Source organism: Lissotriton vulgaris, chromosome 1_1 (genome assembly GCF_964263255.1).
Source record: "Lissotriton vulgaris chromosome 1_1, aLisVul1.2, whole genome shotgun sequence".
In the NCBI taxonomy this organism is placed as follows: domain Eukaryota; kingdom Metazoa; phylum Chordata; class Amphibia; order Caudata; family Salamandridae; genus Lissotriton; species Lissotriton vulgaris.
In genome coordinates this window covers 870,743,499-870,878,880 of record NC_141685.1, presented here as the reverse complement: position 1 = coordinate 870,878,880, position 135,382 = coordinate 870,743,499, and the positions used below count along the sequence as shown (strand labels likewise).

Sequence of the window (135,382 nt, the reverse complement as noted above, 5' to 3'; positions counted from 1 at the left end):
AGAAACTAAGAGACTTTGCGTGGTGCGTAAAGAAGAACTGAACTTTCACCCGAAAGGGTTTTCTTTGTATCTAAAAGATTGGAGGGGTGTAGTGACGGAGCCACCCGGCATGCCCACGCACGCCACACGGAATCACGCAGCCCGAGCGTATAAATAAAGGGGCTTTGACCGCTTGGGGTCCAGGGCCGGACTGGGAACCAAAACCGGCCCCGTCAAAGTGCTCGGCTGGCCCTCCTGGGGTGCGACCGAGCTCTTTGCCGGGCCGGTTTTATGGCCGATTTTGCAGCTATGCTGCATTAACGGCCCTGTAACAACAAGCATTGGAAATGCAATAGGGCTCGCATTAGGAAAGTTTGAGCTATTGGTGTTATAAATGAATTATTTTTATTTATGTGTTTTTTTTAAAATAGCTAAATTAATAGCTTTATCATTTACAATGCCAATAGTTATAACTTTCGCAAATGTGACACCTATAGCATTTGCAATGCAACTTGTTTTGTATTTACGTGACTTAGATGTATTGAAATTACAAATAACAATGGCTTTTAATTTTTTTAAATAATTAATACTTAAATAATTTATTTAATTTGTAATGGCAATAGCTTAAACTTTTGTAAATAACATTTGTGAAGATTATGTTCAGTGTATTTTATTGTGACGAAAATCCAAGAACAGAAGTGAAATATTAACATCTTTTTGTGATTTGTAATAAAGCATGAAAGCTTGAAAAATTGAAAGAACATATTTGAACCAGTGATGCTGTGGTTGCGCTGAGTGGTGTGTGCATCGGTGTAGCTGTTTGGTGGGTGCATTGGTGGAGCTTAGTTGGAGCATCGGTGGAGCTGTATGGTGGGTGCCACGGCGGAGCTGTGTGGTGGGTGCCCCGGCTGAGCTGTGTGGTGGGTGCATTGGTGGAGCTGTGTGGTGGGTGCATTGGTGGAGCTGTGTGGTGGGTGCATTGGTGGAGCTTAGTTGGAGCATCGGCAGAGCTGTGTGGTGGGTGCCTCGGCGGAGCTGTGTGGTGGGTGCCTCGGCGGAGCTGTGTGGTGGGTGCCTCGGCGGAGCTGTGTGGTGGGTGCATCGGCGGAGCTGTGTGGTGGGTGCATCGGTGGAGCTGTGTGGTGGCTGCATCTCTGGAGCTGTGTGATGGGTGCATCGCTGGAGCTGTGTAGGTGGAGCCGTGTGGTGGGTGTATCGGTGGAGCTGTGTCAGTGGAGCTGTGTGGTGGGTGCATTAGTGGAGCTGTGTGGTAGGTGCATCGGTGGAGCTGTGTAGGTGGAGCTGTGTGGTGGGTGCATCGGTGGAGCTGTGTCGGTGGAGCTGTGTGGTGGGTGCATCGGTGGAGTTGGGTGGAGGGTGCATCGGTGGAGCTGTGTAGGTGGAGCTGTGTGGTGGGTGCATCGCTGGAGCTGTGTAGGTGGAGCTGTGTGGTGGGTGCATCGGTGGAGCTTTGTGGTGGGTGCATCGGTGGAGCTGTGTAGTTGGAGCTGTATGGTGGGTGCATCGGTGGAGCTGTGTGGTGGGTGCATCGGTGGAGCTGTGTCGGAGGAGCTGTGTGGTGGCTGCATCGGTGGAGCTGTGTGGTGGCTGCATCAGTGGAGCTGTGTGGTGGGTGCATCGGTGGAGCTGTGTGGTGGGTGCATCGGTGGAGCTGTGTGGTGGGTGCATCGGTGGAGGTGTGTGGTGGGTGCATCGGCGGAGGTGTGTGGTGGGTGCATCGGTGGAGGTGTGTGGTGGGTGCATCGGTGGAGCTGTGTGGTGGGTGCATCGGTGGAGCTGTGTGGTGGGTGCATCGGTGGAGCTGTGTGGTGGGTGCATCTGTGGAGCTGTGTGGTGGGTGCATCGGTGGAGCTGTGTGGTGGGTGCATCTGTGGAGCTGTGTGGTGGGTGCATCTGTGGAGCTGTGTGGTGGGTGCCTCAGTAGAGCTGTGTGGTGGGTGCCTCTGTAGAGCTGTGTGGTGGGTGCCTCGGTGGAGCTGTGTGGTGGGTGCCTCGGTGGAGCTGTGTGGTGGTTGCATCAGTGGAGCTGTGTGGTGGTTGCATCGGTGGAGCTGTGTGGTGGTTGCATCGGTGGAGCTGTGTGGTGGTTGCATCGGTGGAGCTGTGTGGTGGTTGCATCGGTGGAGCTGTGTGGTGGTTGCATCAGTGGAGCTGTGTAGGTAGATCTGTGTGGTGGGTGCATCAGTGGAGCTGTGTCGGTGGAGCTGTGTGGTGGGTGCATCGGTGGAGTTGGGTGGTGGGTGCATCGGTGGAGCTGTGTAGGTGGAGCTGTGTGGTGGGTGCATCGGTGGAGCTGTGTCGGTGGAGCTGTGTGGTGGGTGCATCAGTGGAGCTGTGTGGTGGGTGCCTCGGTGGAGCTGTGTAGGTGAAGCTGTGTGGTGGGTGCATCGGTGGAGCTATGTCGGTGGAGCTGTGTGGTGGGTGCATTGGTGGAGTTGGGTGGTGGGTGCATCGGTGGAGCTGTGTCGGAGGAGCTGTGTGGTGGCTGCATCGGTGGAGATGTGTGGTGGCTGCATCGGTGGAGCTGTGTGGTGGCTGCATCGGTGGAGCTGTGTGGTGGGTGCATCGGTGGAGCTGTGTCGGTGGAGCTGTGTGGTGTCTGCATCGCTGGAGCTGTGTGATGGGTGCATCGCTGCAGCTGTGTAGGTGGAGCTGTGTGGTGGGTGCATCGGTGGAGTTGGGTGGAGGGTGCATCGGTGGAGCTGTGTAGGTGGAGCTGTGTGGTGGGTGCATCGCTGGAGCTGTGTAGGTGGAGCTGTGTGGTGGGTGCATCGGTGGAGCTGTGTAGTTGGAGCTGTATGGTGGGTGCATTGGTGGAGCTGTGTGGTGGGTGCATCAGTGGAGCTGTGTAGGTGGAGCTGTGTGGTGGGTGCATCGGTGGAGCTGTGTGGTGGGTGTATCGGTGGAGCTGTATGGTGGGTGCATCGGTGGAGCTGTGTGGTGGGTGCATCGGTGGAGCTGTGTGGTGGGTGCATCGGTGGAGCTGTGTGGTGGGTGCATCGGTGGAGCTGGTGGGTGCATCGGTGGAGCTGTGTGGTGGGTGCATCAGTGGAGCTGTGTGGTGGGTGCATCGTGGAGCTGTGTGCTGGGTGCATCGGTGGAGCTGTGTGGTGGGGCATCTGTGGAGCTGTGTGGTGGGGGCATGTGTGGTGGGTGCATCGGTGGAGGTGTGTGGTGGGTGCATCAGTGGAGGTGTGTGGTGGGTGCATCGGTGGAGCTGTGTGGTGGGTGCATCGGTGGAGCTGATGGGTGCATCAGTGGAGGTGTGTGGTGGGTGCATCGGTGGAGCTGTGTGGTGGGTGCATCGGTGGAGCTGTGTGGTGGGTGCATCGGTGGAGCTGTGTGGTGGGTGCAGCTGTGGAGCTGTGTGGTGGGTGCATCTGTGGAGCTGTGTGGTGGTTGCATCAGTGGAGCTGTGTGGTGGTTGCATCGGTAGAGCTGTGTGGTGGTTGCATCGGTGGAGCTGTGTGGTGGTTGCATCGGTGGAGCTGTGTGGTGGTTGCATCGGTGGAGCTGTGTGGTGGTTGCATCGGTGGAGCTGTGTGGTGGTTGCATCAGTGGAGCTGTGTAGGTAGATCTGTGTGGTGGTTGCATCAGTGGAGCTGTGTCGGGGGAGCTGTGTGGTGGGTGCATCGGTGGAGTTGGGTGGTGGGTGCATCGGTGGAGCTGTGTAGGTGGAGCTGTGTGGTGGGTGCATCGTTGGAGCTGTGTTGGTGGAGCTGTGTGGTGGGTGCATCAGTGGAGCTGTGTGGTGGGTGCCTCGGTGGAGCTGTGTAGGTGAAGCTGTGTGGTGGGTGCATCGGTGGAGCTGTGTCGGTGGAGCTGTGTGGTGGGTGCATTGGTGGAGTTGGGTGGTGGGTGCATTGGTGGAGCTGTGTCGGAGGAGCTGTGTGGTGGCTGCATCGGTGGAGCTGTGTGGTGGCTGCATCGGTGGAGCTGTGTGGTGGCTGCATCGGTGGAGCTGTGTGGTGGGTGCATCGGTGGAGCTGTGTCAGTGGAGCTGTGTGGTGGCTGCATCGCTGGAGCTGTGTGATGGGTGCATCGCTGCAGCTGTGTAGGTGGAGCTGTGTGGTGGGTGCATCGGTGGAGCTGTGTGGTGGGTGCAACGGTGGAGCTGTGTGGTGGGTGCATCGGTGGAGCTGTGTCGGTGGAGCTGTGTGGTGGGTGCATTGGTGGAGCTGTGTCGGTGGAGCTTTGTGGTGGGTGCATCGGTGGAGCTGTGTCGGTGGAGCTGTGTGGTGGGTGCATCAGTGGAGCTGTGTGGTGAGTGCACTGGTGGAGCTGTGTAGGTGGAGCTGTGTGGTGGGTGCGTCGGTGGAGCTGTGTCGGTTTAGCTGTGTGGTGGGTGCATCAGTGGAGTTGGGTGGTGGGTGCATCGGTGGAGCTGTGTGGTGGATGCATCGGTGGAGCTGTGTGGTGGGTGCATCGGTGGAGCTGTGTGGTGGGTGCATCGGTGGAGCTGTGTGGTGGGTGCATCGGTGGAGCTGTGTGGTGGATGCATCGGTGAAGCTTAGTGGATGCATTGGTGGAGCTGTGTGGTGGGTGCATTGGTGGAGCTTAGTTGGAGCATCGATGGAGCTGGGTGGTGGGTGCATCTGTGGAGCTGGGTGGTGGGTGCATCTGTGGAGCTGGGTGGTGGGTGCATCTGTGGAGGTGGGTGCATCGGTGGAGCTGTGTGGTGGGTGCATCGGTGGAGCTGTGTGGTGGGTGCATCGGTGGAGCTGTGTGGTGGGTGCATCGGTGGAGTTGTGTGGTGGGTGCATCGGCAGAGCTGTGTGGTGGGTGCATCGGCGGAGCTGTGTGGTGGGTGCCTCGGCGGAGCTGTGTGGTGGGTGCATCGGTGGAGCTGTGTGGTGGGTGCAGCTGTGGAGCTGTGTGGTGGGAGCATCTGTGGAGCTGTGTGGTGGTTGCATTGGTGGAGCTGTGTGTGAGCTGTGTGGTGGTTGCATCGGTGGAGCTGTGTGGTGGTTGCATCGGTGGAGCTGTGTGGTGGTTGCATTGGTGGAGCTGTGTAGGTAGATCTGTGTGGTGGGTGCATCGGTGGAGCTGTGTCGGTGGAGCTGTGTGGTGGGTGCATTGGTGGAGTTGGGTGGTGGGTGCATCGGTGGAGCTGTGTAGGTGGAGCTGTGTGGTGGGTGCATCGTTGGAGCTGTGTTGGTGGAGCTGTGTGGTGGGTGCATCAGTGGAGCTGTGTGGTGGGTGCCTCGGTGGAGCTGTGTAGGTGAAGCTGTGTGGTGGGTGCATCGGTGGAGCTGTGTCGGTGGAGCTGTGTGGTGGGTGCATTGGTGGAGTTGGGTGGTGGGTGCATCGGTGGAGCTGTGTCGGAGGAGCTGTGTGGTGGCTGCATCGGTGGAGCTGTGTGGTGGCTGCATTGGTGGAGCTGTGTGGTGGCTGCATCGGTGGAGCTGTGTGGTGGGTGCATCGGTGGAGCTGTGTCGGTGGAGCTGTGTGGTGGCTGCATCGCTGGAGCTGTGTGATGGGTGCATCGCTGCAGCTGTGTAGGTGGAGCTGTGTGGTGGGTGCATCGGTGGAGCTGTGTGGTGGGTGCATCGGTGGAGCTGTGTCGGTGGAGCTGTGTGGTGGGTGCATCGGTGGAGCTGTGTCGGTGGAGCTTTGTGGTGGGTGCATCGGTGGAGCTGTGTCGGTGGAGCTGTGTGGTGGGTGCATCAGTGGAGCTGTGTGGTGGGTGCATCGGTGGAGCTGTGTAGGTGGAGCTCTGTGGTGGGTGCGTCGGTGGAGCTGTGTCGGTGGAGCTGTGTGGTAGGTGCATCGGTGGAGTTGGGTGGTGGGTGCATCGGTGGAGCTGTGTGGTGGATGCATCGGTGGAGCTGTGTGGTGGGTGCATCGGTGGAGCTGTGTGGTGGGTGCATCGGTGGAGCTGTGTGGTGGGTGCATCGGTGGAGCTGTGTGGTGGGTGCATCGGTGGAGCTGTGTGGTGGGTGCATCGGTGAAGCTTAGTGGATGCATTGGTGGAGCTGTGTGGTGGGTGCATTGGTGGAGCTTAGTTGGAGCATCGATGGAGCTGGGTGGTGGGTGCATCTGTGGAGCTGGGTGGTGGGTGCATCTGTGGAGCTGGGTGGTGGGTGCATCTGTGGAGGTGGGTGCATCGGTGGAGCTGTGTGGTGGGTGCATCGGTGGAGCTGTGTGGTGGGTGCATCGGCGGAGCTGTGTGGTGGGTGCATCGGCGGAGCTGTGTGGTGGGTGCCTCGGCGGAGCTGTGTGGTGGGTGCCTCGGCGGAGCTGTGTGGTGGGTGCATCGGTGGAGCTGTGTGGTGGGTGCATCGGTGGAGCTGTGTGGTGGGTGCATCGGTGGAGCTGTGTGGTGGGTGCATCGGTGGAGCTGTGTGGTGGGTGCATCGGTGGAGCTGTGTGGTGGGGGCATCTGTGGAGCTGTGTGGTGGGGGCATGTGTAGTGGGTGCATCGGTGGAGGTGTGTGGTGGGTGCATCGGTGGAGCTGTGTGGTGGGTGCATCGGTGGAGCTGTGTGGTGGGTGCATCGGTAGAGCTGTGTGGTGGGTGCATTGGTGGAGCTGTGTGGTGGGTGCATCTGTGGAGCTGTGTGGTGGGTGCATCTGTGGAGCTGTGTGGTGGGTGCATCTGTGGAGCTGTGTGGTGGGTGCATCGGTGGAGTTGTGTGGTGGGTGCCTCGGTGGAGCTGTGTGGTGGGTGCCTTGGTGGAGCTGTGTGGTGGGTGCCTTGGGAGAGCTGTGTAGGTGAAGCTGTGTGGTGGGAGCCTTAACGGAAATTACAACTTTCAAAACAAAAAAAATCTATCCTTTAACGATGCTGGATAAATTATGACAAGTGCTTGCTACTGTTCCAACAGATACATGCAGAAAAATATGTAGGACGTTATTCTGGAAGGAAAACAAAATCACAGAAAAGAAAAGAGTACGAACCGTAAATGAGAGAGGTTTGTTTGTTAACATCTGCATTGGGAGAAGGTTTTGTTAAACCTGTCGGTGTTTAATTAATACCGAAGCTACACTATATTTTAAGGAATGACAAATTTTAAAGGCCTGCTTAGAAAATGATAAGTAACAGGGCAAAATAAATCGCAACAATGTGTGCAGAAAGGAAAGAAAATATATATGAATGTTGTCTGGGCACGGCAACAGCACATGGCAACATAACTGCGCCTTAGCTAGCTACTACACAGTGCACTCAGTACTTAAACCAAAACTCCGAAAAGCCCTCTTAAGAAGCATGGAATTCGTGGTCCTAAGTTATTGAGGCACATTTTTAGGGGAGATGTGTTCCCAAAAGACGGCACACTGATTCACTCAAAAAATGGTTTTACTGACAGAGCGGCATTTATCTTTACAGAAAAGGATACAGCATGCATTCTATGTTTCTTTTCAAGCAGAGCATAAACAGTTGTTGCAGCAAGGGGCGGGAAGATTAGGAGACGAAACTGAAAGTACGGCCGGCAGGCCGTGAATAATTAGGGGGTGACAAATGCGCTGGGAGGGCTGCCTTTGATGTGGTAATGCGAGGCAGGCAGGCAGGCAGGCGGCTGGTGGCATTGTGCACGCACTTTTTAGGGCTTGCGCTTGCGCAATGACCTAAAAAGCACATGCACTCAAAGGAATCGCCAGTGGAATCGCCAGTGGTGGTTAAACACTGGATAAGCCCCTATAGAGCTTCCAGCTGTGCTCATGCGCACAGCAGGCGAGCCCTAAAAAAGGCCCAGAGGGGCCCAAAACCGGCCTCCACCCTTGCGGCTCACCGGGGGATTGCCCGGTGCCCGCAATGGTCAGTCCAGGTCTGTTGGGGTCTTGGGCAAGTGACGAAGTACAGTGTGAATCATTTATCAAGTACCAATGCATGGGGCCTGCCTGGCATTACCTGAGTATCCTGGTGCGATAGGATACCACAGGTGTGTTGATCAGGCGCGCAACACCCATTGGGATCACTGGGCTTCAGCACCCCCCCCCCCCCCCCCTGCCCCCCCCCCCCCGCCCGGTGTGTGTGTCAGCCCGGGCTGACATGTCTTTGCGGGCTGGCGAGCATCTTAATTGCAGAGTACTTAACAGGTCTTTAAAAGACCATTAATTGTAAATGAGGCTTTTCTTGTGTGTTCACCCATTCTTACAGCCACCCTGTCTGTGGTTGGAAGAATTAGCCCCCCCCCCCCCCCCCCGAAATATTTTCCAGCCACCCCCCCCCCCCCCCGAAATTTGGTTCTAGTTGCCCGCCAGGTGTTGAGCACTGTAGGGTTTCTTGAACCCTGTGCGAGTGTGTGTTGATCCCTGTCTGAGGCAATATGGGGCTATCGGCGAGGGTCTGTTGAGATTGTGAAAGGATCTGCTGGGGTAATGCTTGCGGATCTATAGGGGTTTTAGTTGGGTGTGCGGGGGTCCGTTGACACTTTGTAAATGTCTGTTGCGGACTCGGTGGGGTCTGGTGGAGACAGTTGTGAGTCTGTGTGTAATCCACGTGTCTGACACTGATTATCCACTAACCGGGTCCCCTGATCTGAGGACTGTCCGGTACCACCAGGCGTGAGGATCCGAATCCTCAACTACCACCCCCCCCCCCCCCCCCCCCCGCGCCTCCCCATACTCGTCTATTGACCTGCCCACCACCCCTCCGCTTCGATGGTCCGGGCCTCGGGCTGGGGGTGTTATGGCTCGCGTCACCGGACACGGTGGATGTGACTCAAACCGTTAACTGGGAGCAGACGCGATTACATAAATGCCCCGCCTACCACCCGCGCCCCGGCTCCATGCACCACCGACAACATCCCACATGCGTCCCAGACAAACATCCTTTGAGTCACAGCCCTCCTCCGGCCCCGACATTCAACACCGAGCTCTGAAGAGCCCATCCCTAAAAACGAATAACACCTCCGTGTGGCACTGGACTGACCGGAGCCCTCGCGAGGGGAGGGGGCGTTATTAAATACAGCATCAACTGTGAGCCCCTGAGCTGCTGCCGCTCCTGCTCTCTGCAGAAGTGTCTCAGAAGTAACAAGGGGAGTTGGATGGAGAAACATTAAGTTCGAACCAGTGACCTCGAAAACAAAACCATCAGTCTCCAATTTACAAAACCACCCCAAACCCCCCACACCCGCAAAATCGTAATACCCCAAAAGGCTGACAATATATCCCAAACACCTAATCCCAAATACCCCAGATCTCCAAATCAATATCACAATTCAGACCTCTCCAAAATCCTAGTATGCATATCACAAAATATAATTCCCAACCTAAAACACAAATGCTCCAAACCCAAAACCCCATTACCACAAAATCATAAACCCCAAACTACACCCAAAATATAAAATACTAAACTCTAACCGCAATAGCTAAAATTCAAATCTGTCTTCAAAATAGGAATCCCCCAAAATAAAGACATCAAACCTCCACTCCAGAAGCATATTACTCCAAACTCGAAACCTCGTGCCACCTACAAAACATGAATGCACCAATTCTAAACAAGCACTTGCAAAACAGATAGGTCTCACCTCTTCGACCTATTGGTTTTGTCAAATGTTGTTTTGCCAATGCTGTGCAGCACTAACAAAAAAAAGTGGGAAAAAAAAGAGTGCAATGACGTGTATGCACACATGCGCGAATATGTGTCAGGATGTTATGGCTGTCTAGTGTGATGATATATGCATCACCATGCACATATGCGTGTACAGTAAACACAGCTGGCATTTTGCTTATTTTTTTATTCGCTGTTCTATGAAGGCAGATGCCACTTGGAATGGTAAATTAAAAAAGAAAACATGCAAAGTGATTTTAAAAAATGGAGCAACCCAGCAGCACCTGGCAGCTGCCAGGTCCTTCAAAATATATTTATAAAAAAATGTTTTTTAACAACACAATAGGAGGGGCAGGAGCAGGGCCATCTTAACAGCATTATAGACCCCTGGGAAAAGCAGTGCACTGAGCCCTGCCTACACATCCACTCACAGGAATAAAAGTGTTTAACGGATAATTAGTGTTAAATTCTGGTCCGTGAGGCCCCAATGCACGTGGGGCCCCCGGGCACAGCCCAGCATGCCCATGTGCTAAGACGGAAAGGTGAGAGTACCTTCAAGCGATTTTTTAAAAGTTAGTTGAAGCTTAAAGCTTATGATGCTAGTTAGTTACCAGCCACAATTTAGGTCAAGAGTGCAGAATTGCAACAACAATAATTAATTTATTCTAAAGCAGTCACAGTAAGTGATCAGAGAAAAAATAGTAGAGGTGCCGGGTGTATATGGAAAATTGTATTTAATACTCTAAAAATGATTAAAAACAGGGTACAAAATCAATGTCAACAATGTTACAAGAAGTATATGATAAACAATCAAATGAACACTTCTTTTGAACAATTGTTCGCGCTTTCCTCCCCTATAAAAATCGATCAATTAATCCAGGTAGGAAAAGCGTAAGTCGACGTTTCGGTCTCCTATATATTCATTGTTGAGACCATCTTCAGGACAAAGGACAATATCTGAAGACCCTAAAAATGATATAGTATTATCATTGAAAAAAACATTCTATATCATGTTAATTACATTAAATTGGTCACTAAACATATAACACCCATATTTTGTTTTAGCTTAAACCGGTATTCATTATCAACCTCCATTTTTCGGTGAATATTAACCCTAAAATTCAAAAATGTAACACACCTCAAGATTCCTATGATTGAGACATTTCATAATTCATATTATATGACAAAATTTCATTTACCAGATATATGGAACAGTTTTTACAATAGCCATAAACATAATGAAGGATAAAAAAAAATAAAAAAATGTTCCATTTAAAAATGAAGGATAGAAAGGCTATGGGCGACTCGGTGCACCCCATCTTATAATGTTGAATTCATATATCTGGTATCTGGTAAATGAAATTTTGTCATATATACCATTTTTAGGGTCTTCAGATATTGTCCTTTGCCCTGAAGATGGTCTCAACAATGAATATATAGGAGACCGAAACGCCGACTTGCTCTTTTCCTACCTGGATTAATTGATCGATTGTAATAGGGCAGGAAAGCGCGAACAATTGTTCCAAAGAAGTGTCCATTTGATTGTTTATCATATACTTCTTGTAACATTGTTGACATTGATTTTGTACCCTGTTTTTAATCATTTTTAGCGTATTACATACAATTTTCCATATACACCCGGCACCTCTACTATTTTTTCCCTGATCACTTACTGTGACTGCTTTAGAATAAATGAATTATTGTTGTTGCAATTCTGCACTCTTGACCTAAATTGTGGCTGGTCACTAACTAGCATCATAAGCTTTAAGCTTCAACTAACATAAAAAAAATCCCTTGAAGGTACTCTCACCTTTCTATATTGTTTGCCCAAACCCTCAAGGGTACATTGGGTTGCTCATTTTCCTTATTATCATGTGCTAAGACAGCATTGGGCAGGAGCAATGGTGGAATAGGTGGGGTGAGCGAGAGAAAAATCAGTAAATGCACAGCAAGAACAGGAGTGAGTGGGATAGCAATGAGGAAGGGTGAAGTGGGAGCAGATACGTATAAATTAAAATAAAAAATAGCGTTGGGTGGCAATGGATAGCCTGGGCTGGGTGGAGGAGGGAGCAACTCGGAGTGCACATGGGTGGCAGTCGAGGAGGAAAGCAGCTAACAACGGACACACCAAGAGAACACATACAGTCATGGGGTGCTGAAAGAAAAAAGTAGTTTCCTGATTGTGAGCAGTGGTAGGATACAAGTCATCCAATTAAGAATGCTAAACGAGCTATGCTCCAGGAGAGAGAGATATACAAGAAGAGGGAGGAAAGTCATTGAATAAGAGGCAAGGAAAGGAGATTAACAAGAAAGACAACCAAAGGTAGACAATGGAATGTCTTTAATCACACTATAAGTGCACGGGTCACTACAAGCTGTCTGTAGGCGAAACCATAACAACTAACCCCAAAATCCCACACTCTCACCATAACCAGCCCAATCTCCAAAACAAACCCAGTATCCCAATCCCATTTCCAAACCCACGAACCCACTCTTACTTAGACCAGCCCTCACATACTCCTATCCGTACACTGACCGCTCTTACTTCAACCTGCCCGCCCTTGGACGAGCCATGATGCTGACCCGCCCTCCCTTGGACAGTACAGATGAACGTAAGGTCCGAGCCACTATGTGCACTAGAGGTAAATCGTGTTAATGGTTGGTCAGTGTAGCGATGACGATGTAATGACGTCGAAGTAATGAGGTAATGCATCAAGGCACGCAGAGACAGAAACATTGCTGAACTCAAACTTACTTAGTTTGGCCATTCCTGCAGCTAGGAACTCGAGACCCTTCCATCCAACTCACTGCCCCCTTATGCCAATGTGCCTTGGGTCCCAATGGGGAAAATGCGTCCTCTGCCCACTGCTAGAACAGTTTGAACAGCGAAATACAGCAATAATCATGTTTCCGTGGGCCCCGGTGCCACTGCACCTGCTGCACCAATGGAAGCTACGCCCCTGCCTTACTGCATAGAAGAGTCCCCCTCTCCCCATGAGCTCCATCGACCCAGCCCCCCCCCCCCCGACTCATCCAGTCTCGTCACCCCACAGACCCTCTTTTGTCTCCAGCCTTATCCCAGCCCTGCTCCCTGGAGCTGCCCCCACCCTGCCTGCCCCGTACCCGTTTGGCATTCATTTCCTGTTTTTTTACTTGAAATCACCGGCTTTTGCCCTCACTTCCCCTCAGCATTAAATCCGACTGCTGTCTCCACCTGGAGACCGAGAAACCTCAAATATTCCGCCCTCAAAGCCACCCACTTCAGGACACCGCAGGCGGGGGTTCTGGGGGCTGGTTAATAAATAACTTTAAATTATCTAAAAATACTGACAGCCGCAGCCGGGGGCGGGACCCAGACTTAAAAAATATGAGCAGAAGTGAGTAAAACAAGCAGTCCTGTTTACCATCAAAAACATGGGCGGGCAGAATCCAGTCCAGGGCCGGAGGTGTCCACTCCCAGGTCTTAGTCATCCCAGCATGGACTTACCCCAGGGTCCATTCCATAGGCAGCGGAGTCTAGTCCCAGGGCTTCCTGCTAGAGTCCAGTTTAGCGTTAGAGTAGTCCAGTCAAAGGTCGCTATCTCACCCTGGTTATTTCTGAGTCCATTCAGCGGTCCCAGGAATCCAGTCCCGGGTCTTTCTTCCACTGGCAGTGAACTACCCCAAAGTTCAGTTTAGGGGCATTGGAGTCCAGCTTCAGATCTATCTTCACCTGGTAGAAACCTACCCCAGAGTCCATCCCAGGGGCAGTGGATCAGTGGAGTTCAGTCTCAGATTTTTCTTCCACTAGCAGGGACCTACCCCAGAGTCCAGTCCAGGGGCAGTGGAGTCCAGTCTCAGATTTTTCTTCCACTAGCAGGGACCTACCCCAGATTCCAGTCCGGGGGCAATGGAGTTCAGTCTTAGGTCTTTCTTTCACATGCAGTGAACTACCCCAGAGTCCAGTCCAGGGGCAGTGAAGTCCTCTTTCAGGTCTTTCTTCCACAGACAGGTACCTACCCCCGAGTCTAGTCCAGGGGCAATGGAGTTCAGTCTCCGGGTCTTTCTCTCACTCGCAGGGACCTAACCCAGAGTACAGTTAAGGGGCAGTGGAGTCCAGTCTCAAGTCTTTCATCCACTGGCAGGGATCTACCCCAGAGTCCAGTACAGGGGCAGTAGAGTCCAGTCTCAGATCTATCTTCATCTGGTAGAGACATATCCTGGAGTCCAGTCCAGGGGCAGTTGATCAGTGGAGTTCAGTCACTAATCTTTCTTCCACTGCCAGGGACCTAACCCTGAGTCCAGTCCAGGGGCAGAGGAGTTCAGTCGCAGATCTTTCTTCCACTAGCAGAGACTTACCACAAAATCCAGTCCAGGGGCAGTGGAGTCCAGTCGCAGGTCTTTCTTCCACTAGCAAGGACCTGCCCCAGAGTTCAGTCCAGGGGCAGTAAAACCTCTCTCAGGTATTTCTTCCACTGCCAGGGACCTACCCCAGAGTCTATTCCAAGGGCAATGGAGTCCAGTCTCAGGTCTTTCGTCCACTGGCAGGTACCTACCCCAGACCCCGTCCAGGGGCAGTGGAGTTCAGTCTCAGGTCTATCTTCCACAGACAGGGACCTAACCCAGAGTCCAGTCCAGGGGCAGTAGAGTCCAGTCGCAAGCCTACATTCAACAGGTAGGGGGCAGTGGAGTTCAGTTTCAGGTCTTTCTTCCACTGGCAGGGGCCTACCACAGGGTCCAGCCCAGGGGCAGTGGAGTCGAGTCTCAGCCCTTTCTTGCACTGGTAGGGACATCCCCCAGAGTCCAGTCCAGGGGAATTGGATCAGTGGAGTTCAGTCACAGGTCTTTCATCCACAGGCAGGGATTTACCCCAGAGTCCTGTCCAGGGGCAGTGGAGTCCAGTCTCACTCCTATATTTCCCTGGCAGGGTCCTACCCCAGAGTCCAGTCCACGGGCAGTGGAGTCCAGTCTCGGGTTTGACAAGCAGAGTCTGATAGTCAACATATACATTTAAAAACATATATAATTCAAAGAAACCAGCAACAAGGACAAAAGTGACAGTAAATCTGTCCTAGCTTACTTAATTGGTCACAAAAAAGCTGCATTGTGAAATATCTTACAGGCTTAAGACACCTGTTGCAGAGAATTTTGTGTTACCACCAATTCTAAGGGGATTATAGTAGCAGCAAGATAACTCTGGTGGTTAATGCAGTTCTGGGAGAATATACAACTTTACAACGCATGCAATTACAATGCATGCTTTTACAATGCAGTCTTTACATCGCAACTACCATTACATTCCATGATTTTGCAAAGCATGCCATTACAACGCACTTTTTAAAACTACCATTACAACGCATTCCATTACAATGCATACTATTACAACGCATACCATTACAACGCATAATACTTTTAGGGCAACAGTAGGGTAAGTGTTAGATAGTGTATGGGTAAAAATTACTATTCCCACTCCAGTGAGTGCAACAGTAGGGTAAGTGTTGGATAGTGTAGTGGTAAAAATTACTATTCCCACTCCAGTGAGTGCAACAGTAGGGTAAGTATTGGATAGTGTAGTGGTAAAAATTACTAAGTGTTGGATAGTGTAGGGGTAACAATTACTATTCCCACTCCAGTGAGTGCGACAGTAGGGAAAGTGTTGGATAGTGTGGGGGTACAAATTACTATTCCCATGTACCCCAAATCCCATTCCCACCCTAACACTAAAAAATCTCCATTACTTTCCTTAAAATGCGTTGTAATGGCATGCGTTGTTATGGTATGCGAAGTAAGTGCAGTTGCGTTGTAACAGTTGTGTTGTAAAGGTAGGTCGTTTTGATGATTGCGTTGTAATGGATGTTTCCCTTCAGGGAGAGTTCCATGTTTTGTTCGTCTACAGTTTTGACTCATAAAGTACCATCGAGGGTTAATGTGCCTGTTGCAAGGTAAAATTGTGTAACGTGCAAAACACAAATTTGTATGTTATGTGGATAGGTAAATGGGATACTGCTTTTGACACAAAGATCATGTTGTTACTTACACTTCATACGTCCAATCCTCCTAATGCAGCACTGTGATCTTTTTACTGGCAGCAAGGGGCTGCATGTAAATTATAGTCATGAGTTTAGATGTTTTTTGTTTTTTTTACTCAATCTATTGTGATTCTAAGATTGGAAAGAAGGGTTTCTTTCGGAAGTAATAGTCTTGTTAGTACAGACAATCCCAGTAACAGCGTTACTTTTATATCCTTACATTGAGCTTCTCCCGAATGTTCACTCCTAACATATAAGGAAGGCTGATATGTGAATCCTACACTTTAAAACTCTCATTGTCTTAAGTCTCATTTCCTGTGCACTGATTTACACACTTGTATGATTTATAGTGAGTCTGTCTGATGTAAAATGCTCCGACACCCTACACAGGGATGAGTAGTGCTTTGAAAGAATTAAATACAAAAGACAGTAGGTGTCATTTAAATCATTATTTGTGTAATTACTCATACACACCAAACCATTTGGCATTCTCACAGTACATGCACATCTGTTACATGAGGGGGCTGTTGAACAAAGGGAAAAACCTGCCTCGAAGTCGACATTTCTCTAAAGTACTTGTGAAGTGATAAGCTATGTGCCTTTATTTCCTTCCATTGGATTAGTGTCTAGGTGTAAGGCTCCAGATAGGCCCCAGACAGGGGGACATTTCAATAAAAGAAGTGTTGATGGCCCTTTCTATCGAGCCTTTGTTTTGGGCTGAGCTGGACGTGAAAATAAGAATGTGCCTCTCTGCCTGCACGCTGCTGTTTCAAACAAATGGAAGCAAACAACGAATGAGTACTGCTGAATTGTGTCCTGGTGTTGGAAAATGACACAGGGGAAATTCGGCATATTTCTCTGGATCAGCCGAACACCAGGCCCAGCCCAGAAATGGTTGCCAGAACCGGGATCAGGTGTGATCCCCCAACTTTCCAGCACTGCCTGGCAGTCTTACCTCATAGCCTAGTCCAAGGGCAGAGGAATCCAGTTTTGTGCTTTTCCCCTTAAACTAGGCAGTGCCATCTTAACGCATGGGCATGCTGGGTAGTTGCCCAGGGAGCCCACAACCGTAGGGGCCCCATGCAGACCAGAATTTAATACAACTTTCCTGTTAAACATTTTTATTCATGTGAGTAGTTGTGTAGGCAGGGCCCACTGCACTGCTTTGCCCGGGGGACTATAATGCTGTTAAGACAGCCCTGATACCAGAAGACATCTAAGTCCAATATAGCGGACCACTCCAGAGTTCATTTTCAAGTCCTTTGTCAGCCATGGAATGCATCAGAGTCTAGTCCAAGATCAAAGAACTCCAGTTCCAGGTCTTTCAGCACCCCATAGTGTCCATTTCCAGATCTTTACTCTGCCATGGACTGGAGTGCGGCCCAGGCACATAAACCTCCTTCTGGGTTTTTCGTCTTATCAGTCACTATACCAAAGCCCAATCCCAAGGCACAAAAGTCCAGTTCTAGCTCTTTCAACACGTCCCAGGGGCTGGATCAGAGACACGCTCAAGGGCAGGAAGTTCAGTTGCAGAACTTTATTGTTCCAGTAACTGGACCAGAATTAATTCCATGGGCAAAGTCATTGATGCTTTTCTCTTCCTTCCAGATGGTGTATCATAGTCCACGCCGGTGACACAGAAGCCCAGTCCCAGGCCTTTCCTCCCTCCACTGGGGTCTGATTCACAAATAGCCTCTGCACTCATAGCGGTATCTCCGCACCCATGGTGGTATCTCCGCACAGCAATTTCTCATTGTGGAGTCCATTCCGAGGCCACAGAGGTCCAGTCCCAGGCAGTCCCCCCCCCCACCTCACTAGCTCTATATCAGAGTCCATTCCAAGGCCAAAGAAAGTCCAGTTCCAGGCCTTTTCACTAGTCACTGGGTCAGCATCAAAGTCTATTCCAGGGCCACAAAACTCCAGTTCCAGGCCTTTTGCCCCTCACTGGGTCTACATCAGAGTCCATTCCAGGGCTAAAGAACTCCAGTTTCAGGCTTTTCAGTCCCGTACTGGGTTTGCATCAGAGTCTATTCCAGGGCCACACAACTCCAGTTCCAGGCCTTTCGCCTCTCATCGGATCACCATCAGAGTCTGTTCCAGGCCACAGAAGTCCAGTTCCAGGCCTTTCCTCACCAGGCCTCAATCAAAATCCATTCCTGAGCCACAGATGTCCAAATCCAGGTTTTTCTCATGCTTCTATCGTAAGTCCACTATTTCAGAAGCTACAGAATCCATCTTGGGTTCCTTTTCCCAAGGCCTTTGAAGGACAGCAATTCCCAGTCTTGACTTTTCCCCTATCCCAGCTTGCACTGAAAGTTGTTTCAATGATAATAAATCCAGTACTGGGTCTTCTATCCCTCTAGGGATTGCAGGGTACACTGAAGAGGCTTCCATCCAAAGTAACTTTTACCCCAACCCGATCACCCCAATTCTCCTGTCCAGCACAACATCCAGTCCAGGTTGCTCAGGTGCAATGCTGCATTCTGAGTCAGAGACCAGTCAGTTGACGTTCGATTCACAAAAGGGGGTGGTGATGAACAGAGTGTCTGAATTGAGCAGACCACTCTTACCCAGTCCAAAGATCAGGGCTTGATCCATCACCGTTATTTATCTCACTGCCCCATCCCAGCTCAGAACCTGGCTATATGCAAATCAGTCTGTCCCTGGCCCAGTGCATCATGGGAACAGGGCAGACTAAACTACCAAGCCAATTCTTTACCAGAAAGGAGACAAGCTACCGGGGACCGGTTTCTGGCATTTCAGCCGTCTTCGGCCCGGCTTGCTTGAATCCTGATGGAGCAGTGAGAAAGGGACTCATGTCTGAGTATACCCTGCCACACCTATAGTGGCCAAAATCGATTCACAAAAGGGGGTGGTGATGAACAGAGTGTCTGAATTGAGCAGACCACTCTTACCCAGTCCAAAGAGCAGGGCTTGATCCATCACCGTTATTTATCTCACTGCCCCATCCAAGCTCAGAACCTGGCTATATGCAAATCAGTCTGTCCCTGGCCCAGTGCATCATGGGAACAGGGCAGACTAAACTACCAAGCCAATTCTTTACCAGAAAGGAGACAAGCTACCGGGGACCGGTTTCTGGCATTTCAGCCGTCTTCGGCCCGGCTTGCTTGAATCCTGATGGAGCAGTGAGAAAGGGACTCATGTCTGAGTATACCCTGCCACACCTATAGTGGCCAAAATCGATTCACAAAAGGGGGTGGTGATGAACAGAGTGTCTGAATTGAGCAGACCACTCTTACCCAGTCCAAAGATCAGGGCTTGATCCATCACCGTTATTTATCTCACTGCCCCATCCCAGCTCAGAACCTGGCTATATGCAAATCAGTCTGTCCCTGGCCCAGTGCATCATGGGAACAGGGCAGACTAAACTACCAAGCCAATTCTTTACCAGAAAGGAGACAAGCTACCGGGGACCGGTTTCTGGCATTTCAGCCGTCTTCGGCCCGGCTTGCTTGAATCCTGATGGAGCAGTGAGAAAGGGACTCATGTCTGAGTATACCCTGCCACACCTATAGTGGCCAAAATCGATTCACAAAAGGGGGTGGTGATGAACAGAGTGTCTGAATTGAGCAGACCACTCTTACCCAGTCCAAAGATCAGGGCTTGATCCATCACCGTTATTTATCTCACTGCCCCATCCCAGCTCAGAACCTGGCTATATGCAAATCAGTCTGTCCCTGGCCCAGTGCATCATGGGAACAGGGCAGACTAAACTACCAAGCCAATTCTTTACCAGAAAGGAGACAAGCTACCGGGGACCGGTTTCTGGCATTTCAGCCGTCTTCGGCCCGGCTTGCTTGAATCCTGATGGAGCAGTGAGAAAGGGACTCATGTCTGAGTATACCCTGCCACACCTATAGTGGCCAAAATCGATTCACAAAAGGGGGTGGTGATGAACAGAGTGTCTGAATTGAGCAGACCACTCTTACCCAGTCCAAAGATCAGGGCTTGATCCATCACCGTTATTTATCTCACTGCCCCATCCCTGCTCAGAACCTGGCTATATGCAAATCAGTCTGTCCCTGGCCCAGTGCATCATGGGAACAGGGCAGACTAAACTACCAAGCCAATTCTTTACCAGAAAGGAGACAAGCTACCGGGGACCGGTTTCTGTCATTTCAGCCGTCTTCGGCCCGGCTTGCTTGAATCCTGATGGAGCAGTGAGAAAGGGACTCATGTCTGAGTATACCCTGCCACACCTATAGTGGCCAAAATCGATTCACAAAAGGGGGTGGTGATGAACAGAGTGTCTGAATTGAGCAGACCACTCTTACCCAGTCCAAAGATCAGGGCTTGATCCATCACCGTTATTTATCTCACTGCCCCATCCCAGCTCAGAACCTGGCTATATGCAAATCAGTCTGTCCCTGGCCCAGTGCATCATGGGAACAGGGCAGACTAAACTACCAAGCCAATTCTTTACCAGAAAGGAGACAAGCTACCGGGGACCGGTTTCTGGCATTTCAGCCGTCTTCGGCCTGGCTTGCTTGAATCCTGATGGAGCAGTGAGAAAGGGACTCATGTCTGAGTATACCCTGCCACACCTATAGTGGCCAAAATCGATTCACAAAAGGGGGTGGTGATGAACAGAGTGTCTGAATTGAGCAGACCACTCTTACCCAGTCCAAAGATCAGGGCTTGATCCATCACCGTTATTTATCTCACTGCCCCATCCCAGCTCAGAACCTGGCTATATGCAAATCAGTCTGTCCCTGGCCCAGTGCATCATGGGAACAGGGCAGACTAAACTACCAAGCCAATTCTTTACCAGAAAGGAGACAAGCTACCGGGGACCGGTTTCTGGCATTTCAGCCGTCTTCGGCCCGGCTTGCTTGAATCCTGATGGAGCAGTGAGAAAGGGACTCATGTCTGAGTATACCCTGCCACACCTATAGTGGCCAAAATCGATTCACAAAAGGGGGTGGTGATGAACAGAGTGTCTGAATTGAGCAGACCACTCTTACCCAGTCCAAAGATCAGGGCTTGATCCATCACCGTTATTTATCTCACTGCCCCATCCCAGCTCAGAACCTGGCTATATGCAAATCAGTCTGTCCCTGGCCCAGTGCATCATGGGAACAGGGCAGACTAAACTACCAAGCCAATTCTTTACCAGAAAGGAGACAAGCTACCGGGGACCGGTTTCTGGCATTTCAGCCGTCTTCGGCCCGGCTTGCTTGAATCCTGATGGAGCAGTGAGAAAGGGACTCATGTCTGAGTATACCCTGCCACACCTATAGTGGCCAAAATCGATTCACAAAAGGGGGTGGTGATGAACAGAGTGTCTGAATTGAGCAGACCACTCTTACCCAGTCCAAAGATCAGGGCTTGATCCATCACCGTTATTTATCTCACTGCCCCATCCCAGCTCAGAACCTGGCTATATGCAAATCAGTCTGTCCCTGGCCCAGTGCATCATGGGAATAGGGCAGACTAAACTACCAAGCCAATTCTTCACCAGAAAGGAGACAAGCTACCGGGGACCGGTTTCTGGCATTTCAGCCGTCTTCGGCCCGGCTTGCTTGAATCCTGATGGAGCAGTGAGAAAGGGACTCATGTCTGAGTATACCCTGCCACACCTATAGTGGCCAAAAACGATTCAGAAAAGGGGGTGGTGAACCTGGCTATATGCAAATCAGTCTGTCCCAGTGAGCTAAAAAACGGTGTTGGATCTAGCCCTGATCTTTTGACTGGGTGAGAGCTTTCTGCTTAATTCAGAGACTCTGTCCCTCACCACCCCTTTTTGTAAATATTTTTGTCCACCCTAAGCGTGGAAGGGTATTCTCAGATGTGAGACCCTTGCTCATTGCACCATCAGGATTCAAGCAAACCGGGCCGAAGACGGCTGTAATGCCAGAAACCGGTCCCCGGGAGCTTGTTTCCTTCCCAGTGTAAGAATTGGCTTCTGTAGTTTGGTTTGTCCTGTTCCCATCATGCACTGGGACAGGAACAGACTAATTTGCATACAGCCAGGTTCTGAAACTGGGATGGTGCAGTGAGCTAAAAAACGGTGTTGGATCTAGCCCTGATCTTTTGACTGGGTGAGAGCTTTCTGCTTAATTCAGAGACTCTGTCCCTCACCATCCCTTTTTGTAAATATTTTTGTCCACCCTAAGCGTGGAAGGGTATTCTCAGATGTGAGACCCTTGCTCATTGCACCATCAGGATTCAAGCAAACCGGGCCGAAGACGGCTGTAATGCCAGAAACCGGTCCCCGGGAGCTTGTTTCCTTCCCAGTGTAAGAATTGGCTTCTGTAGTTTGGTTTGTCCTGTTCCCATCATGAACTGGGACAGGAACAGACTAATTTGCATACAGCCAGGTTCTGAAACTGGGATGGTGCAGTGAGCTAAAAAACGGTGTTGGATCTAGCCCTGATCTTTTGACTGGGTGAGAGCTTTCTGCTTAATTCAGAGACTCTGTCCCTCACCACCCCTTTTTGTAAATATTTTTGTCCACCCTAAGCGTGGAAGGGTATTCTCAGATGTGAGACCCTTGCTCATTGCACCATCAGGATTCAAGCAAACCGGGCCGAAGACGGCTGTAATGCCAGAAACCGGTCCCCGGGAGCTTGTTTCCTTCCCAGTGTAAGAATTGGCTTCTGTAGTTTGGTTTGTCCTGTTCCCATCATGCACTGGGACAGGAACAGACTAATTTGCATACAGCCAGGTTCTGAAACTGGGATGGTGCAGTGAGCTAAAAAACGGTGTTGGATCTAGCCCTGATCTTTTGACTGGGTGAGAGCTTTCTGCTTAATTCAGAGACTCTGTCCCTCACCACCCCTTTTTGTAAATATTTTTGTCCACCCTAAGCGTGGAAGGGTATTCTCAGATGTGAGACCCTTGCTCATTGCACCATCAGGATTCAAGCAAACCGGGCCGAAGACGGCTGTAATGCCAGAAACCGGTCCCCGGGAGCTTGTTTCCTTCCCAGTGTAAGAATTGGCTTCTGTAGTTTGGTTTGTCCTGTTCCCATCATGCACTGGGACAGGAACAGACTAATTTGCATACAGCCAGGTTCTGAAACTGGGATGGTGCAGTGAGCTAAAAAACGGTGTTGGATCTAGCCCTGATCTTTTGACTGGGTGAGAGCTTTCTGCTTAATTCAGAGACTCTGTCCCTCACCACCCCTTTTTGTAAATATTTTTGTCCACCCTAAGCGTGGAAGGGTATTCTCAGATGTGAGACCCTTGCTCATTGCACCATCAGGATTCAAGCAAACCGGGCCGAAGACGGCTGTAATGCCAGAAACCGGTCCCCGGGAGCTTGTTTCCTTCCCAGTGTAAGAATTGGCTTCTGTAGTTTGGTTTGTCCTGTTCCCATCATGCACTGGGACAGGAACAGACTAATTTGCATACAGCCAGGTTCTGAAACTGGGATGGTGCAGTGAGCTAAAAAACGGTGTTGGATCTAGCCCTGATCTTTTGACTGGGTGAGAGCTTTCTGCTTAATTCAGAGACTCTGTCCCTCACCACCCCTTTTTGTAAATATTTTTGTCCACCCTAAGCGTGGAAGGGTATTCTCAGATGTGAGACCCTTGCTCATTGCACCATCAGGATTCAAGCAAACCGGGCCGAAGACGGCTGTAATGCCAGAAACCGGTCCCCGGGAGCTTGTTTCCTTCCCAGTGTAAGAATTGGCTTCTGTAGTTTGGTTTGTCCTGTTCCCATCATGCACTGGGACAGGAACAGACTAATTTGCATACAGCCAGGTTCTGAAACTGGGATGGTGCAGTGAGCTAAAAAACGGTGTTGGATCTAGCCCTGATCTTTTGACTGGGTGAGAGCTTTCTGCTTAATTCAGAGACTCTGTCCCTCACCACCCCTTTTTGTAAATACAGTCAGTTGACGTTGTCATCCTGCTCAGGTCCACATGGTCGCAGGTGCCGGCAGGGGCATAGCTTCAGGAGGGTTTTGGGGGTATCACAACCCCCCCTCCACCAATAAATGTATTTTCTGCTAAATAGTTGGGTGTGGGTGCAGGTGCTATCGGTCAGATTTCACCAGTAATTTTTACATCTGAAAAACAAAAACGCACACAGGCTCTCTCTGTTTTTGAAAGTCCTACATTTTAAAATTTATTTTACAAAATCTTATGTTTCTATCACTTAAAGCTCCTACCAACCCACACTCCTCTCCCTTTCTACTGCCCGGAAGGGCCCTCTCATGCACCCTATGCAGCATAAGCAGCCTGCCTACTCTTTTATACAACCTTGGTGTCCCTCATCAATTATATCTATGCGCTAACTAGTCACAACTGATCCTTGTGATTCAAAAACTCAGACAGTTCTGATGATTTTTTTATATAGAAAAACATCAGTTTATTCAAAGATATTTTAACTTTCACCAATATTCTGCGTACATGTTACTGGACAGATACAATCATTGATATATCCACATGAACCAAAAAAAAAATATTTGAAACAAATACATTTCAATATTAAAAGATGCATTCTCTCTGGAGAGCTCCTGCTCACACCCCACGCACCATCACACCTTCCATGCATACTAGCACATCTCATTTATACTACATATGCCACCAACAACATATCATACAGACACAACAGATTAAATTCAGACACATTTAGAAAGACCAGCAGAGAAAGTATCTGAGCAAAAACGAATATACGTAAAGTCATAGTATTTTCAAAACGGCTATGGTCGAATGAGCACAAATGATGTACATACAGGTATAAATTCCATAGGGCAAAAACAATCAAATAAACAACATGTACACAGAATATTGGTGAAAGAAAAAATATCTTTGAATACATTCATGTGTTTCTTTATTTAAAAAAATCATCAGAACTGTATGAGTTTTTGAATTACAAGGCTCATTTGCGACTTGTTAGCGCATGTTGATTATCAATGAGTGACACCATTGTCGTATAGAAAAGAGTAGGCAAGTTGTTTTTGCTGCGTATTGTGTACTTCTACTGCCCCTGCCTCTCTATTTCGTTATCAGGGCTCCTATTTTCTGTTTGAACCCTCTCATGCATCCTGCTTGTTGTATAATGTATTTTACCATTACATGCCACCGTGATTGTTGAAATATCTGAAGCTCAGACCCCTCCAATCTTACTGACCAAGCTAAGCTCATGGGTGCAGGTTTGCTCTCCGTCCATTCCAGTCCTTTAGAATCCATCTCTGGTTTCCCTCTTTGGAGGGTGCAAGTTTCCCGCCTATTTCCGATGGGAAACTCACCACGTGCATCATGGGGCACTATAAGCGGAAGATGCTGCCAACCGCAGGCTCGGGAGGGCTGGGGGCGGTTGCCTCTGTTTTTATTGCATTCCTTCCATCCCTATCAGAGCTTCGAGAGCCCAAGGGGGCCAAAGGAGCTGGAACACATCAGCGAAAACACTGCCCTCTGCCAACTATTTCAATCCAAGCAAGATGAGAGGAAGGAGGGAGGGAGGGGAGAAACCGACCAGTCACCGGGGAAAAACAGCAGAAGGGGAGACCAGCTTCCGGAAGAGAGCTCGAGGACGTGGGAGAGCAGAGCAATCACGGACCAGGAGCAGAGGAAGGGGGAAAACAAGTGCTTAATGAGTTAAAAAAAAAAACAGTAATAGGCCCAAAGCGTTTTGTAGCCTCCTCCTGTGGCACTGCCAAGTCTTGAATCACTTCCTGCCTTTTAATTACACCAAAGTCAATTCCCATATACCTCACTTTTGCAGGATCCTTAGGCCCAAAACTATGCCTTATGACATCAACATGAAAAAGTGCTTTGATAGCACCCCTAGGAGGGAATCTTTGGCTCCTTAATCCTCCTCATTACTGAATTTTGATTGGGCAGAAGTTGTGTGCTTCCACTGAAAAAGAGCGCTTATATGGAACAAATTATGCTCAGTATGGTAGGCCTGAGTTAATTATTGTGATAAGCCAATGATCAACGCTGGAAGCCTCATTGGTTCATTGGGAAAGTTATGTTACATGCTATAGGTATAATATGTTTATTAAGAAGTTATGTCAAAGACAGTAGCCTGTATGATGTATTTTGAAAAGTATATGTTAAATTCAATAGACCTTAATGGATGGATTGCTATTACATCGAATGAAAGCCTTTCAATAAGTATTTTCTTCTAACAAACATTTTATTAATTTTTACACAAACATAAGGCATATTCCATGTATATGATATTTACAGTAAGGCCCAGCGCAACAGTGCCAACAGCGAATATGCAAACAAATTATGCAGAACATCTGGAATAACATCAAGAGGCACAGTGAGACATACTGAAGAAAGCAGAAAAGACCTACCCTACACACTGGGTGATCTGAGAGTCAGGGGTGTGTTTGCTTGATTTGGGGAGGAGAGCAGCGAGCATATAATGTACCATAGTAATTTGTGAATGTTTCTGAGATAACCTTCGCTCTTGACACTGCATGACTCCCTGCATCCTTCTAGAGAGGTATGACTGCGTGTGCGTGTTCCTTTGTTGTCAGCAGTTTGCCTGTCTTATCACCAGATTCAAACATTTGTCCCTGTGAGTCCATCCTCAGCCCTCTGGCCATGTTTAGGATTAAATTATGCAATTGTGTGCGTTTCATCTCTGCTTCCGCTTAGAGATAGGTCTGCCAGTGTCTATGAAACTTGTGGTTTAGGAAGGCGGTCTTGGCCTCCAGCTCTACGAAGCTAACCTATCTAAGCTTCTTTGTTCTTTAACATAGGTCATGGACCTGCTCCTTGTCACTGCCCTGAAGCCTCCCTAAAGTGTGGTCGCAGATTGGACCGACTTGGTGTTGAGTTTAAAAAAGTCCCCCACAACCTGTTTTAGGGCAAAAGTAAAGTTATCATCAATCAGCCACCACATGTTCAGCCTCCACATGCCCTTTGATCTTTTGTTGATGTCATAGAAGTGGAGTGTGAGTGGTGGGTGATTTGATATATCCCTACATAGGATTTTTATGTCCACGGCATTGTGGACGACCATGGTTGGGAGAGGGAGGTAGTCTGTGCGTGACAACAAGCCGTAAGCACCTGGGAAGAACATACAGGCTCTATAGATTCTCATCAGGCATGCCACAGCCAACAAGCCCAGGGAGGCCACCCAGTCTGGAAGTCTGAGTTTTTGTTGTGTTAGCGATCTATGTGGTGCAAAGTGTCCCAGGCTGGGTCCATGACCATGTTTAAACTCCTACCATTATAAATCTACCCACATTTCTCTGGAAGATAAAATAGGTTAGGCAATAGAGAGTGTTCTCAAGTAGTTTTGGGGGAATGTATGTTGAGAAGAAAGGCCAGTTCTGACTGTCCACAGACCCAGTTATAAGGATGTACCTGACTAGTTTTTCAGCCTCAATGCCCCAAATTCTGAGCAGAAACAATCGATGAAGGAGGATAGCCGCTGCTTGAGAGCTAGATGTAAAGCCAGCATGGTAGACTGTCTTGTACCTGGATCTCCTAAAATTCAGAGTAAGTGCCTTCCTGCAATAGTAGGACATTTGGGGAATGGCATTTGATAAACTCCCTATGGCCATTAATATTCCAAGAAAATATTTTTTAGCCCTCGTGTGTCATCCTATCCCCAGTGGCTGCATGGAGTAGGGTAATAATGTGCAGTTGTTGTGTCGTGCTGCCAGCAGTGTTCGTAGTATTGTGCCGTAGAAACCCCCCTGTCTCTCAAAACGCCCCTAACATTACACTTCACTTCTGCCCCAGAATTATCTTCTGTACAAAATGGAAAATAGTCAACAATAAGTAAACATTTACTAATAACACAAGATAGCATAAACTGGGATCCAGGGATGGAGCCCCTTGCGGTCGCTCAAGATTTGATAACACCAATATGGCACCTCAATCATTAAGGCACAGCCGAGGGAGACCAATGAATCAACGACGTCAGGGAGCAGTAGGGTCTCTTCCGGGCCTTCCATTGCCAGATGATGGGTTGTGCACCCTCACAATCCTAGGTGATGGTCCACCGGAGGGATGTCTTTGCCTATCTTTCGGACTCGCTTTCAACAAATTTCCAAGTCGATACATTGGTTACACCACTTCTTGATAAGCCGCTTTCCAAAAGATTGATTTTCATTTGGGAGGCTATTCTCACACCCAGTCCTATGCACTTTTAAATGTATCTAAGAAAAAGCTTTATTTTTGTAAATCACTTTTAGCCTTGCCAGGATCAGCAACAAATATTTAATGTCTATTGGTCTCAGTTTTTGCTTCACCTCAAGGAAGGCGCAGCACTGTTGGTGAACCTTCACAGAATGGTTTGGAAAGGTCATGAGACTGTTGCGTTACTACATTGTAGTTGGTTCATTTTCCCGGCAGCCTGCAGTACAGCATCACTGTTTACAAAGCTGCATATGGGAGCTATACAAGGGTGAGGTGGTGCCCCCAGGGCCGGACGTGACCCAAGGATCTGTGGACCCCATTGATGATGAAGCAGGGATATATATCCTTTGCTTGAATTCATTACTAGAGCTAAGTAGTAACGAAGAATGTTGGTAAGGGACCCTCTAGAATTCCTACTATCTGGATATTGTCGTCTTTATCACCCCTCAACAGCTTTGGCAAGCCTCTTTCAGCTACTGGACCATTTTTCACAAAGTTGCATCTTTTGTTTGGAGTGTTTGGATCGTGGGGTTTGCCTCCACCATTCTACACTCTGTCTCCGTAACTGTGTTGACTGCATTGCGCAAGTCTTGCCTCATTAACCTGAGATCCAGGCATAGCTCACCAATTTTGCCTTCTAGGGAGTTTCTGGATCCCTGTATCGCTTGCAGGATAGATGTTGTGTCTTCAGAAGAGGATCACTATGCATCTGTCAACGGTCTGCTGGGATATATCAGTACATAGTCGTCCATGTCCCTGTGTTCTTGTCTATTTTCCAGTATGCAGCATTGTTTACCTTTGCCCATCTTCATGAGGACAGGCCCTATGTGCAGAGGGTCGTAAGTGCAGCCCACTATATCGCCTCCCGTATATGGCCAGCCAGAAAATTCCCAAGGGCAATCAAAACCAAGATGTCCTAGGCTCACTGCATAAGAGTAAGAGCAAATCTCTCCAGCTAGTCGCCCCTACGAGCTCCTAATCTGTCAGGCAGAATGCACTCCACAGCTGCCAAATCCTGGCATACAGGCTCTTGGCCCCCCATTACCATATTCAGGCCAATCTCCCAAGCATGGGCCCCACCAACATGAGAGACCCTTCTGACATCACCGGATCAATGTGAGTAGTTACCTCATGCTCTAGTGGTCAGCGCAGAGGACCGATTCCCCCTATGCCGGTGAGAGTCAGTGACCCCCTCCATATGCACAGCACCTATTGTCACAGTGCCAGAGTTCCACAGGACCCATGGCCTGTGTGTCACCGGCTTGACCTAGGTCCTCAATTTCCACCCACTATGGGAGGCCAGCAGGGTGCAGATTCGGTGCCACTCAAAGAGCTGCATTTAGCCACCCTCAAAGCTGGCCAGGCCCATCGCATAGTCATCACCAGCATGACAGCCTTCGCAGCCACATAGTCTACTGCAGCCTCCATAGCTTCATGTCATGACTAAACAAGATGGCCGAGGGGTATGGAGCTCTGGCCGGGAATTCCCGGGCTACGCCTTTTTGGCGATATATCCCTGAAAATGGCCCATCTCGACTTCACCACCCCTCGGGAACGGCTGGCAGCAACAACGCGATTCTCCAGTGCCGCTTAGCTTCCGTCCCCGACTGTGACAAAGCTAAGAGTTGAGTGGAGAGCCGCTGCTACCATAGTTCTTATGGGTGCCCTGCTGTGACAGAGCGGCTTCCCCAAGGCGGAGCACCTAGGTCTAGTCCTGCTGTACCTGGAGCGGTTTGATCCCTGCAACTGGTTTGGGAGAGCGACGGATATCGAAGACTGGATATCCCCAGAAAAACATCCAGAACGGGTGGTTTTTGATCACGCTGAACCAGCCCCGACCCTTTTACAGAATGGCGGTTGGACCTCAGACAGCGTGCTTCCCCGAATGATCGCGGAGACGAAGGCTGATGCTGATGGAGGTGAGCCCCGCAGCTGCCCTGGTGAGGGTCCCCCGTCACAGTGAGGCCAGTGGTGAGGTTTTCGGGGCATGGCGGCCGGCGGCAGTGAGAGACCAGGAGGAGTGGTGATTGCGGTGGGCAGCTTGTGAGGATCCGCTCCGGTGTGATTCAGGGGTGGAAACCGGAGCCTGCGGTGAGTGCCCGCGGTCCCACGATTTAGCCCTGGGCTTTCCTCGCTGCCCCCAGACTGTGGCCTAAGGAGAAAGGAGACAAGGGATGCGTGCCGGGGTTGACGACTGGGTGTAACCAGGAGTGGGGTCGTTCGTAGCTGGGATGGCCACCTGGGTTTGGGACCCATTTCCCGCTGATGTGTTGAATAGCTAAGGATTTGCGAGTGAGGCGAAAAAGAAGTACTAGGGAGCAGCTGCACATCGGAGCTGGTAGCATAAGAGGACGGGCCTCGGACTAGGATGGACTGCAAAACTACTCACTTTGGTCCTCTTTTATTGGAGACAGCCGAGTTCTCTGCTTACAAGATGGCGCCCAACACATGTTGAGGTAATTTATTTTTTTTAAGCTACGATAGGACTTCCAACCGCATCTGAGGCATTCCACTGCATACTTGCCTGGTAGAGGTAATGACTGATCAGAGGCCAGAATCTGATCTGCTTCTTAGCCCCCTGTTTCTATTCCCCTCCCCCTCCTTATTTCTGCATCTGGGGACTTGTTCATCTATGTTTACTATCCAACTGTAACTAATGTAACTATGCATAAACTGTCATTCTTATCATGTCTGATTTTGAGACCTGAGCAACATGGCTGATGCCCAGTGGAGCTGCTTGACAGCTAAAGAGGAGATCAATCCTGTTTCACCCCCTCGGCCGTCACCTACCCAGCCGGACATTGGACACAGTTCCGCCTTGTCTTCTCACGGTGTCTCCTTCCTTCCCCTCCCTCGGACGAATCACTGTGACATTGTTTTTATTTCCATGTGTCTTACTATGATCTTGTAACAAATGTAACTTGTAACTCAATTATGCTCATGTAAAGCGCTCTGATACCTCTGGGTCTAGTCAGCGCTATATAAAACTCTTCAAATAAATAAATATACCCCCGCAGGCTCTGAGAGCTCCTTGGACAATGGACTGCAACGTCAACTCAATGCCTCCTGCCACTGTGAGAGCTGGCCTAGGCCTCTCCCCAAACACACTCCATCATAGCTTGTGCATGAGCTCCCTCACAACTCACAGCAGCCACCAGAGTCCCCAGAAATGCTCTGTACTCTCCAGGTCTCAGGGCGACCACAGGCGTTACAGATTATGTTGGATGAATGGGCTGCGGACTGGAGCTCAGGGAAACACATCCGCCATCTTCGGTCACTTGACTATGTCCCCTAGACAAGTATTTTCTAAAATGAATTATCACAGATTATTTTAGGTAAGAGATTTAGTTACCATCTCACAAACCCTGTTTTTGCAATTTAAATGTGTTTTAGGTTTTGCTAGACAGCATGGCTCCACTCATATGCTAATAATCTTATCTACAACAAATTGATTGAAAAATTGTTGTTATTCAACCACCTAAGAAATAGCTCCATTGCTCGAAACTAAACCTTGTTAATGCCAACCCCAGGTAAAATGGTGTAGGAAGTGGTTTTGCACACTGCAACCCCATGACCAAAACAGTAGGGAGGGGTTTTGCATTGTAAAGTCTAAGGCAAATATAGAAAGGGCTTAAACATTGAACTGCTTGTCAAAAATCATACAAAGTGGCTTTGTATTGTGAACCCTCTGACAAATGCAACAAGAAAGAGTGCTACATTGTGGACTCCATGACAAAGACCATAGAAAGAGGCCTTATAGTTTGACCAAACTGGCAAATATAATAGGAATGCATTTTACTCTCAAATGCAATGGGAAGGGTTTTAGTGCATATATCTCTTTTTTTAGGTCGGGCCATAGCAAATGCTTGGTATAACAAGAGGATGCCTTAATGTTTACGTCAATATTTACTTGGGGTCTGGCTAAATTATTTGATGGAAATGTCTAGGAAGATAGCTCATGGACATGTTCAAGCTAAAGCCATTAGGTTTGCTTTACTGATTGGTAAATATTCTATCATTGTATACTTTGTGTCTACCTAAATTGTTTGATGGATCTCTCTAGGCAGATACAACATGATCATGTTCACGTTAAAGCCAAAAGGCTTGCTTTAGTCATTATTAAATGTGTAGAGAAAGCTCGTAGCCTTCTCGTTCTACGCAGAGAGTGAATTGTCAAAGGCTGTAGACTTAACCTATTCGATTGGGAAATGCCTCAGGTTTTCCAGTAGGCCCATATAGGATCATAGCAGAGTTTTACAACTAGAGCTTGCTGGTGTGCAAATTACCATATGGTGCCTATCATAGAACAAGAGAGACTACATATACGGCTTAGTTGCTCCCAGTGATACTTCTTTAAGGCATGTGAATTTCACCCTGCTTATCTGTGAGCCCTTTAAAGAAGGGGTTCTAACTTGTAATTCCACCTGAAATGTTAAATGTTTGTCATTCTGATAATAGTATGTAGCTGTGTGTGACTAAAAGTACTTTCCATTTTAGAGAAAAAGGCTCTAACTGCACATTGATTTATTGAGTGTTAATGTTGTGCATTGCTATGTTCTGATTTTTTTTAGCACACAGCACATTCTTGAGTGAGCTCTGGCAGCTCTGCTTAGTTTCTCGTAGATACACGTACTTAAAGGGGCGTTAGGTGCCCAGTTTAAACAGCTGCGGCACGAAGACCCCAGGAAATCAGAAGAATAAGACTCTGATTTGACACACAATTACCTAAGTTGTCACAGGTACTTCACAAATAATGGGAGATGTCTACATTTACAGGGTTTGTTGCCCTCTGTGATATTTCCTTAGGGTACATGGTTTGCTCCTTGGTTAATATGGAAGGTTCCTGCAGGTGCTGTTCTAATTTGCAGTTCCACATGAAATATTGAACATTTTTGTAATTCTGATTAAAGTATTTCATTGTGTGTGCATTAAATAACTTTCCCCTTTGAAAGAAAAAGCACTGGCTGGATATTAAAGTATTGAGTGTAATGTTTCTATGGTTTGATTTTCTAGACCACAACACCAACGCAATTGGAGCTAGTCATTTTCACCTGCCTTGGGGCCTTCTGAACTTTTATTTCTCAATAACATTAGGAAGGGGTTTTACATGTTTAACTGCTTTTCAAGCTGCTTTAAAAGGAGTTGTACACTGAGCTCCCTCTGCCAAATGCAATGGAAAGGGGGTTCCCATTGTAAAAAAGCAATACCAAAGGGTTTTTGCATCAGTAACTCTCTGTCCAATATAATAAGAAGGGGTCTTACATTGTGAATTCCTTGACAAAAATATAGAAGGGGGCTTTACATTTTGAAATGTACGATAAATGCACCAGGAAGAGGTTTAGTACATATGCCCTTTCTATAAGATGTATGTCAGTGTATTCGTTGAATCTTCCTAAAATGTCTGATGGGTCTGGTCTTTCTAGGCAGAAATGTCATGGTCATGTTTATCTATTTTCCTGTGAAACTCAACAGACCTGCATTATTTATTATTAAATATGGCATCGCAGACAAAAGCACTCTCATAGTGCACGATTTGACAAAGTCTGTGGTCTCAATCTTATTTTGTGAAAAGCCTCATGTTGTCCAATAGACCCATACAGTACCATTGCTGTTTTTTAAGCATTAAAGCCTGTTGGTGTGTGAGTTACCACGTGGTACCTCAGAAAAAAGAAGCAGATTACATTTACATAGGTAGTGGTGGCCCCCTGTGATATTCCTTTAAGGTACGTGAATTGTCCCCTTTTTAATGTGTGAGGTTGCTAAATGAGGGATTCCATTTTGTAATTACCTGAAATTATGCACATATTTGTCCGTTTAAGGATAGCATTAATTTTATTGTTTGCATTAAGGTAGGTTTCTTTCCCTTTTAAAGGAAAAGCATAGTTTGGGCATTGATGCATTATGTGTTATGTTCTGTCTTGCCTTGTTCTGATTTTCTAGCCCTCAAGACCTCCCTGGGTCAGCCTTGGACTGTTCTATCTCAATACCCTGAGAGTCAGGTACTACATTATGAACTCTTTGATAAATGCACTAAGAAGGGGGTTTACAATGTGAACACTCTGACAAGTGAACAAGGAAAAGGCTTTACTTTGAGAACTTTGTGACAGCTGCAATAGGAAGATTTTCTCGCTGTGAACTCCTCGACAAACAACGCAGTGAGAGGTTATACATTGTTTAACATTAAGAGGTGCTGGGTAACAGATCTCTAATTCAGGTGGTACTGGAGATGTCTCATTTTCGTTGTGTAGATTCATAAATGTATGTTTAGTATTTAGTTGTGTGTGAATTAAAGTACTTTTTATAAGTAACAACACTGGACATTGATTTATTAGTAATTATTGTCTACTTTGTTAAGTTCTTTAACATTTATTAATCCCTGGCTTTACATTGTTTAACTAAACTGTTGTTATAGAATTCCTGATACAACAAAGTGGAAGCAACTCCCACTTTTCCCTTAAATTTCAGGAATGTATTGGTTCAGTTGCATGGTTGACAACCAACCTTTTTAAGTTGAATGCAGATAAAGCATATAAAACAGAGAGGCTAGTTATAGGGAATTGCCGTACCTTCTTTTGGTCGCCACTGGCTTTTGTCCCAACCCCAGCCCCTGCTTCTATGACTAAAAATATTGATGTTACTATCAGAACAGATTTTACTTTCTGCCTGCATGGCAACAAGATTTGTAAATGTCAATGGCTATTGAGAGGTGTAAGGAAAATTCTTACTTTCCCTTGAGTTTTAGGGAGAAGGTTGATGATCCAGGCAGCGGTCTCATCCTGTATGGATTAGAGGAATGCTGTCTTGCATAGCTGCCTAAATGTCTTATCTGTAGGGGTGGGTGAAGAATTCCGCTACGCCGGTGGAGTTTGTGGAGTTTTATGCGCTCTGCACACGAAAAACTCTGCGAAGCGATGTGGAGTGGAGTTTTTTCTCTCGCGTGGCTCGCCGACGTTAAGTTGGAGAGGGTGATAAATCTCACGCTAGATCACCTCCCGACGAGATTTTTTCGGCACTTCGCAGAGTTCAGTGTAGTGTGACTCCACAAACTCCACTGAGGCCTACTTATCTGTCACCTTCAGACTGTGCAAATTTCAGCTGCCATGTCTGTTACTTAAATTTTTTTAGGGTGCTTCTGTTAAATCACAGTTCGACTTCTTCCACAGGCTACCAGTGAATAATTTATAATGTCTGAAACTGCGCCCAAGTGGATTTTGAATAAAAAAAAAAGTATTCTTAGGTTTCAATGCTACTTCCTGGTGAAATAAATACATAACCTTACCCTAAGAAGTAGATATTATGTGGCAAAAAAGATATCCATTACAGATTTTACCTTGATTTTTTCCTTTGCATTTTCTTCAAAGCTTTAAAGATTTTGATAGGATCTCTGGGATACGTTTTATAAGATATCATCATCTTGGGGCGTACTACCATTGAAATAGAGTCAAAGGGGTATAACCTCTAGAATGAGATTTCTGGAAGAATATTTTTGATTAAGATCCATGGGATACAGTTTATTAGATTTGATTTCTTGCCAAATATATTGGGGTCAATGTCTTGGTGATATCATTTCATGGACAATATCTATAAGAGCACAAACATAGGATCTAGTGGAAGAGTTCTTATGGCCTTACTCTCCTTTATAAACCTTTTTAGGTAAGATCTCCTGAAAGATCTCGGTGGTAAGAGCTTTTAGATAAGATCTCTGGGAGAAGACAACAGAGAAAACCTCTGTACAATAATATCACTGTATGTGGTCTCTGAGATAAAATCCCTGGGAGATGATCCTGCAAAAAATATCCGTATGAAAAGATTTCATGGACAAGATCTAAAAGGGGGTATGATCTCAGCGGTATCATTGTAAGATAAGATTTCCCACACGAAATCTTGTAGGGTAAGACTGTGGAACAAGATCTGAGATATGGTCTGTAAGATAATATTGCATTATGTTCTCTGGGGTAGGGTATTGTGAACAAGATCTCTCTTTAAGACCCCTGGGACTAAAATCTCAGGGAGATGACTGCTGGGATAACCTCTCTTGAATATAATTTTCGAGTTATGATTTCAGGAGAAAGGTCTTTAGAAATGACTAATAATTTTGGGACTCTGCTCTGATGCCAGATTCAAACAATGCCTGTCTTAGATTCCTGTGCCTGGTGATCACCTTACTTCTTACTTCTCGGAAATACACTAATTAAGGAAAGTTCACCTGCAACGTCCAGTTTAACATTCAGTCCATGTGATTGTGTTCATTATTTTGGCTCAACATTAAGAAAACACTCCAATTCACAACTATTCGTTTGTAAATATGTCAATATTTAATATAGAAATTAATTAATCCATTTTGAAACGTACAGTGACCTGAGAAAGCAACATGATGGGTTATACCTGTCCCTCACTACACTAAAGTTAAACCCATCTGTCAGTGTTAGTTATTGCCACTGTGATCAGAGTCCTGCTTAGTAGCCAAGCGGTAACCAGAAGGCACTGTTTACACACAGAATTTACTGAATGCCAGTGCCTGACCTCTAGAATTGTTCACGAAGATTGCACACTCCATCAGCATTGACCGGCAGCACATCTAAGCAGTTACACATGTGCTTAACTCCATGGAGAGAACTCAGTCACCATCTGATGTTACGTTCCTGGAGTGGTGTAACAACTTCACGTTTGTGCATGGTCTCCAAGGTTTCGAAATGATGTAAAGGACTGATACGAAGTTCCTCGAGTGAGGTGAAAGAGTGATGCCACTTTCCAGTAAAAATGGTCGCTGTCAGGTTCTTACAGTGATGCCAGAGGCTGACATTAACTTGCCGGACTAATGTCAGGTTGAGAGAGATTGCACAGATTTGAGTTTGTGTTATTGGAGTTTTGGGAGGCTGCTTGTATTAATGTGTACACAGGAGGTACTGATTGTCTGGAGGTGGTGGTAGGGGCACGGACAGTTAAGGGATCCAGCTGGACTCAGAGTTCTGTCTTCGGAATTTTGTCGTCGGAATCGGCACTCTCTTCCTTCTGAAATTACCATCAAACAAAAACATTAATTAAATGAGGCAGTGTCTTATGTCCTCCTAAGTGAGGCTCTACTTGAGTGAATGAGGATGGTCATGGTCATGAGCAAGACTTCACTGAAGCAGCTGAATCTCAGAATATTGATAACAAAAATATCCTCCTGCATAAATATCATACCCTAAACATACTTTTCAGAAAATATCACTCCTTTGGGTGCAGACTTTCGACTATTATCTCCAAAGGGGCTATATTTTTGTAAATGATATTTAGGACACTACATCTTTGTCAGACGATCGTTAACTATGATATTTTGATACCATACCACTGAGGCGCAGGAGGCTTGGGGGGGGGGAGATGAGTGACACACCAGTGAAGCGAGTTATGCCGTTGATGGAGAAAGAGTGAGGTTTAAATCAAATGTGTGGGGATGGTGCTTTTAGAATGAGTGAGACAACAGCTAAATGTGGGGAGGCCTCTTGTTGTGGAGAGCTCCTTACAGTCGCTAGTGTTGAATAATAGAGGTGAATTTGCTCAAGATTAGTAAAAAACAATAAGGCCCACAAGAGAGACACAGAGGCGTACTGGAGCTGTGCCTCTGATGAAGATCCAACAGCTTCTCCCACAACATTCCATAGCACTAGTATAAATAAGCTTTCCTAGCGTTCTACATTCTAAATTCTATAAATCATACGTAGTCAGCCAAGCAACAACTTTACTGTATATACAATACCTCTGATGGGGAATGGGTGAGATCCCACTGAAGCGTGTGAGACAAAAGGCTGAAGAAAAGGAGAGGCTTACGCTGCTTTTTCCATCCAAGAAGCGCTGGCTGAAGTCTACTAGTCGTTCAGCCAACATTTCCTTGCTGTCCATCACATGCTGCTTCTCAGTGTCCACATGAAAAATGGCGGCTGCTGGAAGCTGAGCCCGTGTCACGTGGAAGTACGCCATCACTCGTTGGTTCCCCTTGACGGTGATGTCTACCAGTACACACAAGACCTGCAGCAGGATGAGGGAGGTAAGAAAGGGCTATTATTTGGAAGCTGAGGAGGTGTAGAAGACTTGGGAGCTAGGGAGAGGAGGGGCCAGACCAAATATACACAGACGTGCATGCCAACATTTTGAAATTAGAAAGAGAGATTTTGAAAAATAAATCGGGGTCTGTATTTTCTCCCCAGACTTTCATTGAAGCAGTGGAAAGTTCAGGCAGGTGACTTGAAATACAGCTGTTTTTAGCTTTAAAAATCAGGAGTCTCCCGCCTGAATCCGGTCTGTTGGCATGTATGAGAGATATCTTTATTACCACTTATCACACAAATTACGGCACTTGTCATGTGACTTGTTTTCTCTACATTGATTTAAGCATGGACAGCCAGGTTTTACCATTCAATGTAAGAGCTTAAGAGGAAGAAACAATATGGTGAGTGCTGTGTATATTTGGACAATATCGGTCTTATTTTGGGGTTCTATGTAGGGATGAGTGTCTAAGGATTTACGCATAAAAATTGCAGCAATGCTGATGTTATTAGGACTAGGTGTTTTTGATATTAAGTACCAATGTTTAGAAATGTACATTCCTTAACTTCTACCACATCTGGAATTTGCTAATTTCTTGGAATACAAACCTGCACGTATTTTCATGTTTCTGTTTTTTAGCAAGTATCATTTACAAATCAAACAAGTATTTGCAATGCAATAGGTCTCGCATTGGGAAAGTTTGAGCTATTGGTCTTGTAAATGACAATTTTTTTTATTTATGTGTTGGTTTTGAAAATAGCTAAATTAATAGCTTTGTCATTTACAATGCCAATAGTTATAACTTTCGCAAATGTGACACCTATAGCATTTGTAATGCAACATGTTTTGTATTTACGTGACTTATCTGTATTGATATTACAAATTACAATGGCTTTTAATTTTTTTAAATAATTAATACTTAAATAAAAGGGATTTTAATTTATAATGGCAATAGCTTAAACTTTTGTAAATAACTTTTGTGAAGATTATGTTCAGTGTATTTTATTGTGACGAAAATACAAGAACAGAAGTGAAATATTAACATCTTTTTGTGACATTTGTAATAAAGTTTGAAGCATTGAGAGAACATATTTGAACCAGTTCTTGTTGAATGGTTGCGCAGATTGATGCTGGGGTGGAAATGTACTATAAAAACAGGCTCAGAGCATGCCATAATATAACACACTTTGTGATGTGCTGTAGTGTAGGTGTGCTGCGTATCTGCTTGCGGTTGCATGTGTGTGTTGCAGCATAGATAAACAGCAACCGTTGCTGTTTATCTATGGAATCATATGTCTGTATTTTGTGTTTTCTCTGTTTGTGTCTCCGTTTGTTGTCTGTGCGTGTGTGCTTTTGTGCTTGTGTGCACGTTATGTCAATTTTTACATGTATCTGTCTGTCTTTGCTTTATTTTTTTTATATCTGTACATGTCTAAATTAGCTGATATGTGCGTTAGTGCTTGTGCGGTCATATATGCAACAGTAATGAATGTAACTGCATGAACGTGTGGGCTTGTGCTTGTGTGTGTGCGTATTAGGGGTAACTGTGCATGGTGTGGGTTGCATGTTAGCATCTGTATGACTGTATGTATTTATAATTGCCTGTGTGTGACAAGTCTTTGTGTGTGCATGCATTTTACTTGTCTGTGTGTGTCGGTGAATTTGTGTTTAAAGATTTGTGGCTTTGAGTTCCTGCCATGTTTAGAGAAAACCGCAATGATAGAGAAAGAGTGGGAGTGGGGGCTGGAGGAGGTGGACAGGTTGGGGGCAGAGAGGCGGTGAGCGGGTGTGGGCGGTGGAATGAGCAAGAGAGAGAGTCAGGAAGGGAGAGGAGAGGAGAGGGTGAGTGGGAATCAGAGAGAGCTGGGGGAGGCAGAGGTGCGTGGGAGAGACGGAGAGCTAGAGAGAGCGAGGGTGAGGAGGGAATATATAATTTAGCTGCATTCATAAAACCCTATGCGGCTTGTACCAGCGCAGCGCTATAAAAGTAACGGAATGATTGCAATTCTATGGTTCCTGAAAATAAGGGGAGAAATAATTGCCTGCAACGACCGGTAAGCACTCTGTACAACCGGCTCCCGACCCTAAGCACTTATTGGCTTTTCTAAACTGCCAACTAAATACTTATGGCACCCCTCTACTCTCTCCCTATTCTAGGATACGTACCCAGATTGAATCGGACGTAATCCTTTCTACATCGGGGACACCTAGAACCTCCACGCAATTCGGTAAGCCCCGCCGTCCATTGAATTCTCATTCTGAGTTAATCCTCTCTGGTCGGCCCATTTTTAGGTCTCGCCTGTCGATGCGCATGCGCATCGAGCTTGCGAGACTATGGGGGCTTATCCACTCTTGAACCAACTTGCAAGGAATCGTGGCGATTCCTTGCAGTGCCCGTGACTTTTAAGCTCAATGCGCATGCGCATTGAGCTTAAAAGCGCGTGCACATCAGTTCCCTCCCTCCCCTTATCTCTCTTCACTCCGTCTTGTTTTACCCGCTCCGCCCCCTCCCCTGCCCGCCGTGTCGCATTTCTCCTCCCCTTCTCTCTCTTCCCTCCGTCTTGTTTGTTTATTTTTTTACCCGCTCCGCCCCCTCCCCTGCCCGCCGTGTCGCATTTCTCCTCCCCCCTCCCCTTCTCTCTCTTCCCTCCGTCCATTGGTCACCTCTCTGCTGTCAAGGTAAATTACATCCGTATACCGGTTTATTTTTTCGTTGGCGCAATCGTTCTCTTTCTTCCTTAACCCAAGAATAATACGTGTGGCCCAGGGCCCCTTACATCCTTCAAATGTCCCTGCTCAGCAGCCCCGCATGCCTTCCCCAGCAGCACCGCACACACGCCCCTCCCCCGCTGTCCCCGGAGCAGCGCGCAGATACCCGCCCCCTCCCCCGGTGACATGTCTCTCGCTGCCTCTGTTTGTGTTGGTGCAGCGAGAAATGTTCTGTCACAATCCCGGGAAATATCACCACCTCCGGGGATTATTTATTAACAAGCGGGCTCCTGCCCCGCCTCTCTCCTCTCCTCATTCGATCTCTCTCATTCGGCTTCTTCTGCTGCTCTCCCCTCCTCTCCTTTCCCACGCTCTCCTCCTGAAAGTCGTCTTCGTTTTGTCTCACCGCTCTCCGTTTACTTTCCTGCCTCCCCCTCTTTCACCCCTTTCTATTTTATATCTCCAATTTTCTCCTTTTTAGTTTTATTTATTCCAGTTCGTGTGTCGCCTCTTTCTTCCTTTGCCCATCCAACCTCTGTTTTTGTTCTTCCTTTTTCGTTACATCTCCTGCCCCCTTTACAGCTCGTGTTCTTCCTTCCCCTCCCTTGTTCCTCCCCTCCTTCTCGCGTGCACCATGCAGTCCTTCCGCGTCTCACCTCTTTCCCCACTTTTCGACCTGCTAATCTTATAACCATCCTCTCCACTTTGCTGTCTCTTTCTCCACGTGGTCTGTCTCATTTCCCTCGTTCTCTGACTGCCTTTGTCCCAGTGCATCCTGATGCACACCACCACACATGGATGTCACTCTCTTGACACCTCTGCGCAGTCTCTCGTGCTCCTTCTTTCCTTCCGCTACGCCACACCCCCTCACTATACCATGCCATTGCACCTACTCCTCTACCCCCATCTCTGCCTACGTCTCACTTCTTCCACGTCATCACTTCCCCAGCCCTCCCTTTGCCCCTTCTCACCACCTTAAAGCATCTTCAGATCAGATGCACACTCTAAAGTGTGCACACACCCTTTTCATGCCCTGTCCTCCCTCTCATCGTGTACCCTCTAGAGCGGCACTCTCTTTTAATGCTCTTTCTTTCTTCTCATCACTTCTCTTTGCCCCCCCCCTATTTCTTACAATATCCCACCCTTGAGCCCCCTCCCTCACTTTCTTTTCTTCCCTTCTTACGCATCCACATTTCATTCTTTTCTCTCTTCCCTCTGCGCCTTACGGCCTTCCTCTTCTCCCCTCCACTATTAATTCTCTCGGAAGCCCTTTCTCTCCTTTTTCCTATGCTCGCTCCCCCACCCTTCTCCCGCACTTCACTTCTCCAGCCTCCGTCTCATCCTCTCATCCTTATCTCATTGTTTTCGTCCCCTCCGCCGTCGTCTCATCTGTATCTCGTTCTCTTCTCCGCTCTCGCCTCATTTTCTTCATTTTCTCTCCCTCTGCGTACCCGTCCTCATCTCCTTCTATTCTCCCCACCCCTATTTCTTATCTTCTGATTTTTTCTCGCCTTGCAGCGCCCTCCTTCACTTTTCCCGCGTAAAACCGTTCTCTTCTCCGCATCTCTTTTATTTTCCGTCCCCACTGCCATATACTTATCTCCTCTCCATCCTCCCTTCCCAACTCTTTCTGGCCTCACCCCGACCTCGCACCTTATTTCCTTCAGGACAGTCTGGATGCTTCACAGCTCCTCTGGCCTCTCTACCCCCCCCCAACCCTCCTCATCTCTTTCTTGCCCCCTCTCCAGCCTCCCTCTCCCCCCACCCCGCCCCTCGTGTCTTTCTTACCCCCTCTCCTCTGTCCTCCCCCCTCCTTCTCGTCTCTTTCTTGCCTCTCTCCTCTCCAGCCTCCCTCTCCTCTAGTCTCATTCCACTCCCATCTCTTTTTAGTTTCTTTTTTCCACCTACATCCTCACCCTCATCTCAGCCACTCCCCCTCTTCTCTCCACCTTCCATCCCTTTCTCCTGGTCCTTCTATCCCACTGCATCCACCACCGCATCCACCACCGCATCCACCACCACATCCACAACCACATCCACCACCACCATCACATCCACCATCACATCCACCACCACATCCACCACCACCATCACATCCACCACCACATCCATCATGAAATCCACCGCCACATCCACCACCGCCACATCCACCACCGCCACATCCACCACCACATCCACCACCACATCCAACACCACATCCACCACCACCACCACATCCACCACCACATCCACCACCACTTCCACCGCATCCACCACCACCACATCCACCACCACATACACCACCACATACACCACCAGGTGCAAATGCAATGTTCTTGGATTTTCGTCACAATAAAATACACTGAACATAATCTTCACAAAATTAAATTACAAACGTTTAAGCTATTGCCATTTATAAATTACAATAAATTTTCTTTAAGTATTAATTATTTACAAAATTAAAAGCCATTGTTATTTGCAATATCAACACATCTAAGTCACGTAAAGACAACACACATTGCATTACAAATGCTATAGGTGTCACATTTGCGAAAGTTAAAACTATTGACATTGTAACTGACAAAGCTATTACTTTTGCTATTTTCAAAACCAACACATAAATAAAAAAAGTGTCATTTACAATACCAATTGCTCAAACTTTCCTAATGCGAGACCTATTGCATTTCCAATGCTTGTTGAATATTGTTCCCTCTATACAGATACGTAGAGTGGTTCTTCCCCGTCCAGTGTTCGGATCTTCTGCCCCATCCCCTTGGGATACTGGACTTTATTTACCAAGTAAGTCTTACTTCCTTTCCTAGCCTTAGTTAATAGGATGTTATTCGTTCTACCATATTTCTAATGGGTCATTAATGATTTTTCTCAGGACTGAATACTCGTCACCGACTTTCTTCCTGATTACTAGTCCTCCACACTGATTTAATCAGGTATGCCTCAATATATGTGTCTACCCATAATACACTAGAGATTCGATCAGTGCTTATAATGACAATTAATTATCTTTTTAATATTAGGTTGTATGCCCCACTACCCCCGTCCAGATGAAGACCCACGTGCAAGGATCCCAACCATTCCTGCTCTAATAGGGTCGAAACGTCGACACACTTCCCTGTCTTCAAACACAGCCTCCTCCTACCCACAATGCTTGTATAGTATGGACATTGGGGCATGTGTATTTTGAACCACTGTGTTGATTTATGATCGCCTTACTGTGTATCTGACATTGAATTCATACTAATGTTTGATAGATACGTGTTTTTATTGTCACGAATTCCCCCTCACTTTACCCCCACAACTTCACTTCCCCTTTTACCCCCAGGGGCACTAATACAGCGACAATTTGTATATTTGCTTATCGTTGCTTTTTTCCTATTATGTGAATTAAACATTATAGTTGTATTCTTTGTTTACTGGATTTAATTAAATTGTTTCTAAATAATACGTTCTTCTCCCTTACTGGGACCCCTTTACTCATAACGCTAGATACCCAGGTCCCAGCGACTACATTGGGTTAACCCTCTTCTTTGATACCATGCAACGAAGGAAGCAGCGGTCTTTTCATTGGACGCGGTGAATAGGTGTCAGGGGCACATCAGGCGCGACCCTGAGCAGCGGCACCTGGCGAAGGGAGGCGGGGGCGCGCATGAGTGGAGCGCCTTCAAGGCTGCACTTAAAGCGCGGCTTAGTGCTGGCTATATTGAGAGGCGCCATTCCGGAAGCTTCCAGGGCCCTCAGTGGTGGCGTTTCTTGCTAATGCTGCGCTGATTTAAAGCCTCGAGCACACGATTCACTGCTCACCTGTTCCCCAGCAGCCTGACCTGCACCAGCTCAGGACACATCCTAAAGCACCCACCTGTTTACTCCGAACCACAGCGCAAGGCATCCCTGTACCCCAACATCCCAAATTACCAGGTTTCAGAAGACAACCCAATATGCACGAACCCCAATGCATAGAACTTCTACAGCATAGGCAAACTAGCAACCGGAAGTTCGGCAGCGTGAAGCCGGTCGTGGGGCGGGACTTCCGCCTTCTGCGTGAAGCCCGCATCCACGGAGTGCCAGAGAGCAGCATTGGTGACGCAGGGCTCCCATGCCTGAGGGAGAGCCCCGCGGTGGCTGCAGAAGTCAGGAGTGGCGGCGATGCGGTGAGTGGGGCTTAGTTGTAAGGGGGGGCGGGAGTGTGTGTGTGTGTGCAGGGGGGGTAGGGGGCGGCGGCATGTGTATGCGTGCGTGTCTGTGTGTGTGCGTGTCTGTATGTGTGTGTGTGTGCAGGGGGGCGGCAGCGTGTGTATGTGTGCGCGTGCCTGTGTGTGTGCAGGGGGGGTGGGGGCTGGCTGTGTGTGTGTGTGTGTGCGCCATTAGTGCATGCGAGCCAAGAGAAAGCAGGGTCAGTGTGAGCGTCTACGCAAGCGTGTCTCAGAGGCGCGTTCCCGCGGTCAAAACTGAGAATGGAAAAGCGAGCATCTGATGGGTGTCTACATTCCCAGAAACGGGTGACAATAGTTGTTGAGCAGACAGCAATCAATGCTTCGCATTGATTGCACGTCGAGCTCGACCTAAAAACGACTGTTGGTGTCAGGGAAGTGTCTGTGAAATTGTGATTTTTTTCCCACTTAGTTTTCACAAAATGTACTTGCCAGTATCTCACTGGAAATTTGAACACAAGGGCATACCTTAAGCTGAAAGCTGCACGTGAGAAACCAGCAGGTGACTTTTGGCTGTGGTTTTACTGTTCCTGCAAGGCATTTTCCTCTTAAACACGTCTCCCGAGGGCAAAGATCATGCAAACTTTTGTATCTGAGAAATTTCGTGACAATCATGTTCTATGATTTTGCACGATTTAAAAAATAATAATTTCACTCAGGCTTAGTACCAGGGGCTGTATGGATGGGTCTTTGCACATAGATGGGGGTGTCACTGAACATGGATGATGGTACCTTAAAATGATTTCCCCTCTACTCAAATCTACATTTGTACCCTTTACCCTGCCTTCTCTAATGCCCACCTAGCCATTCACTGACAAAGCCTAGTTCACCACTGGTTTACGGAGGTGGGTGGTGCCAGATGTAGAGAAATCCATATGAAATCAATGTACGCAGTGTAATAATGCACCTACTCTGTGGTTATCCTGAAAATCTGGCATGGCTCTGATGCACGAGGATGTTGGGCACGCTTACCCTAACATCTACTTTTGCCAGACTCTTTTTCGTGGCATCGAAATGCAGGAGTAGCATTTATGCAATGGTGCTTTCCAGCCTTATCAACTTTAATATTTTGACTGTGCCCCTGTCCCTTAAAACTAGCCCTGTCTCTCTGAGCCAGGAGGAAGAAAGAGGGTATGGCTTTGCTGGTAGCTCCAGTTGCCTTATGGTTCCGGACATAAGCCTGGAGCCTGAATGTAATGGCAAAGCGTGGCCTCCATACTGTGCAGTATAAACATGCGTATCTTGAGCCACCAATTGTGTTACTCAATCAAATGGTGTAACACATTACCCTTTATCAAAATTGTTCGCCTTCAAACATGGTACGAAAACCACTCATCAGCGTGCAAAGCATCAAACTGCTACTCAAATAGGACACACTATAAACACACGTCCTTCCAACCAAGGGCAACTATTTTGTCTCATCAGGAGTATGAACTACTATATACATTTTACTATAACACAATACACAAACTAAAATGTTGGCTACCATCAAAGTTTGAATAATTTCAAACATGGACCCTTATTAGCAATCTCAAACAGGGCACTTAAGAAAATGCAAATATTTTAATTATAAGCGAAGAAATTATTTTCATGAGCGTTTAAGTGCTTCATATATATTTATGCTTTGTAATGTGAGCAGCATATGCTGGCAACGGTTTGTAAGTAACTAGCCAACGTCTTCCTTATTATGAGTACCAACTTTAATGATAAGTACAGAAATGCCCTAAATGAAACTGACATGACTACATATTCCCAAAGTTAATTTACATAGTTTGCAAGATTGAGCATGAGAGACACAAGTCCATGTCTCTCAAAGACCCCACTAACACGCTCAACCTCTTCTACACCAGCTCCTATGAAGATGATGCCTTACCCCCATCCTAATGCCTTACCCCCATCCTTTATCAGACCCTCTCTGAGAAGCTTTCTCATCCCTACTAACCATCGTCAATGTCTCCTTCACTCAAGGCACCTTTCTTGAAGCTTCCATGTCAGGCCATATCCTCCCAACTCCCCTGCTGTGCTGGGGGCAGGGGAATTACTGGGAGCTGAGCTTGTCACGGCCACACCCGTTTCTTTGGAACGCTCAGCACAGCGGGGAAATTAGCCCTGCGTGCAAGCGTTGGAGCCGTTATGACGAGCTCAGCTCGTCATGAGCACATGGCGAGCTCAGCTTGTCACAAGCATGGGAGGGGTTAAGGATATGGCAAAATATGACCATATCATCCTCATCCTGCTGGAATGGCCTTGGCCCTTCTTGCTGGCATGCACTATCTTAAAATACACAGAAATCAGACCCAGAACCATCAACACCAACCCTTCCTCCAGCCCTACTGACGAGTGCATCATCTCTGGTGGTTCTCGGTACACCCGCAGTAAATAAAAAAGAAAAGACAAAGCAACAGGCCTTCTTCATTTTTGCACTGTAAATCTAGGACAAGATTCCTGTATCTATTAGGATTGCCCCAAACTTGCCTTGGGAGGCGCTGTGATTTGTTTGGTTCAGGAGGAGTATTTTATAATCAAGATAAACAGGGGTGGTGGCAGCGGGGGCACTAACCTGGGGTGGGGGGCTGTGTTTAGCATTAACTTATAATGTTAAAGCACCCGCTTGACAGTTCCTTGTGCAACCAACTTTCAGGCAGCAATAAAAATGTCAAGATAACTTTTGTAATTAATGCCCCTGCTAGAGAGAGATTGGAGTTTTGTCTAGTGGCAGTTGGACTCACCATAAAGTAGCGCAGAGGGTTAATATGTCTGTTGCAAAGAACAGATCTGTATTTTATGGGGATAGTTGAGTGGATTTGTAAAGTCGGCCTTTACCAACACTTTAAAACAAAGGAAATATATGTAAGAGAGGGGTTTTGGAGAGATGAGGGGCACTTTAGCTGTGTGGTAGTGAGGGAATCTAAGGAGGAGGTCGTGGGGAGGGGTGCCAAATAAGATTATCACACCAGGTGCCACCAGTGCTAAAGCTGTTCCTACGCGGTAGCCTATAGAAACAATGACTAAACACACTTTTATTTGGAGCCAGTCAGCTTCGTTGGAGGGACTCTGTTTCATGTCAGACCCCGAGCCTGGGCTCAGCTCGCCCATGCTAAGGGAATGATCTTTAAAACTTCTTGACAGTTCAGGATTGACTACCCATCAAACCAGTGCTTAATTTGAGCCGGTGATACCGGTACTTTACTTGCAAAACCTGCACATGGCGGCGCTGTTTGTCTTATTTTGCATGGAGCATAACAACAGTTGCTTAATAATTAAATATATATTAAAACCACTAATACCTGCCATCCAAAGCTATAAGAATAGCTTGGGCTGCATGAATTAGTCATTTTTAATGTATATTTAAAGTCTGAATTGTCACACTTGTATGAGTGGGATGAATAGTTGTGTTGGTACTGTTGTTGGCAGCGCTAGTGTGGGCAATGGGTGGTGCAAGTTTTAGTGGCCTTCTGACAAGGGAACCGGAACTTATTTTTTTTACAAATTCAGTACTGCATCAGACACCCCACCTACGTATGAAAATGGCGCCCACAGATACGCTGCTTCCAGGATATCGCTTCTTGCTTCGAAAGAAGGGGATGTTGGTCCTGACAAGAATATGTTTTGCATAACGTGGCGCAAAACACCCACGTTTGTGAGTAGGGACAGGACAGATGATCGGAGAGGAGACAGAAATGGAGAAAGGACTCCGGGGTCTCTTGCTCTACTCACTTTCCCCCTCAGGTGTTCCGCAGCTTCTCGAAAGGGCTTCAAGGCGTCTCGCTGAGTTTGGGAGGACTTGTCCATGAACATCAGAAGATGGACCCGCACCGAACTGTTAAAAAGACCGATGGCCGACTGCAAGAGACAGTGCAAGACGTGAGCAGTGACAATAGACACGGACTGCAACACACTGGAGGCCTGGGAGAAATATTCAGAAAACTATTAATAAAACAATTAACCATGGCTCCGAAGAGACGGTGCAAGAGTAAAACAGAGATAGACAAGAACAACCACAAAGAGACAGCTCCAGATGTGGAAGAGGACATATACATAAAATAAACCCACAGACACCAAGAGATCGTGCAAGTGAGAGAAGAAGAGAAAGCCAGTGATTGGGTACTGCAAAAGACACTTAAGGAGACGCACATAATATATCTCACAGCCAGGAGACGGTGCATGGGCGAGACGAGGGACACACAATGGCAATTACAAACAGCAAAAGATAGCACAACATGTGAGAGAGAAACACACATATTATGAACCACAGACCCCAAGCGAAGAGACAGAGCGAGACACAAGAACCATCACGGATACATAGGACGAAAGACAGACATCCGCACGTCATCCACACAAGATATGGGATCCACTCCGGAAATTATAGTCTTAGGAAAGAGACATACACAGGAAACAGATATAGACTGAAAGAGACATTAACAGGTGAGATGTAAACACTACACGGGCCACAGGTATGAAGAGGCAATGTTAGAAGTGACAGTTCTCAGGTCGCCACTGACGGCCCATCGCTCACTAGGTGACAAGTAGTTTTACGGCCCTGTGGGTGACAGCTGGCACTCGACCAGCCCCAACAGTGTTCCTACTTAGTGCATTTGCTGACACTTACGTGCACTTGGGGTGACAGCTAATCTACGCAGCAGGCGCAGTAACCAACTAGGCTATCTCACCAGATGTGATTACTCTACACTTCCATGTTCCTACCCGTAGCGCGGTCTCCATTTCTGCCAGTTATCTAAAACTCTGCAGATACTCTGACAGGAGCAGCCGAGGGCTGGGCTTGGTGTCGCTGAGTTTGACTGCCCTGTCCTTGCACACCCCTGGGAGCCTAGGCTAGTACGTGCCCAAACCACACCTCCCACTAGTCCAGATGTGACCATCTGGTAGAATCTGTCCCATTTTTTGACATCCCTTGAGGTTTGGGTACAGACACAAAGGACATACTGTATCTCTGAACTCTTATGTGAAGCAAGGACAAGATAATTTATGTGTTTATTTGTAGTTTTTTATAGCGCGAAACCGACCAGGAAGGATTGAATCGCTCTACATGTACATGAGCACCAGTTACATGTCACCACAAGGTTCCATTCATTTTATATTTTAGAGTTTTTAGCCTCGGGGAAATTAAGTGATATGACCAGAATCACAGGATGTTGAGCAGACAGACGGCGAGACTGGAAGAAACCGACACCCCAGTTCCAAAGTCAGCAGCTCTGGCGAGTAGCACAAGACCGCCCCCTAGCGTGACTGAGGGAGATACTGAGGAAGATGTTCTCCACTTGTCACTGATGATTTACGACTGGCAATTTATAATCTGGGCTGGCCGAAGGGGGTGAAGCAATTCACAAGAGCCCGCGGAAGTCCATCCACTTATGTTGTTGTTTGGGAGGGGAATAACAGGAGGTATTAGAAGTAACACCTGCCCCACCCCAGGGCATCAAGTGCTTGGGAACAATAATTTCATCAGTATTTCCTTGGGAGTGACAATCTCCCTGGCTTCCTTGGGTTAAGGCCCTATAAGGTAATGTTCAACTCCATGTGACGACTCCCTGCTTTTGGCCTGTATGGACCCGTCCTTTAAATGGGCCGGTACTGTCCGGTACTGAGTACCGGCACTTTTCCATTTTGGGAGGGACAGTAGTACCTGCACTTCTGAAGAAAAACTTAATACTTTTAATTGGAGAGTACCAGCACTTTTCAGAAACAAGCAGGCACTCTGGTACAGCGTATCTATGCTTCACTTCTGTTTCCATTTCAAGCACTGGTAAGGACTTTGAACAAAACCCCTCAAGTGCTCAGCGCACTACCTGTACGACACCAAATATCACCACAACCTGCATGGAAAACTGGACCCGAACTTGTATGCTGTGTTGCAGGCAGCTACGGCACTCAGCCCCCGTCCATCTTTCTACTGCACAATGGGAGGAGCTTAAAATATTCCCGTAAATTAGCTCTCCCCTCACTTGCTGTGCCTTCTCCCCTACAACCCCACACCACAAGCCAAAACAAAGCCCCACACCCATTTGCTACCTGCTCATTTTTGCAAAGAATGGAAAAAACACAGATAATTGGACCCTGTATTCTCGGTCCATGTGTTATTTCCAAACCCAGAAAGGTAACATGTAATCCTGTATTAACCCCTTTGCCGCGGGGCTAATTCCCCAGCGGTGTGGGGGGAAGGGAGGCCACTCGCGGAGCTTGTGACGAGCTCGGCTCATCACGCTGCACGGTCGCGCTGTGCTCATAATGAGCTGAGCTCGTCATGACCATGCCCGTTTCCATGGAATGCTCATCACAGCAGGGGAATTATCCCTGCGTGGGTGTTCTGAAGCGTTCATGACGAGCTCAGCTCGTCATGAGCACAGCGCCACTGTGCCTCATGACGAGCTCAGCTCCTCAAGAGCACCCAAGGTGTTAAGATTACGGTCACTGGAATTATGCCGCAAGAGAGGACCAAATTATGCAGCAGTGGGGACTACATTTTGCAGCAAGAAAAGGCAAATTATGTGATGTACTGTGGCACATATATTGATAGTATTATTTCATTACTTTGTCATTTTTAGAAATGTAAGCACTGCCTGGACAAAGGTTTCACCCCATTAGTACCAATTTTACACCCAAATACAGCAATAAGCAACAGGCAGGTGGCCAGTCAACCTTTACAAAGGGCTTTCCACTGCGCGGCAACACATAATACTTTGTTTTTTAGCAACTTTTGACCTGTACGAGCTGGAAACAAACTTTTTTTGTTCAACTCTGTAGATTACACAGCAGATGATGGATTATGTGGTATTTGAGCGAATCCGCAATTATGAGGAAAACACCACAGATGTAAAATCGCATAATTCCAGTGGCCCTGATAAAGATGCAGAATTACTGACTGGAATCAGTGATTCTGGTCCCCTGTAACCTTTCACCAAAGTACAGAAACTCATAAGAAGGGCTTTAAAATCCAACCTGAGCCAAGAAACAAACAACCGTCAAACACGTACATGCATATAATACTCAGACCCGCATATAACATATTCATAATTTAACAATGCATTAGTCTATTCCAATCTTGCTGCCAACATCCTATATGATTTGCATCTAAAGTGGAAAACCCCCTTTTTAGGTCTCGCCTATGCAGCATGTATGCCCTGCTTAGGAGGGGACCTTTTGCAATCGATCAGCATTTTGGCTAAAAGCGTGCATGTTTTGCATTGCTTTCTGGTGCAACGCGTGCACGTTTAGCGTTTCCCTTGCGGGAGCAAGCAGAGGCGCCATCTGTTAGCAATTATCGCGCTTGCTGCTCACTCTTGCAAGGGAAACGCCAGCAGGACACAGTGAGCGTTTGTCATTTGGTGAATGTTTGCGTTCCATTTTATTATACAGGAATGGCTGCTTTTATCTTAACACTTGCAGGCTGTGATTCCGAGTTTCTTCATATGTAATTATTCGGAACATTTCTCGTTGTGCTAAAACGGGCCGGCTCCGTGGAGGAGGGCGATGTGCCATCTGAGCGCTGCGAAATACATAGGACGAAGTCTAGAGCTGCTGCTGCGAACCGGTTCTGAGCGACGAGTCCGAGCAGTGTTCGGCATTCTCGGGGGTGGTAAATGCGCGTTGTGGATTTACTCACCCCGCTTTACAAGAAACAGAACCTTGTGCTATCAACGCTGGGGGACTGAGCTCGGTTAGAGGATCATGTCCTGTATGTAATTACCGGTCTCCAGCAGTGGGAGTGCCCAGCTGCAGTTGAGGACTATAATGGTTTATCAGCCTCCACACAGCCTCGCTTGTATGATCACGTGCACACAGCTACACCATTTCAAAAACGAAGGGAATGACGCATTATTTACGAAGCCTGCCACACCGCGATAAAAGGTTGCCGCTCCAACACATCATTAGTTTGTGAAAAAGTTATAGCCTTGGCAATATTGAATATTCAGTTGTATTGTCTGCCTTTGTTATTGATGTCAGACCCGCCTTTGGTGCATGTGGTTCCCAAGCATGGGTCTGTCCATGTCTCCTTTTCCGGCGCTTCCCGTTATCTCCATGTTTGCCCACAGCTCATCCACCTTTTACCTAATCTTTTCTGCCTTACAATGTAGCCTAATAGACGTGTGTCCTTCTCAATACTGCGCCTAGGTCCCGTCAGCCCTCCCCCCACATAAAATACCCCTATCCCATCATACTTTTCCCAAAATTAGCCATACCGTTTCAACTGCAATCAGTCTCCCACACCCTCACACTTCAGCAAGTAACCTCTTCAGAATCCTTTGCACTTCATCTTGCAGTCCCCCACCCCTTCTCTAGCTTGTCTTCCTTTAAAATGTTTCTAAAATCAGCCATTGCCATTCAGTGTTACAATTGACCCCCTTAAAGCCCTGACCGCACGACACCTCAAAAAGCAATCTGGAACTGTAGCACACTCGCCTATACTGCCATTAATTCAGCATCTTGTGAGTTGCAGCCTACCTGTGCCCCAGACTGCAGTGAGCAGAGTACAGGAAGTGGTAAGGAGACAGACTAGTGCTGTCTCTTCCCAAGACAAAAAGTTGTTTAAAAAATGATTTTCACTTTCTGTGTTTACTGTCTATGCCTATGGTTGTTACAGGTAAAAATTGTAGTTTTAGCCTGCCTGTAATTGCATATTTTATCACCTGTGCTGTGTTTTAAATTTGTGGTTTTCCCTGCCCATGATTGCCTCCATTTAGTGTGTTGAATTGTGGGATTTTCAGTCCAACCTCTGTAGTTTGTTCCTCTCATTCCATGGTGACAATTCTGTTTTCCCTCCAAATTTCTCATTTGCTCTGTGCTAAGACCTGTATGTTAAAACAGTGCACTCCCAGCCACCATTTTGTGTTCACAAGTCAGTGAAACCAGCCCCCCTGTCTCCCCCCCGCAACAGGGATATTTTCTACATCAGAGGGTGCTTCTGTGAGCTGTTTAAACTGTGTTTTACTGGGGCCTGTGCACTTCGTTTTTTTGGCCAGCAGGGGGAGTAAAGTTTTATTCAAACAGTATTGTTAGATTTCAAGTTAGTGAGGCCCTTAACTGCTGAAGTCCAAAGTGTGGATTGAGCCAGTCTGTCTCCTAGGAGATTCTGAACAGGAGAAGCAGCTTCCAACTCCCTGGCCAGCAAACCTTGTCTGAGGTCGGTGGGATCTTATATGGTCTGCTAGTGGTTCCTACATGTCTTCACTGATTGGTGGTTTTATCTGGTGTTTCTATTGGATTAGGGTTAATGTCCTCATTGGTTGGGTAATTGAGGGTTCTGATTGGTTTCTGGGTCTGTGATTCAACCATTCTAGGGTTGGGACTAGGGCTGGGTTAGGATTTCTTTTGGAAGTAGGGACTAGGGCTTCCTATGTTATTGGTTGTTGGGAGTAGGGTGGGACTAGGGCTAGGGTTAGACCTTTAATTGGAAGTAACGTTTAGGGCTTCTGGTGTGATTGGTTGCTGGACTAGGTGTGGGACTTAGAGTAGGGTTAGGCTTTCTATTGGAAGTAGGGACTAGGGCTACCTGTGCCATTGGTTACATGGACTTGTTTTGGGACTACTGGTAGGGCTAGGGCCTTTATTAGACGTAGAGATCAGAGTTTTTGAACTGATTGTGTGCTTGGACTAAAGCTAAGATTGGCTGTAAGGTCCTGGTCTTCTATTGGTTCATAGATTTTAGGGCTAGTGTTGTGTTTGGATAGTGTTAGGGCTAGGGTTCCCATTGGTTGAAGGGGTCACCTGATTACTAGGGCTATAAAAAAGGCCAGGCTTAGGGCGTCTCAGCCCGGGCGTCGAAGGGCAGAGAGGACAAGGGCAGTTGCCTGTTAGAGCCTGTTAAGGGCAGAGACGACAAGGACAGTTGCCTGTTTGAGCCTGTTAAGGGCATAGAGGACAAGGGCAGTTGCCTGTTTGAGCCTGTTAAGGGCGGAGAGGACAAGGGCAGTTGCCTGTTTGAACCTGTTCGAGACTGGTCGGGCTAGGGCCAGAAATGCTGCACTTTTTCTCATTTAGCAATACCCAGCCCACACCATCCACATCCAAAAACAGAGCAACACACTCACACCAAATGTATACCACACACAACACTATGCACAGATGAATGTACCAGCCTGCACTACAAACCCAACCAAACCACATCTACACACCTTACTATCCCAACTACCACACATATCCATCACCTACAAACAGTACACAACTCTATCCTATACCACTAACCAATACACTCATTACTAACACAACACCAATCAACACCATACATAACTACATCCCATCCAGACACACTCTCCCTGCTGTAATTACAACTAACAGACCTTCCATCAGTTGTCAAACAAACACCCTCCTCTCCCTTCTACCATAATAACACTAACACACAACACACACACTGCACACCACCACACTTTGTAACTCTTGCAACACATATACTTTCGATGTAATTATGGATCTACATATTTATCACTTTCTTCTAATTTAGCAATTCCAATGCACTACCCTATTTCTCAGCCTATACTTCGCTCAATATATCTTCTGGCCCAACCTTCTGACTCATCTCAAACTTCTTCTACTACTCCTTCCAATTCAATACCCTATCTCTCATCCTATACATCCATCAACATATCCTCTACATCCACTCTCTCATTTATCCCAAACCCCATACCACTGCTATGATTGCCAAAATAACCCTGTCTAGACTCTCTCCTTCCCTACCCCTCCTTGTATCCCCTGACACCTCTTTTGCTATACCGATTCCCTAAAACAAACCTTTCTAAACTCTTTCTTCTGAGTCCTCCATTCCAAACCTCCTTTTTACTCACCCAAAAGCCTCTTCCTATTGCTAAGACTTAAAATAAATAAATAAATAAATAACATCTTTCACTCTTTTATCCCTCCATTATCCTTTTCAATTGAAATTAACAGACTAACATGTTCACTTCTCAAATTCAAAAACCACAGTTGAAAAACAGAATGCAGCACAATGTCATACATTCACCCCAGTACAGAGATCTGGGCCTAAATCCATCGTTTTTTTGCACTCCACACCACCTCAGTTCAGACATGGCCATATGCAAATCAGTCTGACCCTGTGCCTCATGGGAACAGTCCAGCCCGAACTGCCAAGCCATGCCTTCCCTGGACCGAAAACAAGCTTCCGAGGACCGGTTTCTGGCATTCCAGCCGTCTTCAGCCCGGCTTGCTTGAATCCAGAGTTGTGGAGAGCATGGGACTCACGTCTGAGCTTACCCATCCCACTCGGGGTGACAAATGCAACAAGCATTTACAATGCAACGGTTTCGCCTTTGGAGAAGTTAGAGCTATTGGCATTGTAAATGACAAAATGTGTACTTATGTGTTGGTTTTGAAAACAGATAAATAAATGGCATTGTCATTTACATTGCCAATAGCTTAATATCTCGCAAATGTGAGAACTATTGTACCCTACGGACGAGCTCAGCAGACAGCAATTACTACCACACACACACACACACACACCCAGAGCCACACACACACACCCATAGCCAGCCCCACACACCCAGAGCCAGCCACACACACCCAGTGCCAGCCACACCCAGAGCCACACACACACACCCAGAGCCCCACACACACACACAACCAGAGCAGTCACATACACACACCCACTGGAGTAGTCACACACACACACACACACTGGAGCAGTCACACACACACTGGAGCAGTCACATACACACATACACACACTCTGGAGCAGTCACATACACACACACACACACACCCTGGAACAGTCACACACACACACACACCCAGGAGCTCCGGCAATGACGGGCAGATCTGTCTTCCAATGGCTAGCCTCCATTTATGGAGCTATCCAATGGAAGACAGAGGCGGGAGAAAGCTCCATACTTGTTTACAAAAGTTTTCGCCTGCGCGATACTGCTTGCGCAGTAAACGCCAGGCGAAACCTAAAAATGACTAAAGCATGGGAAGTCTCCATATGTCCTGCTAGTAATACTTATTTACACACTAGGACTATTGTTAACCAGACATATTTGAAATAAGAAACAGGATAAGAAGACCACCAAAAGGTCAAATATGATTTACATTCACTCGAATTCTGTACAATGTGAACAACAATTAAATCAAAAAAGAAAACGCACTTATGAATTATGCCTCTCTGTGGACCAAACTAAAACAAAAATAAAATACACTATTTTAGTGGTATTCCGAAACATCAACTTGGACAATTCTTCCTTGATGCTTTGTACATCCACACAGTGCTATTTAGGGCACCCAAAATGCATTTGTGAGAACCCATATTTCTGAAAAGAAAACATGATTCTGCTTTACCTTTATCCATGGCCTGAAAGTAACTGAATCAGTAAGTTGTTCCCTACACGCAAAGTCGATTTCTGTGATCATCATACAGATGCTGATTCAATTGCCCAAAGTTTCAATGCAAAGGAAGAGAAAACAAAGAATTTCAGTATGTCCCAATACTTTGGAAAACCTTTTGAAATAACACAATCTGCCTACCTTAATAGAAATTCAGTAACCCTAATAATCTCCCATTTAGCTGATCATAACAACGCACAGTATTTTAAACACACACACACGCTCGCATGTCACACAATTCTCGAATAAACGGAAGCACGCACACATTGTTATATACCTAAACGGGTACACACACACTAGCATGTACATACACTTCTTCCAGCATACATGCAATGCTCTCTTCAGACATGGCTTTTCTCTAACGCTCATGCACAATCCCCTATGTATGGATAAACACACCCCGTGGAGCTGCAGTACCCTGGCTCCCCCTACTCGGCGTGCCCATCCGCGGCTGGCAGAGTGTGTCCTTTTAGGGCACGTGTGCTGTGACTGACACCTCTTACCAGTGACAGCCTCTGAGCTGTGGAGGGGCCGCCGTCCCTCTCAGCGAGTGTGGCTGACACTAACCGGCCTGCCTGCACTTCACCCACATCCTGCAAGCGCCTTACCCTATCACACGATAAGCATGAGCGGGGGGTGTGGTGCGCAGCCCACTCACCCCAAGAAATATCACCAAACTTCTTAAACTGCCAGGCAAGCTTCCATGAAGTGCCAAGCTCGGCGTATCTGCGCCTGCACACACATCGCCAGCTGACCGCAGGTTCGAATCCCACCCGGCAATATAGTGCGAGGGAACATTGACACACATAGCACATGCTGACCTGCAACAGTCCACACACAGCAAGACAGTGTTGTAAAAGCGCGGCGAACCACGTCAGACTGCCTCTGTTGCGCAGTAGGGTTGGCACAGGGTCAGTCTCGCGCCAGAAGGGGCCAGAGGAGCTGTCAGGGGCAGGGCTGGAGTAAAGTCATGTCACTGCCTGAAAAGCGAAGCCGGTAGGGATGGAACAGTCGATTGCATGTTAGACTTCTTCCAGGAAGAGGCAGTCCATTCTGCCAAGTGTTTAATTTGAGCAGGTGCTCAGCACCGGCGATTATGTCGCATGATTTCCCCTGGACATTGAGGCACGCCGAGACTCGAGCCCGGTTCTCCAGCTCCGAAATAGGCAGCTTCTAGCCATTTGACCAAGTCCTCTCCAGAATAACGAGTGCTGGGGCTCTAGTCGGGAGGCAGATTACACCTGCACATTTCTACGGTTAGCACTGTCTCCTGATGAGAGCCCCGGCACTTTTTATTTTACAAATTAACCACTGAGTTTCTAGACAGCTGAGGTAGTCAGGCACTGGCAGCGTTTTCTCAGAGACAGCCCTACAGCCCGGAGTGATTGACTTGGCGCGGGCCTGCCCCGTGACTGACAGCCTGCCCCGTCCCCGGCACACGTGCAGACGCGAGGTGTGGGGTCGCTCACCTAGTAGCAGCAGCAGTAGGGCCCCCCTGCCGGCCGGTCCAGGGTCCGAGGTGCTGCCCCCTGCAGGCGATGCCATCTTCATGCAGTCCAGCGCCCAGAAGAGGTGAGTCAAGAGCCTGGGCGCCGAGTCAGATGGCAGGAGACGGTCAAAGGCGAAGGATAAAAATAGTGCAAGAGTAGGTAGAGGCCGGAGCCCGAGCAGTCCGCAGGGCGAGTCTGTCTAAAGTTTTAACAGGGAAATCAAGTCCACGGGCCATCTCCCTTCCCCCAACTCCTCATTCCTGTCTGGTGCTCGCTGCTAAGCCACCTCTCCCTTCTGTCCCTCCTCCTCTCTCACTTTCTCTCTTTCCTTCTCTTTACCCCTCCCCCTCCCCCCCCATCCACTGCTACTTTGCTGCCCCTCTTTCTGTCTCTTCCCTATCTCTTTAGGACTCTGTTTTTTCTCTTATCCTTCCTTTTTCTCTTCCTTATACTTGCTTCTCCCCTCGCCCGTCTCTTCTCTTTTATCTATACTGTCGCTATCTCTCTATGTTCCTACATCAACATTCTCTTTTAACTCTATATTGCCATGCCCCTCTTTCTCCTCTACCGACCTCTCCTCCCTCTTTTTCTACTTTTTATTCTCTCTCCACTTGTCACCCCCCTCTTGCTACCCTCTAGCTGCCTTTTTAACCTGACTGCTCTCCCTATCATCTCCCAAAGCCATCGTTGGAGCCCCTCACGGCTCTGCTGAAATGCCCGGGGACTTGGAAACAATGTCCGCTGGGGGAGCGACCCACTGCCTTCTGGGGCCACTCTACCCCTTCAGGAATGCCCTCGTGAGCCTCTCAGGGCTCAAGACAGTGACACCCTGCCACACGGAGCCTCCCCTAGCCCTTCTCACTTACCGGGCTACTCTGGCGGGGGCTCCTGGCGGGTTTCGCGCTGCTCCTCTTCTCGGGCTGCGGGGCTCTCCTCGGCCACGGAGCCCTGCCTGCCGCTTCCCTCCTTGCTTTCCGGGGCGGCCCCGGCGCTCTCCCTCACTCCTGGGAGCCCCGGGCCGCAGGGATTCGGCCGGCATTCTTCCTCTATTTTCCCCGGTGGCAGTGCTGGCCAATCACAGCGCGGCGGCGGGCGGGACTTCCTCCGACAAACCGGAAGTCCCGCCCCGCATCAGGCACCGTCGTGCCTGACTTCCTGTTTTGCGGCGATCGGGCCGCGGCGGTGAATCTCGGGGGCATTTCAGAGGGGTGGCACCCTCGAGATTAAAATAAACAGCGAGGTAAAGCGGCTTTTTAAAGAGCGTCTTCCAACTCAATGAGAAACAAAATAAAATCTAAAAATTATTTTTGCAGAGTCCCAATAATCGAAGCGGGAGGGGAGACGGGCACACGAGGGGGGAGGCGGGAAACTTGCACAGGACAGCGAGGAGGGGGGAGGGGGGAAGGCGGGAGGAGGGACACATAGTAAGGCAGGACAGCAGCAAGCACGGCCCGGCCGGACCAGATTCGGGGGCGTTCCCGGCTTTTGGCTGACGTATCATGACGTAGCCAAAAGCCAAAGATTCTCGGGAACGCCCCCGAATCTGGTCCGGCCATGACGGACGCCTCTCTGTTCCAATGGCTAGCCTCCATTTATGGAGCTAGCCAATGAGACAGAGGGGCGTGTTCAAAGCACCCACACTAGAAACTACAGATTTCTCTGGAGGCGGAGCTTACAGCTCCGTCCCCCAGCGAAACCTAAAAACCACAGTTGATGGACAGAATGCAGAACAATGTCATACATTCACCCCAGTATAATGTGAACAACAAGGACCCCCTGATCAGAATTAATAATTCCTCGGACAGGGAAATAGTATTGTATAATTTGTTCTTTCTTTGTGTCATTTTTTATGTAATTTGGATGTATATCATGTATGGTTTTAACATGAATACTTATTAAAAAGAATAGAGTTTATGTATCTAAATAAATGTGTAGTTTCCTTTTTGCAATTACCCTTCCCTTCTGATTGTTAGGATTGCTTTTATGATGTACACACAATACATTCACCCCAGTACAGAGATCTGGGCCTAACTCCATCGTTTTTTTGCACTCCACACCACCCTAGTTCAGACATGGCCATATGCAAATCAGTCTGACCCTGTGCCTCATGGGAACAGTCCAGCCCGAACTGCCAGGCCCTGCCTTCCCTGGACCGGAAACAAGCTGCCGAGGACCGGCTTCTGGCAATCCAGCCGTCTTCAGCCCGGCTTGCTTGAATCCAGTGGTGTGGAGGGCATGGGACTCACGTCTGAGCATACCCATCCCACTCGGGGTGACAAATGCAAAAACCACAGTTGATGGACAGAATGCAGAACAATGTCATACATTCACCCCAGTACAAAGATCTGGGCCTAAATCCATTGTTTTTTTGAACTCCACACCACCCCAGTTCAGACATGGCCATATGCACATCAGTCTGACCCTGTGCCTCATGGGAACAGTCCAGCCCGAACTGCCAAGCCATGCTTCCCTGGCTCGGAAACAAGCTTCCGAGGTCTGTTTTTTTGCATTTCAGCCGTCTTCAGCCCGGCTTGCTTGAATCCAGTCGTGTGGAGAGCATGGGACTCACGTCTGAGCATACCCATCCCACTCGGGGTGACAAATGCAAAAACCACAGTTGATGGACAGAATGCAGAACAATGTCATACATTCACCCCAGTACAGAGATCTGGGCCTAAATCCATCGTTATTTTGCACTCCACGCCACCCCAGTTCTGACATGGCCATATGCACATCAGTCTGACCCTGTGCCTCATGGGAACAGTCCCGCCCGAACTGCCAAGCCATGCCTTCCCTGGACCGGAAACAAGCTTCCGAGGACCGGTTTCTGGCATTCCAGCCGTCTTCAGCCCGGCTTGCTTGAATCCAGTGGTGGGGAGTGCATGGTACTCACGTCTGAGCATACCCATCCCACTCAGGGTGACAAATGCAAAAACCACAGTTGATGGACAGAATGCAGAACAATGTCATACATTCACCCCAGTACTGAGATCTGGGCCTAAATCCATCGTTTTTTTGCACTCCACACCACCCCAGTTCAGACATTGCCATATGCAAATCAGTCTGACCATGTGCCTCATGGGAACAGTCCAACACGAACTGCAAAGCCATGCCTTCCCTGGACCGGAAACAAGCTTCCGAGGACCGGTTTCTGGCATTCCAGCAGTCTTCAACCCGGCTTGCTTGAATCCAGTGGTGTGGAGAGCATGGTACTCACGTCGGAGCATACCCATCCCACTCAGGGTGACAAATGCAAAAACCACAGTTGATGGACAGAATGCAGAGCAATGTCATACATTCAGCCCAGTACAGAGATCTGGGCCTAAATCCTTCGTTATTTTGCACTCCACAGCACCCCAGTTCAGATATGGCCATATGCACATCAGTCTGACCCTGTGCCTCATGGGAATAGTCCAGCCCGAACTGCCAAGCCATGCCTTCCCTGGCTCGGAAACAAGCTTCCGAGGTCCGGTTTCTTGCATTCCAGCCGTCTTCAGCCCGGCTTGCTTGAATCTAGTGGTGTGGAGAGCATGGGACTCACGTCTGAGCATACCCATCCCACTCGGGGTGACAAATGCAAAAACCACATTTGATGGACAGAATGCAGAACAATGTCATACATTCACCCCAGTACAGAGATCTGGGCCTAAATCCATCGTTATTTTGCAATCCACACCACCCCAGTTCAGACATGGCCATATGCACATCAGTCTGACCCTGTGCCTCATGGGAACAGTCCAGCCCGAACTACCAAGCCATGCCTTCCCTGGACCGGAAACAAGCTTCCAAGGACCGGTTTCTGGCATTCCAGCCGTCTTCAGCCCGGCTTGCTTGAATCCAGTGGTGTGGAGAGCATGGGACTCACGTCTGAGCATACCCATCCCACTGGGGTTGACAAATGCAAAAACCACAGTTGATGGACAGAATGCAGAACAATGTCATACATTCACCCCAGTACAGAGATCTGGGCCTAAATCCATCGTTTTTGTTGCACTCCACACCACCCCAGTTCAGACATGGCCATATGCAAATCAGTCTGACCCTGTGCCTCATGGGAACAGTCCAGCCCGAACTGCCAAGCCATGCCTTCCCTGGACCGGAAACAAGCTTCCGAGGACCAGTTTCTGGCATTCCAGCAGTCTTCAACCCGGCTTGCTTGAATCCAGTGGTGTGGAGAGCATGGTACTCACGTCGGAGCATACCCATCCCACTCAGGGTGACAAATGCAAAAACCACAGTTGATGGACAGAATGCAGAACAATGTCATACATTCACCCCAGTACAGAGATCTGGGCCTAAATCCATCGTTATTTTGCACTCCACACCACCCCAGTTCAGACATGGCCATATGCACATCAGTCTGACCCTGGCCTCATGGGAACAGTCCAGCCCGAACTGCCAAGCCATGCCTTCCCTGGCTCGGAAACAAGCTTCCGAGGTCCGGTTTCTTGCATTCCAGCCGTCTTCAGCCCGGCTTGCTTGAATCTAGTGGTGTGGAGAGCATGGGACTCACGTCTGAGCATGCCCATCCCACTCGGGGTGACAAATGCAAAAGCCACCTTTGAAGGACAGAATGCAGAACATTGTCATGCATTCACCCCAGTACGGAGATCTGGGCCTAAATCCATCGTTATTTTGCACTCCACACCACCCCAGTTCAGACATGGCCATATGCACATCAGTCTGACCCTGTGCCTCATGGGAACAGTCCAGCCCGAACTATCAAGCCATGCCTTCCCTGGACCAGAAAAAAGCTTTCGAGGACCGGTTTCTGGCATTCCAGCGTCTTCAGCTCAGCTTGCTTGAATCCAGTGGTGTGGAGAGCATGGGACTCACGTCTGAGCATACCCACCCCACTGGGGGTGACAAATGCAAAAACCACAGTTGATGGACAGAATGCAGAACAATGTCATACATTCACCCCAGTACAGAGATCTGGGCCTAAATCCATCATTTTTGTTGCACTCCACACCACCCCAGTTCAGACATGGCCATATGCAAATCAGTCTGACCCTGTGCCTTATGGGAACAGTCCAGCCCGAACTGCCAAGCCATGCCTTCCCTGGACCGGAAGCAAGCTTCCGAGGACCGGTTTCTGGCATTCCAGCCGTCTTCAACCCGGTTTGCTTGAATCCAGTGGTGTGGAGAGCATGGTACTCACGTCTGAGCATACCCATCCCACTCAGGGTGACAAATGCAAAAACCACAGTTGATGGACAGAATGCAGAACAATGTCATATATTCACCCCAGTACAGAGATCTGGGCCTAAATCCATCGTTTTTTTGCACTCCACACCACCCCAGTTCAGACATGGCCATATGCAAATCAGTCTGACCCTGTGCCTTATGGGAACAGTCCAGCCCGAACTGCCAAGCCATGCCTTCCCTGGACCGGAAGCAAGCTTCCGAGGACCGGTTTCTGGCATTCCAGCCGTCTTCAACCCGGCTTGCTTGAATCCAGTGGTGTGGAGAGCATGGTACTCACTTCTGAGCATACCCATCCTACTCAGGGTGACAAATGCAAAAACCACAGTTGATGGACAGAATGCAGAACAATGTCATATATTCACCCCAGTACAGAGATCTGGGCCTAAATCCATCGTTTTTTTGCACTCCACACCACCCCAGTTCAGACATGGCCATATGCAAATCAGTCTGACCCTGTGCCTCATAGGAACAGTCCAGCCCGAACTGTCAATCCATGCCTTCCCTGGACCGGAAACAAGCTTCCGAGGACCGGTTTCTGGCATTCCAGCCGTCTTCAGCCCTGCAAGTGAGAAATGCTGAGTGACGTGAGGGCGCATATTTTTATAAAGAAGGTTCATCAAGGTTACCTGCGTGAGTATTAAACTGGTAAAACCTGGTTACTTAAGTGAGTAAACCGGCGCAGAAGAAGGTGAGTTGGAATACATTTCAACAGGTGGGTCATGGGTGCGTACGACATTTAAGTGTCAAGTCGCCGAAGGTGTCAACAAGGTGAGTGAGGGTACGGAAGACGTGCGTAAATTTATCAAGTCGCGGAAAATTCAGAGTTAATAATGGGCAGATAGACGTGCCCGGTGCATACGGCGGTAAATGTATCAAGTCGCGGAAGGTTCAGAGTGAATACACAAACATTGCTTACCGCGAAAGCCTCTACACAAGATACAAAGGCGAGTAATATGGGAGCGGAACAATATTGACCGCTGTGGGTGGAAGGGGGTGGAATTAGTCTAATTTGGAATTACCTAGGCCGTGCTGGGGTATAAGTTGTGGCGATTAGGCTTACCTAACAGTAGCGGTGACTTGTTCATAAAACATTTACTATTCCCAGTTCAGTCTAATCAACAGTAGGGAAAGCGTTGGACTTCGGACAGGTTACATTTTCCATTTCTTCTCCAGTCTAAGCAACAGTAGGGAAAGCAATGGACTTGGGAGGGGTTAGATTTTCTTTTTCCACTCCACTCTAATCAACAGTAGGGAAAGTATTGGGTGTTGGAAAAGTTAGGTTTACTATTCCCACTCCAGTCTAAGCAACAGTAAGAAAAGCATTGGACTTCAGTGGGGTTTGATTTTTTATTTCCACTCCAGCCTAAGCAACAGAAGGGAAAGCGCTGCACTTTGAAAGAAATACCTAAAACAATAAAAGTTCTAAATCATTTAGTAAACCTATTTCAAGACATATTGAAGAATAATAAATCATAGCATATAGAAACTATTAATACTATATTAGTTAAGAAAATTCAAAGCAAAAAAAATACTTTTAAAATGTATGAAAAATATTTGAAAATAGAACTAAAATATACAATTAAATTAAATTAAACAATATAATGTCACAATTAAACAATTAGCACAATGTATAATAAATGTAATAATTTATTTTACACTAAATATTTACTTACCATTAAAATAAAATTAATTATAATTTCATTAATTGCCCACCTTATTTCCCTTTACACCCAGCAATCTGGTACTAAAATATAACATACTATAGATAGTATTATAATTAAAGTCTGCATTACAATTAACATAATAAAATAAAGAAATATATAAATGAACAATTAAACAATTAACATAATTAATAATCAAATGAATAATTTATTTAAAATAAACAACATGTACCATTATATTTAAATTGATGCTAAATTATTGGCCCACCATAGTCCCCTACAAAGCCAACAACTCTCTGCTAAAATATGTCACAAATATGACATGGTATTATTATCAATAAAGCTAATGTATGCCTTACAATTAACAACAAAAATAAACTAACAAGTAAACAATTAACATACATACTAATCAATTAAATAATTAAATAAAAATCAGTACTTAAACCATTACATTTAAATTCATTGTAATTTAATTGACTACCCTCCAAATTCCCCTAGAAACCCAACAACCCACTGCTAGCCTAAGGGGTATATTCACAAGAACGTGTGATAACTACCGCAAGAGTAGCGTAACACAACTTTCAACATTGCAGCCTATCACAGGAAAATAACCCTGTGTCAACGTGGAATTCACAATGCGGTGGTAGCATTCGATAGACACCAGTTAACACGGCAAATGTCAGCGTGAAAATCAACGCCACGCCGTAAAAATGCGATACGCAAACGCAAAAAAACATGCGATGAGGCCAACCGCTGTACTAAAAGTAGCAAAAAACAACCACAAGCCTGCAAATCCCATGCATCTGGCGGGCCAATGCACCATAAAAACCATAGACAAAATACACCAGAAACAAGCCAAAGCACGTAGCAACATGGATGCACCCTGCCCCAGCGCAGAGGCCAACTCGAACCCCACAACCCCCACAGGCCACCAGCAAGGAACAACGGGGTCGGGGAAGGCCAAGGAGAAGAGGGAGAGGAAGACAGGGTGCAGACCACAGGAAAACAAGACCAGCAACACGGAGGTGACAGAACACTACCAGCAACTGACCCACTAGCAGACCACCTGGATTGCAGTCGGAGTGCCGAGGAGGCCACACCAGGAGGACAATAGGCGCCGGCATGATGTGACTACCTAAACCAGGCACCAACCCGCTGCCAACAGGAAGGCAGCAACCGCGACAGGAGGTGGCAGTCCAGTGCCACCGGGGGAGCTGGAGGAAACCCAGGCCATGGTCATCAGTGTGGAGACGGTGCAAGGAGTAGGGAGTACGGACATAGCTCGAGAGGACCTGACACAACCTCAACAGGGAGTGCAACGAACAGGGACTGGGGTGACAGGGGAGATGGGCACAATGGCATACATGCACAATGAGGTGTAGCACACTCCACATCCACAATCACCCAGGATCATATCCCAGATCCCCTTGGCACACTGCAGCACACACACATAGCATGAACAGCACACCCACATTGACGACAACGTGGAACAAGGCGCAGAGCAGACACTGCAGAACAGAACACAACTTGCTCCGCACAGAAACATGCCTACTACATCTGACAGAGTCGGAAACTTTGAAATGGAAATGGACGCGTACGACCTCACATCCGTCATGTAGTCCAAATGTACACTGTCCCGCAGAAGAATCCAGCATCCCCCAGTCACAATGTACATTGGCATACAGTCTGCTTGCAAACCAGCACAATGCGCCAACATACATGTCAACACAAAGTCAACATGCACCACCCCTTCACATCGCAGAGGGGCACACAACACCTTCAGCAGAGCACAGAATACAACGCATCAGTGATGCCGGAGAGGACCACCACACCATCGACACCGACGCACTACAACAGCCCATGGATATCTCACGCAATCCCCCACCAGGACCCGGCTAGCCAAGCACTCAGGGGGAACACCAAGCTTGCAACAGACCACATAACAGGAAGCACCCGCAAGCACAGCGGGCTCACGACACTTCACCCACCCACACATGGCACCCCAATGCCATTTGTCAGCATGCCAAAAGGAGGTGGCCCAACAGGTGTGGGTGGGGGCCGAACCCATGGAATGCAAACCAGGACACATACGTAGGTGTCTATCACCCTTCAGGGCCCTCCCACACCCCACTAAGGAGACCCACACTTCCATAGAGACACATGCAGATGCACATTCACAGTACGGAACGGCGCCCAGGGGCGCTCAAATAGCAGTCACACACCCATGTTGGCTTTACATATGATGGAGCTGGACACTCCCCATACGAATTAAGTGGGTGACGTCAAAGTTACATGTCCAAGCACCAACCCGTTGCCTGCGGTGACATATCTGCATCCGATGTGCACAGCTCAATGTAATGTCCTAGGGCCCAGGACACTCATGCATACAACAAGGCCACAGGGACACACACAGATATCATGTTGTACTGGCTATGGACACATACGTCCAGCCCCTTTATTGGCAGGGCCACATGTACAGTGACGCCTGTGCTTGATGTGTGTGGGTGAGTGTAAGCCATTCCGCATGGAATGTCTTGTGCTGGCAAACACTTGAACATTGGACACCAGTGCAATGGAAACAGAAAACACATGAATAACAGAGTCAACTGCTGAGCAACATGGAGTGAGCTGGAGAAAGTCCAGAGGACATCCAACATGCAAACAGAGGTGTCTGTGAGTTGCAGTGCACTGGGGTTGGGACACTAGAGATGAGTGCGCTCATGTGAAGAAAAAGTCTCGGATTGTGTCCCTTCAACATGTTCCTGATGCAGATGCAGTGGGGTGTGTTAGACCTGCATCATCTTCCCCATCATCGTCTCAGGGCCCCCACATTGTTTGAAGTGACATAGCTGCACGACCGCCTTACAGCACAAAACACAATCAGCAACGGACAATGGCCTGCAGTGCACTGAGTCAATGGCACCTGGAGTGCTGAGCAGGGTATCAGGCCAATGATGGCATCCATGACAGGCCTGAGCCACTTCATCAGTCTGTCAGGACCACCGTTTCAACTCAGACAGATGGCGGTTGGAGGTGGTCCTTTCGGTGGTGGCGTGTGCCTCCTGCGGTGTGTGACGTCTGGGCCAGTCTGGACTCGCTTTGGCGTGTGAGCCCTGGCAGGACGCATTTGGGCCCGGAGGCTGTGTACAGCGCAAGCGTTGATGACCCCAAGGCCTACGCTTCAGGGGCCATCCAATGTCTCCGGAGAGGGGGGCACAGACCTAACCAGCACAGAGTTAGAGGAAGGTGACTTGCGGTGCAGTCAGATGGGCCATGCGACCTGAGCGGGTCACCCCCAATGTCGGAGGTGTATGTTGCGGAGGGTTGCGGGGTGCAGTGGAAGGTGCCCTCCAGGCCATGATGCCGAAATATTTAATTTTATACGGAAGCAGCAAATGGAGGAGTGGAATGCGACAGCCTCGTTGTCACCACCAATTCGGTTTCAGTTACATGAGGATGAAAACTGCCCCCTAGCCCATAGACTCAGAAGCCACCAAAGTTCAACCAGAGAATGTCCATGAATGTCGGGGAACAGACTTAGTGGCACCGGGGCTGTGAGGGGATGCAAGCTGCAATGATGCCGGTACACTGATATGAACTCCGCCATTGCTAAATCATGACTCTGTAACCTACTGGACTGCAGTGTAGGCCGGAGGCAGCAGTCAGCAGTGGCCCACAGCCATGTGTCGTTGGCTCGCGATGCACAGGGCTAGTGACACCAGGGCAGTTGTCGGTAGTGTACGAACATCTCCGTAACAATGATCCTTTTCTCTCCTGCCAAGATGCAAGGCGTCATCCTCTTACGCCTCTCCTTGCATGCACTGATGTGTAATCTGCCTTTGCATATTCGATGTTCAGTTCCAAATCTGCCACCTACTCGAATGCAGCCTAGGCCGAGAGCAGTGTAGGCCGGAGGCAATGGTCAACACGAGCCATTCACCGGGTGTCACCGGCATAGGTTGGTGGCCCCACCTGCCTGCGTAGATCAGGTTCAGTGGCACCACGTGTTCGGTCACCTCCGTGACTGTGACCCGGCTTTCGTCCGGACTGAGCCGCATCTTCCTCTTACTCCTCTCGGTGCGACCACTGGTGTGGACTCTGACATTCGTTATACGCGACTAGGTGCTGGATGTAAGACCTACTGGTCCACAGAGAAGTTATGGTCCCTCATCCAAGTGACGCCGGATGGCGTTGAACAGGGTTTGTGGCAGCACGTGTCGCCGGCTGGAGTTGAACAGTGTTAGTGGCACCACGTGTCGCAAGATGCCCATATGGAACTATGCCTCACTGATCTGGGGGTTCTGGTGCTGTGGCCGCTGGCCCGGATTTGGGGTCACTACCATTCAGGAGCCAGGACACAGTTTCACATATGGGACCTACTGGGCCACAGAGGACGCCAGTAGAAAATGTAAATGAGGAAGGAGTAATGTGGGCCAGCGATGGTCTGGGAGGCTGGCAGGGATCACAGACCTCCGGCTTGGAACTTACACAGGCACGTGGTGGGCCCTCCTTGACACACGCCGGTGTCAGCTGCTGATCAGTGTGGCCGGGCTGTGCAGGGTTGGACCTGACCTGTTCGTGGTCCAGCGGGCCGGGGTACGGCAGGCGCAAAGGATCGAAGGCAACTCCGCTAACGAGGACGGCATTGGCCTCGTGGCAGGATCGTAGGCGCTGCCCTGGCAAAGACGTTGAGCTTTCCGGAAGAGGACCACGCCCAGGGCTACGTGCTTTTATTCACACCCCTACGCTGGACTGGGGTACACCGTGCCATCCCACTCTGCTCACGCTTACTGGGGGCATATCAGGCAACATTTCCACAAGGACCCCCACTGGCTGGGGTGACATGGTTGCGTCCACTGTCCACTACACTCCATACATCAGAGGTGTATGTCGCAGTGGATATGGGTGTGTTCTGCATACTTCGGTCTGTCCAGCACATCGCCGCCATTGTGTACTTTCCAAATCATGGTTCTAATGCATCCTTAACACATGCCTGGTTGCCACCTCTCTCCACATTTGGCTATTGCGTGGCTGAGATGCCATGCCGTTGATTGCTCATGTTCACGGCTTGCCCGGGTTACCATAGTGAGTTGTTCTATTGTGTCAAATGGGTGGGCATGTTGTTGTGCAATTTGGTTGTGATTTTGTGACGTGTGCATTGCCAGAGTTGTGGATTGCATAGTTGTGGAGTTGATGTGAGTGGGGTGTTAATTCGGCACTTGCCAAGGGGCTGTGCATTTCCCGTGGTGCCATCCTGGGAACGTTGGTTGGTGATGGACTGTCGGAGGGTGAAGGGATCATGCACACTGGCTGTGTATTGGGAGGCGACATTGGAGATGGTCCCACTGTGTTCTGACGTTGCCTGCACATTGATGTGTGATGTGTGCTTCCTGTTGCGCTGAGTGTGTGCTGTGTCACCAGTGGGCACAGGTGGGACATGTGTTCAGTGGATTGCACCCAACACCATCCGGCTACAGCATATAGTCCTTGTTTGGTCTCCAGCGGTTCCTGCGTATTGTGTTGGACGTTTCGGGACTGGGGTGCCATGGTGATGGTGATGTCCAAGACAGGTGTGGGGAACTTGGATGTGAGACTCCGCCGACTCTGGCGGGTGTTGGTTGGGGTGTGCTAGGGGCCAACAGGTGCAGCACAGCCAGCAGCTTGGTGTGGGGGGGTTTGTTGGTTGTCCACTTTGTTGGTGCTGTAGGTCCGTTAGGCAATGATGGCCAGGATGCATCGGATGGTTGTCCCTTTCTGCCTGCAGTGGACAGTGACATTGTCAGATGTCAGGCCTGTGAGGCAGGTGCCTTTCCTGGGGGGCCGCTGTCTTTGTCTGTGCTGCCTCGATGGTGGTCCGGGGGGGGGGGGGGAGTTACCGGGTGGATGTTGTGGCCCTCTTGGGTGTCCGGGCTGCATGATCTGCTGCTCCATGGCATCCGATGACGCCCTGGGCTGGGCTCCCTTTTGTGGTGCAGGCTGCCGTCCGACTTTACATCAGGTCAGGGCAGGTGTTAATTTGCTGCTGCTAGCGCACCTTATCGCGTGTTTTGGGACCTTATCGTCGATCTGACTGTTGTGAATGTTGAGGTGTGAAGCTGTCGTGGCTTTTTGCATGGGAACGCCTACTCTGCATCTCATCAGCGATAGTTGCGTTGGTCTTCTGTGGCGATGTTTTTTGCGTCTGCTATCACGGGTAAACTGGTGCTGTGGGCTGTTAGCACCAGCTTGTGAATGGCACAGTAAATTTATCACGACTTTGGCTGCGATAAAGTGCCGTTAATTCAGCAATGGCTCCTTGTGAATAAGCCCCTAAAACTCTTAAAATTACAAACTATATTTAAAAAAATGAATAATAATTATACTAACAATATTAAAACCTAAAACTAATATATTAACTAAAACAAATCAAGATAATTAAAAAAACAATTTTTTCCCAACTATATTAATGAAAATGATATTACAAACAACAATATTTTTGAAAACAATATTCTAGACAATGATATTCTGTATTACAATATTTTTGTGGTAACAACGTATTCATTGAAATTTCTGTAGAACGACATTTTTAATTATTTTGTCCAAATACCCTGCTAATAGGAGGCATATATGTCCTCAGTACACAAAGGAACAATATTACCATGGGGTTGTACTCCGTAACTAGCCGAATCTCGTTGATCTTCAAGAAGCGAAAGAGTTTGGTAGCATCAATTTCTTTGCTGTCCTTGATCTCCATGAAGTCACGCCTGCTGTCAACCTAATGTAAATAAATAAAACTGGTTTCAAGGGAGAGAGGAGGAGAGGGGTTATTCTAGGCAGGGGCGTTACACAGACCCCTGCATCATTTGTGGTGTAGGGGATCCCCAAAGCCTTCCAAGGGGTCCTATTCTGCCCAAAAGCCATTGAATATCTCTTCATATCTCACCATTTCAATTTACAAATGGATTATAGGGGATAGCCTTAGCTTGAAAGCACTGAGAAAATTCCTAAAGCCACAAGCTATGTGAACCCTGAAGGAAATGCATCTTGTCAAAAATCATGGGAGTCTCGGAGCAAGGAGAGATATATAGGTGGGCAGACCATGGGGCTTGTGCATCCAGCAAGGAATAAGAGAAAACATAGACAAAGTCCCCCCACCCATGGGCTCACCCCGTAGGCAGCCCGCATTGCCATCCTGCCTCCATGATGCGTGCCCTGCCTGCTCTTTGATGGGCTATCTCACTTGCCAAGATGATCTTAGGAAGGAGAGATTGACGGGATCTGTACATGGAAGCAGTGTCTTTGAGGTCTGGGATTGGTGGCGATTGTGCCCTGGATGTGGTTCTCTTGGCCTTATGGTGTCTCTTACCTGCCTGAACAGCGCCACAGTGCTGCAGTTGATGTTGAAGTGTTTCAGCACCTCCGAGCTTGTGCTGAGCCCACACCCCCAGTCTGAGAGGTCTTTAACCACAGACAGGTAATCCTTGGCCTCTGTAGCATTCAAATCCTGAAAGGAGAAGCAAGATGGAGGATGAGAGGAGGAGAGGGCCTACAAAGGGCGATGAGAGTAGGGAGGTCATGGAACAGAGAGAGAACAAAGGGTTAGGGTGAGAAGAGGAGAGAGAAGGCAAGGATCAGAGAGAAAGGATAAGGGCTGGAGATGGCCTAGCCAGGGAAGGATGAGCGGGAGATGATGAACAGTTTAGGGAAGAGGTGCAGAGAGACAGGGGAAGAGAGTTAAATATTTAGAGGTAGAGATAAAGGGGAGGCGAAAAACATTTTAATGTAATTGTGTCATAGAATGAAGAGTATGCCGAGATAGCCAAATGAAATGGGGATGGTCTTCAGTGGCTAGCTACTTAAGGACATTTTCTCATCCTCAAGTTAGGCTGGTTGGTGCGTCTTGTGCCACTCTGATCCTGACTCCCGCTTCTGATGGGTCAGAATGAGAACTGTTGCTTAGCAATAGTGGACCTATCATTTTGTAGCACATCCTGTCCCAAGGGAACAGCTTTGAAGAGCTGTAAATATCAGGGGGCATATTTATTAAGAAATTACGCAGCACAGCGCAGAAAGTCACCTTGCTGCGCTGTGCTGTGTGATAGGGAAAGAGCAGGAATGCACTGTATCTAAATTATGGGGTGCATTCCTATCGTTTTCCTGCGTTGGCGCACAATGTGCTGCCTAGCACCAATGTAGGCACCCTTGCACGATGGTGCAAGGGTGCCTGTGTTGTAGGCAGGATTGTTTTTGTGTAGGAAGGGACACTTCATGCACAAAAGCAACCCCCTGAGGCATTTTCTTCTTTCTATGTGTGCTGCAGAATACAGCATTCTTAGAAAGAGGAAGTGACGATGAGAAATGATGATATTTCTCCTCATTGCACCTCTCCTGGGGTGGCGCAGCATTTTGAAGCATTTCCAGGTCTACCAGTGTTAGTAAATCTGGGAATGCGTCAATACCCATGGGTGGATGCATGGGGACACCCATGTTCCACACATGGAATGCCTCCTGGTGGCAGAGTTACACAATGCAGAGATTTGTGCTGTGTTGCGTTACTCTAGATCTATCAAGACACACAGGTTCACGCAAGGAAGCCTTGCGTTGCTTGAAAAGTCTAATTTAAGAGCTGCGTTGCTTTTGTGCCCCATTGATTGGTGCAAGGGCGACGCAACTCTTTAACAAATACGCCCCAGGTGTGATTATTACCTAAAGACAATGGTGCCTTTGCTATCAACCTCGGAAGAGTAAGTAGATGAGAGGACTCTTCAGGTTTGTCTATGATTTGCAGGTTGCAAAAACAGAGCTTATCAACAGTGGCTCACCTTGCTGAGCTATTTCAGTGAATCTTAGGCGAATTGTTGGTTTAATGCTGAGAGAGAAGCACATTATTTTTGTGTCTCATTCTGAAGTCAGGTCTGCTGTTATGAAGCAAATCAGCTAAATGAATTGTGGGCTTTGGCATAATAAATGGAGGTATGTAGGGGGGGGCTGCCAATCATCTACCTCCCTTCAAAACAATGAAGCGCTATACATTAATGCTAGATGGGGCTACATTTATCGCCTTGAAAACAAGTCAATACTGGAGATTATGTTCAAGAATACTGCACGGATATTCAGTGCTAGCTGTCTGATGGCATGAGCATGTCCCTTACCCTTAACCAACATTACAGTGCCAATAGGTCTGGATTATTAATGAAAGTGCCATTTAGTCACTGGGCACTGGGAACTTTAGGCACTGTTTAACTCATCATAAATGGACTCTGCCACTCATTCTTGCACTTATGCATGTAGTCAGTCACGCACTGAGTTATTCTTGCATTCACCCATACCATTCCAAGACTGCCATTCGTTTAAGGGCTAATGGCCACATGAGATGTAGCACACTATTAATGACATAAGTAGAAAGAGAGAAATCTCTGAGCGAAGTACCAGGCACTCTTAAAAATAAAAAAAAATATTAATAAGAAGAATGAAAGAAATGTAGGAAATGAAAAAGGAAAAGCTGGTCTACCAGCCCTTGCATTAAAGCATATTCATTTTCAGGTGGATGTGCATGTGCTATTAGATAAAATGTTGTGAATAACAACATGGCAATAAAACCAGTGGCTGAAGTGGGCTGTCTCACTGTCCCAAGCTATGTGCTATTACGGGTGGAAGCAGAATGTGAGTGACATTGGAACAGAACACTGCTTGAAGACGTCTCGGTGTACGTATTTATTAATTATTTTTTTTGTCCACTAGCCTTAGAGACAGTTACAGCTATAAGGCAAGATTAAAAGTCTTTTCATTCACGCAGACCTAAATACTATGCATGAAATTACAAATATTTACAAAACTATGGTGGAAAAAACAATATACAACACTTCCTAAGAGGACCTAACAAGGATTATCACAGTACAAATCTTCTGCACTTACAGTTTTTCAAAGGGGGGAACCAACAACCAAATCCCTGCTTCAAAAGTAATCTGTGAGATTTCATGTAGCAAAATACTTGCCTGCAGGTTTTAACAGAGTGTAATAATCCACTCTTTTAGGCGTATTGACTTTCTCGTATGCTTTTCACAATAAATACATTCAGACTCCCGCCATTGTTGTAACGTTCCATAATAATCAGATGAGACTATCAGCTAGATTCATCATAGTCCCGTTTTGCGAGTCCTTAATAGCGATTATTAAGGAAATGAGGTAATTGAAATTTTTGGTCAAGTGTGTCCCCTACCGTGTACCCCAACGGCTCCATGTACGTGCTTCAAGTACATGTAATTTCCCTCAATGACCGAATATGATGACGCAAATACATTTGCGTCCAACGTTAACATGTCTTCTTTCAGATCCACCATGAATGGATCGATAATTCAGTTCCTAACCATACCATGCCAACGTCTTTACATGGTACACTTTTACGTTTTCCTGGCTCTGCCGAGCTAGGCTCTGATTTCTGTCTCCAAGCCCTTTCTGCCTCCTGCCTCTGAAAGCTGCAGCATGGTCGCGTATCCCTGACCTCTGCCTTACTTCCGCCAAGCGAAGCGGTGCATGGCTCAACCTGGCCTGCCTGCCAAGACCGTATTTTGCCTTCAAGTTATCTTTTCAGCCTCCTCGAAAACACATTCCCGTCTAGTGATTTAGGTAAACATCTCCTCGGCTGCAGAGCAAAGAGCAAGCCTTCCTGTCTCCATGCAAGTAATTTACAGTTCCTCGTTGCCATAGTAGGCCCATGGCCCCGCACGTAGACACGCATTACATGCAGATATATATGCACGCACTAGCATCCAGTATAGATTAGCTTCTGCCCCAGAGACCTTTTACTTCAGATTAAACATCCTCTAAACACAAGATATCAGATATGTTATAGGAACAGGTCGATCTGACATCCCAGACTTTTGTCTCTACTACTAGTGTTAAAGTTCTCCCCAGTTACACGTCCATGTCACGTCATGCTAGCTGCGCGCGCATCCGCACTTCCAGCTGACTTTGCAGATTACCCTTATGCATACACCCACTTATGACACTTTCTGTGACGCCCACTTTACGTTACCTCACACGCCTCCGTGTACGCCTATTACACGCCTTCTATTGCTACGCACACGTGTTCTTATCTTCCCTTTTCACTTGTTACGCCTCCTATATGCAATGCTAACGTACTGTTTTACTATATATATTGTGCACTGTTAATACATCGTTGAACTTCTTTTGCCATCATTGCATATACCCAGATCCCTTGTATTGATGGAATTGATTTCCATGGCTCGAGCCATCCCGAATTAAAGCCCGTATGACTCAGATACCACGGACTCTGCCTCTTATTAGATTGAGCTATTCTTGTTAATTATTTATACGGTAAAAAAGAGTATCCGGTAAATTTATTTACCACATAATTTGGCGCCTGAACAGGAACCCCTCCCCCACACCACGCGCCGGCGATGCGTCGCAGGCTTTGCCCCCCGCCACAGCCGTGATGGACATCCATGCGCATCTGCAGGTTTTCCTGTATCTCCCTCAGGCCTACGGAGGTGACGGAGACTGCGGTCGACATCCAGACGAGGCGGTGAGGAGTGCAGAGGATCCCGACCAGAGCCCAGCCGAGAGTAGCAGGGTCCGAGGTATCCAGAGGCCCACCTGTTCCGAAGTATCGAGGCGCATGCGTAGTGCGCAGAAGCAGTCCAGTCCAGTCAGAGGTGGAGTTCTGGACTTTTTGGTTCCGTCCAGAGGTGTCAGGGAACAACACCCGAAGACCCCGGAGTTCCACCTGCCTTGGTGCACAAATAAACAGAAACACGGGCTTCTCGATGGTGGCGTCAAAGACCAAAGGTTTATTACTGCAGGGACACAGAAGTCACAGAAACCACGCATGGGCAGTATCTAGGAGCCTGTTCGATTTGTACAAAGAGGGTTGCTCCTTATATACTAAAATTTGAGCTTGAGGCAAATTCTTTACATGTTAGTACATTCCCAAACCTTTGTGTCCTAAACAATAAATATTTGGCGTTACACAGGAACTGTCGATAATATCTGATGCCAAACATTACGAAGAGGGGTTCCCACTAGTTCATCACAATCCCTTGTCAATATTACATTCAAGAGCCGGACCGCCTCATCGTCAATTTCGTTACCTCCCCCTAATAAAGATTCAGAAAGAAAGGAACGGAGCCAGGTGTGTAAGATAGGAAAGTGGGATAAGGGATGTTTGTGGGTTGTAAATGGGCAAGGCTACCGGCTTCGGCCGCCTAATCATGATCAGGACAATGGACACGAGAACCAGTTCAGCAGGGCTGGCCTCGGGCAGAGGAGGCAGCCTTTGTCGAGTCATGCAGCTACAGCGTGTTCTGTTCCAAGGTGCATGTGTCACTAAAGAGGTGAATCGCCGGCTAAGCCTACGTGTCCTTAATTGAAATGAAGTGATCAGAGGTTATTGCGTATGTGAGGGCAAGAAACACAAAATGGCTGCCATGATCTAAGATGGATGCCATGGGTAGATCAGAAATGTGTTTGTAACAGGAGTACTCTTGCTCGTAGCATAGCGAAAACACCAGGATATGCTAAATGGATCATTTGCGGTTCGCTGATACCAATATTATGTATTTCCGACAATATTGAAAACACGGGTTCAAATCGTCACGGAACCTCAGACCCTCCTTTTGCCCTTACATAGGCAATTACTCAGTCTATGTCAGAGTCTAATTCTATGCTCATCAGGTCAGTGACATGCTGTTGTATCATCATCCTTTCTCGCGCCTTTTCTCCAAACGCAGGTGGTTTCCTAAAACAGGTTGCAGCACAAAGACTACACAGAGCAGGACCACACTGGATAATCAGGCAGCATGAGAATAGGAGTACTAAGATGACACCAATGACCATCAGAACCTTCCATCCCCACGCTGATATCAGAGTCCAAAACCACTCCATGAAGGACCAGTTTCCCTTGTCTACATGAATAGAGTCGGAAATCTTGTGTAGCTTCGAGATCGCCTCATAGACTGTTGGAGCATTATTAGGAATAAAGACACAGCAGCTCGATTGGATCATTCTGCATACCCCACCTCGATCTGCAAGTATTACGTCTAGAACCATACGGTTCTGCAACGTCATGAGTCTATCCGCCTGAAGCTCAGCTGTCAAATTGCTAAGGGCACCAGCAGTTTCGGTGATAGTAGATTCAACTACCCGTGTTAGCTGACGTATGTTTCTACTATTGGCCATAGGCCCCTAGAACGGAAGGAAGCCTTTGAAGAAGTCTCCAGCTTCCTGACCAGCGGTATCTTCCTTGCTGAAGACACCTCTTGCTACTCTGGTCTTGTGATAATCGAATGAAGCAGTGTATGTTGGAGGCAACAATCGAGCAATATAACATGAACCTGAAAAGTCGGCAGGCAACCATGTATAAGCTCTGTCTCGACAAATGAAGTAGGTACCCCTAGCAGTAAGAAAAGCAGGGGAAGAGTTAGACGAAAACACGTAAGTCTCTACGCACTCACTCCTCCCTAGCTGAGCTCTCGGATTTCTCCCATTCTCTTGCAAACAGACCTGACCTCGGTGAGGTACGACCCAGATTGGAGTTGAGCTTTTACGCTTGCTTTCTCCCAAACTAAGGCGATACTCTGAAGAATTCCAACTTAAATATACTCGCAATTCATCTCTAGGGTAAGATGGAGTATTATTGACGTCTTTGATCATGTCAATAATTCCCTGGACTAAAGCTTTGTTGGCAGAGTTATATTTAGTGGAACGTGGTGGACGTGGAGGATAGGTTTCAAGGGCATAAGCAAAGATTGTTTGAAGGGCCTGAAATGATCCATTGTAGCTAAAAGGCAAAACCAGATAGGGAATACCTTTATCCATAGTGTGGGGTATCAAGCCACACACCCAGCAGTCTGTAGTGTTAACTACCAGTTGGTGTTGGTGCAAGAGCTGTACAAAAGTGTTATTAATGAATTCTGAGCGTCGAGCTTGCTCATGTTCAGGAAACGAGTGAAAAGAGTGTATAGAAGAAACAGTAGAAGTAGCAGGATCAAGGGGAGGTACTGAGGCTACTGGCATAAAAATCAAACCCATACCAAAGACGATTCCACCCACCAACGTTATCAAAACAATCAAAAATGTAATGGCACATTGTATCAAAAAGCATTTGCTGTGAAGAATTCTGTAAAGTCTGTTTCTGCGAACATAAATCACATTTTCTCGTTGCAGCGCAGGAAGCTCCATCTTCTACAATCCGCTCGCGACCACTGATGATGTGTACGTAGATGAAAATGCCTCTATCAGCCCTGGGAGTTCCCAGAACCAACAGAAAGATCGACCTTGTGTCAGACCCCCACAGATTCAACTAGGCACACAGCCACGACCCTACGGCTACCCAGACGGCAAGGCAATTTTTAAAAACAATAAAACAATAGCAAACTTCCTGGCTGAAGGCAAAAGTTCAAAATTTCAAAATATCACAATAGGCAGTTGCCTGCTTTATTTGTCCATATTACGAGGTCGTAGGTTATATCTTTGCTTTGCAGGAACTGTTTGATCGGCAAATAACGTATCACTAGTAGCTGTTGCAGTGTTCAGGTTCGCAAATGACAGAGTTTTTTCTGGTGCAGAGGACAAATGTTCAGAGTTCAAAGGAGTCTTTTCAGGAGGAGAGTCAGAGTTCGGAGTGTCGGTAATCAATTCGGCATCGCTGAAAGGGATGAACTTTGGCGTTTGTTCAAATTCGGAGGCACCAATTCCCTTCTTCACCCAGTCGTCGTAAGGAAGTGGTAGAGGCACACGTTTAACATGGGACGCATGTACCCAGTGCTTGCGACCAGCTACACGAACAGCGGTTCTTGTCGCAAGCAGAACTTGGAATGGGCCGACGAATCTTGGCTGAAGGTTCTTCGTCCTCGCGAAGTTTCTGATCACAACGTGATCGCCGGGTTTCAGCTGATGCCCTGGACTCTCCGGAGGCTTTGGCAATGCATCGAAAACCTGTTGGTGAATAAGACTCAATTTAGCAGTCAAGTCGTAAAGGTAATCGATCAACATAGGATATTCCAGAGAACAAAACTCCTTCGGCCTAGGCACTCCCCACACATTTGCCGGACGGCCAAAAACAATTTCATAGGGACTAAGCCCTACTCTAGAATGTACAGTTGCTCTTGTTGATAACAAAGCCAAGGGTAGTGCGTCTGGCCAGGATAAACCTGTGGATGCCTGTATTTTAGCTAGTTTTAGTTTGAGGGTGCCATTGTAACCCTCAACTAAACCAGCAGACTGGGGATGGTTTGCACTGTGGAACTTCTGTTTGATGCCCAAACCGGCACACACACTCTGCATAACTTTCCCTATAAACTCACTTCCGTTATCTGACCATACAATCCGTGGCATTCCGAACCTAGGGAAATATTCTTTGAGAAGAATTTTGGCAGTTGATAGGGCAGTATTGTCCTTTAGTGGATATGCTTCGATCCATCTGGAAAAAGCACAGACTACCACCAGGACGTATTTCAAATTATTACATCGATCCATGTGAATGAAGTCTAACTGAATCACTTCAAAGGGGCAGGAAGGAGGAGCGAAGTGACCAGCAGGAGTTGGAGTTCCCTTGCCAGGATTATGCATCAGGCATACCATACAATTTTTCACCACTCTCTCTGCACATTTACTGATCCCATCATTCTTCCAGACTGGAGCCAACATCTTACAGATTCCTTTAGAACTTATATGCGCTACTTCATGCGCCATCGTCACCACTGCAAGCACATACGCATCAGGCAACATCCAACGCTGTTGTTCCGACAAGTCAATCCAACACCCACTCGAATCCAACTTGCCCGTACTTTCTCTCCATACACGTTTTTCCTCTTCAGTTGCCTCTTTCTGAATCTCTTTCACACTTTCCACTGTATCCTCACACATCCCAGACTCAGAAATCCATCTTGCAGACGTAGCAACATACATTCTACTCATCATATCTCTAGCTGTCTGTTTAGCAGTTTCATCAGCAAAAGCATTCCCACGACCAACATCATCCGTGATTGCTTTATGAGCACTGCATTTCACAATTGCAACTTCAGTCGGCAAGGTTAGAGATTCCAACAAGTCGTTAACTAGCTGACCATGTTGAATCTTAGTCCCGTGGGACGTAATGAAACCTCTTTCTTTCCACAAACGGCCAAAACTATGGGCCACGCCAAATGCGTACTGACTATCTGTGAACACATTCACTCTCTTTCCCTTAGCTAAAACACACGCTCTTGTTAGAGCTATTAATTCTGCAGCTTGGGCAGAATTCTGACTCACTCTTGCAGTCTCCACAATCGTCTTCAAAGTTGTCACTGCGTAGGCAGCAGTCACATCACCATTCTCCAATTTAAAACATGACCCATCCACATACAGCGTGCCATCTGGATCTGACAATGGAGTGTCTTTTAAATCAATTCGTCCTTTTGTCTCTTCCTCTGTTCTAAAACAACAATCATGGGGCTCAGAATCACTCGACTCTTGATTAGCCGGCAACAGCGTTGCTGGATTCAATACATTACATCTTTTGATCTGAATATGACTCGCTAGTAATGTCAGCTCGTAACCAGATAATCTCGCACTGGTAAGGTGTTGTGTCTTGGTTCGATTCATGAGTGTATCCACAGCATGAGGAACCATAACCACTAGCATGTTGTTCATCACCAAACCAGCAGATTGTCGAATGGAAGCCGCAGCTGCCGCTGTAGCTCTCAAACAACTAGGTAACGCTCTAGCTACCGGATCTAATGTTGATGAAAAATACGCACAAGGGCGTTGTTTATCACCAAATGTCTGTGTCAGAACACTCAACGCGCAACCTTCTCTCTCGTGAACGTAGAGCGTGAATGGCTTGCTGTAATCAGGTGTACCCAATACAGGAGCTGAACACAATGCTTTTCGTAACTCAGAAAAACTCTCCTGACATTCATCAGACCATGGCACCGGACTCGGAACATTTTTCCCAGTCAAAGCTACCAACGGTTTTGCTAAAAGAGAAAAATTTGGGATCCACTGCCTACAGTAAGAGGTAATACCTAAAAAGGCACGTACTTCTCTCTGCGTGCGGGGAACACTCATCTGTGTAATTGCTTTTATTCTCTCTGGGGTCAACTTCCTTCCCTCCTTTGACAAGAGATGACCTAGGTAGGTCACTTCTTGGCAGCAGTATTGCATTTTCGAAGGTGATACCTTGTGATTCAAATTGGACAAATGATGCAATAACGAAATCGTAGCTGCTTTGCAAGTTTCCTTGTCATCGGCAGCCACTAAAAGATCGTCTACATACTGCACTAGAGCAGAGCCTGGAGGAAGGACAAAGGAATCTAACTGACTTTTTAATGCCTGACTGTAAATGGATGGGCTCTCACAATAGCCTTGTGGAGCGCGTTTAAACCTGAAACTTCGACCTCCTAGACAGAAGCCGAAAATATCTCTGCTTTCCTCGGCTATCGGAATGCTGAAAAAGGCATTCTTCAAGTCGATGACTGAAAACCATGTGGCTGTAGCAGGAATCAATGTTAACAAGGCAGTAATGTCTGGAACTACAGGAAACTGCGGGACCACAATCTTATTAACTTGTCTGAGGTCAATGACAAACCTATACACTGGAGGCTTTGTAGGATCAGTTCGTTTCAAAATCGGTAATACAGGACTGTTACAAACATTTCCTCTAGTTTCTTCAACCACTCCTTTTTTAATCAAATCTTGTACAATCAATAAAAGTGCACGTTCACCTTCACTAGAAATTTTGTATTGAGGAATTCTTGGAAATTTTACATTTGCTTTCAAAGTGACTACGTATGGTGGTATTTCCAAAAGGCCTACATCATTAGGACCAGTCGCCCAAAGAGTATCGGGGAGCGAACGCAGCTCTGGCGGGAGTGCATCCATTGACAAGTACATCGGAGAGGTGATTCTTTTGCCCAATGTAAGCTGTACTCCTTCCGGAGAACAGTACAATGTCGCATATAGGCGTTTCAACAAGTCTAAACCAAGCAGATTTTCATTACAACCAGTCGTCAAAATCAGGGGTGCTTTCAATTGACACGGTCCAACAGAAATAGACAAAGGACCAGATATGGGGTTGTAAACAGGGGCGCCTGAAAAACCTACAGAAACATTTGTTGAGCCGGACAAAGGTGCGCCAGGGAGTTTTGCATGAATGATAGAACTTTTTGCGGCACCAGTATCCAACAGAAACGGTTCGACTACACCTGATGTTGCTACTGCGACATAAGGCCCATTCTGATCCACTGGAACTGATACTACTCCCTCTCTCTGTCCATGGCTGTCCTAGTACCCATTTTGCTGAAATCCCTCATCCACTTCACAATAGTCTTCAACAAGATACTGTTGAGATCTATTTTGTTGGGCAGACTGTCCATTTCGTTGATCAAAGTGATTGGAAGGGCGATCATTCGTCTGTGGAGGCATAGCACCTCGCCCTCGACCTCTAGAATTTTGCACAAAACCACCACGACCTCTCTGAGCTGCTGCTGCATTATTTTGCGCTAAGACTGGACACTCATTTTTGTAGTGACCTTCTTTCTTACAATACGCACACTGATTCCACTGATATTGAGGCCTAGGTGAACTATAATCTGTTCTTTGATACGAGCCCTGTTGCGTATTAGTCTGACTCGTACGAGGCGGATACGCCTGTTGCAAGAGAACTTTAGTCTTTAAGTCTTTCGTTTTCTTATCTGATTTTTCTTTCTCCTCTTTATCCCTATTTTCATAATACTGTGCAGTTGCAAGTATTTGCGCAGTTGTAGAGACAGCCCACGCACTCTCGGAATCTTTTAATTTGTTGCATAGCTCAGGTAACAAATTATGTACGAATTTATCGACAAACAGTCTCTGTCCTCCTTCTGTGCTCATATTCTGACCACTATGATCTACAAAAGTCTCTTCGAACCTCGTGAAAAAGTCGGAGACACTTTCGTCTTTCTTTTGCCTGCATGCGGACAACTTGTCCCAATTAACACGCAATGCGGGCATCAGAGTCTTCATTAAGTCGATTATTCTACCTGGAAGATTAGCAATTAGGGGTTCGGGTTTGGAACCACCTATTTGCTGACCATCCGCTGCAATGATAGCTGCCCAATCACCACCTAGGGCAACTGGATGATTCTCTTTACGAATTTTAGCCCAAATTGGTTGCGGAACTACATTACCAAATAACATATCAATGTCCGCCAGATTCATTACACAAGCCTCAACTGTCTGTGTTAATTCCTTATAGTATCCGGCAGGATACTTACGCGGGTCTGGCAAGGCCTGCTTCACTGCTAGCACTTCGGCTCGTTTCCATGGAATGTGTATCCACACTCTTTGGAATTGGGCCGGGGCAGCAAGAATACCATTCGGTACATCAGCTTGCACAGCTTCGCGCCAAATTGGAGGAACCTCCCTCATTGGATATTGGCGATTTAGCTTCATCTTACTTTTCTCTAAGTCTCTTGGTGAACGAAGTGATGGATCATTTCTATAACTTAAAATCAGCTCCATCGCTTCTTTTATATTTTGACCTACTATCATTCCCGCAGCAAACTCTTTCTGCACCTTAATTAAGTCTTCTAAATTCGATTCAACATCATCTTCTTCTACCTCCTCACGTAACAGCGAGCACATCTCGTCAAAGACATACCGTTGCGTTGGTTCATTCCATTGCATAAATGTATCTAGTACATCTCTCGTGCTATATCTCCTACTCTTCGAAATCCATCTGAGAGCCGTGGAATCTAAAATTCCCCGTTCCTCAGTACTCGGAAGCTGACTACGTCTTTGAACAGAGTCAGAAGTAGGAGTCTTAATTAAAGTTTTATAGAGGGGAGACAGAATGCTAGAAACAGAATCAGTGATTCTTCGACGAACAGATAGTGGAGTCAACATACTAGCAGACGCAGAGAACACAGTAGAAGTAGGAACAGATAGCGGAACAGTAGGAGTATCGAGGAAGATAGTTTGTGGAACAGTAGGTGTAAGTGATACAGATACAGGTATAGAAGTCGGCAATCCAGGAAGAGGAGGTGCCGTAGGAATATTCACATTGACCACAGGAGGTACAGGAGCTTGATTCTGAGGGGCAGGAGCAGGAATACCAGGTTGTCCAGCAACCGGCAGTTGAATATTCGGTAAAGGTGGAGCCGTAGCACCCTGTGCATACGGTGGAGGTGACCTTAACAGATAAGACAACAGAGGATCGTTTTCGGGGTCCTCCAGTATCTTAGCTGTTTTCGATGGCAAGGCAGGATAGCACTTGTCAATCGCTAAATTATGCTCTCTAATGGCCACCTCTATGGCCTTCTCAGACTCGTTGACTTGCAGCTGCTTAGCCGCTTGCTCTAAAGTCAATTCTTCTTGCTCTTTCTGTTCTTTCTTTAACCTTTTAATTTCTCTCTGTTTAGATTCTTTTCGCCAGTAACGGAAAGAATCAAACATTGCCGGCCGGGCTTTCTTCCTAAACAATTTCGCTTCTAAATTATCAAGGATTTCGGGTTCAAAACTACCATGTAGTGGCCAACTAAGGACACCATCCTTTTTCGTATAGCGGACCCACACCTCATTATAAGATATAGGACCCACACCATGCTTACAGTACAGATCGTATAAGGGAGTCCCAATCGGAGGAACCAGACATGAGTCCTCCAATCGTGAATCACTGTTGCAACCAAAACACGACAACATACAATTTCTCCGACTTACCATTTTGCAATCCGGAACACAAAACAGACAAAACAAGAAACAGATATGTGCACCTGAACCAAGAACTTAGGCGTACCAAAAGCGAACTGATGTATCGATACCCAAACTAAACCAAATAGATTATCGTAACCAGAACAACCAGTGATAATCTTACGAAACCAAACCAAACCAAGAACCAAAAAGGATTTTAACAACCCTCACGAAGTAACCAACTAGCAACCACTAAATACTTAACTGAGGCACTGAAGACGTCACCAAGGAGAAACCCGTCACGTTTCGCCGTACTAAGGACTGCACCTCGGGTCCAAGACAGGGCGACGGTCAAGGCAACGGCCCACTGCAGCCGTCCTGAACGGGAACCCTCGTGGAAGAGAACTTCGGGCCACTTTTGCGATATGCCCGGATCGATGAAGTGGGGCGCCTCCCTCAGGAATCTTCACACGAAGCTTCTCGAACTCTTCAGGCTTTTGGACCGGTACCGAATGACGTCACCCCACGTTGGGCGCCAATTGGAGTTCTGGACTTTTTGGTTCCGTCCAGAGGTGTCAGGGAACAACACCCGAAGACACCGGAGTTCCACCTGCCTTGGTGCACAAATAAACAGAAACACGGGCTTCTCGATGGTGGCGTCAAAGACCAAAGGTTTATTACTGCAGGGACACAGAAGTCACAGAAACCACGCATGGGCAGTATCTAGGAGCCTGTTCGATTTGTACAAAGAGGGTTGCTCCTTATATACTAAAATTTGAGCTTGAGGCAAATTCTTTACATGTTAGTACATTCCCAAACCTTTGTGTCTTAAACAATAAATATTTGGCGTTACACAGGAACTGTCGATAATATCTGATGCCAAACATTACGAAGAGGGGTTCCCACTAGTTCATCACAATCCCTTGTCAATATTACATTCAAGAGCCAGACCGCCTCACCGTAAATTTCGTTACCTCCCCCTAATAAAGATTCAGAAAGAAAGGAACGGAGCCAGGTGTGTAAGATAGGAAAGTGGGATAAGGGATGTTTGTGGGTTGTAAATGGGCAAGGCTACCGGCTTCGGCCGCCTAATCATGATCAGGACAATGGACACGAGAACCAGTTCAGCAGGGCTGGCCTCGGGCAGAGGAGGCAGCCTTTGTCGAGTCATGCAGCTACAGCGTGTTCTGTTCCAAGGTGCATGTGTCACTAAAGAGGTGAATCGCCGGCTAAGCCTACGTGTCCTTAATTGAAATGAAGTGATCAGAGGTTATTGCGTATGTGAGGGCAAGAAACACAAAATGGCTGCCATGATCTAAGATGGATGCCATGGGTAGATCAGAAATGTGTTTGTAACAGGAGTACTCTTGCTCGTAGCATAGCGAAAACACCAGGATATGCTAAATGGATCATTTGCGGTTCGCTGATACCAATATTATGTATTTCCGACAATATTGAAAACACGGGTTCAAATCGTCACGGAACCTCAGAGGCCTTCAAGTTCAAGTTCAAGTATTGCTCCCGGTGAGTACCGTTGCTAGGGACGCATCAAGACGGGTGCATTAGTTTGTGTCCGGTCAAGACAGGTCTGGGTACACAGTCCTGGTCTGTACGTGTTCACTTAGGTGAGCGCGGTATGACGTGTCTCTTTATGGGACCGGTCTGTACTGTTTAGCAGTGCATCAAGTAATTAAGTATTCAAGTACTCAAGTCTCGAGATTTCAAGTATTGTGTTTGTACTAGATACGGTCTAGCATCTATTCAAAATGTGTTAATGTGTTTTATGTCGTGGTATGAATGACTGTTTGCTTTTTATTACTGTGTTTATTGTGTTTCGAGTTAAAATAGTAATGCCACTGTTTCAGAAATTACGTCAGATAGGAACTAGGAAAGGGATACTCGAAGAAGCAGTGCCTGTTCCGCCTAGGGACACTCCAGGGCATTTTATGTACCATAAGCACGGCTTAGATGCCATACTGTACTTAGACTTGTGGGTGGACTACACCAAGAACCTAGAAGAGAAATATAGATGGCCCGTTTCAGGGACATGGGATGCCGAGTGCATCATGAGAGTAGAAGAAGCGTTATGGAAAAAGAAAGCCAGACAGTCACAGAAAGATGCCATTGAATTATGGCGTAAAGAATCGCATAGACGAAACGAAAAAGAATTCAGGAAAGCAGAGAAGAGTAGAGAAGAATCCGAAAAAGCTAAAGAAAAAGAGTTACTAGAAGAAGGAGAACGAGTCAGAATAGAACAACAGGACAGACAGAGAAATGCCCTTATTACAGGACTATATCCAGTTCTAGCCGAGGGCCTGCCCAAGGCGACCCCGGAAATGCCAAGTAATCTGCCACCACCATTGGTTCCGACTAAAGTACGTCACCATAAGACCGCAGCAGATATTTTCCTTTCTTCCTATTTAGATGATGTAGCTCCTGCATATACCAATGTACCCGTACATCCTGCTAATAATAATCTGCCACAGCATGTTCCTGCCGATCGAGCTACGACCCCTCCACGCCACGTACTTCCCGCACCTGTTGTCACTTCCCCTGCCACTGTTGTCACTGGTTCCCCTACTTCTGTTCCTCATAATCCTTTTGCTCCAGATACGACTCAGTCGTCCTCGTTAACTGTGTCTTTGCCACCCGTGATGACGTCAAGCCATGCTCAAGTTTCCGCATCGGGAGGTGCCGTAGGAGGCTACCGAACCCCGCCACAACCGCACCGTTTGACAATGAGAGAACTAGCTACACAGCATACCCCGAAAGCGGCCCCTGCTGAAAAGCTTAAAGAATACCTCACAGACTGTAGATATGATCCCGTTCCAGGCAAGCAAGGGCCCATGATGTTAGCCTCGTTACGTTTAAGACGTGTTGCAGATTATTTGGTTTTACTGCAGGTATGCAGGACTATCTAGACAGGATGTATCATTTTGTTCAGACTGGAGAAGGTCCTGAGTGTGTTCGTGAAGCCATGGCACATCAGAAAACGGAGACACAAGGGTTAATATTACGTTTCCTGATTAATTGTTTAATAAGAGAACGAGATCGACCAGGTTATGTACAAGAAGAGATGGATGTACTGTGACTAAATGGAGTCAGAATATTGCAGAAGGTAAGCATGACAGACAGAATAGTATAGATGCCATGACTAGAAAAGTCCGTAAAGAAATATTAACCATACATACCCGACAGAATGCCGAAAGGACAGCCGAGTCAGACGATAAAGATTCCTCAGAGGAGGAAGAACCGGAGAATGCAGCAGCGGCTCATGACACGATAGCGTATGTAGGTAAAACGAAATCTCCTAAACAATACCCTTCAGACAGACCTTTCAACAGACCCATTCGTCTAGAAAACAAGAAACGTTTCCTTTCCCCCATTCCAGAACTATGTTCCCTTGAACATGTATTCCAAAAGGCCGACAATATACTGAAAGAAAGATTAGGTGATTACGAACTTCATACAATGCATGAACAGAAATTAGCACGGTCCGCAGTACAGTGGGCTGGTGATAGCCACGTATATAATGATGACGCAGTAGCTCAAACATTCTTAAGTCTTTCCCCAGACGAACAGCGATTAGTTGCCATGTACATGATCCAACATCTCATTTCACAGTATGAAAATCAGCATTCTGATCCAGGCCCCTTATATGAATTATTAGACGACTTACTTCTGAAAAGATGGAGAGGCCTAGGTACTGATTTGATTAATGTTATTCTCGAACAACGACATAGATACAGAACATTTTTGACTTCACATTTTGTTCCTGTTCGATCTCCAGTAAGCAATCCTTTTTACCTAGACAGACAGAACCCTTTACGTGAAGTCCACCCCATTCAGTCGGCTCCAGGGGGTGCGCTTCAACGTGTGTTTGTATACACGCCCATAACTAAAATGGAATTATTGGAAATGAAGAAAATAGTGCCGAGTCATGATAAAGACCCTGCTGGTTTTCACCGTGAAATAAAAGACATGTTACTCATGGGAGATTACACCTATCCCGACATTATGAAAATATTGAAAGTATTATTGCCTGCCGGTATTTACGAAAAACTCAAAGAAAAAGAATGGGAGGTGGGAGATAAAAAGATTAATTTGACTGAATTAGAAACTGAAGAAACCGGACGAACCCCAGGTTTAGGTCTTGGGGATAAGACTAAAGCATTACCAGGATTATTAGTACAGGTTTTGCCAAGATTATTGACAACCAAGAAAGAGGACTGGGATGCAATCTCAGCCTGCAAACAGAAACCAGATGAAGACACTAGTGATTTTTATTCTAGATTTGAGAAATGTTTTATTATAAATAGTGGCCTGAAAACAAGTAGCGAGTCATTTCCACATCTTTTTGTAACCAAGTTAGTCGAGAATTCTTTGCCACAGGTTAAGAACCGTGTATTGAAAGTTGAGAGCACTTGGCAAGCAAATACACCTTCCCAAATGTTACAAATGTTACAGTACCACCAGAACAGAATCAGGGAAGAACATGATCACGAACAAAGACGTATGAAAGATACGAAAATGAAAGTACTCGTTGCCCAGTCAGTTCCAGCTAATGGTCAGAAAAGGGGTACGACACAGTCCAATAACCCGACAGCTCCAGTTAAAGGGACATGTAACTATTGTAAACAGCCAGGTCACTATGTAAACAAGTGTACAGTTCTGAAACACAATATAGCTACAGGTAAAACGAAAGAGAGACCGCGTCCACCTAGACAAGACCAGGTCCAACAACATGTTCCTCAGAATATACAGCCTATGCATATTCCACAACAGACCGTAGCGGTATCACAGCCTCAACCCATTGCCGCAACACAACATGCCACACAGCAGATGTACCAGTATGCTCAGTCCGACTACCCCGATTATCAGCAGTACACATGAAACAGCCTAGAGAGGGAGGTTGGCTTGCCTCTCATCGAGATTCCTGTAGATCAAGAGGGTCCTTATGTACATAGTCAGGTATTAGGCAAGGACAGAAAGTTTTTGATTGACACAGGGGCAAGCAGGACTACTATTAGTCATGACGAGGGTCCAGGGGCACCCCTCTCAGGCGCACAGAATGTTTCCCTTGGATTTTCAGGAAAACCTATTGTTAATGAAGTATCGAAACCAGTTCCCCTTGCAGTTGGTCCATTGTCACGTACTACAGACTTGTTACTCACGAAATCATGTCCAGAAAACTTTCTAGGTATTAAAACGTTAAAGGCTCTAGGAGCTGTAATTTGTTGTTCTCCGGAAGGAGTGAGACTGTTTTTGCGTGACTTCAAGGGTCACTATGTGTTGAGAGATTTTGATCCCAGGTTACAGGATATTCCTGCACATTTATGGGCACAAGGCCCGACTGATGTAGGTTGTATGCACATTACACCATACCGTGTTACACTCAAGCCAGGAGTTGTACTGCCCCGTATCCGACAATACAAATTGCCACCCGAGGCTGTAGCAGCCTGATTGAAAATCATTGACAAACTTATTGTTCAAGGAGTAGTTGTAGAAACCGACTCCAATGTTTGTAATTCCCCTATCATTCCGATTCTTAAACGCACTGAATCGAATACACCTCCAGTATATCGCTTAGTGATTGATTTACGAGAGTTAAATAAATGTATTGTACCACAGTACCCAGTGGTTCCAGATATTTCGTCATTATTGACAGCTATTGATTCAGAAGCAACGTTCTTTACTGTAATCGATCTCAAGAACGCCTTCTTTAGTGTTCCCATCGATCCAGAAAGCCAGTATCTTTTCGGATTCTGTTTCAATGGCCGTAGCTTCAAATTCGCACGCGCTCCTCAAGGATTCACAGAAAGCCCCAGCATCTATAGCCAAGCATTGAAACGACAACTTGACAGTATTCACATGCCTGCTAACACTGCCCTACTCCAGTACGTCGATGATCTATTGATCACCGCCCGAAGTGAACAAGAATGTGAACAAGCATCACTGACAGTCTTATGTTTTCTGGCGGACAAGGGACACAAGGTGTCACCTTCGAAGCTACAATTCTGTGTTCAGCAAGTGGTCTACCTTGGACTCTTGCTGTCCAAGTGGGGTAGGCAGTTGACACCTGATCGTATCCAGCTAATTGTACATATGCCACAGCCCAAGACACAAAAGGAAGTACAAGCTTTTATTGGCCTCACCTCTTATTGTAGACAATGGATTCCCCAATATGCATTTCTAGCCAAGCCACTGATACAGTTGACAACACAGGAGGCAGCGACATCGACTGTCCTCCCTTGGACTCAGGAACATACACAAGCTTTTGACGAATTAAAGAAAGCCTTATGTCAAGCACCTGTTTTAGCGACACCATGTTACAATAAGCCTTTTACACTTTTTGTCACAGAACGCAAAGGTACTGCATTGTCAGTACTCACCCAAGATCAAGCAGGTTCACACAAACCGTGTGCTTATTTTTCCAGTACATTAGATCCAGTAGCCCAGGCTTTGCCTGCGTGCCTCAAGTCGGTAGCAGCAACAGCTCTAGCAATCAGACAAAGTGATTCCATAGTATTGGGACACCAATTGACAGTACAGGTTCCACACTCCGTGGAAGTACTCTTAAACCGAACACAGACTCAGCACTTGACTATAGCACGACTGACAGGTTATGAATTGACATTATTCCAGCCACACATAGAAATCAGAAGCTGCAATACACTGAATCCTGCTACACTTTTACCGTTAAGTACAACAGACCCTATGTCACATGACTGTGTGGAAGTTATTAACACAATGACGAAACCCAGACAGGACTTGACAGATATCGCATTACCAGATCCAGACCTGACACTTTATGTGGATGGTTCCTGTATGAGAACAAGTACAGGAGAGTTAGTAGCCGCATATGCAGTGACCACTGAAACCGAAGTCATAGAAACGCATCGTATTGACACCCTGTCTGCCCAAGCAGCAGAGCTCATCGCTCTGACTCAAGCCTGTATTCGAGCCAAGAACAAGAAAGCTAACATATACACAGATTCTCGTTATGCATTCGGAGTCGTACACGACTTCGGAGTCCTCTGGCAAGAGAGAGGTTTCTTAACTTCACACGGGGCCAAGATTCAGCATGGTCCCCTCATTCAAGCTCTGTTAAAAGCAATACATTTACCTACAGCCATAGCCATCATGAAGTGCAAGGCACATACTAAAGTCACAGACACTATTTCCCAGGGTAACGACCTGGCAGATCGAACAGCCAAGCATACAGCTCAGACTCACACAGATATTCCGGCTCACATGACCAAGACAGTAATTCCGACACCGACACATTGCATGACAGTTAGGGATCCCGCCCTAGATGTAATTGACATACAGACACATGCCACTCCAGACGAAATCAAGAAATGGACTGAACTAGGAGGGATCCAGACAGAACAGGGATGGATGACGAAGGGAAAAGCCACATGGTTTCTCCCCGACTCTATGGTTCAAGTTATCATTAACACAGCACATAGTCCTGCACACTTAGGAGAAAAAGCCATGTTAGACAGTATTCAAAACCTTTGGTTCAACAAGCATTTACGAGCAGCAGCAAAACAGAAAGTGCGTACTTGCATGATCTGTTGTCAGTTCAATCCAGGTAAAGGCATTCCCGTAGAGCAAGGTGGATTTCATCCTCCTGATCATCCTTTTGAAGTCCTCCAGATGGATTATATCCAGATGGACCATTGTCAAGGATTCAAATATGTCCTCGTAGTTGTATGTGCACTTTCCCGATGGACAGAAGCATATCCAGTCCCAGATTACACTGCCCCGACCACTACCAAGCAGTTGGTTCGTGAATTCTTCCCACAATATGGTTTGCCCCGTGTCGTGTATTCAGATAATGGACAGCCATTCTCGTCCGAGCTCATGAAACAGGTTTCCCTTCTGTTAGGTTATCAATGGAAGTTCCACTGTGTTCGACATCCCGAAGCAGCTGGTTTAGTAGAAAGACACAATCAGACTCTGAAAACACGTCTTGCCAAGGTCTGTGCAGAAAAGGGTGTGGACTGGATAATAGCCCTTCCAGTTGCTCTCTTCTATATGCGAATGGTAGCTCATTCTAGGACAGGGCTATCCCCGTACGAGGTGGTCTTTGGCAGGCCACCGAATATGTGGGGGACGCCTCTGCCACGTAAAATAACAGATGTTGACAGTAATATGCTGACAGATTACCTTGCTTCCTTGATGTCTGCACTACAATCATGTCGTTCACAGGTCGCAGCAGCCTTCCCAGACAACACCGAGGTGAAGCCACACAAGATCATCCCTGGTGACCATGTTTACGTCCGGAATTTCGATCGGAAGAGTCCGCTGGAGCCCCGTTGGAAGGAGCCGAAGCTTGTTTTATTAACCACAAGGACTGCAGTCAAGCTCGAAGGCAGAAAAAACTGGCTCCACTCGAGCCACGTGAAACAATTTCATGGACTTCCGCCAAAAACTGTTTCCCAGGACTCTCACATTCCAGACATTGATACTAAACTCCCCCTGGTAGAGAAAACTCCGTCTCAGGAGTACAAATTAAAGTTGAGGTCTAGTAAGTCAGACAGTTTAATTGTTTAAGTCCTCTCCTAGGTGAAGCGGTTAGACAGGTTCCTGACATGTATAAGTTAGACCCCAATAGAGAGAGAGATAGACAGAAACAGATCAAGAAACAGAAATATTGTAAATCTCTCCGAAGCTACTGTATTGTTACATTATTGATTATGTTTTTTCCGAGTCTTACGATTATCGGCATAAGTATATTGTTACATATGTTCTTTCCTATTGCCTCACATGCCCACTCTTCCTCCAATGACACTGCAGACCACACCTTTAGTGATCTGCCCCCTCACGAGTTGTCCTATCGACTTGCGTTGCGCAACAATTCATTCATCCGTATGTTACACCATTCTCACCAGACCAGCAATGCCACCAATTGCTGGGTATGTGGCCGACTCCCTCCCTACCAGAAAATGATGGGAGCTCTGCCCCTCTTTCCTTACCCGTTCACACATAATGGTTCCTGTGGTGCATGGTTTAGTTTAATATCCTCGTTAGATGATAGGTCCAAAGTTTCCCAAGGTAATTGGATATGGGGAGACCTGAATACAGTTATGAATAAAGCATGTTTCCCAGACAAGGAGGGTCTTCCCCAAATGACAGGTACCGATCTAGAAAACGAAGTATATGGATTAGGTAATTTTACACTTAACCTCATGATTTTGAATGTCCAGTCAGAAACTAGTTCGAACTTACCCTCAATTTCAGTTTTACCAGTGAAAGGTGACCTATGTGTCAGAAAGAAGGGTTCAGTACATCTAGGACACAGCGATTGCAATACAGTTATTGAATTCAGCGATAAGGGCAAGTCTACATTCAAAGCTTCCCGACATTCCTATTTCATTTGTGGCCATACAGCTTATATACGTTTGCCTCCAGACTGGGATGGTACCTGTTATATTGCTTTCCTACTACCACCTGTTTTTCTAGCCCCACCTGATTATCATACTACTTCTCATCTCATTCATGTTAGGCCCAAGAGAGATCTCCCGATTGTCGACTATACTGAAACGACATGGGAACAATACACAGATTTCAATAAAGGATTCTTTCCTTATTTAGGCACTGTCTCCAATAGTAAACTGATACGTAGATTGACCAGAACCCTCGAAGCAGTAGTGAATGAAACTACTTTTGCCCTAGGTAACCTGACCAACGAGCAGTCTGCTATGAGACTTGTTGTTCTTCAAAATCGTCTCATCCTTGACGTCATCCTGGCAGATAGGGGCGGGGCTTGTAGAGTCATCGGATCCAGTTGTTGCGTTTTCATTCCAAATAACGCACCGTCAGTATATAGAGCCATAACTCGGCTCCACAAGATTGCAAGTCAGATACACCAGAATCCAGGCACCTGGACTTGGTCCGGTTGGCTCTGGAGCGTGATATCAGCCTGGGGATGGAAAGTCCTATCCTTCCTTGGAGTATCCCTACTCATAGTATTCAGTTGTTGTCTATGTTTACAATGTGGGCCAGCGATTTGCGGCTTGTGCGCCACAGCCTGTATTCCCCGTTCTAGTCCAAGTCCACGTTCCAGTTCCCGAATAAAGAAAGAAGAGCAAATGATGTTATATGAACAGATAGATGGATTCATGAAAATTGACATATCATGAAGGGTCCGTAGGGGACAAGGAGGGAATGAGGTAATTGAAATTTTTGGTCAAGTGTGTCCCCTACCGTGTACCCCAACGGCTCCATGTACGTGCTTCAAGTACATGTAATTTCCCTCCATGACCGAATATGATGACGCAAATACATTTGCGTCCAACGTTAACATGTCTTCTTTCAGATCCACCATGAATGGATCGATAATTCAGTTCCTAACCATACCATGCCAACGTCTTTACATGGTACACTTTTACGTTTTCCTGGCTCTGCCGAGCTAGGCCCTGATTTCTGTCTCCAAGCCCTTTCTGCCTCCTGCCTCTGAAAGCTGCAGCATGGTCGCGTATCCCTGACCTCTGCCTTACTTCCGCCAATCGAAGCGGTGCCTGGCTCAACCTGGCCTGCCTGCCAAGACCGTATTTTGCCTTCAAGTTATCTTTTCAGCCTCCTCGAAAACACATTCCCGTCTAGTGATTTAGGTAAACATCTCCTCGGCTGCAGAGCAAAGAGCAAGCCTTCCTGTCTCCATGCAAGTAATTTACAGTTCCTCGTTGCCATAGTAGGCCCATGGCCCCGCACATAGACACGCATTACATGCAGATATATATGCACGCACTAGCATCCAGTATAGATTAGCTTCTGCCCCAGAGACCTTTTACTTCAGATTAAACATCCTCTAAACATAAGATATCAGATATGTTATAGGAACAGGTCGATCTGACATCCCAGACTTTTGTCTCTACTACTAGTGTTAAAGTTCTCCCCAGTTACACGTCCATGTCACGTCATGCTAGCTGCGCGCGCATCCGCACTTCCAGCTGACTTTGCAGATTACCCTTATGCATACACCCACTTATGACACTTTCTGTGACGTCCACTTTACGTTACCTCACACGCCTCCGTGTACGCCTATTACACGCCTTCTATTGCTACGCACACGTGTTCTTATCTTCCCTTTTCACTTGTTACGCCTCCTATATGCAATGCTAACGTACTGTTTTACTATATATATTGTGCACTGTTAATACATCGTTGAACTTCTTTTGCCATCATTGCATATACCCCGATCCCTTGTATTGATGGAATTGATTTCCATGGCTCGAGCCATCCCGAATTAAAGCCCGTATGACTCAGATACCACGGACTCTGCCTCTTATTAGATTGAGCTATTCTTGTTAATTATTTATACGGTAAAAAAGAGTATCCGGTAAATTTATTTACCACAGAATCGCTATTAAGGACTTGCAAAACGGGATTCATGTAGGAATCGCTAAATAAATTGCGATTCCTACACATTCCTTATTTGCGATTAGCAAATTGCTATTCGCAAATAAGGAATAACTCCCCATTCACTCCTATGGGCTAAAGGCCCATAGGAATGAATGGGGAGTTAGTTCTTATTTGTGCGGGTATTCGCCCGCACAGCGGTGAAAGGTGCGCCTCATCGAAGCAGCTAAAAAAGGCAGTGTTTTGTTTACAAACAGTTCTAAATGTTGGCATTTTTTAACATGTATTGGCAAAGCCAATAGGTCGTGCCTATGCAAGAGATATTGACTTTGCCAATATGTTTTAGCCATGTTGTACACCAGTGGGCCCGCTGTTCAGCATGGCTAAACGTTATTGGGGTAAGGGGAGAGGTGTGGTGCGGCAAAAAGTGCAGAAGACTGGAGTGTTATGGAGTGGCATATAGATTCGTGGAGTGGCGTGGAGTGGTGTAGAGTTGATGGAGTGAAGTGCAGTGGAGTACAGTGGAGTGCAGTGTCATGTAGTGGCATAGCATGGACTGGTGTAGAGTTTTGTTGAATGTCATCGAGAGAGTAGAATGATGTAGAGTGGAAGGGCGTAGCATGGAGCAGACCTGAGTCGTGTTGTAGTGGAGTACAGTAATAGAGTGGAGTGCATAGAGTGTTGTTGTGTGGTGTAGAACAGAGTGGAATTGAGTAGAGGGTGTTGCATAGAGTGGAGTAGAGTGTTATAGAGTAGAGTGGAATAGAGTGGAGTAGATTGTCGTAAAGTAGAGTAGTGTAGGAGAGTGGAATAGCATAGAGTGGAGTAGAGTAATGTAGAGGCGAGTAGTGTAGAGTCGAGTGGCAGAGAGCATAATAGAGTCAAATGGAATTGAGTGGAGAAGTTGAGTGGAGCAGAGTAGAGTAGTGTCATAAAATAGAGTGGAGTAAAGTGTCATGGAGTGGTGTAGAGAGAGTTGTGGAGAGTTGTCACCTCAGTCAAGCTAACCTGGCTTATGACGGCTGATAGCCAGAAACCGGTCCTAGGATGCTTGATTCCGGTCCAGGGAAGACATGGCTTGGCAGTTTGGGCTGGACTGTTCCCATGAGGCACAGGGTCAAAACTGATTTGCATATGGTCATGTCTGAACTGGGGTGGCGTGGTGAGCAAAATAACGATGGATTAAACCCAGATCTGTGACTGGGGGTAAAGGTTTTGCCAATGTGCAACATTCCGTCCATCACCTTGTGTGTCTTGCTGTTCGCCCTATGTGGGAAGGGTATGCCCAGACATGGGTCCCATGCTCACTACGCCACTGGAGTCAAGTTATCCTGGCTGATGACGGCTGATAACCAGAAACCGGGCCTAGGATGATTGATTCCAGTCCAGGGAAGACATGGCTTGGCAGTTCGGGCTGGACTGTTCCCATGAGGCACAGGGTCAAGACTGATTTGCATATGGCCATGTCTGAACTGGGGTGGCTTGGTGAGCAAAATAACGATGGATTAAACCCAGATCTATGACTGGGGGTTAATGTTTTGCCAATGTTCAACATTCCGTCCATCACCTTGTGTGTTTTGCTGTTCGCCCTATGTGGGTAGGGTATGCCCAGACGTGGGTCCCGTGCTCACTACGCCACTGGAGTCAAGCTATCCTGGCTGATGAAGGCTGATAGCCAGAAACCGGTCCTAGGATGCTTGATTCCGGTCCAGGGAAGACATGGCTTGGCAGTTCAGGCTGGACTGTTCCCATGAGGCACAGGGTCAAGACTGATTTGCATATGGCCATGTCTGAACTGGGGTGGCGTGGTGAGCAAAATAATAATGGATTAAACCCAGATCTGTGAATGGGGGTGATTGTTTTTGCCAATGTGCAACATTCCGTCTATCACCTTGTGTGTTTTGCTGTTCGCCCTATGTGGAAAGGGTATACCCAGATGTGGGTCCCATGCTCACTACGCCACTGGAGTCAAGCTATCCTGGCTGAAGACGGCTGATAGCCAGAAACCGGTCCTAGGATGCTCGATTCCGGTCCAGGGAAGACATGGCTTGGCCGTTAGGCCTGGACTGTTCCCATGAGGCACAGGGTCAAGAGTGATTTGCATATGGCCATGTCTGAACTGGGGTGGTGTGGTGAGCAAAATAACAATGGTTTAAACCCAGATCTGTGACTGGGGATGAATGTTTTGCCAATCTGCAACATTCCGTCTATCACCTTGTGTGTTTTGCTGTTCGCCCTATGTGGGAAGGGTATGCCCAGACGTGGGTCCCGTGCTCACTACCCCACTGGAGTCAAGCTATCCTGGCTGATGACTGCTGACAGTCAGAAACCAGTCCTAGGATGCTTGATTCCGGTCCAGGGAAGACATGGCTTGGGAGTTCGGGCTGGACTGTTCCCATGAGGCACAGGGTCAAGACGAATTTTCATATGGCCATGTCTGAACTGGGGTGGCGTAATGAGCAAAATGAACATGGATTAAACCCACATCTGTGACTCGGGTGAATGTTTTGCCAATGTGCAACATATTGTCCATCACCTTGTGTGTTCTGCTGTTCGCCCTATGTGGGAAGGGTATGCCCAGACATGGGTCACATGCTCACTACGCCACTGGAGTCAAGCTATTCTTGCTGATGACGGCTGATAGCCAGAAACCAGTCCTAGGATGCTTGATTCCGACCCAGGGAAGACATGGCTTGGCAGTTCGGGCTGGACTGTTCCCATGAGGCACAGGGTCAAGACTGATTTGCATATGGCCATGTCTGAACTGGGGTGGCGTGGTGAGAACAATAACAATGGTTTAAACCCAGATCTGTGCCTGTGGGGGAATGTTTTGCCAATGTGCAACATTCCGTCCATCACCTTGTGTGTTTTGCTGTTCGCCCTATGTGGGAAGGGTATGCCCAGACATGGGTCACTTGCTCACTACGCCACTGGAGTCAAGCTATCTTGGCTGGTGACGGCTGATAGCCAGAAACCGGTCCTAAGACGCTTGATTCCGGTCCAGGCAAGACATGGCTTGGCAGTTCAGGAAGGACTGTTTCTATGAGGCACAGGGTCAAGACTGATTTGCATATTGCCATGTCTGAACTGGGGTGGTGTGGTGAGCAAAATAACAATGGATTAAACCCAGATCTGTGACTGGGGTGAATGTTTTGCCAATATGCAACATTCCGTCCATCGCCTGGTGTGTTTTGCAGTTCTAAATGTTGGCATTTCTTTAACAAGCATTGGCAAAGCCAATAGGTCTTGCCTATGCAAGAGCTATTGACTTTGCCAATATGTTTTAGCCATGTTGTACACCAGTGGGCCTGCTGTTCAGCATGGCTAAACGTTATTGGAGTAAGGGGAGAGGTGTGGTTCGGCAAAAAGTGCAGTAGAGTGGAGTGTTATGGTGTGGCATAGAGATTCGTGGAGAGGCGTGGAGTGGTGTAGAATTGATGAAGTGAAGTGCAGTGGAGTGGAGTGTCATGCAGTGGCATAGCATGGAGTGGTGTAGAGTTTTGTTGAATGTCATCGACAGAGTAGAAAGATGTAGAGTGGAAGGGCGTAGCATGGAGCAGACCTGAGTCGTGTTGTAGTGGAGTAGAGTAATAGAGTGGAGTAGCACAGAGTGTTGTTGAGTGGTGTAGAACAGAGTGGAATGGAGTATAGTGTGTTGCATAGAGTGGAATAGAGTGGAGTACATTGTCGTAGAGTAGAGTAGTGTAGGAGAGTGGAATAGCATAGATTGGAGTAGAGTATTGTAGAGGCAAGCAGCGTAGAGTGGAGTGGCAGAGACGTCATAGAGTCAAGTGGCATTGATTGGAGAAGTTGAGTGGAACAGAGTAGAGTAGTGTCATAGAATATAGTGGAGCAAAGTGGCATGGAGTGATATAGAGAGAGTTGTGGAGAGTGCTGTAGAATGGAGTAGTGTTGTAGAGTGGCATAGAGTGGAGTGGAGTGTTGTAGTGTGGAGTGGCATAGAGTGGAGTAGAGTTTAATGGAGTAGAGCATCATAGAGTGGAGTGTGGTAGAGTGGCCTAGAGGGAAATGGCGTAGAGTACAGTGGTGTAGAGTAGATTGGCGTATAATGCAATGGCACAGAGTCCATTGGTTTTGAGTAAAGTAATGTAGACTGCATTAGCATAGAGTGCAGTGACGCAGAGTAGGGTGGCATACAGTAGATTGGTACAGAGTAGACTGCAGTGGTGTAGAGTTCAATGGTAGATAGTGGAGTGGTGCAGCATGGAGTAGAGTGGCATAGAGCGCAGTGGTGTAGAGCACAGTGGCATAGAGTAGATTGTTTAGCATAGATAGATAGTGTTGTAGAGTGGTGTGGTTCAGGATAGACGTTGAGTGGTGCAGGGTAGAATACAGACTTGTCAACCAGAGTAGCATAGAGTGCAGTGGAGTAGATTAGACTGGTGTAGAGTGCACTGGCATGGAATGCAGTGGTGCAGAATAGATTGGAGTGGCAGAGTGTAGTGATGTAAAGTGTAGCGGTGTAGAGTGATTTGGCGTAGAGTGCAGGACAGTGGCACAGAGTTGAGTGGTCCAGAGAAGAGTGCAGTGGCATAGTGTGCAGTGGTGCAGAGTAGTGTGGCGTTGAGTCCAGTGGTATAGAGTGCAGTGACACAGAGTAGAGTGGTGCAGAGTAGAGTGGTGCAAAGTAGAGTGGCCTAGAGTGCAGTGACATAAAGCACAATTGTGTAGAGTGGCATAGCATGCAGTCGCATAGTGTGCAGTGGCGTAGAGTGTTGAAGATTAAAGTGGCACAAAGTGCAGTGGTGCAGAGTAGTTGGAGTAGAGTGCAGTGGAATAGAGTATATTAGTTTTCAGTAAAGTGGTGTTGAGTGAATTGGCATAGAGTATAGTTACGTAGAGTAGAGTGATGCAAGTTAAAGTGGTGTAGAGTAGCGCAGCATAGAGTGCAGTCACATAGAGTTCAGTGGCATAGAGGGAAGTAGCTCAACGTGTAGTAAAGTGCAGTGGCATGGAGAGCAGGGGCATAGAGTAGATTGTTTCAGAGTAGAGTGCAGTGACATAGAGTAGGGCTATAGAGTACAATGGCATAGAATGCAGTGTTTCTGAGTAGAGTGGCAAAGAATGGCGTAGAGTGGAGTCATGCAGAGTAGAGTGGGGTAGAGCGCACTAGCATAGAGTAGAGCGGTGCAGAGTACAGTGGAGTAAAGTGCAGTGTCATGGAGGTGTACAGTGGAGAAGTGTGGCTCACTGATTAGAGTGGCAGACCCTGATGCAGAGGTCTGGTCCAGGACCAGGGTTCAATTCCCGACGCGGCAGGGTCCTGAACCCAAAAATGTCCATGGACTCGATAATTCTCGCCTCGGTGCCTATTCAAATCTTGGGGTCCCACGCTGCAACTCTAGGCAATAGCTTGCTTAATCTCCACTACGGCGGCCCACCCGCTGCGGGATGCCTGGCTTTCACCTTGGGGATGCCCAGTAGGGGTTATCTCACAGGGAAAAGCCAGGACGGGTTCCCAAGGCAAGCGCCTTGATGCCTTCGGGTGATACGTGCGCTATATAAGTCGCAATACATTTACATACATTTACATTTACAGTAAATTAGTGTGGCATAGACGGGATTTTTGTGGAGTGTAATGGTGCACATCGAAGTGCGGTAGAGAGCATTGGCAGTAGAATGCATTTTCGCGTACAGTGTCATACAATAGAGTGGTTCAGAGGAGAGTGAGGTGGCATATAGTGCAGTGGCGTGGAGTAGAGTGGCATAGAGCGCAGTGGTGTAGAGCAGAGTGGCATAGAGTAGATTGTTTAGCATAGATAGATAGTGTTGTAGAGTGGTGTGGTTCAGGATAGACGTTGAGTGGTGCAGGGTAGAATACAGACTTGTCAACCAGAGTAGCATAGAGTGCAGTGGAGTAGATTAGACTGGTGTAGAGTGCACTGGCATGGAATGCAGTGGTGCAGAATAGATTGGAGTGGCAGAGTGTAGTGATGTAAAGTGTAGCGGTGTAGAGTGATTTGGCGTAGAGTGCAGGACAGTGGCACAGAGTTGAGTGGTCCAGAGAAGAGTGCAGTGGCATAGTGTGAGGTGGTGCAGAGTAGTGTGGCGTTGAGCCCAGTGGTATAGAGTGCAGTGACACAGAGTAGAGTGGTGCAGAGTAGAGTGGTGCAAAGTAGAGTGGCCTAGAGTGCAGTGACATAAAGCACAATTGTGTAGAGTGGTATAGCATGCAGTCGCATAGTGTGCAGTGGCGTAGAGTGTTGAAGATTATAGTGGCACAAAGTGCAGTGGTGCAGAGTAGTTGGAGTAGAGTGCAGTGGCATAGAGTATATTAGTTTTCAGTAAAGTGGCGTTGAGTGAATTGGCATAGAGTATAGTTACATAGAGTAGAGTGATGCAAGTTAAAGTGGTGTAGAGTAGCGCAGCATAGAGTGCAGTCACATAGAGTTCAGTGGCATAGAGGGAAGTAGCTCAACGTGTAGTAAAGTGCAGTGGCATGGAGAGCAGGGGCATAGAGTAGATTGTTTCAGAGTAGAGTGCAGTGACATAGAGTAGGGCTATAGAGTACAATGGCATAGAATGCAGTGTTTCTGAGTAGAGTGGCAAAGAATGGCGTAGAGTGGAGTCATGCAGAGTAGAGTGCGGTAGAGTGCACTAGCATAGAGTAGAGCGGTGCAGAGTACAGTGGAGTAAAGTGCAGTGTCATGGAGGTGTACAGTGGAGAAGTGTGGCTCACTGATTAGAGCGGCAGACCCTGATGCAGAGGTCTGGTCCAGGACCAGGGTTCAATTCCCGACGCGGCAGGGTCCTGAACCCAAAAATGTCCACGGACTCGATAATTCTCGCCTCGGTGCCTATTCAAATCTTGGGGTCCCACGCTGCAACTCTAGGCAATAGCTTGCTTAATCTCCACTACGGCGGCCCACCCGCTGCGGGATGCCTGGCTTTCACCTTGGGGATGCCCAGTAGGGGTTATCTCACAGGGAAAATCCAGGACGGGTTCCCAAGGCAAGCGCCTTGATGCCTTCGGGTGATACGTGAGCTATATAAGTCGCAATACATTTACATACATTTACATTTACAGTAAATTAGTGTGGCATAGACGGGATTTTTGTGGAGTGTAATGGTGCACATCGAAGTGCGGTAGAGAGCATTGGCAGTAGAATGCATTTTCGCGTACAGTGTCATACAATAGAGTGGTTCAGAGGAGAGTGAGGTGGCATATAGTGCAGTGGTGTGGAGTAGAGTGGCAAAGAGCTCAGTGGTGTAGAGTTCAGCTGCAGAGAGTGCAGCATTGCAGAGTAGAGTGGCGTAGAGTGCAGTAGTGTTTAGTAGAGTGGTGTAGAGTGCATTGGTGTAGAGTGCAGTGGAAAAGAGTATTGCACAGTGCAGTGGTCCAGAGTAGATTGGCATAGAGTGCATTGGCTTTGAGTAGAGTGGTGTGGAGTGCATTGGCGTAGAGTGCAGTGGCGTAAAGTGCAGCGGTGTGGAATAGTGTGACGTAGAATGGAGTGGAATAGAGTGGTGCTGGGTAGATTGCAGTAATGTAGAGTGGAATGGTGTAGAGTGGAATGGCGCAGAGTGAAACAGAGTAGCATAGAGTGAAGTGGTATAGCCTGGGGTGTCATAGAGTGCAGTGTCTTAGAGTGCAATGGTGCAGAGTATATTAGAGTGGTGCTGGGTAGATTGGTGTAGAGTGCAGTGGTATAGAGTGGAGGGATGTAGAGTGTCGTGGCATACAATATATTTGCATTGAGTGGCAGAGAGTGCAGTGGTGCAGAGTGGAGTGATATGGAGTGCATTGGTGGAGAGTGGAGTGGTAAACAGTAGAGTACAGTGGCATAGAGTGCAGTGGTGCAGAGTAGAGTGGCATGGGGTGAAGTGGTGGAGAGAGGAGGGTTTTAAAGGTAGAGTAGAGTGGCATAGATTGGAGTGATGCAGAACAGCGTGGTGTAGAGTGTAATGGTATAGATGGCATTAGAGTAGAGTGGAGTAGAGTAGAGTGGGGCGCAGTAGAGTGCAGTGGCAAAGAGTGCAGTGTTGCAGAGTAGCTTGTTGTGGAGTGCAGTGGTGTAGAGTAGAGTGGCGTAGAGTGCATTGGCATGGAGTGCAGTGACGTGGAATAGAGTGGTGTACAAAGAGCAGTGGGGTAGGGTACAATGGTATAGAGTGCAGTTGGTTAGATTTGAGTGGCTTAGAGTGTTGCAGATTAGAGTTGATTGGTGCAGAGTAGAGTGTTGTGGCACCGTGTGCAGTGGTACAGAGTGTTGAGGCACCGTGTGCAGTGCTACAGAGTGCAGTGGTATAGAGTGTTTCTTAATAGAGTGGATTGGTGCACTGTAGACCACAGTGGCATAGAGTGCAGTGGTGCAGAGTAGACAAGAGTGATGTAGCGTGGTTTGGCATAGAATGCTCTGGCACAGAGTGGAGTGGTACAGAGTACAGGGAATTGGCATAGTGTGCAGTGTTGCAGAGTTAAGTAGCAGAGAGTGGAGAGGCACAGAGTGAAGTGGTGTAGGCCGCAGTGGGGAAGAGTGCAGTGGTGTATAGTAGAGTAGTGTGAGGTAGAGTGCATTTGAATAGAGTAGAGTGGTTTAGAGTTAGGAAGCATTGATAGTGTGGTGCAGAGTAGAGTGCAGTGTTGCACTGTGTGGTGGCGTGGAGTAAGGTAGTATGGAGTGGTGCAGATTCAAGTGCAGTGGAGCGGTTCAGGGTAGAATGGAATCGAGTAAAGTGGAGTATGCATGGTGTGTGTGGTAGCATAATGCCATTATATACAACTCCTCTTCAATTGAAATGACCATTACATTTGCACAGATGAACAGTTTTACTGATGAAAGTATACAGCACACAAATAACGAGTGGAAATGTCATGCCCTGGTGTATTGATATGTTTTGATCGTACTAAAATATTTCATTACATAACACTTCAAAATTACCCAAAAATGTGCTTCATTTGTGCTATCCTAATTCTGATATTTTAAAATATTTGCACAGTGCATTTAAAGACATTTACATTTTGTTGTGTGCTCAAAGAAAAATGAAATTGTACAGCCTTTCAACCAGTATATCCACAGTACCCAGAATGATTTCAACATAAATCCTCACACTTTCAAGTCAGAGAAAGAAAAGTAAACACCAAGCTCCCTGGAAGACAGAGCCTGCCATTTCATCTCCGTCTTTGATTGCTAAGCAAATGTGACAAGATATGAACAAGATGTAAAGGCCTGTTTAAAGAAATCAGAATTGGTTGAAGAATACAGTATGTAAGGATTGGGTAAGGGAAGGGATGAGCTTAAGCAGGACATCCTAAAACAAATACAGATAGCAAATGGAAAGGATGCAAATGTAAGTTACAAACCACAAAACCAATGGTAAGTAACAGGCGTAATACATTCTCAGGGAAGCTTTCTGACTGTCCCCAAGATGTTGTTAGCAAACCAGACAACTGTGTTGTCTGATAGGATTCGACTTAAAAATAGATTTATGTGCTTGCAGATGAAAAGATGTGGCTTACTGATTGCTTTTCAAGCTCGGCGAGCATCCTTTGATACTGTTAACATCAACCTCATCACTTTCTTTGATGAACTCAACATTGCCGTTAGAGCATTTACGCCCACCCTCATACTCATCTTTCTTGGATATTTGAACATCAATAATCAACTACAACAGATTCTCTCCCAGCATTCTTAAACTAAATCAACAATGACCCAATTCTACTATAAAGTACTTTCTCTTTTGACCAATTTACTAGTGGTGCACTGAAACAGGCCTTTGACTTATACAGTCCTGAGGATACTTTCTGAGGCTCCCCTGTATTTCGTCAAGGGCCTGGCCTGGCAGTTCAGGCTGGACTGTTCCCATAGGGAGCAGGGTCAAGAATGATTTGCATGTGACTGGGTTCAAACTGGAATGGGATGAGGAGCAAAAAAAAGAATGATTTAGGCCCAGACCTCTGTACTGTGGTGAATGTAAGGCATTGTTCTGCATTCTCTCCGCATTCTCTCCATCAATTGTTCTTTTTGCATTTGTCACACCAAGTGATACGGATATGCCCAGACGTGAGCCCTGTGCTCTCAATGCCACTAGAGTCAAGCTTGCCTGGCTAATGAGGGATGAAACCCCAAAACTAGTCCTAGGAGGCTTGTTTCCAGCCCAGGGAGGACCGGCTGTTCAGGCTGGACTGTTCCCATAGGGAGCAAGGTCAAGAATGATTTGCATATGGCTGGGTTAAACTGGAATTGCATGGGGAGCAACAAAATAATGGATTTAGGCTCAGATGTCTGTACTGGGGTGAATGTATGGCATTGTTCTGCATTCTGTTCATCAATTGCTCTTTTTGCTTTTGCACAAAATGCAGTGGTATGAACACTCATATTTCATGGGGAACTGTGAAACATGGAAAATATTTCATGTTTCACTGTGAAATATGGATTCCATAATCATAATGACTCCCCTAAACCCCATTACAGAGCATAACCATTATCAGGGCTAATAGGATTATACTACAAGGATGACCAAATTATGCTGCAAAGTTATCTAAAGTATAAAATAAAAAAGGGAGGGTCGACCCAAAGTGTCGCTGGGACCTGGGTGTCAATTGCTATGGAAAAGGGGTCCCAGAACAAGGAGCAAATTTTAGAAAACACAAAATGTTCTATTATGCCATTTGAAAACACCATGTTATTTAATCACATAGGGCCATATGTATCAAGCCCAAATGGGTTCGCAAACGCCGAAATTCACGAACTCATTTGTGCAAAATGGTATGTATGAAAGAATTTGGGTGCAAAATAAGGAATCGCAAAATTTGCGATTCCTTATTTTGCGATTACATTTAAGGAATCACAAATTTTGCGATTCCTTAAATGCAATGTATGAAGCTAAAAAAAATGCTAATTGTCCCTAAGGAATCGCAAATTACCACCAACTTCAAGTTGGTGGTAATGCGCGAATTTCTTGAAAAATGCCCATTTTTTGCCCTTAGGGCATGTATGTGCACCACATGTGCACCCATACTTATTTCAGGGGTGCAACAGGGTGTCCTTTGGACACCCCTTCACCCTTGAAATTATTCTTAATTTGCGATTAGCAAATTACGAATCGCAAACTGAGAATAAATTCCCCTTCCTTCCTATGGGCCAGGAGGCCCATAGAAATGAATGGGAAAGTATTCCTTAATTGCGAATTCGCAATTTGCCAATTCGCAATTAAGGAATATCAAGACATCACAAAAAAATTGCGATTTTCTTGATACATACCAATTAGCAATTCTGAAATAGCGATTTCTTAAAAATCGCTATTACAGAATCGCTAATTGGTATCTTGATACATATGGCCCTTTGTGTTATAAACATTTTCTTGTACATTGTATACAAAAAAATCATTATCGTTTTTTGTGCCCAGAATAGGAAAAGGGAAAAAGGTAGTGATGTGTTGGGAGTTGGTGAAGATGAAAGGATGTGACAAAGTCAAACATACAATCTTGGTATGCCGAGCATAAATTACTACTGGCTTCACCGAGGATCCAAATGAGAGTGTATCATAGAATCCATTTCATTAGCAAAACCATACTTCAATCGAACAGTGTTATAAATCACACTTGTATAAAGAAGGTGGCAGTAAGGTAGTGGTCTACGTTTCGACCCGAGTTATGTAGGGTTGGTGTCCCTTACAGGTGGGTCTTCTTCAGGACGGGGGGGAGGGGTGCGCGGGCAAATTCCTGAGGGGAAAAGATAACAAGGAGTTCAAATATATACGTCCCATCTAGGGATCATAACTATCAATTAGCAGAAGAGGTTATATCAAAAAGCAACACCACATAGCATCACACGGTCAGCCATCAAGATTAAAACCATTGGAAAACAATCAACCGTGGTCATGGTAAGTTGACAGGGTGGATTAAAAACCAAACAAAAGGCCAACGATGGCCTGACAAGGAACTCACATGTGTCACAAGGCAATGGGATGCTTGAGCGTACAAGCGCTCAGTTCAAAATAGGAAATGTATCAGATCTGAAAAACATAAAAATATCCGAGACCATGTGGTGAGATCCTTCCATGACCCACCCACAGCACCCACCTTAACGTCTCTTTGGAACTTACCTCCCATTCTTGGTCACTATAAGTGTGGGAATTGCAAGGCCTGTGTGAACAGTATCCAAATGAAGGAATTTCAATATAAGCATCACAAGATTCCGCTCAAAGACCACACAAACTGTAACACCTCAGATGTTATCTACTGCATCATATGCCCATGTGATTTGATCTATGTCGGACAGACTAAACAGAGAATAAAATCCAGAATCCTACAACACTGCAGTCGGATCCGATGCAAAGTTGTGGGGGCACCACTGGTTGAACACTTCTCCATGGCAGGACATTCACCAGACAGTTTCAAGTGGATTGTTTTAGAGAGAGTTTCCTTGGGAGCAAGAGGGGGCAACATTGGTCCTCTACTCAACACACGTGAATTGAAATGGATAACACTCTTCAATTCAATTAACCTAGGATTGAATGAGGTAGACAATAGCATTGCCCAACAAGCAGTCTTGTAAAAATCTAGGCCCTGATACAGGTACACATTGCATACCCTGGTTATCGACTGACCTGCTGGTTATCCTCTTTTTCATACTGGTTCTCCAAGGTTGTTTATACCACCCTGCGAGGCAGGTAAACATGCCCCTCTCTCTCTTTTCTCAATGAAATGTTGATTTGAATATGATTTCAATAATAATAATGGCAATTACGTTTAAACGTATGTATATATATATGTCAATACTTTCGTGTTTACGTTTTGGCCGGTCCGCTTTAGCACCCTGTGCGGAAGCTACGCAGGATCACACCTATACGGCCATCATATTTATTCTTAATGGCACTACATTATCCACAATGCATTTTCCTTGGGATCCCTTGATCAGAAACTCCCCCCATTTCCGCCTCAGCAGCAACTGTTTGCGGTTATTACGGTGATAACGCACCCGCATCTACAAGGGCGTCCCAGAAGTATAATGTCACCTGAGCACCTTGCGCGCTCATTCCCAGATATAGGCACCTCACGAGACTTGTCCTTTGATTACTATTACCATGACAACGGTCCGTAGTCCCTCTTCTATCCCGCTATGTCCTACGTATGACGTAGTCAGACGAACCTGGCCAATACCTCCGCATATACCTGGTCGCCTACGGGAGCAGACACACTGGCAGTCAGAGGTATCCGTGGAGGTCTCTGACCCCACATTTAGGTAAACCGCTCTCCCTACATCCCTGGAGAGGTCTAATCCTTGTTACATCCCAGCACGATGTCTGGGTTTTATCTGAAACCACCCTTTGTTTGTTTTTATTGAATCTGCAGGTAACGCGGTACGTTTGACCGTGCCTCAGTGAGTAGCCGTTATCCCACATGACCCCCCAAGTTTCCAGGTATTGGTCTTACCTTTCACCTAAATGCATTTTTCTGAGTCAGCAGCTAGCTTTAGAATTTAGATTTTACCTTTGAGTCTCTGCCCTGACATGCTCCCCGCCTTGTCTTTTGCTTCCATAGGCATGCGGTACCATTGACCGCCATTATTTCCACCACAGCCGAGGCTTTACAGATTAGCCGATATCCCACAAGACACCCCAAGTTTCCAGGTAATGGTCTTACCTTTCACCCAAATGCATTTTTCTGAGTCAGCTGCCAGCTTTAGATTTAACCTTTCGAATCTCTGCCCTGACTTGCGCCCCGTCTTTGCTTCCGTAGGTACGCGGTACCAATGACCGCTATTTCAACCACAGCCGAGGTTTTACAGGCCCCCCTGTCTCCAGGTACTCATTGTATGTATTGCGCTGTCGTTTAGGTGTCTTTTAGGTGTATTTTGCAAGGCTTACCAGCTGACCTCAGCTCGTGTAATGTTTTTCAGATCTGATACATTTCCTATTTTGAACTGAGCGCTTGTACCCTCAAGCGTCCCATTGCCTTGTGACACATGTGAGTTCCTTGTCAGGCCATTGTTGGCCTTTTGTTTGGTTTTTAATCCACCCTGTCAACTTACCATGACCACAGGTGATTGTTTGCCAATGGTTTTAATCTTGATGGCGCACCGTGTGAATCTATGTGGTGTTGCTTTTTGATTTAACTTCTTCTGCTAATTGACAATTATGATCCCTCGATGGGACGTATATATTTGAACTCCTTGTTATCTTATCCCCTCAGGAATTTGCCTGCTCACCCCTCCCCCCGTCCTGAAGAAGACCCACCTGTAAGTGACACCAACCCTACATAACTCGGGTCGAAATGTAGACCGCTACCTTACTGCCACCTTCTTTATACAAGTGTGATTTGTAACACTGTTCCATTGAAGTATGGTTTTGCTAATGAAATGGATTCTATGATACATTCTCATCTGGCTCCTCGGCGCAGCCAGTAATAATTTATGCTCCGCAAACCAAGATTGTATGTTTGACTTTGTCACATCCTTTCATCTTCACCAACTCCCAACACTTCACTACCTTTTCCCCTTTCCTATTCTGGGCACAAAAAAACGATAATGATTTTTTGGATACAATGTACAAGAAAATGTTTATAACACTATGTAATTAAATAACATGGTGTTTTCAAATGACATAATAGAGTATTTTGTATTTTCTTAAATTTGTTCCTTGTTCGGGGACCCCTTTTCCATAACATCTATACTATAAAGCAAAATAAGCAAATTATCTGATACATTTTCTGGCACTATTATTTTTGATTTACAGACATTTTACTTGGGGAAAACACATACAAAGTTCCAATACTAGCGTTTATCCCACAGTGTTAGCTGTTTTTGTTTTGTTTACAGTGGTGCCCCCCTCCTCTCACCTCCCTGTCCCCAGTCATTTTGATACCTTCAACTGCAGTACTGTTTAATTAGGCACTGCAGTGCAGGTGGCAAAATGGCCTTTGGTAAGAAAAATACGTCACGAAATCCGCATAACATTATTTATCTCTTTCAGCTTGAAACATTTTTTTAATGAAGTCTGCAGCCAATCAAATGTTGTGGTAACTGCAGTAAATCCATATTTATACGGGAATTAATGCAGGCATAGAATCAGACAAATTCACTGGCCCTAACCGTTATCCATTGTTTTATCAACAATATGTTCATGAAAGGTAAACAAAAACCAAACCCGGCCCCTGGTGCCCTAAATGGACCTGGGGGGGGGGGGGGGGGGGTGGCCTTCTGACGCACCCTCCTCATATATCTATATTAAAAAAATAGTTGCCACCATTTTTTTTTCTGCGATTTCGTGGTATCTCAGAGAAATTTTCCGATTTTTTACAGTTTCGGCCACTTTGGGGGTCCTTCTGGGTTCCCCCATAGTGCATAGGGGGCTAGGGTACCCTTACCGTGCCCCCTTTTATCATGTTTATTTTTTACATTCCGGACAGGGAACAAAGTCCCTAGATCCTGTAATTCTGCCAGCAACATTTTTCCCATCTTGCTGGTAGCCAATCAGGGCACTCGGAGTCAAGATGACCCAAGGATAACATGCTCCCTGGGCCAATCACAATGCTCTATTTTTAAATTGATGCTCCCGCAAGACTCTTGTGGACCCAACCATCCAGATAAACAAATATTTTTAAACCTTCTTTTCTCAAAATCTACTGAACTGATTAACACGAAAACACAAAAAAGCACAATCTGCGAACAAAGATCTAGCTTCCTACCAAACTTGTGAAATTCTGCTAAGCTGTTTATGCAGCTGTCTATGAAAACTGCATGGGAAAACTTGCTTTTTTGACTCCCTTTATTCTCATTCTCCGCTTGACGGATCACCCTGAAACTTTCCATGAAGTCGCTTTTTTGGGGGGGGGAGTGGGGGTGGGTTGTTAAGATTTGTCAAACATCGCAAAAGTTATTACCAAAACAAAAAGCGCCTTGTCTATAGAAAAGCAATGTTAACTATAACTACCCACTGGAGTCAGCTACTGGGTAATATATATATTATATAATATATATACTTACAGTGCTGGAATGAAGGGGGACACAGCCAGCTCCAGGATCTGGCATCTGTTATTGAGCCCGATAGGGGATCTATCTAGTCCCAATGAAATATGCTGAATTTGTCCTGGTGTACTTTGCCAGAACCGGGACACAATTCAGCAGCGCCTGCACGCTGTCTGCTTTCTGTTCGAAGCAGCAGGAAAGCGCAAGTGACGAGGGACCTTTCATGTTTTAGTTTCTAGCTGGACCCAAAACACAGACTGAATTTAAATAGCCATCAGCACTCCTGTTTTTTTAGTACAATACTGACCTGAAGTTTTTCGAAACCTAATGCCTAGACAACAATTCAATGGATGGAAACAAAGGCACACAGCTTGTTTTCACTCCACAAGTACTTTAGAGAAATTATGATTTGGATGTAGGTTTTTGACTTTGTTCAAAGACCCATGTAAGAAATGTGCATGCAATCTAAGAATGCCAGATGTATTTTTGTGTATGAGTAATCACACAAATAATTTAAATGGCATGTACTGATTTATTTTATATAATTCTTTTATAGGTCCACTCATTCTAATGTAGGGTATCTGAGCATTGTAAATTATACAAACAGATTATACGTTTACAATAAATCATAAAAGAGTGTAAACCAATGTGAATAATGTTACTTACATAAGGCACATTGTCATTACTGGTAGAGATTATGTGTTAAGAGTGCATGGCTGAGAAAAAACAAAAACTCAGGATGTTAGAAATTGGGTTTCTAGATGGCTAAGGTATACACCCAAGCCAGGAACCCACCACTCTAGTCAGGGTAAGCTAGCTACACAAATGAAATAACCTGTGCTAAACCTCCGGTAGCTTGGCGAAGCAGGCAGGTTTATCTAAAGAGGCAATGTGAAAAGTATTTGTGCAACACACAGACACAGTGTAACACAATGAATACACCGCAAAAAGACTTCACACAGGTTTGAGAAAAATAGCTTTTGTACTATCAGTAAATCAAAATCCTTGTTGTTGCGGGAAAAGTAGTGCTTAATGAGGCACTCATGATATGGTTTTGAATGGGTCCCTTGGGCCAGGGGGAGACCAACAAAGTCTGGACACCCGTGAGGTTCCGGGTTGGTGTCTGGGACCTCTGGTGCCTGACTCCCAATTACAGTACCTTTCCGGCCGGAGTTGCAGGGGACAGACAGACCATGTGGGACTGACCTCGCTTGGTTGAGGCAGTTGCTGTAATTTTCGCAGCGGGGGCATCCGGAGTAGGAAGCAGCATGTGCGTAGAGGGTCGACAATACTTGCCTCTGGCCATGCCACTCGTCACCAGAGCAACACGTTATGATGAGGTCACACGGTTGAAGTCATCCCACACAGAATCTGGAGGTTGATGAGAGAGTCGGATTGACTGGAGCGCTGATTTTGGGAAAAATAAAAGCAGCTTTTTCCACAACCAAACAGTGTCCTAGTCGAATAATAAAGTAAGCGAGTAAACCAGCACACTCCGCTTCTTCCCAGAGTTCAGCCAGACTCATGGTCGCGCAGAAGACTTTGATGACCCTGAAACTTCCATGAACAGAGGTCAGATATACAAGCCCTTGGAGAACACTGGAAGTTAGTCGCAAAGCAGAGGTATCAGGCAGCAGAATAGCACGACAGGCAGGTATCAAAGTGGCAGAACCTCCTTACAGCACAGCAGTCCTTCTGGCAATGTGGAGGTGTAGAGCCAGCGAAGTCTGGTTATAAGTCCAAAAGTGTCTGATTTTAGGGGATCAGAGTCCCAAACTTATACCCCAAAGTGCCTTTGATGTAGGGGGTGACTTCAACTGATTTATCTGAAGTGCGCAAGGGTCCCTAGCAACTCAGTCCTGTCTACCAGGTTATCAGTGGGGGTTTATCAGTACCTTTTGTGTGGGCAGGACACTACTTATACAAGTAGAATGTGAGCCTCTCCCACCCCTTCTCAGACCAGGAAGAGCCAACAGAATGCAGAAAAATGCAGATGCAGTTGAGTGACCTGTGTTGTGGCTGTCTAGAGGGAATGCACAAATGTAACTGTCGCCCAGCCCAACCCAGAAGTGTATTGGAGACAGGCTGTCAGGCACTCAGAGCAGTACGTGCAGAGAAATATTCAATTTCTGAAAAGTTGCGTATTTGGGGATCTGGCCTTTTAACCAGCTTGGTTGGGCCTCTTTTGAAGTATATATAGTCAAGTACCCTAGCTGGAATTATTTAAAAACAATTTAATTTCTAGGACAAGTAAATGAATTGTCTTGACCTGTGGATTTATTTCCAATTATTTGGTTTTTCGTCAATTTTTTTTAAACCTACACTTAAAACACCTAATCATGTCTGTTTGACCACATTTAGGTTATATTGCTTTTACAAAACTTATACCATGATTACATAAAAAACTCAAAAATACATTTTGAAATGTGCTTGGATGACCAGTCTTATAATGTACAAAAAAGCAGATAAGACACTCACCTCACCAGTAAGTTGGATTTGTCAATACCATTACAAACATATGAAACATCAAAAAGCTACTCATCTCTGATCAGGGATTACCACTTAGAAAGGAATAAGGAATTCCCAATGCTAACCTATGAGAGGCGTAGACGTCACAATAGTGAAAAACGAAACAGGCTGGTTGTCACTACCAGGACTGCAAACCACAACAGTACCTGTCCTACCTTTTACTTAAATAGCACCCTGCCCTTAGGGCTACCTAGGGCCTACCCTAGAGGTGACTTATGAGTAATAAAAGGAGAGTTTAAGGCTTGGCAAGTAGTTTTAAATGCCAAGTCGAAGTGGCAGTAAACTGCACACTCAGACATTGCAGTGGCAGGCTTGAGACAGGTTAGAAAGGTTACTTCTCGGGGTGGCACAATCAGCCCACAAGAGGCATTTAACCCCTCCCATGCTGGTGACGAACCCCAGTCGTCACGCCCTGCGGTGGGCGTGTGCTGCTGACGGCTGGGGTTCGTCACGGCCCCGCCCTGTTCTTTTGTTTACCGCACAGCGGTAAAATCGCGACCGCAGCGAAGGGGTTAACTTACAGGCCCTGTTTATATGGTGTACCACTTTACAAGGGACTTACAAGTAAATTAAATTTGTCAATCATGTATAAACCAATTACACACGTTTATCGAAGAAGCACATGCTCTTTAGCACTGATTAGCAGTGATAAAGTGCCCAGAGTCCTAAGGCCAACAAAGAGATACAGCAAAACATGGAGGGAAAAAGCAAAACGATTGGGGGAAGATCACCGTAAGGATGCCATGTTTAGCACAGGATTTAAGACCTAGTACAGTGTTTGGGGTTGTCTGCACTAATAAGAGTATATCTGTGTCAAAAGTGGTAACCCGCTTGCATATCTACATTTTCTCTATTTACTAATAGAATTGAGGTCACACTCACATTGAGATCTAAAGACACCCTGTATGTGGGAACATGCACCCTACCAATACTCCTCTATCAGACAACCAAGCCCTAATGGCTAGACCTTGGAGGTCACTGCAAGGGTTGATTGATGAGTACTTAAATTTTATGTTAGACCTTGAATTACAGGTAAATGAAAGCAAAACCTTTACAATGGTCTGTGGGAAGAGACCCAAGAAGAAATTAATCCACTGTAAAAACCATTAGGGTTCAGGAAAACTGATTCTTTTTGCCTATTTGGGAGTACTGTTTGATAGTAAACATAGATGGAAAGACATGGTATCAAATAGAAGTGCTATGTTGGAAAAATCTACCATGGGGCTACATAGTTTTTGTAAAAAACTAGACAGCAAACAGGTTAAAGAGCTCATGACTATTTATGCTGCTAAAGCAGTGGCAATGGCCACTAACGAGGTAGGCATCTGGGGTATGGTGGATACCTCCTATGATATCCAAGTAGCCGAACACACCTTTCTTAAAAAGTTTTTAGTGGTTCCGCGCAGCTGCTCAAATTCCATGTGCCATGATGAGCTTGGTGCTCCCCATATAGAGGACAAAATTAAACAAGCCCCACCTTGGCTTGGCATTCTGTTTGGGTGAGGGAGTCCACCCCACTAAATTGACTCATTTAGAGGACTGCTTGAAGCTGCATTCGGCTGATGACATACCCTGGTTGGCATCCGTGAGAGCAGCTTTGGGGGAGATTGGGCTTGTAGATCTATTCACTTCCCCAATCACCTTCAAGGAATGATCCAAGACGAAGCTGAAACAAGTGTTTATAGATAATGCTGCAGTAAAAAAAGCGAGAGCTGATGGATCTAAAGCGTTTGTGCCTTTTTATAAATTGGGCTCCCTCCAAGAAGGTCTGCAACCCTATCTCTAATTCAAAATCAACAACATCGATTTGTCTTAACTAGATTTCTTTTAACTTTTTAGCCCTTATGGTGGGCCACTCCTCAAACTATTATACGCTGTCAGACTTAGATCCACGTCAGTGTGATGGAGTGTCAATCCAATCAAATCTGCACATTGTGTTTTCTGCTCCTTTTATGAAGTACCTATGAAAAATTTGATTTTAGCATTGTTTAAAGTTTTTAAATGTCATCGGTGTAGACTTGCTTTAGTCTTTCTACAGCAACTACACTTCCCTCTGGTCTGTTACTCTATGGTGCTCTATATTTGGCAGAACACAGTAGGTGACGGAGGTACCGCCTTCTGATTGATTTGCACTGTATATTTTTTCATTCCCCTGTATCAATTTGGAGATGTAATTTTAGAATTGTGTATTAAACTGAATTGTACTGTATGATCCTTTATTGTGCTGACCTTTGGGAGTCGATTTTATCGTGTTTTTGGATGTTTTATGTGATTATATTTGTTCTTTCATGCTGCAGAAATGCAGCCAATAAAGGTATTTCTGATCTGATCGTCATAAAATAAAAAATAAAAAAATAAAAATTATATATATATATATATATATATATATATATATATATATATATATATATATATATATATATATATATATATATATATATATTTATAGCGAACTTGTTAGTTTGTGCAGTGTAATCCTCTGATGAAGGAGCCTCCTGGCTCTGAAACGCGTAAGGACTTTGCATGGAACTGAAAATACCAATTCTGTTAAATAAAGGCTTTTGTTTGGAAGCACTCAGCAGCGTGGGCGTCCTTGCTTCTGGGCAGATTTTGGATATATATATATATTACCTACTGGCTATCGCCAGTAGGTATATATAGTTAGGATAAATTCCCTATGGGACTTTTGAAAATTCTATGTCTAATAACTTTGGCGTTTGTGGACGGAATCGGCTGAAATTTTCAGGAAAATGGCACATTTTGTTTCTGAGCAGCCCCTGAAAATTTGGTGGGGTTTCGTCAAGGGGGGGCTGAGAAAAAAGGGGGGTCCCAAAACGCGTTTTTCCCATTCATTTTTCCATAGGGCGGTTGGACTCACTTTTAGCTCGAACGGCTGAATGGATTTGCACGAAACTTGGCAAAATTGTAGGGACTGTTAGCCCGATGTGCCTTTGCTAGGTCTCAATATATGTGCTCCAGTAGTTTTTGAGAAATTAACGTTCAAACCAAGATATATATCTGTAACAGCGCTCTGGGCAGCGATCCGGTCCGCTTACTTTTCGCTTATCGGAACTTTGCGCGCAGAAAGCTGATTGGCTCTCCGGTGTCTGTCAACATTCTAAACAGTCCGGAGCGGACGCCATCTTGTCTCTCGGTAGGATCGAGAGAGAAGAAGAGGTGGAAAACGAAGGGGGAATTTAATGAAAGGGGGCAAGGTATCCCCCTCTTGACCCCCTAGGAATGTTGTTGGGGTTATTAAAGGGTCCCGTGGGGAAAATAAAAAAAAAATGATTTTTCACGGTAGAAGCGCGGCCGCGAACTGGTAGCGAAACGGGAATTCGCCATTTTGTGCTTCGTAAATTAAATTACTAGTTATAAGTGGGTGCGGGAGACGTATCCTAATCCCCTATGTTTCCTGAGGGTGGGTGAGGAGGCTGATATATGTTGATACATCTCTTCCAGCGGCTGTGCGTGAGCTTTTTTTTTTTTTTGCTGCGTGACAGTCCGGAGCGGCCGCCATCTTGTCTCTCGGTAGGATCGAGAGAGAAGAAAAGGTGAAAAACTAAGGGGGAATTCAATGAAAGGGGGCAAGGTATCCCCCTCTTCACCCCCTAGGAATGTTGTTGGGGTTATTAAAGGGTCCCGTGGGGAAAATAAAAAAAAAAATGATTTTTCACGGTAGAAGCGCTTCACGGGCCGCGAACTGGGCCGCAAACTGGTAGCGAAACGGGAATTCGCCATTTTGTGCTTCGTTAATTAAATTACTAGGTATAAGGGGGTGCGGGAGACGTATCCTAATCCCCTATGTTTCCTGAGGGTGGCTGAGGAGGCTGATATATGTTGATACATCTCTTCCAGCGGCTGCGCCATCTGGCCTTTTTTTCGAATGCCACAATTTTGTCGTGCACGGCAGCCATTTTAGATGCCAGGCTGGTCCCAGGCTATCACCTAACCCTGCGGATGTAGTTTATGGCCCCAGCTGTAGAGAATTCAGACATGCCAACCCTCCTGATTCAGGCGTGTGACTACTGATTTCAGTGCTAGTCTCCCGCCTCCCGATTTCTGCAAGCAAAAACCCGGGGGCATATTACGAACAACTAGCGATAATTTTTGTCTCTAACTTGTTTAGAGACAAAAATTATCGCCGCACATCGGCGATTTTTATCGCAGATAAACCTTGCTATTATCGCAGAAAAGTCAGCGATATTCATGTATTATTGACCTAATGCTCTTAGCCATGTTATCCACCTCCCATTGGATAACATGGCTAAGAACTGCTCAGGGCAGGTGTTAGATTTGGGAGATATTCGCGCTTAGCGCGAATATCTCCAAAAGTTGGTAATAGAAGGTAGCGATGTTAGGGACTGTTTCCAGTCGCTAACATCTTGGCACGCCACTTTGCATGTCATTAGTGATAAATATCACTGACATGCAAAGCGGGGCCCAAGATGGTCGCTATCTCCTTTTAGCTGTCACTAACTGGTGTTAGCGACAGCTTGGTAATAGGGAGATAATTTTATCTCCGCTTTCATGGCTTTTAAAGCCAAAAAAGCGGAGATAAACCCCCTTGATAATATGCCCCACGATTCCTTGGGGGTTTCAGCTGACAGGGCTTGGTATTGTGTTACATGGTTATTTTTCCATGAAACGTCAGAGGGTCGATGCAGGGGTTCTAGAAGAGGTGATAAACCATTTAAGCCTCATGAACAAGCGCATGGTCTTTTAAAGATTTGTGAAGTACTCGGGGCGGCGGTGTGTGTGTGCCGTCTTTCAGGAGCGGGCGGGGGGGCACTGCCAGCAACTTGCCAGGTCAGGTAGTGTTCAACACGTGCATCACCCTTTCTCTGTCTGCTATTGCGCTCCATGCTTCGGAAAGGTAAGAAAAAGAACGTGCATTTGAGTTTGAAATGTCCGATCCTGCAGCAGCACACTTCCAAAGCCCACACATGACAATAACCCGATTCAAGGCCCCATTCACCCGTTTTTCAAAAAATAGATAACACTCCAACAAATTAAGGTTATAAAACTTTATTAACTTTTAACGATAATGAACAGAACAAAAACTAAAAACATTTAAACATTTATTAACACAAAAAGCAACAATGGTTAGAAGCTGTCTTTTGTGCGAATAGTCCCAAGGCAGCACAACGTGCAGAGTTCTGGACGGCACCCAGGTGATGTCGCCTGGGTGCCGCACTGGTTTAGGGATCCTACAATGCTGCTCCGAAAATTGGCGTGGGGCGTCCCGGGTGGGGCGGGGGGAGGCCTCGTCAGTAGCGGTCTGTTGTGCGAATAGTCCCAAGGCAGCACAACGTGCAGAGTTCTGGACGGCACCCAGGTGATGTCGCCTGGGTGCCGCACTGGTTTAGGGATCCTACAATGCAGCACAGAAAAACAGCGTGGGGCGTCCCGGGTGGTGCGGGGGGAGGCCTCGTCAGTAGCGGTCTGTGTCCAGTGTCACATGGCTGACACAACATGTACGACAGGCACCCAGGTGATGTCCAGTAAACTGCCGCACTGGTTTTGGTATCCTAAAATGCTGCTCCGAAAATTGGCGTGCGGCGGCCCGGGGGGGGGGGGGGGAGGCGGCGTGAACGGGCCTCCCCAGGTGGCGGCCATCTAGCTGAGTTGCGCTCGCTCTTGCGGCCACAGCGTCTCGCTCACCATGTTGTGGAGTTGCTCCCACTCTTGCAGTGCAGCGATAGGCGGCTGCCACATGGCTGTCAAAATGGCGGACGGCTCTTCGGTTTTGGGCCTGGTCCACTGAAATGGCCCTGGGACACCTTGGAAGTCGGACGCTTGCCTGCTAGGGCTTGGGCTCCATTCTCGAAAAGCGTCCCCTCAGCCGTGAAGATTGTATAAAAGTCTTGGGGGCCCCCGACTCCCGCAGGCTTCCGGTGGGGAGCGGCTGCCATGATTGCTCGCGGAATGACCACGACGGAGCCACGAGATGGTGGTGCTCTCATGCTGACGCCAGCTTCAGTCTGAATGATCCAGAAACAAGGTGGGGCTTTCATCGTTTGGGAAAAAAAATGTTCTAAACCAATGAAAAGTGTTATTTTTAGGTCATATGACCAAGCCTTCCATCTTTAGGAAACCAAAAGTAAAATGAACCAATGAAAAGTTTTATAAACAAGTCACATGACCTGTTCTGCGGCATAGGGCTACAAAAAGCGTAGAAAATCCGTTGGCACGTGAGGCGGCGTCAGTAGCGGACCGATGTGCGAATAGGCCGAAGGCAGCACAACGCGTCGAGATCCGGATGGCACCGAGGTGGTGTCCAGCAAATTGCCGCACTGGTGTGGCCATCCTACAATGCTGCGCCGAAAGACGGCGTGTCCAGCTGAGTTGCGGTCACTGTCAGTAGCGGACCGATGTGCGAATAGGCCGAAGGCAGCACAACGCGTCGAGATCCGGATGGCACCGAGGTGGTGTCCAGCAAATTGCCGCACTGGTGTGGCCATCCTACAATGCTGCGCCGAAAGACGGCGTGTCCAGCTGAGTTGCGGTCACTGTTGCGGTACAGTGACTCGAACGCACCGAGATCCGGATGGCACCGAGGTGGTGTCCAGCAAATTGCCGCACTGGTGTGGCCATCCTACAATGCTGCGCCGAAAGACGGCGTGTCCAGCTGAATTGCGGTCACTGTTGCGGTACAGTGACTCGAACGCGCCGAGATCCGGATGGCACCGAGGTGGTGTCTAGCAAATTGCCGCACTGGTGTGGCCATCCTACAATGCTGCGCCGAAAGACGGCGTGTCCAGCTGAGTTGCGGTCACTGTTGCGGTACAGTGAGTCGAACGCGCCGAGATCTGGATGGCCAAGTTTCAAGTTTCATCTGGCAGTTTTTCTCCATCCCTCCTGGATCAAAGAAGGTGAATGCTAAATATGCCACCTGCCTCATCTGAACATATGAAGTTAACTTGTATACACTGTGGTGCTATGCTGTCCTATGGCAACATGAGCATCAACCTGATGAATACGGCATTCGAAAATCATAAATGCCCTAATGCACCCAAGAAGTAATTTTTTTTTTGCTCCAGTTGAGCCGTTTTCAATGCCTGTTTTTTGTTGTTTCCCCTCCATCAAGAACAAAACAAAAATACAAGGCGCTAAGATCCGAATGGCAAGTCCTGGATGTTGAGTGCCTCAGTTGAGAGTTCTGAGCAGTGCTTGTAAGACTGTCTGAAGCTTATTTGCACCTGCTGCAGCTTCACTAGGTCCGGCGGAACTTTTTTCCTTTTCCTTTCTGCTTCTTTTCCTACAATGCGTTTCATGTGAAGACACGACCAGGTCCCTGAATGTGTGCAGGGGGACGCCATTGATTGAATGAAAATGGCGGCTTGACACAAAGCTGACTCAAGCGTTACTGTTGGTGCTATACAGACAAAAATTGGTTTTCAGTTTGTACATTCTTCAGGTTTTTTTTTTCCATCCAAGTCTGATTGAGAGTTTGTAGAAAAATGGCTTCAGATTTTCCACATACTACTCTTCAATATTCTTCCTAAATGTAACAATGTGAAACTCACTAGGAGAACGGCTGTTTCTGTTTCCTTTCAAAATGCTGCCACCAATATTTTCTGAATGGAAGACACCATCTTGTAGCATAAAGGGCCGAAAGGGGTTCTGGTCTGGCCGATGGTTGGTGGAGACATTTTGACTATATCTTGGACCTGCCCGGCCTCGCCCAAAATGGCGCCGGTATAAATGGGACTCGTAACTCTTTGCCCGCAAATGTATATCTAGAAAATGTTATTGTAAGTGGCCCTGTCGTATTTTAATTACAAAATGTACGTCCACCGATTCCGCAACTGTTAGACACCTTTGTTCTTGTCACCTAATGGCCCGCTCGTTACGTTCTTCTACAGTGTAAATGTCTCCTCATCATATACGATTTCAGTTTGCTCCGTGGCCGGCCCACGTGGTTATAGGCCCGTATTTGTATACTGACATTTTCACAATAAAGGTTTTTAAAACAAAACACGGTAGTAGTATTTTCATTTGTAAAGTTTTTACTTTTAGTGACTGTTTTCGAATCAGTAAAAGGCAAGTGAAATAAAGCAGTCCAATTACATGACGGATAAAAGGTATAATATGTAGGAACGCAGTAAAGATAAATGGTCAAGGGCAGTTGTGTTTTTCATGTCTGCAACATAAAGTGATCGATAAGAATCTGATAATCAGGCGTATCGGCGACTAAGACAGCAGGCCGAATCTCTTTTACTCAACGGCTCCGTCATGGAAGGAAGAAACGCCCTTTTTCTCGAAAAAGGAATATATTTTACTTGCAAGACAGTTGTAAATTTTCCGGGAAAGTACATTAGCCTGGAATATTATAACATATGTTTGAAAAAAAAATATTGTTCGAAAATAATAAAAAGCGTAATTTTTAGGTCATATGGCCAAGCTTTTCATCATTAAATTAACAAAAGTAAAATGAACCAATGAAAAGTTTTATTAACAAGTCACATGACCTGTTATGCTTACGTTACGCGCTGCGCGCCGCGCCTCGGATCACTTCCGGGTGCGCTAACGCGGCGTGTCATAAAACGCATTACGCGACAACGTAGGTCAAGAATATAGTCTAAATGTCTCCACCAACCAGCGTTCAGAACACAACCCCTTTCAGCAGTCCAAAAAGTTCTGTTAAATGACAACAGAGGGGACAGGCAACAAGAACCATCAGTCAAAGAGGGGAGGGCAAGTTCTTCTCTTCCGGGTCATGTTGGGGCGCTACCGGAACTGATCGAATTGGTAGTCTACAGTGTTTCTGGATGTTTCAGACTAAAGCTGGCGTCAGCATGAGACCACTACCATCTCGTAGCTCCGTCGTGGCCATTCCACGAGCAATCATGGCAGCTGCTCCCCACCAGAAGCCTGCGGGAGTCGGAGGCCCCCAAGACTTTTGTAGAATCTTCACGGCTGAGGGGACGCTTTTCGAGAATGGGACCCAAGCCCTAGCAGACAAGCGTCCGAGTTCCAAGGTGTCCCAGGGCCATTTTAGTGGACCAGGCCCAAAACCGAAGAGCCGGCCGCCATTTTGAGAGTCCTGTGGCAGCCGCCTATCGCTGCACCGCAAGAGCGGGCGCATCTCAACTACATGGTGAGCGAGACGCTGTAGTCGCAAGAGCGGGCGGAAAACAGCTGAATGGCGGAAGAGGCACAGTGTAGCAAAAGCGGGCGGAATGGCAACTAAAATGATAAAGGGGCGCCCCACTACAGCTTGTCTTCAGGTCAAACGGATTGTGGGACAAGGTCCAGAATTGAAGAGTCATCAAAAGGCAAAAAGTTCCGCCGGACCCCGGGAGCCGGCCGCCTATGTCGGGGGCGATCTCAGGCTACACCAGTGCTATAAGACTTGGGGAGGGTGTCGGAGCCAAGCGTCTTCTCCGAGTCCATGGCCATCACACCGCCCCTCAGGGGCCTCCGTCAAGCTGTTTAGGAAGGTAACATATCACATTGTTTTCTAATGCAGTCAGGTCCACAAACGACACTCACTTACTTTGAGAATAGTGAAGCTGCAGTAGGTGGAAATAAGCTTCAGACAGTGTTACAAGTGCTGCTCAGAACTCTTAACTATGGCACCCAACATCCAGAACTTATGCTATTTGAGAATGGTAGTGACATCGAAGCATCTCAGGGACCAAAACCATTAACGTACTTTCACGTATGAAAATCTTACTTGGGGAGGGGGCAGGAGCGAAGCGCCCCCTCCCAGTCAGCGCCACCACACCGTATGTTGAAAATCTGAAGCCATCGTTCTACAAAGTCAACCAAACTTGGATTGAAAAATCTAGAAAAATGTACAAACTGAAAACCAGTTTTGGTCTGCATAGCATCAGTAACAACGCTTGAGTCAGCTTTGTGTCAAGCCGCCATTTTGATTCAACAAAGCACAGGCATTGAAAAAGGCTGAAATTCAGAACTCTAAACTATGGCACCCAACATCCAGGAGCTTGCTATCCGGATCTTGGAGCCTTGTGCTGTTTTCGATCTATTCACACATCGGTCCACTACTGACATCATCTTATAAACCAACGTTATGTAAATAGTTTTTTAATAAAATGTTTTACCCTGTTTCTTTGCTGGTGTGTTGTCTATATTTTTAATATTTGCATAGGGTTTGTCGTTATTTTGTGCGGGATGGGTGATGGAGCCGAGCTGTCTTGCAGCCCTCATGGTGTGGAGCTCAGTTCATCTCACTATTTTCGTATTTCTCAAGAAGGGTTGTTCCTAATATTTCTATTTTAGCGAGGTCAAAAAGAGATCCAATTAGTGGCCTACTGATTTTGCTCGATTACTTTTATTTTTTTACACGATTTTTCACTATCTGCAAAGAATAAACAGAGTATTGCGACTTTGTGCTTGTTTGTAAATAGAGAATGATCCAAAGAGAACCAATTCTAAAACAGTAAATGCTTGGACAACAATCAATCAAATGGAGAGACAAGGAGGCACGACGGATTACAACGGGGGTAAAGGCCTGCGTTAACTACCCTTCAGTATCTGCAAAGAGAGAGTACTACTAAGGCAAAAGAGGGGAGGGGGGGGGGGGCAGCGTTCAAAGCACATCAGCGTGCATAAATACGAAAATGTTTTTATCTATCACGTACTTGACATTTTAAAGCTTTTCATATTTGCTATTAAAAAACCAATGAAATTCACAGAAAAAACCATAGGTTATAGTGGATATATAGTTAGGAATTTGCATTTACAAAACCTTGAAAATTCAATGAAAAAACCATAGGTTATAGGCCATATATAGTTAGGAATTAGCATTTACAAAACCTTATTTTACTCGCATAAAACCATTGAAATTCCATATATAGTTAGCTAACTATAAGCGCTAACTATATATCGCGCACACGCAATCCACTGCTGATGATGTCACATATTACATCATTCATGACATGGTCAGTGACATCACTGATGACATCTCAAATGACATCACTGATGACAACTCAAATGATATCAATGATGACATCTCAAATGACATCACTGATGACAACTCAAATGACATCACTGATGACATCTCATTTGTCATCACTGATCACATCACTCATGTGATAATACAATGAACCTCTTCAGACTCTAATATAACCTTACATACACTCAGTATAAACAGACACTCACAGACTGTCACTCATCCATGGAGTTACTCACACACCTAGTCAGTCATGCAAAGAATCAATCACACCTCCATTTCCTCAACTATACAGTTATACACATCTTACTTATTCAAACATATAATAACACATATTTACTCTCTTATATAATCCCTGATACAAGCTCACAGTGATCGATACAGCCACTCACACATTCACTGGCTCTTATGTTCAGTTATTTATATATCTCAACTCTCACATGTATTGTGTTTTACATACGTACTTACTTGCACATGTAGCAATGAGAAATCCATTCACTCACCAACACACCCATGCACAGTCAACCGCCCATATAGCTGTTTCCACATGCACTCTTGAACTCATACTCCTAGTGAATCAACTGCTTACACATCTATGCACAGAGTCACGCACCTCCCAGCCACCCACACACACACTCAGCCTCCCATTCAAATATTTGGGCAACCAATCAATAACCCATATGGCCACTCTTATAGCTACTGATCAACACATGCAGCAGCTTACACAACATCAAACATCCTGATGCACGAATTAAGACAGTTTAGTCACTAACCCATGTACTCAGTGAGACACATTTAATCACTCACTCATACAGTCAGTCATGCACCTACTAAATTCTTCATCCAGACACTTATACATCCACTCATTCTTCAATATGTGAAACATATTTAAACTTTACAGACACATACAATCACTGGATGTTGTGATCAGTGATGTCATCAGTGATGTCACTGACCATGTCATGAATGATGTAATATGTGACATCATCAGCAGTGGATTGCGTGTGCGCGATATATAGTTAGCGCTTATAGTTAGCTAACTATATATGGAATTTCAATGGTTTTATGCGAGTAAAATAAGGTTTTGTAAATGCTAATTCCTAACTATATATGGCCTATAACCTATGGTTTTTTCATTGAATTTTCAAGGTTTTGTAAATGCAAATTCCTAACTATATATCCACTATAACCTATGGTTTTTTCTGTGAATATATATATATATATATATATATATATATATATATATATATATATATATATATATATATATATATATATATATATATATATATATATATATATATATATATATATATATATATATATATATATATATATATACTCTCTTCTGAAATGAACAGGCACACCCAAATGTGATTCATTGCGAAAAGGATGCCACAATCGATGTCTTTCAGCTTCAAAAGCCTTGCTCTCTATACCATCAGCATTTTTCCATACACAGATGTGCAAGTAACGTGTCTGCTCATAGTTATGAGACCTCTCCAATGTTCTTTTACCTTGCTGCGTAAATTGTACCCCTAACATCCTGGTTTTGTTAAAGAAAATGTTTTCAAACAATTACTTAAGAAAAGCACCATAGCGTAACCAATATGCAGATGCGTCAACTGTTATATGCAGTTTATTACCATTGTTGTAGGAGCGGAGGGAAATCATAATCCACTCAATGCTTCGCCTCTGTGAGTCACAGCCCCTCCTCACAGTCAATAACGGTAATTAATAGAATAATACACTCCACGCATCTGTATGTGTATTTGCACCAGAGGCTCTTGATCTCGCTCTTGATGTGACAGATGCAATTATACAAATGTCGTAAATAATCTTAAACATGAGATCTCATTTCATATTACCCTTAAGACTATGAAAGAGATAACTATGAATGAAGGATTCTATATATTGGTTTGTGTATGTATTGTTATTTAATTGCATAGTGCTTTTAGATTGTGAAGTTATAAGTACTGCATTTGTTTTTTCAGGGATTTTTTTTTTTTATCATACCACATGGAAGAGTTCCCAGCGACCAACCAACCATGAGCATCCAGCGTTCGCTGCGCGCGGCCTGTGGCCATGTCTAGTGGGTTTGGACGCATGCTGCAGCCAAGGCCTGAGCCCAGCTATCTGCGGGCAGTCAAATCTCACTACAGGCAGTGTTTTGCCATAAATAACAGGGGTGAACCACAACATTTCGCCTTCAGCCAAGATAGCGCCCAACCCTCTGTGGTAGGTCCACCTCGCTACACACTGGCTTCAGTTGTGCATAACAGGGATTGGCTGCAGGTGTCCAGGCAGTGCACCTAGCCCGAAGTGTTTAGTCAACTCTCGCTTCTCAAGGCCTTCATCTGTGCATAGCAAGAGTTGGCTGCGGGGCCCCGTGCGAGGGGCATTTGATATCCACACAACAGAACCAATGGATATTTACCACCATAGCTCACTTTCATCTGAGATAACCACCTCATCTCCATTGAAAGGATCGAAATGTCAATTTGCTAAAAATCACCAGATCTTTACTGTGATATTGGACAAACCCAGGAGTGTAGCTTCAGGGGGCGTGTTTGGAGCGCAACCCCCTTAATAAATGTATTTTAGGATAAATAGGTGGGTACAGGTGCTTTCATCGGGTATTGTGAGATGTCAGTCGGATTTCTCCAGGGATTTTACATTCACACAGACAAAAATGCACACACACTCTCTCCCTTTCTGTTTTGAAAGTCCCCAAATATTGGTTATTTTACAAAATATTGTGTTTTCTCGCTTAGTACTCCTACCAAACCTCATTCCTCTCCCTTTCCATTGCCCCTGAGACCCCTCTCAAACACACTACCTGTCATATAATGTATTGTAAATTTATATGCCAGTCTAACTGTCAGAAAATCTGAAGCGCACATCCCCCCCAATCTTAGTGACCAAGCTATGTCCCTGGACAAACCACTTTATCACGCTGGAACCAGATCCCTCATTTGCCAATTAGAGACCGGCTAACAATATTAACTATTTTCTGAGAAAATGTGAAAATGTTTGCCCTTGCAGTAGTTGGAGCTGAGTTGAAGTGTTAGTTGGGAAATTTCAGTCCTGAGTCTTGCGCCCCTTGGGCTGACAAAAACGTATGATAAGGAAGCGATGGACGCACCTTGAAGAATCCGATGACGGCGATTTCCGATGAATCGATAAGTGCCTGTGCGGCCTTGACTTCTTCTAGTACCACAGGCTTCCTTTCAGCACCTGGAAGAGAAAAAAGCAGGCATCTGGTGATGGAAGGACAGGCTGGAAAAGTAACTACAATTGCATCAACCTGAATCTAGAAATCTATAATGGATTCCATTTCTGGGGTCTAACTACTAATCTGTAATTGATTCCTCCTCTGAGATGGAACCAGCAAATTGAAACTGATTCTTTCTCTTGGATGAAACTAGTAATCTGTAAATGATTCCTTCTCTGAGATGTTGTTATTAAACTGTAACTGATTTCCCCCTGAGTTAGACTCAAGTCAGTCAAGTCAAGTCAAGTCAAGTCAAGTCATAAAATTTGTATAGCGCACTACATACCCAGAGGGTTTCAAGGCGCTTAGGAAGGGGAGGAGGATTATTTGTCAAATATCCACGTTTTAAGCTGGTAATCGATTCCCAATCAATCATTAATCTGAAATTGACTACTTTTCAGAGACGTATTTAGTAACTGTGACAATTCCTTCTCTGAGATGCAGTCTGTAAACTACTCCATTCTTATGAGATTGAACTAGTAATCCTTAGTTCTTTCATTCTTGGAGATGTAATCAGTAGCATGCAAGTAGTTATTTCCAGAAGGAGTCATTAATTTGGCCCAATTACTTTTCTGGAATGTAATTAGTGATCTGGAAATAATTCCTTCTAAGTGGTATTGGTAATCAGTAGTAGATTGCTTCTCTGAGATGTAATCAGTAATCCACAACCAATTCCTTCTGGACAGAATCAGTCATTTCTAACCTATTTCTAAAGGTGTAACCAGAAACCAATTTAATTTCTGAGTAAGGAGCTATTACATAGACCCTACCGCCGTAACAGGTTTATCCGTCTGGTTTACATGTCTCACAGACTGACAGCAGAGCTATCCCTACGTTGTGACAGATCTTAGAAACTAAGAGAGAACAGAAATCCCTTGTGTTACTCAAATCGGTCATGCCCCGATGGCAGGGATATCGCTCAGGTTGCACAGTTCATACAGACTCCGACAGCCGTCACAAGGTACAGGAGTGTTTCTGACTCAGACCTCGTCGGCCAGAATCCTCACAGTCAGTCGGTGTCTGCAAACGTGCCCTTCCCAAACTTCCACGTTCCTCCCGCTCTCGGCCGGCAAGCACCTGCTCCTCATACTGTCTGCCCACGTGCCCCGAGCTCTTCTTCGTGCTCTGCCCACGTGCCCCAAGCTCTTCTTGCTCTGCCCACGTGCCTCAAGCTCTTCATGAGCTGCCCAAGTGTCCCCGTGCTCTAGGACCTCATAGTGTCAGAATAGCGCCCAACCACCTGCAACTGTCTGCTCGCGCCATGGGCCCCAGGTTGTACGCCATCTATTTCCACATTCTCAGGCTCCTCATATTGTCAGTCATGGGCTCCTCCAACTAAGCACCTCATAGTGTTTACTTACGCGCGCAGGCTCCTCGCGCTACCATCCCATTTGTCCCAAGGGCCTCATGCTCTCCGACAAAGTGCCAGGGCTCCTCACACTATCCAACACACGCCCCAAGCTTTGCAGCCTCTCTCCCCACGTGCCCCGCCCCGCTACTCACGCTGTCTGCACCGCACCCTACTATCCCCGTGCTCACATAGGAGCTAAGTGACTCGTGATTCCCTCCCCCGCGCTCCTGGGCCCCTGTCCTAGGGACCCCTGGGACAGGCAGGTTGGGACTCGCGCACGTGCTAATGGGCCTCTAGGGCTGGTCATGGTCCTATTGAGAATACACACCTGCCCCTCTCGGGGCCCCTCCTCCATCGCTCTCAGTGGCCCTCACGGTGGCCAGAAGGAGCACCAATAGTCCGGACAGCAGCTCCTCGGTGCGTGGACGCATGCTTGGGTTCTCTCTGGCCTCTGAAACCTCTGGGCCTTCGCCCGGGGACTGCTGCAGGCGAGGATGACGTGGCACGTGCGGCTCTCCTAATAGGCCTGCGGAATCGTGGGAGCGGTCCCAGGTGTGCGCGAGCCTTGGGACTGGGAGATTATGAGCCTCGAGATAAATGTGATGGGTAGGTGACATTGTTCTCAAGTACAAAAGAGGGTCCCTGAAAGAACTCATATATATACTTTACTTTAGAAAAACTTTACTTCGGCCGAAGGACCATAAAAGCAATTATGTAAGTCCCCATATACAGATATGAACATGATTAAAACATTAGACAAGCATTTTCAATGCAATAGGTCTCGCAGCATTAACGCTTGAGTTACTGGCATTGTAAATGACAATGCTTTGCATGAATTTTTTTTTTTTTGCAATTGGTATATAAACATTGTTTGTGAATGGTTAGCTGTTGCTTACCCATTTATCAGCAAAAATCATCATGTTGCCTTTGAGAGCTGCCCAACTCCTTGGAAGGGAGGGGTGTCAAGCAGAAGCAGATTTGTTACTGTTTCTGCATCGCTCTGTACATTTACCGAATTAAGTCTGCCTAAAGAAGCCATATGGTCGAATTTAGAAGGAGAGTACCATTTTTTTCTACACGTCAGTAGTCCAAATGCAAAATCCATCATATCGTAGGTGGTAAATGCATTCAGTCAGTACACAGTCCGCAGGTGTGCTCAATCCTCAGGAAGAGAAAAGTTTAGCTTAAACCAATGTTCGATCGTGTGACAACAATATGGTCTGACGTCAGGACAGGTGCCATTAGGTGCTACATTGAAAGAGAACGACAGGGGGAGGGGCGGGAAACGGTAAGAGGCGCTTCAACGGAATCTTAATGCGCTGCTTCAACGTCAGGTCTGACACATCTTACGTAGATATTTATAACATGCAGACTAGGTTTTATACAATACTTCTGTGTGTGTCATTTTTTTTACATTAAATTAATGTTAATTATTTAACCCCTTCGACGCTGATGACGAGCTGGGCTCGTCATGGCGTAGCCTCCTCGCACGCTGATGACGAGCCCAGCTCGTCACGTAAAGTGCGATTTACGAAAACTCAGCGCAGGAGCGGAATTCCGCTAGCGCGCATGGAGTTAAGGGCAATTTTCACGAGTTGGTTTACAAAATAATCACAGGCTACACATACAATATATACAAGCATGGCGTTCTAAGTTTAAAGGACTGAAATGACATGGCTTGTTCTACCTGTAACCTATGTACAAGCAATAACATACTTCTAAAGAGAACAACAAGCCCTTTGACTCCTATCTTTACTTGAATAATACTTAGAAACATTTCCGTGTGACTTGTGTTTTTAATTGCAGGTTAGTGTTTAGCTATTAAACTATAACCCTAAAAAAATATTTGAAAATGTGCAAAAAATACAAACTATGTGTACAAAACATTAAGAAGAAGCGAAAGCGTGCCCAGCAGGACTATGACCTCCTGCGACGTCTTCAGCAGGTGCTGCTGTTGGGGCTTGGGTCCTATTAGAACACTCAACTGAAGAGATGTGCACAAAGGAGGCTGCTCAAAAACACATGCACTCTAATGGAATGTTGAAAAAGAATAAAACAGTAGTGCCTGAAAAGCAAGCAGTGGAAGCAGTGATGCCTGCTAATCAATGAGATGGTAAAGAGATAACGCTCAACGGGAGAGAGAAATACAAGATTGACAACCTGGGCCACCAATAATAAGCAGACAAATGAGAGAGAAAAGGAAAACCAACCAATGGTACGCAGTGGGCGTGAGCTAAGCCTCTCTATGTTCTTGGCTGCAACAGACATCACGACTTGAAATAAGATAGGGTGTACAGTGCCTGAAAAATTTTTGTCAAGCTTTTCTGAATTATTTACTTTATGCAAAATGCATTTTGAAGTTTCTTCCTCCATTTTAAGCCTTTTAGGTTCTATGGTACGCTGCCCATTTTGTGGACGTGGCTTTGCAGCCTGCCAATAATAGGCGCCTCTCCACTCAGTTCAAGGTTTGGCTGCAACCAGCTGTGATGTTATGCATGCTTACATGGAAACTTCAAAAATACACTTAAAAAGCTTCTCCGCTTTCTGAGGCAAGCACACCTATGGTAAAATTGCACAGAATACAGCTCTTTCTAGGTGTGTCCAATGTTTACAGAAGGTAAATAAAATGCGAGGTGATGAACCCATTAATCCAGCATCACCCGGCGGGGTGAGTGGAATAGAGGTGATCAGGGAACAGATCAGCCCCCACCCCCCACATCTTTTACAATGCATGCATTTATCATCACAGATGCATCTGCTTCATGCCAAGTAGCAACCCCATTCGTGAATCTTTTTGGTGTTTTTCCCCTCCTAGGACCACAGGTTTGCGTCTATGAAGTGTCTTGCTAACAGATCAAAATGTGTTTGTTCCCTCTTTGTGGCTGCCTGACGCGATGTAGCGCTGTTTAATGTTTCCGTGCAGCAGAAACGGGCATTATCCCAGGATGCCGTGACACATTTATGGGCAGTAAGCTGCAGCTATTCCAAGTTCACATCCAGCCTCGGCACAATCACCGCCTCTTCGTTTATTATTCCTGCGAAGCCTCCTCGCCCCCGGCCGCTGCAGGCACACGGGGCACAAAGTCCTCATTGACACGGGCTGGTAACTATGACGAATGGCGGCACTGGGCACTGACCACGGCCACGGCCACTTTCTGCAGCACTGACCCTTAGCAGATAGCCTGCTTTCCACTGAGGAAAAGATAATTAGAAACCCCGGTTTCCATTTTTCTTCCTCTGCTGCATGAAAAATTGCAAGCCTGGCTTCTGGGAAGAGAGCAACTGTTCTCAAGTTCACAGACTCGGATTCATCAATCTCCGCGCGCCTGCTGCATGGGGATGAGGAGCTGCCGCAGGTGGCATGCGCGCTGGCTGGGGAGAGGAGGCGCCGCAGGTGGCGCGCGCGCTGGGGAGAGGAGGCTCGCGTGCCTCGGCCAGCACTCAGAGCACCCTGGTTGGCCCTGGGATCCAAGGGTCAGCAGAAGAGGAGGTGAAAGGATGCAAACACGGGAATGAAAGTCATGCTACAGCTACGAAGCGACCGGGGAGGCGGTCTCAGTGCCGCAAGGAAAATGCCATTGTGCTGGAGGCTTGCAAGGGAGACAGGAGATGGGCACAGCGCGTGGCTGTATGTGGTGAGTGCGCAACCTGATCCGATTCCAGCCTGCAGCTTGCGAGTGCCCATCTCATGTCTCCTGGGAAGCAGAGCCAGTGACTATAGGTCTCTGGCGAGACAGCGCTTCATGCTGTAATCGCCACGAGACCTAATAAAAACAACTAAAAACATTTTATGTCTGTCCAAGTCCATCAATCTCCTGGGGCAGCTACACTGTTTGAAACAATAATGTTGACATATATCACATTCTGTTTTGTAAATTCATTTTCAGATAGAAACACTAAAAGGACATTTTTGTCAACCACGTTCATTATAGATCTATCAGCAAGTCAAATTAATACAGTGCATAAGACTCTTAACGTGTGTTAAAGTGCTATGTGCATGTGCAGCTATAGTTGCGGCAGGGCCATAATATTTAATAAATAGCAACCACCAGGCTATTTGATGCAAAAGTGCATAAAGTATCATTAACTATGAACATTAGCCTGCACCCATGCTAGCCGAGTTCACAT

The 135,382-nt window shown here is 46.5% G+C and overlaps 1 protein-coding gene across 1 annotated transcript; it reads right to left on the bottom strand.

Annotated features, from left to right (window-relative positions):
• Nucleotides 1–35,873: 35,873 nt before the first annotated feature.
• Nucleotides 35,874–131,744, bottom strand: ERP27 (endoplasmic reticulum protein 27). The gene is made up of 7 exons (XM_086958113.1): nt 131,583–131,744; nt 129,775–129,866; nt 72,574–72,711; nt 71,866–71,982; nt 48,239–48,364; nt 37,392–37,589; nt 35,874–36,593 (listed from the first exon to the last, which is right to left on the bottom strand). The coding sequence occupies exons 1-7, from the start codon at nt 131,683–131,685 to the stop codon at nt 36,543–36,545; spliced, it is 825 nt and encodes a 274-aa protein (XP_086814239.1). The 5' UTR covers nt 131,686–131,744; the 3' UTR covers nt 35,874–36,542.
• Between the last annotated feature and the right edge of the window lie 3,638 nt (nt 131,745–135,382).

Coding starts and splice junctions, on each gene's coding strand:
- ERP27 (XM_086958113.1), bottom strand. CDS start 131,685: ATGCGTCCACGCACCGAGGAGCTGCTGTCCGGACTATTGGTGCTCCTT. Junction 129,867..131,582: donor AGGGGCCCCGAGAGGGGCAG/GTGTGTATTCTC, acceptor TTTCTCTTCCAG/GTGCTGAAAGGAAGCCTGTG. Junction 72,712..129,774: donor CCGTCATCGGATTCTTCAAG/GTGCGTCCATCG, acceptor TTCTCCTTTCAG/GATTTGAATGCTACAGAGGC.